The sequence below is a fragment of the Chelon labrosus genome, assembly GCF_963514085.1.
Source record: "Chelon labrosus genome assembly, chromosome: 2".
Classification (NCBI taxonomy): Eukaryota; Metazoa; Chordata; class Actinopteri; order Mugiliformes; family Mugilidae; genus Chelon; species Chelon labrosus.
In genome coordinates this window covers 4395761-4507162 of record NC_140338.1, presented here as the reverse complement: position 1 = coordinate 4507162, position 111402 = coordinate 4395761, and the positions used below count along the sequence as shown (strand labels likewise).

At 40.5% G+C, this 111402-nt stretch overlaps 5 protein-coding genes and 1 pseudogene across 7 annotated transcripts; 1 reads left to right on the top strand and 5 right to left on the bottom strand.

The window, feature by feature from the left end:
* Positions 1–9422: 9422 nt before the first annotated feature.
* Positions 9423–25034, top strand: LOC311504717 (CD48 antigen-like). 2 transcript variants are annotated; one of them, XM_084567961.1, is made up of 6 exons: positions 9423–9565; positions 15996–16295; positions 20347–20649; positions 20743–20853; positions 24127–24185; positions 24699–25034. In XM_084567961.1, exons 1-6 carry the CDS (start codon positions 9517–9519, stop codon positions 24807–24809), a joined length of 933 nt encoding a protein of 310 aa, XP_084424087.1. In that variant the 5' UTR covers positions 9423–9516; the 3' UTR covers positions 24810–25034. The 2 variants fall into 2 exon arrangements, with proteins under 2 accessions (XP_084424087.1, XP_084424088.1); XM_084567962.1 differs by having other exon boundaries at positions 20743–20857.
* A 7374-nt stretch (positions 25035–32408) lies between these two features.
* Positions 32409–94839, bottom strand: LOC311507423 (uncharacterized protein). Its single transcript, XM_084571748.1, has 26 exons — positions 94801–94839; positions 92446–92568; positions 92136–92255; positions 91839–91958; positions 76001–76114; positions 65287–65406; positions 64853–65070; positions 62872–64681; positions 61879–62052; positions 61521–61694; positions 59559–59732; positions 58408–58581; positions 57481–57654; positions 56371–56544; positions 54976–55149; positions 43048–43221; positions 42336–42509; positions 41707–41880; positions 40476–40649; positions 38921–38964; positions 38734–38848; positions 38077–38291; positions 37713–37969; positions 37013–37129; positions 36784–36925; positions 32409–33526 (listed from the first exon to the last, which is right to left on the bottom strand). Exons 2-26 carry the CDS (start codon positions 92562–92564, stop codon positions 33213–33215), a joined length of 5739 nt encoding a protein of 1912 aa, XP_084427874.1. The 5' UTR covers positions 92565–92568; positions 94801–94839; the 3' UTR covers positions 32409–33212.
* On the bottom strand, positions 44474–49921 carry LOC311504791 (NLR family CARD domain-containing protein 3-like; the record flags this gene model as incomplete). Its single annotated transcript, XM_084568081.1, has 8 exons — positions 49859–49921; positions 49217–49467; positions 48883–49077; positions 47988–48059; positions 47696–47799; positions 45765–47161; positions 45187–45290; positions 44474–44660 (listed from the first exon to the last, which is right to left on the bottom strand). The coding sequence occupies exons 3-8, from the start codon at positions 48990–48992 to the stop codon at positions 44474–44476; spliced, it is 1974 nt and encodes a 657-aa protein (XP_084424207.1). The 5' UTR covers positions 48993–49077; positions 49217–49467; positions 49859–49921.
* On the bottom strand, positions 82464–91183 carry LOC311504214 (protein NLRC3-like). Its single transcript, XM_084567224.1, has 8 exons — positions 88928–91183; positions 87727–87900; positions 86152–86325; positions 85715–85888; positions 84955–85128; positions 84451–84624; positions 83491–83672; positions 82464–82537 (listed from the first exon to the last, which is right to left on the bottom strand). The coding sequence occupies exons 1-7, from the start codon at positions 90613–90615 to the stop codon at positions 83492–83494; spliced, it is 2739 nt and encodes a 912-aa protein (XP_084423350.1). The 5' UTR covers positions 90616–91183; the 3' UTR covers positions 82464–82537; position 83491.
* Positions 94840–100372: 5533 nt separating the features above from the next.
* LOC311504785 (T-lymphocyte surface antigen Ly-9-like) lies at positions 100373–102172 on the bottom strand (the record flags this gene model as incomplete). Its single annotated transcript, XM_084568066.1, has 3 exons — positions 102079–102172; positions 101146–101448; positions 100373–100701 (listed from the first exon to the last, which is right to left on the bottom strand). The coding sequence occupies exons 1-3, from the start codon at positions 102125–102127 to the stop codon at positions 100373–100375; spliced, it is 681 nt and encodes a 226-aa protein (XP_084424192.1). The 5' UTR covers positions 102128–102172.
* A 1670-nt stretch (positions 102173–103842) lies between these two features.
* LOC311507415 (T-lymphocyte surface antigen Ly-9-like) lies at positions 103843–106292 on the bottom strand (annotated as a pseudogene). The gene is made up of 4 exons (XR_014699909.1): positions 106244–106292; positions 105666–105968; positions 104070–104372; positions 103843–103971 (listed from the first exon to the last, which is right to left on the bottom strand). The product of XR_014699909.1 is annotated as a T-lymphocyte surface antigen Ly-9-like (transcript).
* Positions 106293–111402: the final 5110 nt, after the last annotated feature.

Genomic DNA, 111402 nt, shown 5'->3' with positions numbered 1-111402 from the left:
ATCTAAAAATAAATAAATAAAAAATTAACAACTAGAGTTTTGCAGCAGCTCGCGCGATTGGCTGTGCATGCGCGAGGAGATCCCAGACTGGCTGCCTCTCAATCCGTCATTGTATTGTACATCAACACAAATGCTATGTCATAGTGATGATAGACTAACATTTAAACACTGATCTACATACTGGGCACCCCTGGTCTGTGGGAAGTATGGGCGGGTGTTGATAACGTGTGTCCAGTCTCAGACAGTACTGCTCAGACTCTGGCTCCACACTCACAAGATGGCGCCGCTCGTATCTCCACCATTCTAGCTTCAGTTTGACCTGTTGGTAGGAAGTGGAGATGCGTCATGATTGACTTGCTGTTGGAGGCTCTAGTGTACATTAGAGGAACTGCAGTTTTGGGATATTTCAGTTTTGGGAAGTCAACCAGACTGCAGTCAACAGTTTAAGCACTGACAGATATAGTTACCTTAGATGCAGATATTTTAACAACATATACTGTATGTGTCATCTACTTCAACTGATCTCCAGACTGAGCACACAAAGCAGGAAGAAAGACAGATAGACTGAATAGAACGTCCTTGTGAGAGCTGAACACAAAACCACCAAAGTTTCTATTAAGGGTTGATTTTTTTTTGTCTGGTCTAATTCTCAGCTGCTTGCTGTCAGCAATATTTTCATCTGGTGCCTCATTAGTCCACCTTCCCGTTAAAACACACAGCGGTTTATGAAAACTTAAATATTTGTTTTGTGTGGGGATTTTCTTGTTGACAGTTTAACTGCTCTGAGTATGGTTAGTACTGATAAGAGTTTCAACAGACTGAGATAAGACAGTGTCTGTGCTTCTTCCTCGTCCAATTTGGTTCCTGTTTTCTCCTCTCCTCTGTGTCCCGTTTGTCCTAATTCTTTGTTGCGTGTCTAGCCACACTGTGGGATAAATTAAAGGATTATCTTTATCTCACACCTGAAGACCATCTACCTGCACACCTATTCTAATTTCTTTCACTGTCTCCTGAGTTTGCACTGTCCCCATACGTTGCACACTTGCGCATTAGGTAGAAATATGTGCGCTGTGTGTTGTTCTGTCTTGGTTGTAGTTTCATGTAGCACCATCTACTGTATATAGCTGTTCTGTTTTGAACACTAATGTCTCTATGATGACGAGAATAAGACACTCATATCATGTGCAGCCTTTTTTTTTTGTTGATGATGTTTTGGATACACGGCCGCGTGAACATGATGCACTTATTTACACAACATGATAGTGAGCGACTTCCTCTTCAACGACAAACTGCTGTAAAGCTGTTTGATAAAGAGCTGCTGTTATGTTTAGGGCAGACAGAAAAACCCAAATGCAAGACATAAAAGCTGTTTAGAACAGGGGTGCCCACACTTTTGTTGTTACAGTGTTAAAAGCTCTATCCATCTTTGTTTTTATTTTTATCAAGAAAAATTGGTGCACTCCACCTTTAGAAAAATAGCGCTGTCTCTTTAAGAAAGACTGTAGTCTTGAGTTGTTGTTGAAGTTGAGCGTGGCTGTGGATATATGCCGCTTAACTGAGGGCATGTTGCAACTATAAAGTAAAAATAAATAAAGATGAACGTTTGTCTTGCTGTTTGTTGCAATGGATAAATGTTTTAGACTAACATCTAAAAAAAATAAATAAAATTCAATGGCACGCGATCTACCCGCACTACCTTCGCGACCCACCGGTTGATCGCGATCAACGTAATGAGCACCCCTGGTTTAGGAGAATTAAAGGTGCAATTTTAATTGAAGCCAAAACCGAGAACCGAAGAGCAGCTAAATATCCACTGGAGCCTATCCCAGCTGTCATCGGGCAAGAGATGGGGTACACCCTGGACATGTCTCCAGTCTGTCTCCAGGGCTAACACAGAGAAACAGACAACCATTCACACAGCTAAGAATCACCAATTAACCAAACGTGCAACATGCAAACTCCACACAGAAAGGCCCCAGTCGGCCGGTGGATTTGAACACAGAACCTTCTTGCTGTGAGGTATCAGTGATAACCACCACACCTCTGTGCTGCCCAGCAAATGCCCACACAGATGGAAAATAAAGGAAGGAAAACTAACAGAAAGGCACTTTCAGAAATGTGACCTGATTAGGATATGCTTAGACCTGTTGTTCAATGTTTCACTGAGAAATGAGGTTTTATTTAGTGTTTGTTTGGAAAATTACTTCAGACTGTGAAATGAGTAATGGCTGCATCCATTTCTTATAAACCAATGAGGACAGTTACACCACAACCACAGGAAATATGCAAATTTAGCCCAGTTTAGCAACCAAATCGTGATCGTGCAGGGAAAAAACAAACCACTTTCAGCTCACAGTCGTACCTTGGAGATGAGTACATCAGGTGTTTTTTTTTTTTTTTGGGTCGACCACAGTCTGATCTGCTGCAGCTCATTGAGAAACTGGAAGTCGAAATCGCACCGACACCGCAAAAAAGTCCACTTCCAACTTTAAACTTGTGTCGTCATGTGTTTTCATTTCCAGATGAGACTCAGCTCAACGCTCAGATGTAACAAAGAATACTGTCTTCCTTTTTGTTTGTCACCATCCCAAGACTTAGACAGATGACTGAACCACAGTCATCTGTCTCACAGCAGAGGAATTACAGGATAAGCACACGTTCTCACATGTCTCTTTGGTTTCTGTGGTCAAGAAGAAGGAAGTTTCTACATGACTATGACTACACTTCAAATTGGGTCAATCTAAAGCTAATTATTTTACTGACTTGGCTCAGGAGGTTGAGTGGATTGGTTCAGAACATCTCCAGAACTGCAGCTCTTGTGGGGTGTTCCTGGTCTGAAGTGGTCCAAGTAGGAAGGAGAACCGGGGACAGGGTCATGGACCAAGGATCACTGAGTCTGACCCGTGTGGTTCTGATCTAACGCACTGATGAAGAAGTTGATGATGCTGGTTCTGACAGAAAGGAGTCAGGACACTCATTGGATCCCAGCTTAGATTAGTATGGAGCTATGAGGAGAAGGAGGAGGAAGAAAAACAAGAGGTGGTGGAGAAAGAGAAGGACGAAGAAGAAGAGGAGGAGGAGGAGGAGGAGGAGGAATAGGAGATAAACAAAAACACACAAAGACATTCAAAATAAAAGCCTGAAGAAACTCAATAATAGTCTGGATATTGGCAAAAAAAAGCCACAAGTCCCAAACAGGGATTATAGAAGAAACCCGGTGCCTTCGGTTTGCAGGTTCACAGATTTTATTCTGAAAAGTTTCAAAACTTTCAAAGTAAAATCTCCTTGATGGCAAACATTCTCTGTTGAAGCCAGGATAAAGAAATTAAAAGTAAGGCCCTAACGGGGACCAAAGGGAGGGTCAATAATTATATCAGATTTTCTTTATAAAAACACCAAACTACTCCTTCAAAATAAAAGCATGTAACCTAATGAAGAGGCTGTATAGAAGCCTTTCAAACGAGGTCCAACTCCTTGTGGACACTCATCATGGAGTACCATGTCTATATTGTATTTTCAAAATAAAAGCACCAAACTACTTCGCCTGGAAGTCGCCTGGAAGAAGGCTAGACTTTAAAAATAAAACCTCCCAAATGTTAAAAGTAGCTCATGTGCATTTGTGACAGTTGCACTTGACCATACGATCACACAAATATTTTATAGATGGAGCAGATGGTTGTAAACCGAAGACAATGACGACATAGAAGGCTATTTAACACCTTTACCACATCACCAGCTGCTGCCTAAAGCCAAACAGGAGCTGAATAATGAAAGGCAGCTCACATGCAATTTAATCTATTGTGGAACATATTTGCTTTCCACAGGTGGAGGAGTGGGTGCTCAACAAGTAAAGCACAGGTACAGCACGTCTCGTGAGAAAGTGAGCTCTGTGGTCGGTTTCTATAGAAATGAAAGATAGTTTCTGGGTTTTTCTTGTGAGCTGATCTCGTCTCTTATAGATGCTGAGCTGTGGTAGACCAGACTGCTGGACAGAGACACTGCAGCTCTGCTTTTATCCACCCGCCCCTCGGGGTTTAAATGGAACAGGAAGACCTATGTGGTTTCCTCCTCTATAACAGACGTAAGTCAACCAGAAGATCGTGCTGCCGCAGAGAGACGATGTTTCCTGGTTTACGTTGCTTCAGAGACTGCAGTGAAGATGAATGCAGTATTTATGAGATCCAGATCTCTGTCTCTAGAACAAATATGTCTGTGTGGAACCTCTTGAAGGTCTTCAGCTGAACATCACATTCATTCTTTGTCTTTATCTGTCTGGAAATGACTTCTTTTCATCAATGCTCACTTGAATTTAAAGATTATTTATTGTGAGGGCTCGGATTTTTTACATTTGCAGTTGAGGACTTTGACCCAGTTTTGATCTGTTTCCTTTAAATATATTGAACCACTGAGAGTTTCGACTTCACTAGTTGAGTTTGCAGCACAGCATAAAAAGAAAAGACCTGGGGACAAATGAAGGTCTGCTACAGCCTCTTCAGCATGAACAGGAAGTGAGGAGGGCAGCCAGTCGACAGCATAATGACATTTTAATCCAATCACAAGTCAGTTAACATCAGCTGATCATTTCTCAACAGTAAATGTGAACAAACATCGTGTCAGTGAGCCGATCCTTTCGTTTTGACTCTTTGATATTCAGTTAATAGGGATATTGATTATATTTTGTTGCTTTAGATCAGCTGGGGCGAGGAGAGTGCAGCACACACTAGGGCAGTTTGCAGCTGTATGTGAAGTCATTGGGATGAGGGCCAGCACCTTCAAGGCCAAGGCCAAGGCGGATTGTTGGGTGGGGAGTGAATTCAAGTATGTCGGGGTGTTGTTCAAGAGTGACAGTACAAGCCGCAGTAGAGCCGACCACTGTATTGGACCATCGTGGTGAAGATCGAGGTGAACTGTGAGGAAAAGCTTTTGATTTACCAGTCGATGTTTGTTCCAATCCTCGCCTATGGCCATGAACTGTGGGTAGTGACCAAAAAATTGTGTCAAAAGGGGCCAGCTGAGGTGGTTTGGGCATCTGGTTCTCATTCCTCCTGTGCGCCTCCCTTTGGAGGTTTACCAAGCACGACCAGCCAGGAGGAGACCCCAGAACTCACTGGAGGGCCTGGGAACGCCTCAGGATCTCCCAGGAAGAGCTGGGATATGTTGCTGGGGACAATATGTCTTAGCCTGATGCCAATATGACCTGACCTCTGTTGGGATCTGAACCTGGTGGTGAGCTATGGAAACTCACCACGCATAATCAAGTTAACCACATGGCTGCCTTTGTCTTGGAAACAAAGGGAAGCACCAAAACTCTATTACCCACAATCCTCCAGGTGTGAAAAACTGACCAAGCAGTTCACTGGCTGACAGTGGCATGTGACCTCTGAGGTCATCAGGTCATATAAAATGCACCGTTTGGCCTTTGTTCTCTCTCTTATTCTCTTATCCTCTTACCCTCTACAACTCCACACCTCCACGTGGAGACCTCGACGCTCGGCTGCAGCTGGGTGCCAGGCCTGTTCTCTTTACAGCAGCGAAGCGAGTTCCTGCTGAGGAATCTACACCAGCTCTTTAGCCAACAAACAGAAGGTTTGCAGGCTAAACTCCCAAACAACAGGAGCCACACGGCTAGTTAGCACCGGGCTGCTAACAACCAAAGGACTTCAAGGAGCGGCCAGTTTCCCTCCGTTTGCCATCAGGAAAACACAGCAAGGACTACAACTTTTCCCAGTTTGGCCTTCCATCAGGAACTGCCAGCTAAAGGAGCAACACACCAGAAATTGACTTTTCCACCAAATCTGGTAGTATGACCTGGGCCTAGTTAAGCTAAGCAAAGCATAGAACTTAAACTTTGATTTGATGTGATATTTGTTTATTTGAGTGTTTAGTATAGTGATTTGATGTTAGTTTAGATTATGCAACACATAGACTCAGGGTCTCTTGCATGCTAAACTAACCATCCTTTCTCTAACCTGGCACATCTTATCACATTCTCTTATCACATTCCACCAAGGCATTTGGCCAGCACACGGCACATGAGTGTCCCCACTCAGCAGCTATCTTGTTTCCTTTGTGTTCAAGACCTCAAGGCCCCAGCGGCCATCTTGGCACGCCCACAACCGGCGGCCATCTTGACACGCCCACAACCGGCGGCCATCTTGACACGCCCACAACCGGCGGCCATTTTGGCTCACACACAACCAGCGGCCATTTTGGCTCACACACACACACACACACACACACACACACACACACCTGTATTGAGTACACTGTAGTTAGCTTGTATGTTTACTTTTATTCTTGTTAATAAATGTCTTTTAAACATACCTGTCTGTTTAATATTGCACAAGAGTGAATGTTGCCAACCTCTACACTGTCAAGAACTCCAAATTCCTTCAACTGTAACTAGTTGTTAACATGGTAATTTTGGTTATAGTTATTAAGTTAATTATTAATCCGGAAATCCAAATTGACAATTTAGTATATTTTATGAGACTGTTTTGATTAATTGGCTATCTTTTCCCTTCCAGGGTGGTGCCCCGAGGTGATCTAGTAATTCAGATCCAATTATTTAATAATAAATAATTATTTTTGATAATTATTAATTATTCATGATAGCAAAACCCCAATACTGAGTGCCTTAGCACAAGGCCCAACACCTCGAATGAACAGAAGGTAATGGATGCTTTAGATGAATTTGTTGACTGTGCCGTATTGATTCCACAGAGCATCCTGTGCTATTACAGGAACTACTGAGTGTAGAGTGAGCTTGTTACTTTGCTTTGAAAGCATTCCTGCATCAGCAACCACTCAGGAGAGTATTGATCCTCTGGAAGTGATATTAGCTTTGGAAGCATTTGAGACGACTGGCAGGAGGCCTTGAGGACTGGGGGTGGTGTGAATGGTTTGCAAGGAGTGTATGAAGGGAAGGTTCCTGATCTGAACCATTCTCAGTTTGCTGTATCATCCTAGTGAACCCTATCAGACTCTTGTGTGTGTGCTCTTCATTCTATTTGCTTCGTCCTCCAGCGTCACTGCTCATGGTAAGTCATGGTGATTAACATCTGCAGAGGATGAAAAATGATTCTGCTGAAATGTATAATCACATTAGTCTTAATAGAGAAGATAGAGCCTCTAATGTTACTGTTCTCCCACACGGAAAGAACCTATATAAACATATAGGTTTTAATATAGGTTTTGAATGTATGTGACATACATAAAATTGGCTGTTATCATATGAAAACGGCCAATTTTATGTATGTCACATACATTCAAAACCTATATTAAAACCTATATGTTTATATAGGTTCTTTCCATGTGGGCTAGCATGATCAAAACTTGTGCACCTCCTTCTTAGTTCTTGGGAATTAAGGGAGACGCCACCGCAGTAACGACGACATGTTCAGACAGGGTTGTTTCAGGTACTTTCTGGCTCCACGTTTACAGCTGCAAGCTGTCACTGGCTCTTTCAATATTAAAAGCAAACATTATAAAACCAAATGTGGGATCAGGACCTGCCCTGGAATCATTCTGCACACAGTACACCACTCCCTCGCTGCAAAAACTCAGCATAAAAATGCAAAATCATTAAAATCATGGATATATTTCTTAAAATAAATAAAATGATCTGCCAATAGAACAGAACGAACAAAAGAGTTTTTTAAAACAAGTATCTGTCCTCAAAGAGCCCCCAGATATCCCCAAACTAGTGTTTTTAGGCTAAAAACAAATAGATGTATATCGATTCAAGGCAGATATGAACAGAACAGTTTAGTCAATTACGATAGTTGTGACTTTACAGTAAGTATTGATAATAAAACAATGAATTGCATTTGGTCACTTTAATAGTCACGTGCTCAAAAAGACAAAAACTGCCTCATAAAAAGAATTATCTTATGAATCAATATAAGCATATTTTAAGATATTTCCTCTTAGTTAGATTTCAGTTTTTGCAGAGTTCAGTCCAGACTGCTTTCTTCTCCACTCTTCTTCAATGTGTTTACTCACCCATTCCTCATAGAACTATTGTAGCCTGGATCATGAATGAACTGCATGTTCTACTACAGCTGTTACTACAACAGCTGTTACACATGTATATGAGTCAATCTGACTGTCACGACCAACCCCCAGCAGATGCAGCACAACGCAGATTATTCTCTGTTTCTGCTATGAATTCCCCCTCTGTTATCTCATCAGCCAGACAAGAACAAGTTTATTCTTTTTTTTTGGTTGTCTATTTATTTGTATCCTGTTTCTCTCTCTGCTGCACAGTCACTATCCTCCAGAACAAGCTGCAGTCAGATGTTATTCACCTAATTCAGTTACACCCACTCCTTCCTGTCTGTGCCACTGCCTTGAGCGATGAGACCAAAGTAGTATAGTTGGGTTTAAATTAGAGGAGTCATGTTTGGAGATGAAACACTGCATTCCTGCATCAGAGCCTCATCCCTCCATCAAACATGGGGGTGCTAATGTCCTGGTTTGTGCCTGCTCTGCTGCATCTGGACCAGGACGGCTTGAACATCGTTGATGGACCAATGAATTCTGAATTATACCAGTGAACTCTAAAATAAAATGTCAGGACAAGACAACGAGCCCGAGAACACAAGTGGTTCTACAAAAGGACGGTTAAAGAAGAACAAGATGAATGTTTAGGAACGGCCAAGTCAAAGTCCTGACCTTAATCCAATAGAAATGTTGTGGAAGGACCTGAAGCAAGCAGATGATGTGAGGAAACCCACCAACATCTCAGAACTGAAGTGGTTCTGTTCTGAGGAATGGGCTAAAATTCCTCCAAGCTGCTGTAGACGACTGATGAGCAGTTACCAGAAACATTTAGTTACAAGGAGGTCACAGCAGATACTGGAAACAAGGCTTCACTTGTACAACTCCTTATTAATTTTCTTGAATATTACTGTCCCATGTGTTTGTTTGATTAGCTTCTCTTTGTCTAGTTTCAGATATTTTGCATATTTTTATGAGGACATGTAGAACATTTTGAATGACGCACATGCATCACACGAGTACAGTAGCTACATATCAGCTGGTGGGTAAGTTAAAACGTGTTTTATCAAGTCTCTGTTGTATCAGCGACATTTTGAAGAAGTGAAATAAGAAAATAACTCCACTTCCTTTTCGTTCCAGAAGAATGCTCTAATATCCATGTAATGTTATAAAATATATTGACTGTAGGAAAAGACGGGGAAGTGAAAGTCACCGAAACACGAGGAGGCGAAACAGTCGGAATTAAAAGGTTTTTACCTGTATTTAATAATATGTAATTTAAATAGCATCATAAGTCAGCTGTCCCTATTTTAGCAATAAATATTTTAATTTTTTCTCGTTTCGTTTCTCGTCAACAATCGTAAACAGCAGATATAACAGACCCCACCCCCTACCCACAGTGATCTGATGTTTCAGTCCTCTTAACAAACCGGAGAACAGAGTCGTGTCTGTTTCGCAGTTGTCTCCACGGATCAGCTTCACTTCACCATGTTTGTCTCCATTTAATGATGCTTTATGTCTCCAGTCATGGAGTTACGGAGGACCATCATCTTCCTCTTCTTAGGTAAGTCTTCACGGAGGATCTGAGACTTTTCCCTGAGCTGATGGAAGGTGTTGGACCAAAAGAAAACAGAGTAGAAACACGAGGAGCTTCTCTAGCTTTAGAATAAATATCATTACAGATCATTCTGCTGCTTCTCTTTACTGGGGATTTGTGATCAATCATCAACTTTTCACTTCTTCACATTTATTCCTCTACATGTGAATGAAACATGAAGCCACTGACTGTTAAATCTCATCAGTGCAGCTTCTCATCAGATGATCATTGAATAAAATTAGAGAATTTCTCTCTTTGCTCTTTAGTCTCATCAGTCAACTGTTTTGGATTTTTTTGTTGTTGTTGTTTTTGGTTTGTTTTTTGCTCCGTCAGTATAGAAATAAAGATGGAGTAACAACAAGCAACAAGACACTAGACTGGTTATATAAAACTGGAGCTTTGCATGTTGCTGCAGGCATGCTGCAACCCTTCATTACTCCACCCTTGTTCACATATTGCAGACAGACTGTGTGGTTGTTGTTTTGCAATAAAGAGATTCAGAAATAGGCTGAAAATATTTGGGCTCAGACCTCAGACTGGTCAGACTTAACAAGGATCATGAGATCTCCAGCTGCAGCAAACATGATTGAAAACTGAGTTTTATTCTGCATTTGTTGGTTTTGGCAGTTTAGATTCTACAGACAGGTCTGGAGAAGTTGGAAGCTGCTGTAAAACCTAATAAGTTGACTTTACTTAAAAAACATATGCAAACTAATTTCCTCACAAAACTGAGTAAAGTAAACTTATCATGGTTAATTAGAGCTACGTTGTTTAGTACAGGGGTTTTCAAAGTGGGGGCTGCGGTCCCCTGGGGGGCCGCCAGGGGGCGCTACGGGGGCCTCAAACAATATTGCAAAAATAAAAAAATATAATTAAATTATTTTTTAAATCATTATCATAAAATATAATTATTAATAATATATCATATTGAAATGTTATTTGCTCATCTTTCTGATTCCCTGCCAGTCACCATTTATCAAGCTGCTTTGCTCCTCAAGCCAGCTTGTAGCTAGCGCAAAATGGACAGGTTTTTGACAAGAAAGAGACTGAAGGAACAGGCCAACAGCCCTGCTGTGGAGGACAATGCTGCTGCAAAAAAAAAAACAACAACTAAGAACTCCTGGCCTACTAAAATCAGAAAATATGAGGCAGCACTTATGCTAAACAAATGTAACAGTTATTGAATAGTGAATAAAAGTAAGAAAAACATTCTAAAAGTTGATGTTCCTTCACATATTTTGTAGCATTGTCTGTGGGTTTGCAAAGGGGGTGTGCTGTTTGGGGGGCCTTGGCATGGAAAAGTTTGGGAATCCCTGGTTTAGTAGATGTACTATTTAATTACTGCTACTTGAACATATAGTACAACTAACATTGTAAGTATGTTTAGTGTCCACTACTTAAATCAACTATTAAGCACTATTTCAGATTTAGTTATCTATTATTCATGTTCACTTCATTAAATCGAATACATTTTTGTTTCTGCACAGTCTTCTAAAAACAATAGACTGTGGAGATGTGACGTTCACGAATGAACCGCTCCGAGCAGCCCTTTCAAACGAACGATGGGAACTGAGTCGCAGTCGGAGGAGCGCAGCACATGTACTGTGTACTTTATATTTTATATCCAAATATCGCTTGTCGTCATCTGACTTGTAGACACTGTTTTGATGTGAGCGCCTCAGTACACAGTGGTCTCAAGAAGGGGAGGACACACTGGATTTGAAATGAGTAGCTGGCGAAAAAAGATAAAATGAGCCAAAGAAAATGCAGAATCATCTGGATGCACTTTAATGATGACAAAAAACTAAAACATCCCACCAATATAATATATAATGTTGGGATGATCCAAATCTTACCCTATCATTCCTCCCAGTGATTATTTCCTGGAAAAAATAACTTACACCCAGACTGGCATCTTAAAAATAAATAAATATCAACATTAGCCAGAATTAGGCTCTTGAAGGGGCCTTCAAAGGGCTGTTACAAAAACATCTCTAATAGACTGACAATGATATTTCAGCATTCATTTTGCATAAAAATATTCTTCATCATTGAATCTTTCACAGATCAGGGCTTAAACACTTTAGTTGTCTGTGGGCAGGACGGTTGTCTAATACAGTGTTTGAGTGTTACAGTGTTTTTACCTTTCTTGAGCCAAGGTACATTTTTTTCATTGAAGAAAACACAAGGCACACCACCAACCGAAAATGTTAAAAAAAAATAACGAAACTCTGCCCATATTAACAGTATAAAGTCATTCTTGTCAAAGTGTCTTGAACAGGAATCAAATAAACACAAAGAAACAAGTCTTATATATAAACACAGACAGATATATATACACAGACACTTGACAATGGCATATTATTTGCAGGTAATAATTAATTCGTTTTCAAAAAATGTTTTTTAGACCAATTAGGTGAAACTGGATAATTTCCCACGGCACACCTGACCATCTCTCACGGGTGGCACGCTAGTGTGCCGCGGCACAGTGGTTGAAAAACACTGGTCTAATACAATATGTTGTATTGTTATTGTAGATTTCATCTGACAAAAGAAAACCGTTGAACCGGTATTTACTTCCTTGGGGCATTTAACATGTGAATGACTCCCTAGTCACTCAGTTCTCTTAATAAATTCATCATTATTTTCTCAAAGCTTAAATGAAATAAAATCAAAAGGCGGCGAGTAGAAGTGGACCGATCCTTGCATGTCAAAATGTTGAAAAAAAAGCTCTTTATCCAAAACCTTACCTTATTCAACCTTATTCAAAAATAACAAGTTGGTCTAATTTATCGATCTCTGCAAACTTAGTTTTACTAAGTGTAGACAATAAGTTGACAAAAGTTATAACCACTATTTTTATTTCAGTAAATACCATGTTAGATTTTACAGTGCAGTAAGCCAGAGCACAGGTCTGAGGCTGTAGAGAGATAAATCAAACGGTTTACAGCTTTATATTTTTTATAGGAACATCTGTTGTCCATGATGTTACTCATAACCTGAGTCGTTTGGGGATGTTGACATTGAATGAGGGCCAAGTGTTGAACCTTGAGGAACTCTATGTGAACACAAACTATTTCTCCAAAAATGATTCAGACCAGTTTAGTTCAGTATCAGATCCAACACAGTTTTCTAGTCTAGTTGGTTATTTGGACATTTGCCAGCAGCTTGCAGCTTGTTCCTGTTTGCAGTTTTTCAAGTGTGACTATTTACTCTTTTTCTCCTTTTATTATATCTGTTCAGAAATTTTCTATTTTAGATAAAACAGCAACATTTATTCATAATTTTCAGATTAAAGATTTTTTTAAAAGATTATTGACCGAGGGACGAGAGACGGCCGATGTAGTGCAGAAAGCTTCTGATCTCAGTGATTTTATTTAGTGTTTTATTTTAGGGTCAAGTAGAGATGATTAATTGACGATGAATGGTTGTTGGTTGTATGTGGCCTGGAGATATTTAGGAATATAGAGGAAAGTGTATTTCTGGTGCAGTCTCATCACAGAAGTAAATGATGCTTCACAGAAAGAGAAACTATGTCAAATTAAAACCAAAACTACCATTTAAATAGAAAGACAAAACTGTAAAAAGTCCCAAATATTCCATGTCTCGTCAGAGGCGTATCTTCATCAGTAAATAGGAAATTATCTGTGTTTCTAATCATTTTCCCTCGTTTGTTTTTCCTCCAACTAAATAACGACCGTCCTCTGTAAACTCTAACCCGCAGTGAACTGATAAACCAGCGACCAAATATTTATGGTGTTTTTACTGAAAATAAAAGTGCTTACAGTACACAGTGTGTTGTGAGGCAATGATGGCAGAGATGTCCTCTAAACTGAAGGTCATGATTTCAAATACACCTCTGTAAATTTAAGAAAAGGAACATACACATGGTTGTTGAGTAATAATCAGATGCGAGTCATAATATACAATCTTACAGTGACCTTTTTAAACTTCCTCCACATGGAAAGTAAAGCTTTCAGAAGCATTACGCCCTCTTAATTTCTGCGTGGTTTGTCTGCTCCTGTGATTCAACCATCGTGTTAACTTTTATAGGTTTTCTTTGCTAAACTAATTCTCTTCTGTCTCTTCTGTTACTGACATTAATCTCAGTGTCCAGGATGTGGATCAGACAACAGCAGATATCAGTTTATTCAGGGCTGGCCTGTTGTAGGCACCAAAGGCAAATACAGCCTAATGCAAACACAGATGCAAATCATTGCCTGACGTGCGCTCAGTCTCCAGGAGCATGGATGGGAATCAGTTTATTTTATTTTATTTACAGTAAAAACACCTGTGTTTACCTCCAAGCTTTTTTCATCATACCTCAGATACAACAGCGTTACATGAGTCAGTTAAACATATTAACCCTTACTGGAGACTTTAAACCTATGAGAAAAAGTGTGTATTTTATTCCAAAACTGTTTGTTTGTTAATTTGACAATTTTAGTTACAAAAAATAAGCCTGTAAATATGAGAGACAGTCAAAATGGGACAGTTCACACAATCCACTGAGCTCCACTCTGCCATGCTGGGTGTCATTTGAAACTAGAGAAGCTCTTTCCATTCATGCAAAGTATTACATAGCTGGAGCTAATCAGCTAGCATCGGCCAACAGAGAAAACACGCAGCCCAACTTGAATATCACAGTCAACATGTCAGAATTTCTTATGTCTCAGTATTTCATCAAATCCAAAAACAACTGATAACAAATGCAACTGATATTGTTTTTATTACCTTTTGTGGCCCTTTTGATTCTATCCACACGATTCTCCATCAACTATGCACCACATGGTGACTTTCAATGTCATACGTGGTCCTTTGTCTCCAGTCTAGTGGGCTAATGGTGGTACTACGGATAACAAAGACAATACAGGCATCTTGTAGTGAAAATTAGCTCAGCGCTGCTATCTAACATGCCTCGGTGACTGGTTTCCCTGTGAAGTTACATGTGTGAACAACCGCCATATGGTGGAAATATCAATATTTGTATGGATTTTATAATGTGCACAGTGGCAGAATATGATGAAGTACAGGCCAAATAAAATGGCCAAAGGTTGAATTGTGTGCACAGTGCCTCCTGTAGTGGGAATCGGTAGTATTTTGTAACCCAATTCCCTTTCAAGAGATAAAAACCCAATGTGGTTATCCAGATGTCCAAATGTAGATTTGGCCTGGTTCTATTTGTACTTAAACCTTTGTAGAATACGTGTGCTTTGTGGTATTTCTATAAACTCTCGGTCCAGTTCGCGTCAAGGAGTTGTTGAATGAGTTAAGTGGCATCTCCGTGCATGATATCATTGCTATCAGGGTGTTTTCTACTATCTAATCAAGAAGACATTTTAGTTTATCACTAATCAATCAGACACTGTAATAGCCACAATGTTACTGACACTGGAAATCCATTCTTTGACGTCCAGGCATATGGACCTGATAGTTTTAGAGCTATGCCTGATTTATGTTGTCTTAGGTGAGACTTGCCTCCCAGCACCGTAGAGCTGAAGAGGTTAATGTGCAGGACAGATAGTGGTATATAAAAAGCTTTTTAATCTTTATAATCTTATCACATTCACCTGCTGACAACGTCATCACTGTTCACGCTTCATGTTGGATTATTTTAGAACGGAAACCGACCTTTAAGATGAACTTAAAATTTATCTTCATAGACCAAAATGGAACCAGTGCTGATGTTATTTCCTTCCTGTGTGCACTTTAGTTAGATCTCATTTCTAATCAATAATCAGATTAAAACTGAGGAAGAATGACTTACTAAGTGATGCTCTTCTATATTTGAAAGCATGTTAATGGCTGCCGAGCACTGGGCCTTGTGTTGCTGTTGGACTGAGACTGAAATACAATGAAACAAACGCTGCAGCTCCTGTTAACCTGCAGCTAGAAGTAAAATTATTATCACCTCTCAAAGTGTATATATAAATACACTTACATAGTGCCCCTTATTTGTGCGTAAAAAAATTTTCAAAGCATCAAGGGATTTTCACAAAAGTAGACAAAGACAACCCAATCAAACAGAAATATTATACTTGTGTATTTGTTTATTCAGGAAAATGGGACAGAGTCTAATACAATATGTTGTATTGTTATTGTAGATTTCCTCTGACAAAAGAAAACAGTTTAAGACCATTATTTACTTCCTCAGTTTAACATGTATATGAAAGGTTAGAAAACCTTCTCTAAAGAGTTTGGAACCCACAAATAATCCACAGTCAGACAGATTGAAGACGACTGTTCCTCTCCTCAGGAGTGGTCCACCAACAAAGATCAGTCCATAATAGTCTGAGAGGTCCCAAAGGAACCTGACAACGCTGCAGCAGACTTCTTGTTCATGTTGATCAGAGGTTGTGACTTGATGTTTACTGTCGTGTCTCTTTATGTTTTACAGTGATTAGATTGTCTGATACTGAGGAGGTGAAGAACCTGACAGGAACTGTGGGAGGAAACATCACTCTACCTGACCCTGTGATGGAGAGAGGATTTCTGTCATATGGAGGAAAGCTTATTGCTTCAGTGATACAAAGGGAATATGAGCTAGAAGATGACATTTACATGAACAGAATTCACTGGGACAAAACCACTGGACTCTTTACACTCTCAGGTCTGAAGAAGATCGATTCAGGAGTTTATTATGTTAACTATAAAAAAGGAAGAGCTTTCACCACATCTTATAAAGTCTCAGTGTTTGGTAAGTTCCATTTCTTCTTCCAGTTTGTGTGTCTTGATGCTGTCATTGTTCTAATAACATCCATATCCAGTTCATATGTTGCTGCTTGATCTGGGAATTCTCCTCTTAAAGTGAACACTTCAGTCCTGGTTGGTTTGGTGTCACCTGTAGTTACTGTGACGGTCTTTTAGTTTGACGTTGCAGTGGTAGATTTGTATTAACGTCATTATCTGAAAACACTGAACATTTTATTTGAAGAGAATTTATTATTTCAATGGAGGTACACTCAAATGCCACAGAGTTTTTTTTTAATGTGCAGTGCAGCGTCCGGAAGCATAAATGAAAAGTGGTTTCGTGGTTTTGAAGAGCCTCTATCTATATTTTGTACTCTTTGGCCTGATGTTCAGACTTTATCCTGTGTTCAGAGAAACGGCCTGTTCAACCTGTACAACTGATCTTTGCATGATGCTTTCACTTTGAAGCTTTTCCTTATTTGATGTTAGACTTGTAAAAGCCAGCTGAGCAAATAATGTTTCATTGTGCATCTTTCTGTGTGGAACAAATGATGCTTCCGTTGGCCTGGAAGCATCAGACATGTTGTAGTGCAGGAAGAGTTATCGTATAAATGTGATTACCTCTGCTGGGACTGGTCACACAGCTTCAGTTAAAGACGTGTGTGGGCATGTTGGAGGAAAATTTACCTGCAGCGTAGCGGGAAAGACACACCTACATTAACGAACAAGTTTGAACTTGAATCCTGGAAGAACCAGAGCTTCCACTGGTTGTTGCTTGGTTCCTTTTAGAACTTGTCCTGTGATCATTCACCCTCTCACTCTCCTCCCTCATGTTGTTTTCTGTCTGAACCACTCCCACTATTCCCTCCTGACCTCTCCACCCTCCAGCTGCTCATTACCTCCACACCAGAATGTTTTTTCATTCTCTTTTGTTAAAGCATCATCTTTGTGCTTGTGGCTAATCGTAGCCTTAACTTCCTGCTCGTTGTCAGTATTGTCGTCCTTCTCTGACTGCCTGTTACAAACTTAAATTCATGAGGGCAGCAAAACAAACTATTATCATTTTAACAAAGAAGTAAAGTCTCTTTAACCTCAGCATCTCTTAGCTCTGCTGCTGAGTTTCCTCCACAACTGAAGGACCACAGACACCTTCTGGACAACATATCTCTTATTTAAACTTATTTATCATTTCACTCTCTGGAATAATTCTGATCTTTACTCAAGTGCAATACTTACTGTATGTCTCAGGTAGTTTTCTTACTCATCGTGTCATTTCTGTGAAATATTTGTTTTCCTAAGAGGAACACTCCTTCTGGAGTTGTTCATTATTCACTATATTCATGATGCCTCAACTTAACTGGTTGGTTTCTCATCAACAAACTGTAACCGTGATATATTTTCTATCCTGTAGTTTCTTTTCTTTTTCTCTAACTTATATTTTTTTGCACTCCCTTGCCCTGCTGCTGTAACATCTACATCTGTCCCATGTGACTCAGTGAGAGGAGTTGGTTTCCTGAGAAGTTGGAGGTGTTCATCTCTTCATCTAACAGCTCACTGCTGCTGCTGCTCCTTCTTCTTCTATTAGTCCCTGAAATATTCAAGTCTTTTAATGTGAAGTATTCGCATCCAGATATGTGTTAATAGAGATTACAGTAAATGAATACAGCGTTTATACAGGAATGTCTCCACAGACGGTTCACAATAATACAAATATACCAATATTACACTACGTTCATTGTTGCCTTACCTCACGTTAACAGACTTTTATTCAAATGAAAATCTTTGAGACTTTAATGTCTACTGATCACCTTCAGACCAACAACAAGCGTCAATAACGATAAAGAGATAAAAACAAGAGCAACTGGATTAGGGCTGGGTGATATAGACGGATTTCTTGGCAACGTCACAAGTGTTTGCGCGCGCAGACAGGGGGCAGAAAGACGTCTTTTCAGAGAGTGTTGATAACGGAGGAGGACTGAATCTTTGCGTGTTTCGTTTAGTAGTAGTACTAGTACAGTCAAAATACCAAGGAGTTGTTGTGTTGGCTGCGCCAAGGCTGCGTTTAGACTGCCAGCCAAAATCCGATTTTTAGCCCATTCAGATTTGAATCGGATCTCGATTTTGAAGTCTGAACAGTGACAGATCACATGAAATCCGATTTTTGCCAAACGGTTGCAAACCACATCCAGAGGTAGTTTCATATCGCATTCGTATCGGATATGGACAGATGCGTCTCGGTCTGAACAGCTCCAAACACTCAGATGGGTTTTGACTGTCCGTGACGTCACTTACGCGACGCCAGGCCAGAACCAATGCGCCAGACCGCGTGCCTATTTCTGTTGTGGAGGAGCCACGTTACGGCCACGGACAGTGATATTACAGCTATCACAATGGAGGAGGACTTTGAAAACAATTCGCCTTGGACAGAGGAAGAAACTGCATGCCTTATAAATCTTTACACTGACGTGACGTACATCCATCGTGTTGTTTGTTGTTGTTTTGCTTGTCGCTGTCGCAATTATATGACGTCTGACAAATACACGTGCTGAATGACGCTTCCGCTCGTTGCTACAGCAACCTATCAGACCGGTGAAGAATGTGGCCCAGTCTGAACAGAACCATATCCGATTTGGACACTTGCTAAAGGCAGTGTGAACAGTCAGCCCTAAAAATCGGATATGAGAAGGAATCAGATTTGAATCAGATCCGTCTGCAGTCTGAACGCAGCCTAAAAGAGCCAGTGATGAGTGCCAGATGTTTAATATTCCTAGGGTGAATCATACTTTTGGAAAAAATCGGAGGAGGTTATGGCTTCAGGCAATAAAAAGGGCAGATTGGGGTCCAGATGGTGTTTTGTTTTAGAGCTATCTTAATTCTCAATGAGTTTAAGTTAGCACTGCATACTCGTTCACGTTCATTCATGTTAAAGTTTAACAAAGTTGTAAACAAAAGACGTTGCGTTCAGTAAATCTGTTCGTAGCAGGCTAGCAGCTAGCGCTAGCTAACTGATATCACGTTTGCGAGTGCTAATGTTGTTATAGCATGCCGGTTGGATCATTACTTCGGAGATATCCCCTTTCAACTTAACTACAGGTTGTATTTTAATACTTAAAACACGAAATACGTAAACATTAGCCAACATATCTTAGCAAGTAGCCTGCACGTCAAATGACAAAGAGCTCGAAATCTACAAAAATGTAAATTCAGCTAAATGTTCAAGATATGTGAGCAAGCCAGGTAAGCTCTGTGACTAAAGAAAAACGAAGGGTTCTTAACTTTAATTTAAAAGTAAAATCGGGCTGTCCGATTGATGCCGCTGTTAAAATGGGCTACGTTTTACATTACCCGCCTAACATGATAATTATAGCCATACATATACGGTAACATTGCAAAATTAAAGATGGACAAACAGATCTAACTAAAATCACGTTTTATTGAGTCTGCAGTTGTGCATTTATATACAAACAAAACAAAAAAGCTTCAATACTTAAGATTGTTGTCGTAGGGGACCAATAAGTCAGTCTGGCTTTCTGCCCCCTGGATGCGCGCGCACCCAGTAATGTTTGTAAACAGGAAACCCGTCTATATCGATATAAAAAATATATCAATATATTTTTAAAGCGATATGGTATTAGACCATATCGCATATGTCGATATAGTTCAAATTTGCGCTGTGATCCTTGCTCCAAGCCGTGACCCAGAGCTCTCTGCACTGCTCCCCGCGAACCCGCCCCTCCTCTTTAATGCACAGAGGAGCAGCGCAACAACGTCTGTGGAGTGTGCGGAGGAGAATTTTTTTGTAAAAGAAAAAGTAGTGGCTCAGTAATTTGGAGATGGTTCGGATTCAAAGTATCAGATGAGCAACAAAATTACGTTATATGCAGAGGCTGCACTAGACTTTTTCGTTGTCTGTCATTTTGACTGACAGGGTCATAAAAATCCCATCATAATCTATTTTTACCTGTTTCCCTCTTGTCTTTCCCTGATGAACATGAGGAAGGAAATCAGTGAAGTGTAGTTTCTAAAGTCAGTGGTCTTCATATGTCTTTCCTCTGCAGACTCTGTCCCATCTCCTGCAGTGAAAACACTGAGTGTGAGCTCTGAGAGCTGCTCCCTGCTGTGTTCTGTGGACCAAGCTGAAGAGACCACACTGTTGTGGTACAAAGACGAGGAGATCCTGAACCAGAGCAGCTCTGCTGTCTCTCTGCTTCTCTCTGTACACAAGCAGGACTTCAACTCTTCATTCAGATGTGTGGCTGCCAACCCTGCAGAGAATAAGACTCTTCCAGTCAATGTGACCACGACCTGCAGAGAAAAGAAGAGAGAAGGTTTAGACAACCCAGACCCGGACCAAAGACATCGTAAGATTCATTCTGACACTGATTTAAAAAATGTAACTCTCATCTTTTAATGGTTGTTGTTGTTGTGACGTATTTTATTTCTTTGTTCAACAGGTTGGATTCTCATTATAATCTTTGTCCCTGTCGCTGGTGTTGTTCTTGTTATACTGGCTGCCTGCTTCATCAAATGGATGTATCTTAACCCAAAGAAGACAATCAGTCAAGGCAGGTATTAAATCTGTTTCTATTTAATTCCACTGATTAGATTACATTTTAAATGAATACATTTGTCTCTCAGATTTTTTGTAGCACTGATTTTAAATAGTTTGTCAGTGTTTCTCTGGATTAGATTCCTGTATGTGTAACTTTCTTTAAAGGACAGTTCAGTTGTGTTGATAAAGAGTTTGTTCAGGACAGTAAATGTTATTTCTCTGAGAAACATGAGTGATTTTACAGCAGAATGTTCTCAGGTCGATATAATGGTGCGTCAGACAGGATCTCTTTGTGTTATATGAGCTCACGGTACTTTCCTCATTTTACTGAGGCTGACAATGCAAATAGAGCCAGGGGGACAGATTGAGGTCACATGATATCGTTGCATTGACAAAGGGATGAACTTGATCTCCGTCTGTTTGCTAAGCTGCACAACAAGTCCAACCAGTTGAGATGGAAAAATAATACAATTTTTACCTAATATTGGTTACAAAATGCTAATTACCTGTAAGCTGTCTTTCGACCGCCCTCATAACGATCCGCAATCACATTAAATGTTGACTGGAAATAAACCGTAGCGCGTTTTAATAAATATTCACTGGAGGCAGTTAGAAAACCGACTAATTTAAAAATGTAAAACGAATCAGCTTTTAGGAAAGTTGTACAGACGTCATATTATGCGTGTCTTTCTACAACAGATATGGGGAACACAGGTGTACCATGACCCATGGAGAATAAAGGAAAATAAACCTAATTTTCCATTTTATCAGCCATTGGATATATACAGGCCTTAATCCCAGACTTTTGAGATTTTCAAATATAGACAAGACTAGAAATCTCTTCAGCCAACGATGCACTCACTACAAAACCACAGGTCACAGGCCAGAAAAATAGTTTATTCAGATTTTGGAAGAATGTTGTCCTGGCAGTAAAGAAAGAAAGGTGCAGAGGCTGGAGTCTGACACTTTATCCTGCAGAGGCATTTGTACAAAATCTAGTTCGGATGAGGACAACCTCAGATAGCTAACAGCGGAAGGGAGTGAGGCTGGGCTGCTTCCTGGCTCCCCATAATCATTCAGGAAGCAGGAAATTAACACAAACTGTGGAACGTTTTATTCCAACTGAACCTGCTCAACGGTCCGTGAGTTGTTCAAAGTAATGTCCATACTTTTCTCTTCCTGTCATTCTGGTGCAGGTTGAGTTTGCCCAAAGAGTAATGTTAAATGTTTTATTTGACAAAATCTCATCTGGTCTTTCTCTTCTTGAGGCTTATGAACAGTTGCACCTCACAGCGAGCTCTCGTGAAGCCTTCTCTTTATGGTAGACTTGGATAATGACGCCCCTACCCTCTGTAGTGTTGTCACCAGATCCTGAGATGATGGTCTTTTTAATCCTGCAGAGCCCACTTCTGTGTTTTCAGATCATACCAAACTGGTTTATTTTACCACTCCTCCTGTTTTTATGTTGCAGACAGAGCATGTCCTGTTTCTCCACAGCAGTGTCCACATGTCAATCCCACATTTCAAAACAACTCCCGACCTTTTACCTCATTAACTTATTAAGAAATAATGATCCCACATTACTCCATGAACCAGCTGTATGTATGAGAGTGTTTGTGTCATTGTGCATTAAGAGAGGGACGACAGGCTCTAACACACAGGAGCAAATTTCTCTTTTGACACATTTTAATTAAGAGGTTGTCTTGTTCCAGTAATCCCTGTTTTGCTGAAGCAGATTGAAATATGTCCAGCGCTTCTCAAGAATGTGGGATCGGTATAAAAATGCAACCTGAGGGGAACTCTGACTCAAAGTGGAAAACATAGACCTTCTTTTTTTACCATTTAACTGAAATGTATCAGTTGTTTTGATGTAACTCCCCAAATTCCACCGTGTACTATCTGGTCACTGTGGGAGTTTATCTGTGGGAGTTGCAGCTTTGGGTGTTTTCTCTGAAAACAGATCATGCAGCAAGCATGTGTTCTCTGGTCAAGTTAGGTCAGCTAATACAAGGTTTGTGTATCATTCCATTGTAGGCTGTTACGTCTCATCAACCATAGAGGTTATATGTACACTAGCGTTGCCCCGATGCAGTCGAGCATGTGATGCAGAGAGTTACCATAGCGATAGTTATTGTGCGTGAACATTTCATATCAACAGAAGATAGAAGTCTAGGTGTCTTTTAGAGATGTGGGGCATCGTAGTAGGTGCTAAGGCACATGTTGGAGATGCCAGATCCTAATATTGTGTTGGTCTCCCTTGCAGTGACTCATCAGAGAATGGACATGGGCCTTTTGAGGGTGTCCTGTGGTGTCTGATCAACAGAATGTTATTAGTGGGGGGCCTTTGAGGGGAGGGTCCTCTGTTTGGGATCTAGTGAATTTGGAGGCCAGGTCAACACCTTGTGCTATTCTTCATGTTTTTTTTTAGTTGTTCCTAAAGTGTTTTTGTGTGTGTGTCTGTGTCAGTCTGCATCCTGCTGGGGATGGCTGCTGCCATCAAGGAGTGTCATTGCTATGGGGTGGGGGTGCCTGGTCTGGTCTAGGTGGGTGCCACATGTCTAAGTAACATCCACACCAATGAATGCCAGGTCCAAAAGTTTCCCAGCAGTTGGATTGTCAAAAGATGGTCCATGTTGTTTACTTCTCCTGTCAGTAGTCATAATGTTGTGGCTGATCGGTGTATAATAATATGTTAGATCATGTGAGGAAGTGGGTTAAGATGTCTGAAATGATTAAATCATAAGTTCATCTTTGTTATGTCTCGTGCTTTACCTGAGGAGTCCCTCAAGGCTCAGTCCTGGGGTACATCTTATTTACTGCACATTCTCCTTTTAGGACACAGCGTTTTGGCAGTATTGCTGTCTCTTGTGAAAATAATACATTTGTAAACTAATTCTTTAAGTATTATTTTTTTTTTTTTAATCAAAATCATGGGTTCTCCCTGCCGTCTGACTCAACGGTGGTTTTTAGATACATTATGTTGAAAACAGGAAGCGCCCTTTCCTTTCCCAGCAGCTCAAACAATCTCCCATTGTTTGAACTTTTCATATCTAGCCCATCTGACTTCTTGGTATTCTAATTGCTGGACTCAATTCAGCTTCGTCACACTGGATTTCTGACAGATTTAGGATTGGATTAGAAATCTTTTTCCTACTTTCATGTCTGTGTGGCCTCTCATGTCATCTGTCAGGACCTTTTAATGATGCTTCCTTGTCTGATATATTCTTACTCTATATGAATAATGTTTTGCCTGTTGATATTTAACTTGACCTCTGTATCTTTGCAGTGGTGGACGAAGACTCGGAAGTGCAGTATACTGAAGTGAACATACACAAACGCAATCAGGTCAGTTTGTTGCTCATGTCAGACAGTTTACACAGAAATCCCCTAGGTTTTGATTACTGGTGGAGATGATCTTGTTTCCCCGAAACACTGTCATTAGCAGCAATGTTTCCTTATCTATCCTCCCACAAAGTAAACTCCTCATGTTGGCTGGAATCATTGACGCTTCGCAGAAGTTGTCATATCTGTTACCTAACATCAGTTCATTGGAAATAGCCTGTATGCAATCAGCATCTCTATATAGTTCTGCTTAAAAGTATTTGAATTTTCTGCATTTTTGCATAAAATGACTCAAAACATCTAATTTTCTTAGTGGATTTTACCCAACTTTTGGGTTTGTTTCCAGTGTTCATCATAAATAAACTTGTATCTTAAATTGGAGCAAAACTCACAATCCTCACAGTTTGAAGTTTTCTGTACATCCACCAATACTTTTAAAGACAGGAAGTGTTTACATTGTAGATCTCTCTCCTCTTAATCACCTACTTCCTGTGTTTTGTGTTTCTTCCTCTGCAGAAAGAGAATTTCCCAGTTTCTTCAGAGAACGGTCAACACTCTAATCTGTCAACAGTCTATGATAAACTGGAAGCTCACCGCATGTTGCCTGATCCTGCTGAGACCACCTGAGACAATACTGAAGAGATTTCCATCTTTAATGAGCTATTGGTCGTGTGTACATTTCATTGTTAAATATTTATTATCTTGCTTTATTTGTATTAACCTTTGCCTCATTACTGAATACATTCCTCATATCTTATATTTTGTCCATTTAAGGTCATGTGCTTGTTTCATATTTCACTCCTTTTGTTTCAAAGCGTTTCAAGCAGATTTCAATAAAAGATGTTCAATGTTTACGTGTAAACATTTTTTTCTGAGACATTTCAGCAGTAGAATCCACAGACGATCATTTGATTCGAGCTTGAAGAGTCTTTGTAATGTTGTCAACAGGACAAACTGCGGTTAGTTTTAGTTCAGGCAGTTCACCAAGTCAATCTCAGCCACATTCAATCTTCTTTATCCTGTCTACCTTTGCTGTTTTTCTCTGCAAGCTGCTTTGAAACCCACCTCAGGCCCCAGGTCCTCGTTCTATACTGTTTCCGCCTGAATCGGTTTCATGTCGGTGTCATTAATGCTGCTCTCTTCTGTACTCTGGGGGTACTATGCTGCTCCTTCTGCCTCAGCCTTTCTATTAATAAGTAACTGCAAGTTTTCTTTGACTGAAGTGCTCCAGACTAAGCTATATATGGAATGAGGGTGAAACTGACGTTATTTTCAAGCAGAGTTATGGAAAGTCCAGACATATTTAGCACTGGTGTCCAGTAACTGAAACAAATAAAGAACAGAAAGCGAATAAATAGATTTATATTTATCTTAACATGTTTGCTCCTCATAGCTTTTGCAGTGTTGCTTGGGGGGGTCACGCGTGCACATGCAGACTGAATTTGCCTGAAATAAAACCGTCAGCTGAAGAGTTGTCTGACTATATAATCACTTGAGCCATGAAACCAACCTGACTTTGTATTCGTCCTAATGAACAACTTCAGAGACACTAAGAGTGAAACAGGAAACGAGAGGTGTTTAATTGACTCAAAGAGGCCTGAGTAGGTTTTCAGTTGCTTCATTGTATATGTGAGGAGCCTGGGTAGAGACAGTTAAGTCAACTTAACCAAAGGCAACTAAACTTATATAAACAAATCTTAACTTCACATGCACTCAGCTACACTCTGACATCCATCTATATCAATGGAAAAAGACCTCTGTCCTTATAGTCCCCTCAATCTGCAGGAGAGGGCGGCATGGTGGTGTGGTGGTTAGCACTGATGCCTCACCTCAAGAAGGTTCTGGGTTCTAATCCAGGCTGACTGGTTCCTTTCTGTGTGGAGTTTGCATGTTCTCCCTGTGTCTGCGTGGGTTCTCTCCAGGTACACCAGCTTCCTCCCACCATCCAAAGACATGCTGGTTAGGTTCATTGGTGATTCTAAATTGGCCTGTAGGTGTGAGTGTGAATGGTTGTCTGTCTCTCTGTGTTAGCCCTGAGATAGACTGGAGACCTGTCCAGGATGTACCCCGCCTCTTTCCCAATAACAGCTGGAATAGGCTCCAGCCCCCCCGTGACTTCCAGAGGACAAGCGGTTACAGAAGATGAATGAATTAATGAATTAATCTGCAGGAAACCAATCTAGGCTGAACCATAAATGAGACACAGCAACCTTCCTGAAAGAGGTAAGAGACAAATGAATTAAATTCTACCTTCTACTAACAAATCTCTGTTTATTAAAGAACACTTTCCCAGCCTTTATAAAATGAACACCTTTATCCTGCACCACACTGGGAAAGACAACACATTCTCAATTCACCCACTTTGTCACGGTATACTTGTGTAAAACTGTCCTGCATGTCAATATGTGGATTTATTTGTCTGACACTCGGCTCTCACCATCTGTTGTCCAGGTGAGCTGATAGCCTGCAGGTGTTCCACTGTAATAAAAGCTCTTTCATGCACCTGAACCAGGGAGATAAGGACAGTTAAGGCAGCGAGTTGTTATCTTACAGGGTTTTATTTCTAACTGGTTCCTCCTGTCCTTACAGTAACCTTTCATTAAACAGCAATGTCTGGAGTTGGTGACATTTGACTAGTTCTCTATGGTGTTGGTATGGTGTCATCGTTTCTCTGTTCATGTTATTTTTCCGTTATCCAAAGCAGATGTACTTTAGCAGATAAAGTAGTTTATTTTTTAAAATTATTTATTTATTTGTGAAAATTAGAAATGTTGAAATTAAAGTAATCATGTTAACAGTTTGATATTGCATACACTTCATAATATTTGGGAAGAAAAATATCGATCTGTTGTGGAAGGAAAGTGGTTCTGTTCTGAGGAGTGAGCTAAAATTCCTCCAAGCTGCTGTAGACGACAGATCAGCAGTTACCGGAAACGTTTAGTGGATGTTATTGCTCCACAAGGAGGTCACAGCAGTTACTGGAAACAAGGGTTCACTTACTTTTACAATGAACAAACAGAAAAGCCTAATATTTCTGTTTCATTTGTTTAAATGGATTACATTTGTCTACTTTGCAGGACTTGGGTAAAACTCCACTGATGTTGTGAGTAATTTTTATGCAAAAATATAGAAAATTCTAATACTTGTAAGCAGAACTATATATAGATGCTGGTTGCATACAGGCCAGTCAACGTCATAGCTTTCCATCCGGCCCCCAGAATAACTGGATTCAAGAATATGCTCCTATTTATTCACATGCTCATTTTATCTATAGTCGTTTTTCACAAATCTTCTTGCTGAGGCTTTTTTTTTTCCCACACACAATAATTAAAGAGTTAAATTTTGAGAAAGCAGCTTTACAGGTGTACGTTTATCTGACCATTATGAGCACATACATGGCCAGTGTCTTCAGTGTGTCATAATCTTGATTGAGGTCAAGCTAAAAAATGCAACGCTGCATGTGATGGACCCGACTAACAGCCTCACAAATATGAAGCGTAAAATATCGCAATCACCCCCTAGTGGCAGTACAGGGAATAGGAGTCTGTTGATACAGACAAAGGCTAAAAAATAACATACATTTGGAAGGAAAATGATTATATCAAATAGTAATATATTACTTAGTGTAACCCGCTTAAAAAATCAGGTCACTAATCCTGTATATGTCATTTAGACACCATTATTATACTTCCTGTAGGGGGCAGTGTTCCCCGTGAAGGTCAGTTATCGCGGGAAGTCTGCACCTGTGTGCAACGTCACTTCCTGTAAAAAACATGACGGATACGCTAAGAGCAGAGCCCGTTCTCTGCTAAGAGGTAGACGGTGGGGAAAAATGCTAAGCAGACGGCAGCAAATAGAAAGCGGATAACTGGAAACTGACATCTGTAAGCAGACCCCGTAGTCAGGTCCAGCTTTTGTACCGATAAGCTGTGAGCCGAGGAGGATTACCCTTATACTTGATGACACTCCGGTGAGTTAGCGGATTGTTAGCTGGCTGTTAGCCGATTGTTAGCTGGCTGTTAGCGGATTGTTAGCTGGCTGTTAGCTAGCTGCTCTGAAACAAAAAAGCATATATTGTGTTATTAATTTGGTATATGCTGGTCTATAATGTTCGTAATATATTTTCCAGTGTTTACCATGACTTTTGTGCACTTTATATTGTAATTTTAAGCTTGAGAAAAGATCGCTAGTTTTGATGCTAACGCGAATCGCTAACACGAATCGCGACCACGATATGCTAATTGCTAGCAAACGCTAGCGATTAGCTAGCTAATTGTCTGTTATATTTAGCTCTTGCTAACGGCTAAGTTAAAGTTAAGTTACATATTTTGTATTGAGAAGATGCATTTCATTTATTTTTATGCCGTAAGAATTCCTCATTTTGTGCTTTTAGCCACTACAATGGTTTACAGTGCCACTAAGGTGTGGTGTATATTTCATTTGTGGTTGAAAAAAATAGATAAATTGGGTATAAAAATTGTGTTTCATTTCATTAAACAAAAAAAAAGTTAAATATTAAAAAGGTGAATTAAATAGCTAAAATTGATGATTTAAGTCAAATAGAGGTTAAAAGATATACGTAAATTATGTGTTTGTTAAAAATAGTACTGTTGTGAATGGTAATTCATAAACAATTGGTTACATTTCTGGTTAAAACTAATTGTTATAATTCATAATGATTAATTTTGCTATGCTTGGTGATACACATTTCATGCATAGAACTGAGAAAGATGTTGAGATCTCATGAGAAATGGACAGAATCAGATGAAGAATCTTACAACTTTGCACTTTCTGTGTAGGTTGTTTTTATTTTTTTGTACTGCTCGTCTGATCAACTGTCAGAGAAATAGAAAGAGACGACCTAGATGGCGAGCCCAGCCCAGCGATTCTGAGAGAGAGAGAGAGAGTTGGAGAGTTGGAGATGCGGTGTGGCCAGCCGCAGAACCTTCCTTGACGACTCCAGATCATCTGAATTACATATTCAGAGAACAGACACACACACACTCCTCACCTACCTGGATAATAGAACTGAGGACGCAATAAGTGAGTGGACATGGAAACCATAAACATTTGGATTCCTTTTCATAAGTGAACTCACCAGAACCTTGACTTCAACGGACTCTTATTTTGTTTTATTTTATTTTTCTGGCGCCTTATTATTTTGCTAAATGTACGGCTAAGCTGTCACTGTTAATTAATTGTTGTGTGTTGACATTAAAGTGTCACCTGTTCATAAACCAACACCCACTCCTCTTTGTGAGTAACTTCCTGGTGTAACTCCCACCGGACCCAGAGTGATGTGAGTATCTCTAACCTAAAAGTTAGGACCAAAGGTGCTACATTCAAATACAATATTGATTTGATTTTAATGTACAAGAGGATCTTTGCCTCACGGTTTGTTACGACTGTCGTCGTTGTGTATGTGGGTTGTTGTGTTTTTGTTCTGTTTTCATTCTGTGCAGTAGGTCTGTGCCATGCCCGGAGGTGATTGGTGGGAAGGTCCCGGTCCTGCCTCCTGATTGGCTGCAGCACAGAGCCCTGCCTATATAAGATGATGGCTGTTTGTTTCCTTTAAATAGTCGGGATGGACGGCCAGTTTTGTTACCTTCTTTTCTCCTGTTTATTTAGTTAGGAAGTGTTTTGTCATTTGTTTGTATTTCTTAGGTTGGTCCATTTATTTCTAGGTAGGATTGTTTTGTTCGTAATTTTGGCCTCAGTCCACCCTGAAGATATCATCTACTCATTGTTGCAGACTCGATGTCTGCCGAGAAATATTTGGGCCCGTGGACAAATATAGTTGACGACCCCTGCTGTAGGCGACTGATCATATGGTTGCAGGAAGTCACAGCAGATACTGAAAACAAGGGTTTAGATAGTTTATCATCCAAACAGATGAGAACAAATGATGAATTTTCTTGAATAAACAAATAAAAAGCATAGTATTGATTGGGTTCCCTTTGTCTATGTTTTGAGTCATTTTTAAAAATGTATCTATTTGCAGTAATGTCGACAATTCTGAGGGGTGCAAATACATCTGCAGCAGATCAGAATCTGCTAGACATGTGGTTGATGACCGCTGTTTGCAGAAGACTGGCTGAACAGAAATACAAATGCTGCACTGCAACAGGAAACCAACAGTAAACCATAGTTTGGCAAGAAGCCTTTAAAAGAGCTGGAGAAAGGCTGAATGAGGCATGGACATATTGTATATGGCTGCTACAGGTAATGGAGCACTTATATCCACTAATGATCCACCCTCTGAATTCTAGCGTCCATGTATCTGATGTAAAAATCAATCGATCTATATCCAGCCTGAAGAGAAAACTGAAGGGACCAAACCTCCAGGTTGTGTCACCATGAGAGGCTGCTTCTGCTGAACTTCTCAGAAAAGCTTAAAAAAATTTGCCGTGAGAACTAAAGTGACAGTTCAATGTGTAAATTAACAGCAGGCTAAGTCTGAATACCTGGTTTTTGATGTTCAGCTCAGGTAGCAGTATGTTACCACTAATGTTTTTAGACTAAAAACAAGTAAATTTGTGTTGATTCAAGGAAAATATGAACAGTTTAGTCGACAATAGCTGTGACTTTACAACCACTATGGACAAAACAATGAATTGCATTTGGTCATTATCTGTTTTTAAGAAATTTAACTTTGACAGAGTAGGTTTTCACTAATCTGTCTTCATCTATAACAGAATTGCACTAGTTTTCATTTTAAACATTAACTTAGTACAATAACAAGTTGTAAAAGCTTATTGAAAGAAATTTGGAACAAAAAGTGAGTCAAATGCTCAAAAACAAACAAACAAAAAAAACTGGCAAGAAGAATTATTTTGGTGCACAAAAACATTCTAAGATATTTTATTTAGATTTCTGTTTCTGCATTAAGGTTCTGCAGAGTGTGTATTTGTACAGGTTTGTTTTAAATGTTGCTTTAACGGCTGCTGCAGCTGAAGCTGTGAAACCACACACCTAGCAACAAGACACAGGAAGAGACACCATCTGATCTGATCAGGAAGTTGCTTTCCACTGGACAGTAGTTGTTGACTCAAACCTCCACCAGCTCTTCAGGTTTCAGGTTGTCAGTGACTTCTGCCCCCCAGTGATGCATCATGATGGCTGCACCCGTTCCCATTCAGTATTAGTGATTCATTCAAATGAGCGTGATGGGCCACAATGTATTTATATTGACTGTACAAAGTTTTAATAGGTTAAATGATTCTATTATCCCATATTTGTAGTTTGTTACCAATGCTGCATATATTTAAATCACATTACTCTTTAAATAATTTGTGTGTGTCACGGACAGTGAACCACCAGGATTCTTCTTCTTCCTCTTCTTCATCTTCTTCTTCTCATATAATTATCTTAAAAACAGGTTGAATATGATAAAAACATGTTTTTATTAGTTTGTGTGCATGTAGAGATGGATTTATAAACTACTTACTAATGTCTGTTAATGTAGGAGTAATGCTTTATAAATGATGTATGATGAATTAAGTATTTATTCATGTTTTAACAAGCTTCCTCTTACCGTCCAAAGAAGGTTAGGTTAGGTTAATTGACGATACTAAATTGGCCGTAGGTGTGATCATGTGATCACAGTTTTTAGATCACATCTTAAATGCAACATTTCCGTAGCGGAGTTGAACAAATATGGTGAGATGGGGCGTCCTTGGGAGATGCCAACATTAATCTTAGAGTGGTACCGTAAGTAATACGAAGCAACTACTGATATTTCAGTAGTATGAAGACGTAGAAGAACAACTACTGTCCTGTAAAAATAAACTTAACTCCATACCAGAGGATGAGAACATGTGTGTTTGTTCTTCATTCAGAACTGGATCTGAGATTTTATCTGTCAGTTTTAATGAGTAGCATGCTAGCTAACCTTAGCCTAGAGCGCCAAAATTTTACCGTTGCTTGGCAACACTGTCAGCTGCCCCGTGTCTTTGTAGACTGGTTTCTCTGACGTAACCACACTGATGTGAAATCCGAAATATCAAACATGTCCGATATTAATCTGGAGGATGAGTCTGGAGATCTGTGAACGTCTCACATTACAAGATAATCTTTGCTGAATCTTTGGCTTATTTTAGGATTTTCGGGAGAAGTAAAGCTTAACTGTGTCAGCACTGAAGGTTCAACACTGACCATATGTCCATTTCATTGTCATCTGATTATTGGTCACAAAACACAAATCAAGAATACAAGCGTTCTTTAAGGTCAAGTAAAAAAAACAACAACCCTTTATTCACATTTTCCAGTGACACACATTTAAAAACATTTAAACATTAATTTTACCAAGATGTATACGGTAGATGTTTGGAAGAGACATTAATATAAAAATCACAGAAAATAAAACTCAGTTTGATGATATGCTGGTTTGAGAGAATTATCACTCTTGTCCCAAACATTTGTAAACTGCATATATTAAATACTTTAACTGCACAATATACAAATAGAACATATGATCACTGCAACAACATTTTGGGGACCCAGCAGTTACTCCTGGTGTAAAGCATCTCAGCTGTCTTATAATGAGTAGAAATAATTAACAAAAGAACACCTGACACCTGATAGCTGCTGCTCCAATACAAATGATAGGACGTGATCAGCTCCAATATAAAAAACACAGACACAACAAGTTTATAACTGAAAGAACCTGAATTGATCATTTGCAGGAGCAGTGAGTCTGATTTCTGAACATATTACAAAGCAAACATGGAAACTTGGAATGAACAATGAACTTTCCTATTTCTGTACAGTACGTTCTTGAAGTGTGTCCTCCCCTTTCTTGAGGCATCTGTGTACTGACTGAGGCACTCACAACTGCCTGTCAATAGATTCGGTCATTTCACATACGTCACATTCTACTCAACTCAACTCCCAACTCTACTGTGATCATCATTACGGCCCAGATATAAGTTTTGTGTAAGTGTTCTTCTTTGTCAACATCTGAAACTTCCTCAACAACCAGCCTCATACACTATCTCTATTTTTGGTTCAACCCTCCTTTAGATTTCTGCTTCAGTTTAAGCTGAGCTGTTCGCACAGGCACTTATCAATGGCAGACAAGCTGGTGATCATTTCTGAACTTGCTTCTTCTCCTTTGTTTCGCACCATGTCGATCAGGTCTCTTGCTTTGTCTGCTCTGGGTTTGATGTCTCTAACAGCCTCATACTCAGCATCAGTTATGACTCTGCGGTGCAGCAGTTCATCCAGCAGCTTCTTTAGATTAGGGTCAGATATTCGTTGGACGAAGTTTGACCGAGCGTTCTTCAGCTTCTCCTCTGGCCCCTCTGGCGGACGAATTGTTTGTGAAGAAGACTGTAAGAACAAAGCTGGAGAAAGAAATCAGAATTTATATTAAAAAAAAAAAAAAAAAAAAAAAACTTTCTCAGGCTAATTTTGATGCTCAGCTTAAAGTCTACTGTTTCTAGTGATGCAGAAGGATAGGTAGTGGTTGGCAGGCCAGCTGACAGTCTTACCTGGGCCCGGGACGAGATAATCTTAGATGCCCCCCCCCCGAGACAGCGGGCCCCTCCCGCATCACTCTCTCTGCCACCTGACTGCAGCTGGATCTCTCTCCTCTCTGACGGAGTTACCAAACTCAACTGTTTCTGTCAAAGTTAACGTGTTGGGCTTTTATACAAGCTAATGGGCGTTAACATTAGAGCTAGCCTGTTAGGTTACGTTACAAGGCTGGTAAACGTTGGCTGCGCTGTTTCTATGTTTCTAACCTACGTTCACTTTACTAGTCCCAGCTTCGTCACCAACTTTTTTAAATATTTGTTAAGAATATCTTTAAGGTCTCTATTTTCTTCTCTTCTTCTCTTTTCTTTCCTTTTCTGAGCACCAGACTTGTGCTGACCGGACATTTTGAGCGTACTGAACTACAAATCAAACGGCAACATCAAATTTTGATCAGTGGCCAAACCATTTTTGTGTTGGGGGTGGGGGGGTTCTTGACCACTATTTAAAGAACAATTAGGAAGAAAACAAATAAAAAGCTTTTATGTAACTCAAATATTACATATTTTTCCACAAATAGGCCTATTTTAATTTTTTTTTTTTTTTAATTACGTATTACATAATTTAATGAGGGCCCAGTTCTGCCCCCCCCCCACCCTGGGCCCGGGACAGCAGACCCGTTTGTCCCCCTATCGGCGGGCGTGGTGGTTGGTTATCAAACTCTTTTCCTTGGAGCTCCTCTTACCTGTAGCTAATAAAAGCTGTAACACATGCATTATAAATCTGTCCTCTGGTTTGAGAACATGATGTTTAATTCAGTGTCTTGATCCTAAACTGTCATCAGTCTGGTTCTGTCCTCCAATAAAACCAGAGTTTAAGAAACTATTGAGATGCAGTCATACTTTATGTTTTGAGTCTAATCCATCATCTTTTACGTTTCTCACGTTACGTTTCTAAAAGCTGAGAAGTCTCAGATGTGACTCAGTAGTTATCCTACTCGTTTTTAGGGAGAAGCAAAAAATATCTTTTTGATTATCCAGCAAGTGTCTCATTATAATTTTATTTAACATGAGTTTATCTAAACTGACCAGAGTAGGCCCCTGTGATACTATGGACCTCAGGTTGGGAACCAAGAAGTTAAACCCTAGGGTGATGGGACATGAAGCTCATCTAAAACCAAATAAATCAGGAATAAATCCAAAACTACTACGTCCATGTGCATTACCCTGGGGCCTCATGTACGAAGGGTGCCAGAGCACAAAAATGTTCCCTACGTTCTTGTTCACAGAAAAGTTCAGATGTATAAAGAGTGAAATGACCGTAAACATGTACGTGCCTCACGCCAACATCATAGCTGGTGTACGCTGGCTTCTACAGATGTTGATCCTTTGGTGATGCTGGGAAACTGTCATAATAAATAAATGTGAAGACAATTAGTCCAACCGATCGGGACTGTGCCGGTCGACCCTGAGCAGAGCCATACCAGCCGTGTGGGACAGAATTATCCGCATGTCAGTCTGGTATATTAAATTCCCATACAATGCATCTGAACAGGTCAACATTAAAGCGGAATTTGCAGCGAGAGACGGTTTTCTGAATGTAATCGGAGCTCGACTGCACACACATTGATATAAAAGTGCCATTACATGATGAATTTGTAAATGTCAACAGGAAACATTTTCATTTGATCAATGTACAGATCATATGTAGGCCTAATGCGCAAATCAATTAACCAACATTGTGGCGTGTGGAGGACAGCTGTCAAAGAGGACATTTTTCCTCCACACCAGTGAATAGTGTCTCCATTTCGCTTTCTGTGAAGTTCTTTTTTCCCATCTTACTCATTCTTATGTTTTCATTTTCTGATCGTGCAGACAGTGGAATCTCAGGTGCAGGGTCAATTTAAATACAATTTCCATATTTAAATGGCTGCGTGGACAGGGAGGGGTCAGGTAAATGTGCTTCTGGATCTGAGCGTGTGCCACGTTACAGTAGGAAATCCACACAAGTCTTTGTACATGAGGCCCCTGGTCTCTGTGGAGAGTCAGCACTTTAGAGAATGGATTCCCAGTTTTAATAACATTGTGGTTGTTACTATGTCTGATTAATTTGAGACAAACTTTAGGAGAAATCTAAAATTTCTTCTGGATTAGATAGTAGAAAACACCCTGATAGTAATGATATCATGCACAGAGATGCCACTGAACTCAACCCCTTGACTAGAACTGGACCAAGTTCACTCATGTAACTCCCCAGGGAAACGAGACACCAAGTTATAAATATCAGTGCTGAGCTAACTTTCACTACAAGATGGCTGCATGGTCTGTTATATGTAGTATCATTATTAGCCCACTAGATGGAGGCAAAAGACAACTGTATTAAGCTGAGGCACATGGCTCAGATTCTGTCGGGTAAGTCATGATGCAGAGCAAAGTAATAGAGAATAATGTGAATAGACTCAAAAGGACACAGAAGATAATAAAAACAATATCAGTTGCATTTGTTGTCAGTTGTTTTTGGATTTGACGAAATATTCAGACATAACAAGAAATTCTGACATAGTACTGATTATGAAATTTGAAGTTTGTGTTTTCTTCTATTGACTGAGGCTAGTTAGCACCAGCTATGTGATGTTTCGTATCTACAGAAAGAGGAGCTTTTCTTGTTTCAAATGACACCCATATTGACATCCATTTTCGTCATATTCACAGGACTATCATTTTTTAACAAAAAACTTGGTTTGTGGGGTGGAAGGGGCTAAAGGATTACTTTGTGAACTTTAGTATTTTTTTCTTAACAATACAAATTCATTACTAAAGAGTAGTCCCTGTGTACCAGAGTCATGATGGATCACAGCTTCTGTTTTTCAGATCTTGTTGAGCTCCGACAAATGGTGACTTTGGACTCTTCTGTTAAGATGTCTGGCACACTCTGATCCATAGGAGTCAGTATGAATATACAGTTTGGCTCATTAGTTTACAGACACTAAACATGTGATTGATTATGCGTTACATACCCTTGATATTTGGCCTGATCATATATACACAAAATTTGAATGGTACCAAGGGCAAGTTCCCACAGCTGTGACAAATTTAAGTAAAAGCAGTAAAAGCTACCAGGTCCTTACCAGACAGATCAGGGCAGTACCGCCAAACTTGTGTCCTGTCTGGATCTTGCACCATCAGTGTCACTTCATCTGTTATCGTCGTCAGCCTGACCTCAAATGTTTGGTGGAAATTTGGTCCGCAGTTTTCAAAAAACACTGTACGCTGAGATAAAATAGAAACACATCATGAATGTTAATATGTTGCACTCGGCCTTGTGTTCACTGACTGTAGAAGTAGTCTGATACTCACATCAGGCTGTATTTTATAAACCTCTGGCTCACTGTGGAGGCTGTAATGTTGCCCTTTGTGGAAAAGACCGAGGGACGGAGCCGGGACATACTCACAGTCAGTGTGTTGGGCTTTGACCTTCAATGATATTAGAACATTTAACAAGTTTTTGAGATTTAAAAATATCAAGTGAGGTCCATACATGGACAATGACAGATATGAATGTGGACTTTAAGTGCAGTGTCTCAGCTTTAATTTGAGGGTATTCACATCCAGACTGGAGGAAAGGTGGAGGAATTACAAATATTTTTATACAAAGTCTCACATTTATGGCTCCACAGTGACTGAAGTTTGTTCATGGGCCTTTCTGTAGTTTTGTCTTCAAGTAAAATTTATCTCAGTTAGTTTGAGACCATCTCTTTATCAAAATCTCCAGGGTTTCTTTCACGCTATGATTTCTCCATCTCTACTGCAAAGCACATTCCAGTCATCTTTGTTATATTGGTTTGAATCTGATAAGAGAGTATGTCTCTATATACATCAGAAGTCATCCAGCTGCTTCTGTTGATCTGAGTTTATTCTCTCCAAATAATGATGTTCAGTCATCAAGTGATTGGTCAACAGTGCAATCACTTCTAAGTCTGTGAAATAAGGCATTGTATTTGAAGAGGTTTTAATTCCTCCACTTTTCCTGCAATTTGTGAAAACCCTCAAATGTTACCTCCTGCAGAAGCGCGTTGGACGGTAGCAGAATCACACGGATGATGAGACGAGGTCTTTGCAGGAACAGCAGCACTTGGCCTTGTACTGGTGTGGTCATAAAATTCTCAAACCGCTTGATCAGATCCCACACAATACCAAAGGCAGAGAGGTGAGGGACGTCCACAATCACGTGAGTTTCAGTAATCTCCAGTGGCTGAATGAGGTTCACGCCATCATCCGTGATGTGGACGACTGAGAGGCTTTCAGAGACCAGTGCTGTGAATCCACAGGCAAAAATTAGATTCTCTGCCATAACTTTCACATAGTTTCAAAGCACTGCAGCAGACTGGAGGTGAGGAAAAAACCAAATGCTATTTTCTTACCAGGCTCAGGTTCACAGTGCAGGAGGTGGAGCTGACGAATAGAGTCCTGAGGACAGGTGATGCTGAACAGCGGCCCTCCAGGCAGCTTGCCATCCGGCTGGAGGAGCGTGTCGTCCCAGATCAAAGTCTTGTAGGAGACCTGACCCTCATGAGTCACATTAAACACCAGACCAGTCAAAGAACACTGGAACGCACCTGGACCTGGGAACGTGAACCTGAACAACGCAGAATGGTTTAAAAGAAGAAGCTGCTTTGGCCCGATTTGGCTCAAATATGGCTATTTTAAAAGATTAATTCGTCTATAAGTTGATATTTTTAAGATCCGGGAATTACTTTAACTTTTAGACAGCAGGTTCACACAAGCCAATAGTTAAATCACTTTATTTGCAGGTAGTACATAAATGTACATGCACACATTTGCTTCTTCTTACAAATAAATTTGACTAGTCTCTTGTTTTGTTCATAACCTGCTGAGTGTGCTCCTTCATTGATCTACTTTGTTATTAATGTCAGCAACAAACAGCATTTCTATCAGAATCAGTGTTAAATTGTTAAAATGTTTTGGAATTGCTAAAGTGAAAGATTAGCTTGAGAAAACAGAAAATGACAATGCTTCCACTGGGCTTTTTGATAACCTTCAAACCTTAAATGTCTCACCTGTATGAAAGGCTTCCTCTTTCTGTAGTCACCTCAGGTGTGAAATGTGAACGAGCAGACTCCTGCCTCAGGTGTTTGTTCTCAGTTTTGGGGTCAACAGTAAGATCACACTCATCTGTGAAAGAAAAGACAAGAGTTCAGTTTCAGTTCTTACCTTTTCCCAGAGTGGAAATTCAGAGACACTCACCCTGGTTAAGAAGCTTGACCCCGTCCTCTTCATAAGGGTCCACACTGATGTAGAGGAACACACAGTGACAAAGTGCTTTCAGCTTGAAAATAAAACATTAATGCATTTACATGAACATACCACCCTGCGACCCTTCACAGGACAAGTGATTACATAAGATGACATGAACGTACTCACCAGACATTAGAAAGATATGCTACATGCAACTAAACTTGATTTAACGTGTTAATCTGTGAAAAAAGTTTTTTACCCTTTGAGGTGACATTTCTTGGACAGTGTTAACAAGATAATAAATGTACTTTATATGCGCACAGTGTCATCAAATCATAAATCTATCATGTCCTCATATAAACCTGGAAGTTATCACAAAGTCTGACAACAACGTCTGACATGTAAAACAGAAGAAATATTTCTGGTTCATCTGTCAAACTGATCAGATCAGTGGCTTATCAACCTTCAAACCTGCTGGAGTCCATGCAGCCTGTTTAATGATTGCTGTCATTAAACAGATACTGAGATTGAGCAGCAGTACTCTGTGTTAAAGTCAGAACAAAGACAAAATAGAAGAATGTTCACTTGTGATCTGAGACCTTTGGAGCCCACTATGTGTCTTCATGTTGAGTCAGTTGCATCAACTTAAGAAGCTGTCAGCAGCAAACAGAGAAGACTGTGAACAGAAATGGATCAATGGTTCCAATAGAAACACTTCAACTGGTTAATTTGAACTGAGAGGTGAAGTCTGAAGCTGTGGGGCACCTCTCATTGGATGGAAGACTTTGTTTACTGAGCAGAACCGGTTACTGTCGGTATTCTGGATTTGTGAATTTGTGGTGGCTGCAGATTATCAAATGTGATTTATATGATATACAAATTAGAAGGAGTGGAGTCCCTGCTTGCAGCTGCAACAACCCTAGCCCTAACCCAGCTACAAAATAATGCTGACAGGTCTATTGAAGCTCTGAATGTTAATTTGGAGAAACATCAAATCAAAGCAAAACTGCTGTACGCATTGGAAGATGACACAAAATTGTGTCAAACTCTCGTTTCCTAGTTTCATGAATGTTCCTTTCACAGTGTGATGTGTTGACATTGAGACTGATTCTTCACCAGTGTTTTGCTGTAACGTCTGATTTCAGAGTCACAGACTGCTGTTGACCTGAAACATCCCAGAGGAGATCATCCAGGAGGTACGATGAACCGAACAGCCAGCGTAAAGCTGCATGAAACTACTTTACCAGAGACAAACTGAGAAGAACTTCTGGAAACTTTCTCTCAGTATAATCAGACTCAACAACATTTATTCATGAAGATTTTAGTTCTGACTTAAATTTCAGGCTGACTTTAAAGTGAAAATAAATAGAGTGCAGAGAATTTTACTTCTTCTATGAAAGTGTATAATGTAGCCCATGGCTCTGCTACAATAGACTAAACCACAGAAGAAGACAGATCCCCCTTAAGATCAGTGAGGATCAGAACATGAGCTTTATGTCTTCAGTTTAGCGTCACCACTATATTCACATCATATTAATCTGAGGACAGAAAAATGAAAACTGACCTCAGAGTCTCCAGTCTATAGAGTGGACTGTGCCGCAAATCGTAAAGCTGCTTCACTCTTGAACCCTGCAAGTTGTTGTTACTCAGGTCCAGAAGTTTCAGATGGGAGGGGTTGGACTTCAGAGCTGAGACCAGAGAATCACAGCTAATCTCTGACAAACTGCAGTTCTCCAATCTGAATAAAGAATAAAAGATGTAGATAAATCATGAAAAGTCAGATGTGATAAGGTTTTAAATGTGCGGCTGTTGAAGAATACCAATTTAGGCTCATCATTTGGCCTTTTGTGTCAGTGGAGACTCTACAAGAACTTTGCATTTACATATAAATCCCCCCCCACCCCCCCCCACCCACACCTACACTTTGTGTCTGTAAGCTCACCATATACCAGAATACCAATAAACACTCCACTACAGCAAATTATGAAATAAGGACAAAATAGGGACAAATCTTAAAAGCTTGAAGAGTGATTTAAAAAACAGAAAAAATAAATAAATTCAAAAGTGTGTTAGACCTTTATTTCTCTACAGCTGCAGAAATCTTTTTCTAGTGTTTATTCAGCATGTTTTCAGAGTGTCTCTGTTCTCCCGGTGCAACAGTTAATTTTCCAGGTCTGAATCCTTGTAAATGCTGGGCTGAAAACTGCTGAAAACTGAATCTCCCTCTTCTAAAGAATGACATTTTATTTTGGAAATGGATGGGGAGTACGTCCACAATTTCTGTTTCAGAAATGTTTCAGTGTTTCAGTGGAGACTCTAAAAGACCTTGCCATTTACATATAAATCCATACTCCATCCTTTGCTCACAGCAGCATCTCCATAACTCCCCCTCCTTTTCCTTTGGTTGAGCTGTATAAATGTGGTACATTGCCAGTGTTCTGGGTTGGCTTACCTTCCCAGACCCACAATCTGTGTCTGTAAGATCACTATATACCACTATACCAATAAACACGCCACTACAGCAAACTTTGAAATTAGGATATTTTTCTTCAACACAGCTCAACATTAATGTGTCAGCTTCATTGACTTCAACAAGGTCAGTTATTAAAGTCACTCAGCTTTCACTGAGTTTCAAACTCTAAAAACATTTTTTCACAGTTTCAGATTATAGCATGATATTAATCCAATAGAAATTTACAGTTTATAGATGAAAGTTCTGGATGAACATGAATAAGGTTCAGTTGGTCATTAAACATATCAGATCTACAATAGTAACAGACAGTCAGTGAACTGACCTCAGAGTCTCCAGTCTACAGTCTGGACTCTCCAGAAAACCACACAGTTGCTTCACTCCTGAATCCTGCAGCTTGTTGAGATTTAGGTTCAGATGTTTCAGATGGGAGGGGTTGGACTTCAGAGCTGATCCCAGAGAATCACAGCTGATCTCTGACAAACTGCTGCACTCCAGTCTGAATAAAGAATAAAAGATGTAGACAAAATCTAATCAGACATGCTGTGTTGAAATGAGCAGACTGACTTTGTCCTTCCGTTGTTGTGGATCATCATCATGTCTTCTACAGACAGTAATGTGTTACAGTGTGAGGTGTGTGAGCTCCTTCCAGCAGCTGTGGTTCAGAGAGAATAGACTGATACATACACAGCAGGCTTCACTCCAAATCAAATGTGACTGATGATGAAGCAGCAGGGAGCTCAGGCACTAAACACACCTCAAACACTTGTATCTGAACATATGATCTCATCTGTGTGAGTTGACCAGAATGCAGCTATTGACAGTATGGAGTTATTTAAATGTGTTTGTATTTGTCTTCAGTTTGAGGAACAAAAATACATATATGACAATACAATAGGTTCAGTTATGGAATAAAGATGTAAGATCTAAAACAGTAAAAGTCAAAGAACTGGCCTCAGAGTCTCCAGTCTACAGTGTGGACTCTCCAGAAAACCACACAGCTGCTTCACTCCTGAATCCTGCAGCTTGTTGTAACTCAGGTCCAGATATTTCAGATGGGAGGGGTTGGACTTCAGAGCTGAGACCAGAGAATCACAGCTGATCTCTGACAAACTGCATGCCTTCAATCTAAAGAATAAAAGATGTAGATAAATCATGAATAGTCAGATGTGTTCAGGTTTTAAATGTGCAGCTTCATTGAACAACTAACAACTAACAGTGGACGTTTTCTCCAGTTTCTGTTACAAACACTCGTCTTGAACAGAAAGACATTTATGGGATCAACATCATGACATAATCTGACATAAAATGTTTTGAAAGCTTGAAGTCTTGAAAATGTCAAAAATGTCTTTAAATGTTATTTTGTGTTAGTTTTCTTTTTCCACAGCTGCAGAACTCTTTTTCTAGTGTCTCTGTTCTCCTAAAGCATCATTTTGTTTTCCAGGTCTGAATCCTTGTAAATGCTGGTATGAAAACTGCTGAGAAAATGATGAAGAGCATGTCCCTGTCTCCTGTATATTTTCAGGTTTCAGTCAACCTTTTAAAATAGAAGTTTCAAGGTTTCAAGGTTTCACAGTTTCAGAATATGGCATGGCACATAAATGAGGTTCAGTTGGTCATTAAACATATCAGATCTACAATAGTAACAGACAGTCAGTGAACTGACCTCAGAGTCTCCAGTTTACAGTCTGAACTCTTCAGAAAACCACACAGCTGCTTCACTCCTGAATCCTGCAGGTTGTTGTGATTCAGGTCCAGATGTTTCAGATGGGAGGGGTTGGACTTCAGAGCTGAGACCAGAGAATCACAGCTGATCTCTGACAAACTACAGTACCTCAGTCTGAATAAAGAACAAAAGATGTAGATAAATCATGAATAGTCAGATGTGTTCAGGTTTTAAATGTGCAGCTCAACATCACTGTATCAGCTTCATTGACTTTAACAATTAACAGTGGACATTTTCTACAGTTTCTGCTACAAACACTTGGGACATGTTATTGGGTCAATATCATGACATAATCCGACATAAAATGTTTTGAAAGCTTACAATCAAATCAAAAATGTCTGTAAATGCAGACCACAGCTGCATAACTCTTTTTATAGTGTTTTTTCAACATGTTTTCAGAGTGTCTCTGTTCTCCTGGTGCATCAGTTTGTTTTCCAGGTCTGAATCCTTGTAAATGCTGATCTTAAAACTGCTGAGAAAATGTGATCACTTTGGAGAGCTTGAATCTTCCTCTTCTAAAGAGTGCCATTTTATTTTGAAAACTGATGAAGAGCATGTCCTTGTTTAATGCTTTTTTTCAGGTTTCAGTTTCAAAATGGATCAGAGACGGAATGCTACCAAAAATCACATGATCCAAAAGTTAACTAAATGTGTGGTCAAATCTCTAAAAAGTGGATGCAAATATACCTCCTTCCTAAAACCTGGAAACAAACTAATACGCCAGGAGAACAATGATAAATTTGAAACTCTGAAAACATGTTCAAGAAACACTGTAAAGAGAAGAAGGAAAACTCTGGTATAAAATAATAATATTTACCGGAATCTGAATGTTTTACAGACTCTTAAAACACTATCCAAGCTTTCACTGAGTTTCAAACCCTCAAAAAACAAAATCACAGTTTTAGATTATGGTATGATCTTAATCCCGTAGAAATGCACATCTTTATGGATGAAGATAAATGAGGTTCATTTGGACATTAAACATATCAGATCTACAGTATTAACAGACAGTGAGTGAACTGACCTCAGAGTCTCCAGTTCACAGTCCGGACTCTCCAGAAAACCACACAGCTGCTTCACTCCTGAATCCTGCAGCTTGTTGAGATATAGCCTCAGATGTTTCAGATGGGAGGGGTTGGACTTCAGAGCTGAGACCAGAGAATCACAGCTGATTTCTGTCAAACTGCAGTTCTTCACTCTGAATAAAGAATAAAAGATGTAGACGAAATGTTGTGTTGAAATGAGCAGACTGACTTTGTCCTTCTGTCTCACACACTTGGAGATACTGAACATACATGAACTAACTAAGGAACATTTGACACATGATTTAAACTGGATAAATAAAGAAACTCTACAACAGCTCCAGTCAGCGAACTGACCTCAGACTCTCCAGTCTACAGTGTGGACTCTCCAGTCCAGCAGACAGCAGTTTCACTCCAGAATCCTGCAGGGAAGCATTCTCCAGGTCCAGCTCTGTCAGATATGAAGGGTTGGACTTCAGAGCCGAGGACACAACTTCACAATCAGTCTCTGACAGTCTGCCTACATTAAGCCTGCGTTAGAAAACATATAAAATATGTATTAATATCAGTCAGTTTACTGATGACTCTTCAGTCTCTCTCATAGCTGCAGACTATTAATGACAATCTCTGTTCTGCTTTCATCTTGCAGAAGAAGGAGGGAACACCTTCTCTGTTCATTTGTGATTGGTTGATCCTAAAAGCTAGATAAAAATACACTTTTGGTGATAATTGGCCTAGAATGGACCGTCAAATCAATAGACTTAATAATAGAATCTAATCTCTATGAAGACTGTGGAATTATAATATTTATGTTGGTTGGTGTTGAAATCTTCCACAAACCAAACAGACATTATGTTAATGATCACATCTAGTTTTTTAATGCAAGTGTCAAAATATAGGCCTACACTGGATTCATTTTATGGTTTAGTGTATTAATACACATGATTTCAGAAAATACAAGTAAGATAAGAAAAACCTTTATGAATCACCAGTTCAGGTGGGGCAGTTTTGTTCCATGTAATGTAATTACAATAAAAGTGATGACATCTGTACTCACAGAGCCTTTCTGCAGTTCCTCACAGCTGGGAGCAGTCTCCGCCATCCCTCCTTAGATGTGTTGTACTTCTTCAGTTCAAACTCATCCACAACCTCCTCTGACATCTGCAGCAGGTAGGCCAGAGCTGAGCAGTGGATCACAGAGAGTTTCCTCTCTGATCTGTTCTGTGTCTGTCCTGAAATCAGGAATTCTTGGATATCCTGATGAACCGAGAGGTCGTTCATCTCTGTCAGACAGTGGAAGATGTTGATGCTTCTGTCAGGAGAGATTTTATAAGTGTTCATCTCCTTCAGCTTGTTGATGGCTCTCTGGATGATTTCTGGACTGTTTTCTGTCTGACCCAGCAGGCCTCCTAAGAGTCTCTGGTTGGACTCCAGAGAGAGACCATGAAGGAAGCAAACAAACAAGTCCAGGTGACCATTTTTACTGAACAGGGATTTCTTCATGGCTCCATTCAGGAAGTCATCCAGAGATAGGCTGCCCATGTCATACTCCTTCTTCTCCTTCTCTTCCTTTCCCTTCTCCTCCTCCTCCTCCTCGTTATTTTCCTCCTCCTCCTCTTCCCGTTCCTGTTCCTTCTCCTCCTCATCATCCTCCTCCTCCTCATCATCGTCCTCCTCATCCTCTTCCTGATCTTCATCATCATCATCCTCATGGTCATTCCCTAGGAAGTCCTGCAGGACCTCTGTCTTCTTGTTGGTGTAACAGTGGAACATGTAGACTGCAGCCAGAAACTCCTGAACACTCAGATGAACAAAGCAGTAGACTGTTTTCTGGAAGATCACACTCTCTCTTCTGAAGATCTCTGTACAAACTCCTGTGTTCACTACAGCCTCTGTCACTTCCAGACCACAGCGCTCCAGGTCTTCTTGGTAGAATATGATGTTTCCTTTCTCCAGATGTTCAAACGCCAGCCTCCCCAGCTTCAAAAGAACTTCCCTGTCAGCCTCCATCAGCTCCTGTGGACTCGTCTCATGTCCCTTATTGTACTTGTTCTTCTTCCTCTTTGTCTGAACCATCACAAAGTGTGAGTACATGTCAGTCAGGGTCTTGGGCAGCTCTTCTCTCTGCTCTGTAGTCAACATGTGCTCTAGAACTGTAGCAGTGATCCAGCAGAAGACTGGGACTCCACACATGATGTTGAGACTCCTGGATGTCTTGATGTGGGAGATGATTCTGCTATTCTTCAGCTCTTCATCACTGAACCTCTTCCTGAAGTACTCCTCCTTCTGGGCGTCTGTGAAACCTCGTACTTCTGTTACCCTGTCAACACATGTAGGAGGGATCTGATTGGCTGCTGCAGGTCGGGAAGTGATCCAGACGAGAGCTGAGGGAAGCAGTTTCCCCTTGATGAGGTTTGTCAGCAGCACGTTGACTGATGCCTTCTGTGTGACATCAGACACAACCTCACTGTTGTTGAAGTCCAATGAAAGTCTGCTTTCATCCAGGCCATCAAAGATGAACAAAAGTTTACAGACAGCTAGCTCCTCTGCTGTGACCTTCAGTAAAGTTGGATGGAAAACATGGAGCAGCCTGAGAAGACTGTACTGCTCATCTTTGATCAAGTTCAGCTCCCTGAACGAAAGCATAATCACTGCACTGACATCTTGGTTTTCCAAACCCTCTGCCCAGTCCAGAGTGAACTTTTGCACTGAGAAGGTTTTCCCAACACCAGCCACACCCTTGGTCAGAACCACTCTGATGTGTCTCTGTTGGTCAGGTAAGACTTTAAAGATGTCGTGACACTTGATTGGAGTGTCAGGGAGAGCCTTCATCTTGGAAGCTGTCTCAAGCTGCTTCACCTCATGTTGCGTATTAACCTCTTCACTCTGTCCCTCTGTGATGTAGAGCTCAGTGTAGATACTTTTGAGGAGGGTTCCACTTCCTGTTACATCAGTTCCTTCAGTCACATGTTCACATCTCCTCCTCAGACTGATCTTTTGTTCATCGAAAACCTTCTGCAGACCAACATCAGCTGGACAAAAAAGAACAAACATGAGACAAAAAAAAAAACAGTCATCCCTGTTAGAGGTTACAAAGAACAGAAATCTGATTTCTATATGTTTTATGAAGACTTGTTTCTTCCCATAACACATTTTTGGGAAACTTTAGAAAGGATCTACTTTTTTCTTCGGCCTCTGAGGGGATGTGCCAGTGTTCCCAGATCTTTATCAAACAGCTCCCTGTGATTATTCCTTTCTCACTCAAATATTAAAGACTAATCCACCAATAAAATTGTGCACAATATGCTCATCTTTTCTTTTTAGCAGCACCAACCATGAAATGCTGCTAATCACATGATAACACGCTGTATTTCCTCTGGCTGTTTCACACTAAAGGCCTAGGTACTGGAGCAGAACCAAATGCAGTGAATTTTCACTTGGAGTTCATTTAGAATGATATTTATAATGATCTTAAATCCCGATGATGTAGAGCACAAAAATGCATCTGGATTAAATCAAGACTTTTCCAGAAAAGAGTCCATGAGCAGACAAATGTACAGTCTTACTTGTTCTGGATCTTTCTCCACACTGGGGATGGGAGGAGTCTCCTGATGAAGATGACTGGTCCTTTCCTTTGATTTCAACTCTCCAGCTTTCATCAACACACGTTCTGAAATGGAGGTTCTCAAGTTTTTTACTAAAGAAACACCAGCAGTCCTTCCTGTAAAAACCCAGACTATGATCTTTACCACTTGTACTAAAATGTCTGAGTCATGACTATAAATCTTTTGGTAGAACATGTCTGCTTCATCCTAAAATCTTCCATCAGTTCAGTTTACAGTAGAAACAGTCTCTTACTTTGTGTCTGAGGGTCCAGGTTCTTCACTGAAGCTGGATACAGACTCTGATCGCTGTCTTTGGTTCTGACTTCTGCAGAAACAAATGTGTTTTTATTCTCATCAATCATTCAATCAATCATCACGATCAATTCTGAGATAAAAGTCACACACAAACTACAGTTGCTGCATATAATGAGAAGGTTTCACATTTCTAACAGTCCTCTGAGATTAGATAACCACTTTTCTATGACAGCTACCAGAGATGGTTAGAGGAAGACTGGACTCATTATTTATATTATAGTCCCAAAAACCTTGCCAAAGTATTTTAGTAAAGCTAATCAACCATCAGAGACAAAAAAAAAAAACATTATACTGTGATTCTAAATTAGTTAAATATACAAGTCATTAAACATCAGAACAGTCTGATATTTCTTAGCTGACATTCTGAGGTGGCGTGCTATCAGTGAAAAGTGGAATTAGTCCCTGGAAACAGACATTTTCCTTTGTGTCTCTAGTTGAATTTATATGGAAAATGGCAAGCATTCTAAGTAATTTTAAGGGTGCTTTTATTTTGAAATTCCACATCTGAATGCTTTGATATTTCCTGCGTGAGATCCTGAATTGGCATACATTCAGTGTGAAGTGTAATAAGTTTTTGGAAGTAATTGTTCCTGATAGTGGACTGATAGATCAGATAAACATCACATTCTAACTATACTGGCTACTTGCTACACACTGACTATGGGAGGATGAGAAAACCGCATTTCAATCCATCCACTAGTAACCCAGCTGCAAGTCTTTACAGACTTCAACATTAGGACAAATATATCTGAACAGTGGTGAATAGTGAATTCTGTTCTGTTTCATCCTAAAATCTTCCATCAGGTCAGTTAGTAGTAGAAACACTCTCTTACTCAGTGTCTGAGGCTCCAGGTTCTTCTTTGTCTGGATTTATATCTTTAGACTTGTCACTCTTCTTAGACAGACAGATGTCCTCCTTTTCCTCCATCTTCCGGACTTCCATCAGTCTGAGAGGTAAACCAGTAACTCTCAGTGAGTATTAATTTCAGTTAGTCAGCTGTTTTCTTAACTGCCATTGAACCACACACCTGGTTGCCATAATGCAAGGAGAAATCAGAGAAACCTGATTTTACTTGGTGAGACTTTTAAGACCTTTTTAAAACCATACTATTGAAATATAAGAGCTTGTGTTTACAAAATGTCTGAAAGAATTAAAATTAAATTCACCTTGCTTCAGTTTTCTTCCCTCTGCTATGTGACTCAGAATGGAGTCTGAACAAATTCACTGACACTTCCACTTAAAATCACATCAATTTGACTAATAAAAAACGAGACGCTCCTGCATGTTGGACTGGATCTGGATGTTCGTGAGGGACAGTGAGGTTAAGGTGGACAAGCTTTCATCTCAGCCTGTAGACAGACATCTGGATCCTGGAGACTCTGCTCAGTCCTTCCTGTCTTCCTCTTCTGGCGTCAATCTGAAAGTTAAACCAGTAGCACTGAGTGTGACTTCAGGACACAAGAATCAGGACAAACAAGTCTTTCAAGTGACACAACCAGAAACACCAACAAAACACTACACACTCTTTCCTGTCAGTGTCTTTGTGTCATCAGAAGGTAAATCTAAACCTTCTTCATGAACCAGAGGGTTAGCAGTTTGATCCCCAAATGTGCCACAAGCTGAAGTGTCCTTGAGCAAGACACTGATCACTGTGTGAGCGAATGGGTAGATGTGTCTGTGACTGTAAAGAGCATTGAGTACCAATAGGTAGAAAGGCTCTATATAAAAACAAGTTCAGAAAGCTCAATGCCAAAACGGACTATGAGACACTGACAGTAATATGATAATAATGTTATGTTAACACTCACCCTTCTTCCTTGTTCAATCTTTTTCTGTCGAGTCAAAACGTCTGAGCTGATCTCATAGTTTCCTTCCTATACTCATGAAACTTGATCCCTTGCTCAGGTGAGCTCCTCCCCTCTCCATTTACTGGAAGTCAGGTGAGTTAATCTTGTGTTTATGAGCACCACTCATAAAACACATTAAAACCATGCCAATAAAATGTTCTTTTCCAGACCAGTAATAAAAAACAAGAAGCTCCTACATGTTTGACTCGATCTGGACGTTTGTGTGGGACAGGTGACAGTGAGGTTAAGGTGGACAGGGTTCTGACCCTCGACACAGGAGACCTCCAGGAGTCTTCTCCCTTTACACGAGCAAATTCACATTCACGTGGCTGAGTTAGCAGGAGCAGGTGAACTTGGATCAAGTGCATCAACAAAAGGACCAAAAGACACTTTTCACATCGTGGTTCTGAATCTCAGTGTGGTGTCTCCTGTCATCTCCATCTTGCAGCAAGTGACTCCACCTAACTCCCAGCCCATTCGTAAATTGCCAACATGGTGGAGACAGGTGTCAGGCAGACAGCTAGGAATGTGTGAGACCAAAATGTATTTTTGTACCAGGCGATAAACATATATATATTTATGGTGGAAAGTTTTTATCATGGAGGTCTATGGGAACTGGCTCACTGCCTTTTAGAGGACCTTCAGGTTTCTGGGGTTCTATGATTGCTTCATTATTCAGCCCTGAAGGTTGCTGCTTGGTTTCCCACTGCATAAAAGTCAAAATATCATAGAAACAAGCACTGCAGTGTTTTACTTCTGTATTCAATATTCAAGATACATTATTAATCCTTTAAAAGGAAATTGTAGTCTTACAGTAGCAGTACTTCACAACATCATCACTGTAAAAACAATAAGCAGCCCATACAGCATATAGACAAAAAGACCTCCTCTATCTCTCTGTCTTGCACTTTGGAGGGATGAGCATCTTACTGTGCGAGCTCTTCCTGAAAACCTCTAAGGCATGCAGTGGGTGACTTTCGTTACTTGTGATGGCCTTCATTTTCCTTGGTCTTGATCAATCTCTCAAAACATTTCAGGGCTATGGGCCTGAAGTTGATGGGACTGCTGGGGTGTGGTTTCTTCAGGACAGGGACTATTATGTACTTTTTAAAGCAGGTTGGGATAACACACTGTCTGAGTGAGAGGTTGAATATCCCTATTGTAAACAGAGGAGTCAGCTGATCAGCGCAGGCTTTTCTACACGTCCACTAATGTCGTCTGGTCCAGCCACTTTCCTGGTTTTTAAGACTTGTTTGTCCTCCTTGCTGTGGTAGCATCCACAACTTTTCCAATAAATCCTACAACCGCTTCAGTAAACTCCTCAATGTCTTCACCTGCTCTGCTGTGAAACATGTCCCAGTCGGCTGAGTCCAGCACTCCCTGCAGAGTGACCTCTGATTGCTCATCTGCCATGTCACTTCTCTCACTGCAGGGGTTCCTGCTTCAGCTTTTGTTTGTATTTAGGCATGAGAAAAACAGCAGCATGATCTGACTTTCCAAAGGGGTAAAAGGCTTTGCTTTGTAGCCTTCTTTGAAAGGAGGGTAGCAGTGGTCTAGAGTCCTTACTCCACTGGTGGGGCAGTCGATGTGTTGAGTATAATTCCAGTATCACCTTTTTCAACAATGAGGGCCGCTTCGCTCTAGCCTGGAGGGTGGAAATCGCCTATGCAGTTTAGATAGTGCAGCATCTGTGTCCACCTGGGGTGGAATATAAACGGCCCTGATGATGGCGATGACGATAAAGTCAACTAGTGGGGTAGTGGGGTTGGCATCTTAAGGTTAGGAGCTCTCTCCTGATAGACCAACAGAAATATAGCCAAAATATGAGTGTGATTTAATGTTTGTGTTAACCCCACTCTTTTTACATGTACTTTGACAATACTGTCGCATTGTAAGGTAAAATATGGCCTGCATAGGCTAGTGAAGTAGAGAAACGTCAAGATATCAGAACACCATGAAAAATGATTCAGTCATCAAGCATTACATCATTTAGAATAGATGCTAGAGGGTCAGTCCTTTGAATTAAATAAGTATTTACTGGAGAAAAAAACAATACCTATTTCAGTCTCCACAACCAGTTTTGGCAATATTGTGGGTTCTTTATATCTCTTCACCGAAGAACCTAGATTAGACTATAAAAAGTCATATTTAAATAAAAATGAGTAAACGTTTGAAGGCACAATTTATTGATAAGAATAAGAAAAAACTTTATTAGTCCTGCGATGGGGAAATTGCAGTTTACAACAGCTTACAGAAAAGGCAGAATAAAAAATAACAAGAGCAAAAAGAGCAGCTATGAAATAATGAAAAAGAATCCACAATATTGCCAAAACTACATGTACTTTGACTTCTCCTGATAATATTGTTGTATTGTAAGGTAAAATATGGCTTGCATAGGCTACTGAAATATGCAAACGTCAAGATATCAGAACACCATTAGAAATTATTCAGTCATAAGTCTTTACATCATTTGAAATATATAATAATAATAATAATAATAATAATAATACATTTTATTTAAAAGCGCTTTTCAAGATACTCAAAGACACTACATAAAAAGGACATCAAATTAGCAAAACAATGTGAAATATAACATGAAAAACACAATAAATAATAATAATATGCAAGAGGGAAGTCCTTAGAATTAGACTAGTATTTATTGGGGAAACAAATACCTATTTCAGTCTCCACTACCTGTTTTGTGGATATTGTGGATTCTTTGAAAATCTTTAAAGTTTGCAAAAGCATCATAAGACTGATTAAAATAATTCGATTCATTCATTCATTCATCTTCTGTAACCACTTGTTCCTGTTATGGGTCGCGGGGTCTGCTGGAGCCTATCCCAGCTGTCATTGGGCGAGAGGCGGGGTACACCCTAGACAGGTCGCCAGTCTATCGCAGGGCTTAAAATAATTACAGTTCAGGATTATTACTGGCCTTATTCAGAGCAAATTCTTCCTCTTCATTCAATTTGGCAAGCCAGCTAGAAGAAAAAGACAGAGGATCTGTCATCAGGTTAGAGGCGGGGTACACCCTGTACAGGTCTCCAGTCTATCGCAGGGCTAACACAGAGAGACAGACAACCATTCACACTCACATGCACTGCTACAGCCAGTTTAGATTGGCCAATTGATTTATGTTGCTTAAATGCATTATGGTGTGGAGAGAATGGATGAGGTTACAGGTTTGTGTCTATCACAGTTTTGTAGAAAATAATTCAATGTTTAGATGTTTTTTAAAAGTTTCCTTCAATTAAATCTGTTAAAGTGCTGCTCATCAAATTAGTTAATAAACACCATGACAACTCAACTTGCGCTGCGTGAATGGCAGTAAGAGAAAAATTAACCAGTTTCTCAAAATGGTCGATGTGATAAATTGTTTAATGTTTAATGAACAAAACAATATACAAAAAAGCCATAAATGAGGTGAGAGTCCACTTCCATCTTGATTAGATTGTTTCTTAGCAACAGGGGCTGGATGGTGTTGAATGCACTGGAAAAGTCAAACATTATCCTCACAGCAGCATTCCCTGTCCAAGTGTGAGAGAGTCCAATGGAGCAGGTAGGGGATGGCGCCCTCCACCCCCACCTTCTTCTGGTACGCAAATTGCAGTGGGTCCAGAGCGTGGTGGACCTGGGGCCTGATGTGATGGAGCAGCAGCAGCGTCTCCATGGTCTTCATGATGCTGGATGTCAGGGCAACCAGTCTGTAGTCATTCATCTCCCTCGGGTGTAGCTTCTTGGAGACAGGGAGGATTTTGAGTTTTATGCTGTTTGCTCCAAATATTAAAATTATTGAGATAACTTTTTTTATGAACAGGAGGATTTAAATTTTTTCTTTTTAATACGGGCTGAATTAAATATTCTATGATGTGTTTCCTGATATGTTTCTTCAGCTTGGAATCTGTGCTTTGGTTCTATAATCTATAATTACAAAACAGCTGCAACAAATCTGAACTATCCAATACATCTCTTTGTATTTATTATTTACAGTAATCATTGCCTGATCACCAGCTGAGGTGAAGAAAAAACTGGCAGGAACTGAAGGAGGAAACATCACTGAACCTCTTATGGCCCTTAGATTTTTGCGATTGACTCAAAATAGAAAGACATTTAGCTTCTACTTCTAAACTCTGTGTTTGGTAAATTATATTTCTTCCGCCAGTTCACAGATATGTCAGTGTGACTGACTCATGTGACAATGAATCTTGTAAACAGTGTTGAGTGACTCTTGAAGTGTGTGCAACCTGAAGCAGGTCATGTGTTCAAGAGTGTGCTGAGGGCCAAGCTGAAGAGACCACACTGTTGTGGTACAAAGACGAGGAGATCCTGAACCGGAGCAGCTCTGCTGTCTCTCTGCTTCTCTCTGTACACAAGCAGGACTTCAACTCTTTATTGAGATATGTGTGGCTGCCAACCCTGCAGAGGAAAAGAGTCTTTCAGTCAATGTGAGTACAACCTGCAGAGAAAAGCACACAGACAACACAGGTAAGACTGAACCTTGTTTTCTTGTCATCAGTGAAGCAAAATGGTTCAAGAATGGTGTATTTCCTCAGAGAATCAGAGTCTCTAGTCTACAGAGTGGGCTCTTCTGAAAATCGTGGAGTTGCTTCACACTTGAAACCCACAGCTTGTTGTGACTCAGGTCCAGATGTTTCAAATGGGAGGGGTTGGACTTCAGAGCTAAGACCAGAGAATCACAGCTGATCTCTGCCACACTGCAATCAATTAATCTGAATAGAGAATAAAAGACATAGATAAATAGTCATGAATGGTCAGATCTCCTGATGCATCATTTTGTTTTCCAAGTCTGAATCCTGGAAAAGCTGAGAGCATGTCCTTGTCTCCTGGTTGAGGTGTAAAGAGAGAATGTTGCTAAAAATCACATGACCCAAAAGCTTCTAACTGTGTGGTCAAATCTCTGAAGTTTCAGTTTAAAACCTGGAAACAAACTAATTCACCAGGGGAACAGTGAAGTATTTGAAACTAATGCCATAAAAATGTACAGGTTTATGGATGAAAGTATTAGATATATCAGATATATAATAATAATAGTAACAGACAGTCAGTGAACTAACCTCAGAGTCTCCAGTCTACAGTCTGGACTCTCCAGAAAACCACACAGCTGCTTCACTCCTGAATCCTGCAGCTTGTTGAGACTCAGGTTCAGATGTTTCAGATGGGAGGGGTTGGACTTCAAGGCTGGTCCCAGAGAATCACAGCTGATCTCTGACAAACTGCAGTACTCCAATCTGAATAAAGAATAAAAGATGGAGATATTCATCATGAATAGTCAGATGTGTTCAGGTTTTAAATGTGCAGCTCAACATCACTGTGTCAGCTTCATTGACTTTAACAACTAACAGTGGACATTTTCTCCAGTCTCTGCTACAAACACTCGTCTTGAACAAAAGGACATTTAGGGAATCACCATTAACTGACAAACTTTCTTTGAAGACACATCAAATTAAAAAAACTGAAAATAAAGTTTTGCAAGCTTGCAGAATGATTTAGGAGTCTGAAAAAATGAAATTTCTGTTATGTTGTTAATGTTATTTTGTGTTGAGTTTTCTTTCTCCACAGCTGCAGAACTCTTCTTCTAGTGTTTCTTCAACATGTTTTCAGAGTGTCTCTGTTCTCCTGGTGCATCAGTTTGTTTTCCAGGTCTGAATCCTTGTAAATGTTGGTCTGAAAACTGCTGTGAAAATGTGATTTAAACACTTTGGAGAGCTTCAATCTCCCTCTTCTAAAGAGTGACATTTTATTTTGAAAATGAAGAGCATGTCCTTTTCTCCTGCTTTTATTTAGGTTTCAGTTTCAAAATGGATCAGAGAGAGGACGCTGCTAAACATTACATGATCCAAAAGCTCCTAAATGTGTGTTCAAATCTCTGAAAAGTGGGTGTTGTAAAGTCAGCTTTGAAACACGATTGCAAATATACTTCATTCAGAGTTCAAAATTCAATTTTACCTTTTTAAAATAGAATTTTCAAGGTTACAGAACTTTTTACACTCATTCTCAGTGTTTTCAGATCACAGTTTAAAACCTGGAAACAACCTAATACACCAGGAGAACAGTGACAACTTTGAAACTCTGAAAATATGTTGAGGAAACACTGAAAATAAAAAGAAGAAAGAAAAGTCTGATACAAAATAATATTTACAGTGATCTGGATGTTTTACAGACATTTTTAAACATTATGCAATCTTTCAAAAACTCTGACAAAACTTTCACAGTTTTTTACAGTTTATGGCATGATATTGATCCCACTTTTTAAAAGGTCATGCAAGCTTTCAAAAACTCTGACAAAACACTGAGTTTCAAACTTTCACAGTTTCAGATTATGGCATGATCATGATTCCATAGAAACATACAGCTTTGTGGATAAAAAGTTCTGGATGAACATAAATGAGGTTCAGTTGGTCATTAAACATACCAGATCTACAAAAGTAACAGACAGTCAGTGAACTGACCTCAGAGACTCCAGTCTACAGAGTGGACTCTCCAGAAAACCACACAGCTGCTTCACTCCTGAATCCTGCAGACTGTTGAGACTCAGGTCCAGATGTTTCAGATGGGAGGGGTTGGACTTCAGAGCTGAGGCCAGAGAACCACAGCTGATCTCTGACATACTGCATCTCTCCAATCTAAATAAAGAACAGAAGATGTAGATAAATTATGAATATCCAGATGTATTCAGGCCTTGACCTTTCACAGGACAAGCAGTTACAGAAGATGATTGAATGAAGATGTGTTCAGGTTTTAAATGTGCAGCTCAACATTCTGTGTCAGCTTCATTGACTTTAACAACTAACAGTGGACATTTTCTACAAACACTCATCTTGAACTAAAGGACATTTATGGGATCACCATCATGATATAATCTGACATAAGAGGTTTTGAAAGCTTGAAATTAAAGCAAAAATGTTTGAAAGAGTAAAACTCAGTTTTGAAAGCCTTCAGAATGGTTTAAAAGTCTGAAAATAATCCAAATGTCTGTAAATGTTATTTTGTGTTAAGAGTTTTCTTTCTCCACAGCTGCTGAACTCCCTTTCTAATGTTTCTTCAGCATGTTTTCAGAGCGTCTCTGTTCTCCTGGTGCATCAGTTTGTTTTCTAGGTCTGAATCGTTGTAAATGTTGGTCTGAAAACTGCTGAGAAAACTTGATCAAAACAGTTTGGAGAACTTGAATCTTCCTCTTCTAAAGAGTGACATTGTCCTCGTCTCTTGCTTTTCTTCAAGTGTCAGAGTTTCAAAATAAAACTTCACCCCTTGAAACTGAAAGTTTCAAGGTTTTAGAACTTCTTACACTCATTCACAGCACTTTTCAGATCACAGTTTAAAACCTGGAAACAAAAAAATACAGCAGGAGAATAATGACGAATTTGAAACTCTGATATAAAATAATATTTACAGGGATCTGGATGTTTCACAGACGTGTTTAGTTTCAGTTTATTGCATGATCTTGATCCCATAAAAATGTACAGCTTTGTGAATGAAAGTTCTGGATGAACATGAATGAGGTTCAGTTGGTCATTAAGCACATCAGATCTACAATACTAGCAGACAGTCAGTGAACTGACCTCAGAGACTCCAGTCTACAGAGTGGACTTTCTAGAAAACCACACAGCTGCTTCACTCCTGAATCCTGCAGGTAGTTGTCACTCAGGTCCAGATGTTTCAGATGGGTGGGGCTGGACTTCAGAGCTGAGACCAGAGAATAACATCTGATTTCTGAAAAACTGCTGTCTGTCAATCTGAATAGAGATTAAAAGATGTAAATAAATCATATATATTCAGATGTGTTCATGTTTTAAATGTGCAGCCCAATGTTACTGTGTCAGCAAGGGCCTTGTATGTAACTAATAGGATTTTAAATTCTTTTCTGGCTTTGACAGGGAGCCAAGAGAAGCAAAAACTGGAGTAACATGATCTCTCTTGCCAGTTCCTGTCAATGCTCTTGCTGCAGCATTTTGAATGAACTGGAGACATTTAAAAGAGCTATTTGGAGTCAGACAGTAATGAATTACAGTTGTCCAGCCTAGAAGACAAAATGCATCAATTATTTTTTTCAGCATCACTCTGAGACAGGATGTTCCTAATTTTGACAATATTATGAAAGTTAAAGAAGGCAGTCCTGGTCAATTGCTTTATGCGCCAATTAAAATCAAAGACATAAAGGCTTGGAGTTCAACCAGCTGATTAGTTTCAAATGGTTTCATAAATGTAAAGGTTTCTTGGCTGCATAGCAATGGATGTTTGTGAAGTGTTTCCAAATAAAATTGTCAAAGGTAATATTGTATAACATGAAGAGTATTGGTCCCAGCACTGGACCCTGAGGAACTCCATAACTTTGTATAAGAAGAATGATCATTGTTGACACAGACAAACTAGAATCTGTCTGTAAGACAGTATTCAAAACAGCCTAATCATCCTTTAAAATGGAAGTTTCAAGGTTGGTCATTAAACATAACGCCTCTACAACAGTAACACACAGTCAGTGAACTGACCTCAGAGTCTCCAGTCTACAGAGTGGACTCTCCAGAAAACCACACAGCTGCTTCACTACTGAATCCTGCAGCTTGTTGAGACTCAGGTCCAGATATTTCAGACGGGAGAGGTTGGACTTCAGAGCTGAGACCAGAGAACAACAACTGATCTCTGACAAAGTGCAGCCATTCAATCTGAATAAAGAATCAAAGATGTGTGTTCCGGTTTTAAATGTGTAGCTCAACATCACTGTGTCAGCTTCATTGACTTTAACAACAGTGGAAAATTTCTACAGTTTCTGCTACAAACAATCATTTATGGGATCAACATCATGACATTAACTGACATAATGTTTTGAAAGCTTGAAATCAAATTAAAATGGTTTGCAACTGTGAAACTAAGTTTTGAAAGCTTGCAGAATGTTGTGAAAGAAAAAAATTGAAATGTCTGCAAATGTTATTTTGTGTTACAGTTTTCTTTGTCCACAGCAGCAGAACTATTTTTATATTGTTTCTTCAACATGTTTTCAGAGTGTCTCTGGTACATTAGTTTGTTTTCCATGTCTGAATCCTTGTAAATTCTGTTCTGAAAACTGCTGAAGAGAAAACTTCTAAAGAGTGAGCGTGTCCTTGTCTCCTGCTTTTATTCAGGTTTCAGTTTCAAAATCGATTAGAGAGAGAACACTGCTAAAAATCTGTGTGTTCAAATATCTGAAAAGTGGGTGTTGTAAAGTCAGCTTTGAAACACGACTGCAAATATACTTCCTTCAGAGTTTCAAAATAAAATTTCACCTTTTAAAATGGAAATTTCAAGGTTTATACTCATTCACAGCATTTTTCAGATCACAGTTTAAAACCTGGAAACAAACTAATACACCAGGAGAACAGTGATGAATTTGAAACTCTGGAAACATTTTAAGAAGTACTGAAAATAAAAATAGGAAAACTCTGATATAAAACAGGGATCTGGATGTTTTACACACATTTTTAAACATTATGCAATCTCTCAAAAACTCTGACAAAACTTTCAATCCATTTTTTCACAGTATTAGATTATGGCATGATCTTGATCCCATATACATTTACAGCTTTATGAGTGTAAGTTCTGGATGAACATAAATGAGGTTCAGTTGGTAATTAGATGGATCAGGTTTAACAATAGTAACAGACACCTCAGAGTCTCCACTCTACAGAGTGGACTCTCCAGAAAACCGCACAGTTGCTTCACTACTGAATCCTGCAGCTTGTTGAGACTCAGGTCCAGATGTTTCAGATGGGAGGGGTTGGACTTCAGAGCGGAGACCAGAGAACCACAGCTGATCTTTGACAAACTGCAGTGCTCCAATCTGAATAAAGAATAAAAGATGTACATAAATCATGAACAGTCAGATGTGTTCAGGGGTGCAGCTCAACATCACTGTGTCAGCTTCATTGACTTTCAGTTCAATAACGTCAATAACAATACAAACTGTCTTATGCTTTACAAAAGGCTGTCTGAAACATGGCCTGAAATCCCCCAGAGCAAGCACAAAGGTGATGGTGGCAACTTAAAACTCCCTTTTACAGGAAGAAACCTTGAGAAGAACCCAGCTCATATGGAGAGACCCATATGCCTAAGACTAGCCAGGTAGTGACAGGAAAGGAGAGTGAAGTGAGAGAGAAGGAGAGCAGGAGGAACAAAATAAATATCCATCTGTCATAGAGACATACACTATATTACCAAAAGTATTCGCTCACCTGCCTTTACTCATTCTATGAACTGAAGTGCCATCCCATTCCTAACTCATAGAATTCAATATGATGTCGGTCCACCTTTTGCAGCTATTACAGCTTCAACTCTTCTGGGAAGACTGTCCACAAGGTTGAGGAGAGTGTTTATAGGAATTTTTCTTCCAAAAGCGCATTGGTGAGGTCACACACTGATGTTGGTCGAGAAGGCCTGGCTCTCAGTCTCCGCTCTAATTCATCCCAAAGGTGTTCTATCGGGTTCAGGTCAGGACTCTGTGCAGGCCAGTCAAGTTCATCCACACCAGACTCTGTCATCCACGTCTTTATGGACCTTGCTTTGTGCACTGGTGCACAGTCATGTTGGAAGAGGAAGGGGCCTGCTCCAAACTGTTCCCACAAGGTTGGGAGCATGGAATTGTCCAAAATGTTTTGGTATCCTGAAGCATTCAATGTTCCTTTCACTGGAACTAAGGGGCCAAGCCCAGCTCCTGAAAAACAACCCCATACCATAATTCCTCCTCCACCAAATTTCACAGTTGGCACAATGCAATCTGAAATGTACCGTTCTCCTGGCAACCTCCAAACCCAGACTCGTCCATCAGATTGCCAGATGGAAAAGCGTGATTCATCACTCCAGAGAACGCGTCTCCACTGCTCTAGAGGCCAGTGGCGGCGTGCTTTACACCATTGCATCCGACGCCTTGCATTGCACTTGGTGATGTGTGGCTTGGCTGCAGCTGCTCGGCCATGGAAACCCATTCCATGAAGCTCTCTGCGTACTGTACTTGGGCTAATCTGAAGGTCACATGAAGTTTGTAGCTCTGTAGCAATTGACTGTGCAGAAAGTCGGCGACCTCTTTGCACTATGCGCTTCAGCATCCGCTGACCCCTCTCCGTCACTTTACGTGGCCTACCACTTCGTGGCTGAGTTGCTGTTTTTCCCAAACGCTTCCATTTTGTTATAATAGAGCTGACAGTTGACTGTGGAATATTTAGGAGCGAGGAAATTTCACGACTGGATTTGTTGCACAAGTGGCATCCTATGACAGTTCCACGCTGGAATTCACTGAGCTCCTGAGAGCGGCCCATTCTTTCACAAATGTCTTGTTTCACAGTCTGCATGCCTGAGTGCTTGAATTTATACACCTGGGGCCAGGCCAAGTGATTAGAACACCTGATTCTGATCATTTGAATGGGTGAGCGAATACTTTTGGTAATATAGTGTACATCTGACTAAGGCATACATGTAGAATCTGAACATGACACAAATACAACATATAGCGGATGCATGTTACATATATATAAAGCGGGGGGGGGGGGGGGATGGGGAAAGGGACACACAGCAGTTTCAGTTGATCATTAAACATATTAGAACTACAATAGCAATAGGCAGTCAGTGAACTGACCTCAGAGTCTCCAGTCCACAGAGTCGACTCTCCAGAAAACCACACAGATGCTTCACTCCTGAATCCTGCAGCTTGTTTCTGCTCACGTCCAGATATTTCAGATGGGAGGGGTTGGACTTCAGAGCTGAGACCAGAGAATCAAAGCTGATCTTTGATAATCTACAGCCATTCAATCTGAATAAAGGATAAAAGATGTAGATGAAATGCTTTGTTGAAATTAGCAGACTGACTTTGTCCTTCTGTCTCACACACTTTGAAATACTGAACATATATCAACTAAAAATATTCAACACATCAGTCAATGATTTAAACTAGACAGATAAAGAAAACCTACAACAGCTACAGTCAGTGAACTGACCTCAGAGTATCCAGTATACTGTGTGGACTCTCCAGTCCAGCAGACAGCAGCTTCACTCCTGAATCCTGCAGGTTATTATCACTCATGTCCAGCTCTGTCAGATAGGAAGGGTTGGACTTCAAAGCTGAGGCCACAATTTCACAGTGAGTCTCTGAGAGTCCACATCCAGAAAGTCTGTGATTACAAAATATATAAAATCTGTATTAAAATCAGACAGTTTACATTCAGCTCATTTCATTTTCCTGTGTATGACTGGACACAATGACTCTCTTCAGTATCTCTCATAGCTGCAGACTATTAACAATAATCTTTGTTTGCTTTCATCTTGCAGATGAAGGAGGAAACATAGAGCTACATTTAGGCTTCCATACTGTCCACATGAGGGTGCACCCAACCTTCCACATGTCCAAGGTCAAGGTGATCTGTGAGAGCTTGTTGGTGCCTGCTACTCCTCCACCACCTCGTCCCTGCCTCATCTATGAAGGACTCTCCTACACTGTGCACCACATCATCCGCTTCCACTGACATGGAAGAGGCCTCAAGGGCTATGGTTCCGGAGGAGAGATCCTGGGTTTGTGTTGGACACATCCTGGACCTGCATCAAATCCAAAACTTTCATCAGCAGCATCCAGAACAGCAATGCTGGCAGGACCTCTCCTCACCAGAGGACACCAGCTGCTGGTCCTTGGCGAGGACTCCATGAGAAAGAGGAGATCTTCTCAGGTAATGAGGATCTACCAACAAACCAGCCTGTCTCACAGCCTGAGGACATGGATGTGTCAAGTTCTCAAGAATTGTTTGCAGGTAGTTTTTTAATGCAAGTGTCAAAATATAGGCCTACACTGGATTCATTTTATGGTTTAGTGTATTAATACACATGATTTCAGAAAATACAAGTAAGATAAGAAAAACCTTTATGAATCACCAGTTCAGGTGGGGCAGTTTTGTTCCATGTAATGTAATTACAATAAAAGTGATGACATCTGTACTCACAGAGCCTTTCTGCAGTTCCTCACAGCTGGGAGCAGTCTCCGCCATCCCTCCTTAGATGTGTTGTACTTCTTCAGTTCAAACTCATCCACAACCTCCTCTGACATCTGCAGCAGGTAGGCCAGAGCTGAGCAGTGGATCACAGAGAGTTTCCTCTCTGATCTGTTCTGTGTCTGTCCTGAAATCAGGAACTCTTGGATCTCCTGATGAACTGAGAGGTCGTTCATCTCCATCAGACAGTGGAAGATGTTGATGCTTCTGTCAGGAGAGTTTTTGCCAGTGTTCATCTCCTTCAGCTTGTTGATGGCTCTCTCGATGATTTCTGGACTGTTCTCCGTCTGACCCAGCAGGCCTCCTAAGAGTCTCTGGTTGGACTCCAGAGAGAGGCCATGAAGGAAGCGAACAAACAAGTCCAGGTGACCATTTTTACTCTTCAGGGATTTCTTCATGGCTCTATACAGGAAGTCATCCAAAGATTGACTGGGATACTGGAGGTCATTCCCCAGGAAATAGTGCAGGACCTCTTTCTTCTCGTTGGTGTAACAGTGGAACATGTAGACTGCAGCCAGAAACTCCTGAACGCTCAGATGAACAAAGCAGTAGACTGTTTTCTGGAAGATCACACTCTCTCTTTTGAAGATCTCTGTACAAACTCCTGAGTACACTGAGGCCTCTGTAACATCAAGACCACAGTGCTCCAGGTCTTCTTGGTAGAACATGATGTTTCCTTTCTCCAGCTCTTCAAACGCCAGCCTCCCCAGCTTCAGAAGAACTTCCCTGTCAGCCTCCCTCAGCTCCTGTGGACTAATCTCATGCCCCTTATTGTACTTGTTCTTCTTCCTCTTTGTCTGAACCATCACAAAGTGTGAGTACATGTCAGTCAGGGTCTTGGGCAGCTCTCCTCTCTGCTCTGTAGTCAACATGTGCTCCAGGACTGTAGCCGTGATCCAGCAGAAGACTGGGACTCTACACAGGATGTGGAGGCTCCTGGATGTCTTGATGTGGGAGATGATTCTGCTGGAAAGCTCTTCATCACTGAACCTCCTCCTGAAGTACTCCTCCTTCTGGGTGTCAGTGAAGCCTCGTACTTCTGTTACCCTGTCAACACATGTAGGAGGGATCTGATTGGCTGCTGCAGGTCGGGAAGTGATCCAGACCAGAGCCGAGGAAAGCAGTTTCCCCTTGATGAGGTTTGTCAGCAGCACGTTGACTGATGCCTTCTGTGTGACATCAGACACAACCTCACTGTTGTTGAAGTCCAATGAAAGTCTACTTTCATCCAGGCCGTCAAAGATGAACAAAAGTTTACAGACAGCTAGCTCCTCTGCTGTGACCTTCTGTAAAGTTGGATGGAAAACATGGAGCAGCCTGAGAAGACTGTACTGCTCATCTTTGATCAAGTTCAGCTCCCTGAAAGAAAGCACAATCACCACACTGATATCTTGGTTTTCCAAACCCTCAGCCCAGTCCAGAGTGAACTTCTGCACTGAAAAGGTTTTTCCAACGCCAGCGACACCGTTGGTCAGAACCACTCTGATGTGTCTCTGTTGGACAGGTTGGTCATGTTTAAAGATGTCGTGGCACTTGATTGGAGTGTCATGGAGGACCTTCATCTTGGAAGCTGCCTCAAGCTGCTTCACCTCATGTTGGGTATTAACCTCTTCACTCTGTCCCTCTGTGATGTAAAGCTCAGTGTAGATCCTGTTGAGGAGGGTTCCACTTCCTGTTACATCAGTTCCTTCAGTCACATTTTCACATCTCTTCCTCAGACTGATCTTATGTTCATCTAAAACCTCCTGCAGATCAACATCAGCTGGAAAAAAGAACAAACATGAGACAAAAATCAGTCATCCGTCTTAGAAAACTGACTACTTTTAAATGTTTTGTAGAGTTGTTTCTTCTCATGGTGGTGTGGTGGTCCCCATGATGTAGAACATTACAGTGTGTCTTGATTAAATCAACAGGTTTCCAGAAAAGAGTCCACCAGCAGACAGATGTACAGTCTTACTTGTTCTGGATCTTTGTCCACACTGAGGACAGGAGGAGTCTCCTGATGAAGACGACTGGTCCCAGAATAAGGTGATGCACTGTCTGCAGAACCAGTGTCCACAATTAGTAGAGACTGGATCCTTCAGGACGTCCTGACACAAAGCACAGAAGGACAGCTGGTCCTCCACAGAAACTTGACTCCTCTTCTTCTCTCTGTCAACACATTTCTTTGTCACTAAAATTATTTGCAGATTGTTGGTGAGAAATATCAACAGTCCTTCATCAGCACACATTCTCAGATGTTTTGCTACAGAAATACCATCAGTCCTTCCTGGTTCTAAAACCCAGACTAGGATCTTGTGGAAATAAATCTTTTAGCAGAACATGTCGGCTTCATCCTAAAATTTTACAGTAGAAACAGTCTCTTACTTTGTGTCTGAGGGTCCGGGTTCTTTACTGAAGTCTGGAGGACGTTCTTTGGACCAGTCACTCTTCATAGACAGACAGCTGGATACTGGAGACTCTGATCTATGTCTGTGGAACTGACCTCTGCAGAAATAAATGTGTTTTTATTCTTACTGATTCAATCAATGATCAATTCTGAGATGTAAGTCATTTAAGCAGCTGTAGTGACTTAAAGAAATATACATGAACTTAAATAGAACAATTCTCCAACCTGCCTATGATTCCTCTTACATTTTCAAACTGTCATGTAACATCATCAGTTTGTATCATAAGATTCCACATGTACACTTTAGTCAGATATGTGTATCTATGACAGATGTATGTTTATCTTGCTGTTCTCTTCTCTTCTCTCTTTGCTGTTCTCTTCTCTCTTTCTTCTGTCTGTACCCGGCTGGCCTTAGGCAGATGGGTCCCTCCATATGAGCTGGGTTCTGCTCGAGGTTTCTTCCTGTTAAAAGGGAGTTTTTCCTTGCCACCGTTGCCTTCAGGCTTGCTCTGGGGGTTTCAGGCCGGGTTTTTGTAAAGCGTCTTGAGACGATTTGTATTGTTATTGACGCTATATAAATAAAATTGAATTGAATTGAATTGAAATTGAAATAAGCCACTGAGGTGGCATGCGCATTGTTGGGATCTGAACCTGAAGCTTTGTTGTTGTTGTTTTTGACACCTTACCTCCATCTCACATAACAATGGAGAACCCCTGTGTAGAGCAATTCATTTCTTCCCTTGCACAGAGCCTAAACCCAGGCTACCCTGAATTCATTAACAAGTTGAATTTCAGTGAGTGCAGGGAAGAGATAGATTCTCTACTGAAGGACAGGTGTGATGCACAGACTGCATCCAAGGGCCCATTGTTAAGATGTTTGCTTCTGAACTTCCACAGGCAATCCAGCCTTGCCTCTCAGAGCAAAGCAGCCTTAGAAAAGGAGAGTCCCTTAAAGCGCAAACGGCTTGTCTCCTCCATGAGGTACAAATGGCCAATAAGAAAGCTATGCGCTACTTATCAGACCTGCACTCAGCAGAGTCAGATCTTTGTGCACACAAAGAGGAACTGTTAAGGCTTAAATCAGGTTGTTTTTCCCCACCACAGTCGTTAAGCCAATGTGATTCTGGCTATTCCGATTCACACTCCTCCTCTAGTGAAAGGTTAACGCCCTCTCTAGTTTGAAGATGGGAACAATTTCCAGTCGACCCTAAGTTCCTGGGAACAGAGTCAGCTCCTCAACCTCCTCTGAGAGACCGAGGTAACAATTACCTGACATCCCATCTCTCTGACATAGACCGTGAAGAGATTTGTAGTTTACCCTCCAGAAGATATTCTGCCCAATCTTCTTTTCAGCCTATGATGTATGACACTCCCATCTGTGCCCATCTCTCCGAAGGGGGGACTACAACACCACAGGTTTGCTCAGCCCCCACCTGTCCACCAGAGATAACTGTTGCACGTGATGCACCTGCCCGGACACCACAGTGTCCCCGCTTTAAAGTGCTTGAGTTCCTTGCCAAGGACATTGAACATTTTGATCCAGACAGCTGTGATCATAACGTTGACAATTACGTTAAGGATTTAGACCACGCCCTAATTGATTTGCCCCATGCAACCCAAAGGGAGAAGGTCAAACTTGTATGGAAAACAAGCTCTAAAGCTGTCCATAAGTTTATCCAGTCACAACCTCCTACAGTCAGAGATGACTACACAGAGCTCCATCAAGCACTACTAGAAGAATTCTCTTCTACTGCTGATGAGATTGACTCAATGGTTGCAGCCCTCCAAATTAAACATACCCGTCATGAGCATCTTAGAGATTATTACAAACGTTTGAGACGTGTACTTTCAGGGGAAGAATGCACCAGGCTTAGAAGAGAACTCCACCTTCAAGTCTTTATTCTTGCAGAACCTGCACCCATGTGTACGCACTCACGTTGTACTCATGACACGCCAAGGTGACCCCTCGATGCAGGACATCAGGAAGATGACACAGGTGGCTTGGGAAACTGTTGTCACTTCCAAAACAAGAGGGAAGACTGTTGAGCCCTCCAGCTCAACCACCAAGGCATCATCCCGGTCTACCACCTTAAAACGTCACCCTCACAACAGACCAAAGAGGGGTGATAAAGGGCCACACAGGGACACTGAGCGTAGCCGCCATGTCCGCCAACTTCCCAGAGATAGGCATTCACACATTCGGAGCTGTAGAAAGCCTTATTCTGAAATTATGGCCCAGCAGTATGATCAGTGCCGGCGCTCCGCACACGCACATCACGCACTGCGCGTAGGGCACCAAGTGCCTGGGGGGGCACCAAAAAATCTGGGTCGTGAAAAATCATCACAATAGGCTACTAGTATAAATAACAAATAAAATATGTCTAAAGCATGTTAATATACAAAAGCAATACAAAAGTAATATAGGCCTAGACCAAATTAGTCGAGAAAAAGGTGAATCTCCTGTGCGGCCTCTCTCCAGTCTCCCTCTGGTGCCCCCCTTCCCCACCTCCCAGTGGTCTGTTCGATTATGCCTCAATAGAGCGTCACAGTCCCGCCCACAGCCAAAAAGGGTGTGGAGGTGCCGGAAGTACGGTTCCCATTCATTTCTCCCATTGACGTGTTGGAAAAATCCGTATCTAAAGAGTTTTAGAGCATGTCTTAGGATAACCAGCTACGGCTGAACTCATAAGCATATAACATATCATTTCGAGTGAAAAAACGAAGAGAAAGTCCAAAAAAAGTCAAAGGTACAAGACTGTGTACATATTTTCATTTCCGAGAGAAGGAACTAGGCTACTCATCCCATAAACCACCGCGCCTCACTGAAGGCGCCTCACTGAAGTCGACTCGAAGCCACAACCTCGAAAGAGCCTTTTCAGCGACTTCCAAATCTGATGACGGCCACGCGAACCTGTGCTGCTGTGTGGGCTACTGACGTTACTGTCTACTGTACGATCACAAATAAATAAATAAAAAAGAACCTGTGTTGCGTTTTTGCACGGTAGACTTATCAGTTAGTCAGATAGCAATGCTATGTTCGATTATGCTTAAACTGGGCTTGCTATTTCTTTTAACCATCAGAGATATAGTCAGGTAAGTAACGCTAGCCTATTAGCCTAGTTTGCTTTGCATTTCAGGACGCTTTTTTGCCGTTTGTTATCAATTATGATCAAACGATGTGTAGTGAAAAGGTAACGCTACAAGTGACACTTTCACAACGTAATGAAATGATGAGTGGGAAACGGCTCTTGGTAAGGTGAACTTTAGAAAAACCCTGCAACTGAACGTGATGTGATTTTGCCAAATTAGACCGCTTTAGATAAGTTTCGTTGTTGTTCTATGCGGTCATTTTCAAGAGGTTCATAGGCCAAGGGCTACATCTGTTGGTGAAACTGCAATTAGAAAAAAAAACTCACAATCTCAGTGTTTGTATATTTTCATATTCACAGAGTTGTCAAATTATGTACAGAATTATTATATTGTGCCTCATCAGACCTCTTTTAAAGGTAAAATAGAGTTTTGAATTTTAAATATCCAGTGACACATAGGCCTATGTAAAAGACTAATGTGTGCATTATTTTTGTATGATGGTTCAATCAAAAATGCATTTCAGTAGAATATATATATATATATATTTCTTTTCATGTTTGTTGCCATTGTTAATGTAAAATTATTTATTTGCAGCAGTTATTTTGGAAGTAAAGAGAACCTAAAATTCTGAATGGTTGTTATTCCTTTGGTGGTGGGTGGTTGGTTGGTTGGGGGGGGGGGGGGCACCACCAAGGATTTGTGCTTAGGGCACCCAAATGGCTAGCGCCGGCCCTGAGTATGATCAACCAATAGACTGCTCAGATGATGATCACAGCATCTCTGAGTGCAGTTTAGATGATCATAATTCAGCAGACAGTGATGCCTCTGAATACCTCTTTGCCTCCGGCTACACGGAGCGTTACAACCCTGAGCCACTAGTTCATAAAAACTTAAGGCAACACAAATTCAGAGTTCCTTCCTCAAGGAAATAATAACACAGTCCATCCCTGTACTGCCAGTATGTAGGAAGTACTTTACTTTCTTTGCAGTTAAGTAGGCAGACTTGTTGATTTGTTAGCAACAGCAGCAAACTCCATAGTTTTAACTCACTAATAGTCACACCTGCCACTATTAGCTGAGAAAAGCCAAAATTCTGATTGGACCCAGACCCACTGTCTAACTTTGTAAATACACCTGAACCGAGTCCTCGGTAGTATTTTGCTAGTCATACATGTCCTTATCCAACGCAAAATTTTAGGACACATTCAGACAATGATACAGCCATTGACTACCAAAATGTGATGACATCCTTCCGCAGCAACATCTGCATGAAGGACAAAATTGTAATTTCTGTTAAGATCAGACCGAGTACTGCATTGAATAATAATTATTCTAATAGGATCCAATGAGTGAACCACAAAACTCTTGGACATTTGGAAATGGTTTTATCATTGTAGGTGCCACTCTCTTTCTGTATCTTACCCTAACAATTTACATCACTGACATGCTTCTCTTTCTCACTAACACTGTTAGTAAATGTCAATGTGCTTATGTGTATTTCAGTTTTTCACCTGATGATTTTGTTTTGCTTAGCTAAGATAGTTAGCGTTTACCACAGCCCAGTTGGTTAACAGACTGCCCAGATGTCATTACTATTAATGAACTTTTCCAACTTGGATTATACACGGACACTTGTGCTCTCACGACCACACATCGAGTGAGATCGTGAGACCAAAGGGGGGAAGGTTGGGATCTGAACCTGGTGGTGAGCTATGGAAGCTCACCATGCCTAACCAAGTTGACCACATGTCTTGGAAACAAAGGGAAGCACCAGAACTCTAAGTCTCACAATCCTCCAGGTGTGAAAACTGACCAAGCAGTTCACTGGCTGACAGTGGCATGTGACCTCTGAGGTCATCAGGTCATATAAAATGCACCGTTTGGCCTTTGTTCTCTCTCTTATTCTCTACTCTTCCACCTCTTCAACTCCACACCTCCACGTGGAGACCCCGAGCTGCTCGGCTGCAGCTGGGTGCCAGGCCTGTTCTCCTTACAGCAGCGAAGCGAGATCCTGCTGAGGAATCTACACCAGGTCTTTTAGCCAACAAACAGAAGGTTTGCAGGCTAAACTCCCAAACAACAGGAGCCACACGGCTAGTTAGCACCGAGCTGCTAACAAGCCACTTCAAAGGACTTCAAGGAGCGGCCAGTTTCCCTCCAACGTCTGCCATCAGGAAAACACAGCAAGGATTACAACTTTTCCCAGTTTGGTCTTCCATCAGGAACTGCCAGCTAAAGGAGCAACACACCAGAAATGGACTTTCCACCAACTGGTAGTATGACCTGGGCCTAGTTAAGCTAAGCAAAGCATAGAACTTAAACTTTGATTGAATGTGATATTTGTGTTTATTGAGTTGTTTATAGTATAGTGGTTTGATGTTAGTTTAGATTATGCAACACATAGACTCAGGGTCTTGCATGCTTAACTAACCACTCTTCCTCTAACCTGGCACCTCATAAAACCCTTATCACATTCCACATATCTACTGGCCAGCACATGGTCTGAGTGTCCCCACTCAGCAGCCATCTTGTTTCCTTTGTGTTCAAGCGGCCATCTTGGCGGCCATCTTGGCACGCCCACAACCGGCGGCCATCTTGGTACGCCCACAACTGGCGGCCATCTTGACACACCCACAACCAGCGGCCATTTTGGCACGCACACACACACACACACACACCTATATAGAGTAGACTGTAGTTAGAATGTATGTTTACTTTTATTCTTGTTAATAAATGTCTTTTAAACATACCTGTCTGTTTAATGTTGCACAAGAGTGAATATTGCCAACCTCTACACTGCCAAGAACTCCAAATTCCTTCAACTTTAACTAGTTGTTAACGTGGTAATTTTGGTTATAGTTATTAAGTTAATCATTAATCCGAACTCCAAATTGACAATTTAGTATAATTTATGAGACTGTTTTGATTAATTGGCTATCTTTTCCCTTCCTAGAAGGGTGGTGCCCCGAGGTGATCTAGTAATTCAGATCCAATTATTTAATAATAAATAATTATTTTTGATAATTATTAATTATTCATGATAGCCAAACCAAAATACTGAGTGCCTTAGTACCCAGGCCCAACAGCATGAACTTGTCTGGACGTGTGTTCTGGGATAAACAATAAACAATGTCCAGTGCGTTCCATATATTTGGATTCTTGAAGTCCATTTATTTTTAGGCACAGAAGATACTCTCAGCACGTTGAAAATATTACGGCACTGTCCCAAATCCATATTAACACACCAGCCATTTTAATGAGCTCCAGTTGACAAAAAACTGTTTGCTTCCCCGCTTCGATTATGCCTCAATAGAGCGTCACAGTCCCGCCCACAGCCAAAAAGGGTGTGGAGGTGCCGGAAGTACGGTTCCCATTCATTTCTCCCATTGACGTGTTGGAAAAATCCGTATCTAAAGAGTTTTAGAGCATGTCTTAGGATAACCAGCTACGGCTGAACTCATAAGCATATAACATATCATTTCGAGTGAAAAAACGAAGAGAAAGTCCAAAAAAAGTCAAAGGTACAAGACTGTGTACATATTTTCATTTCCGAGAGAAGGAACTAGGCTACTCATCCCATAAACCACCGCGCCTCACTGAAGGCGCCTCACTGAAGTCGACTCGAAGCCACAACCTCGAAAGAGCCTTTTCAGCGACTTCCAAATCTGATGACGGCCACGCGAACCTGTGCTGCTGTGTGGGCTACTGACGTTACTGTCTACTGTACGATCACAAATAAATAAATAAAAAAGAACCTGTGTTGCGTTTTTGCACGGTAGACTTATCAGTTAGTCAGATAGCAATGCTATGTTCGATTATGCTTAAACTGGGCTTGCTATTTCTTTTAACCATCAGAGATATAGTCAGGTAAGTAACGCTAGCCTATTAGCCTAGTTTGCTTTGCATTTCAGGACGCTTTTTTGCCGTTTGTTATCAATTATGATCAAACGATGTGTAGTGAAAAGGTAACGCTACAAGTGACACTTTCACAACGTAATGAAATGATGAGTGGGAAACGGCTCTTGGTAAGGTGAACTTTAGAAAAACCCTGCAACTGAACGTGATGTGATTTTGCCAAATTAGACCGCTTTAGATAAGTTTCGTTGTTGTTCTATGCGGTCATTTTCAAGAGGTTCATAGGCCAAGGGCTACATCTGTTGGTGAAACTGCAATTAGAAAAAAAAACTCACAATCTCAGTGTTTGTATATTTTCATATTCACAGAGTTGTCAAATTATGTACAGAATTATTATATTGTGCCTCATCAGACCTCTTTTAAAGGTAAAATAGAGTTTTGAATTTTAAATATCCAGTGACACATAGGCCTATGTAAAAGACTAATGTGTGCATTATTTTTGTATGATGGTTCAATCAAAAATGCATTTCAGTAGAATATATATATATATATATTTCTTTTCATGTTTGTTGCCATTGTTAATGTAAAATTATTTATTTGCAGCAGTTATTTTGGAAGTAAAGAGAACCTAAAATTCTGAATGGTTGTTATTCCTTTGGTGGTGGGTGGTTGGTTGGTTGGGGGGGGGGGGGGCACCACCAAGGATTTGTGCTTAGGGCACCCAAATGGCTAGCGCCGGCCCTGAGTATGATCAACCAATAGACTGCTCAGATGATGATCACAGCATCTCTGAGTGCAGTTTAGATGATCATAATTCAGCAGACAGTGATGCCTCTGAATACCTCTTTGCCTCCGGCTACACGGAGCGTTACAACCCTGAGCCACTAGTTCATAAAAACTTAAGGCAACACAAATTCAGAGTTCCTTCCTCAAGGAAATAATAACACAGTCCATCCCTGTACTGCCAGTATGTAGGAAGTACTTTACTTTCTTTGCAGTTAAGTAGGCAGACTTGTTGATTTGTTAGCAACAGCAGCAAACTCCATAGTTTTAACTCACTAATAGTCACACCTGCCACTATTAGCTGAGAAAAGCCAAAATTCTGATTGGACCCAGACCCACTGTCTAACTTTGTAAATACACCTGAACCGAGTCCTCGGTAGTATTTTGCTAGTCATACATGTCCTTATCCAACGCAAAATTTTAGGACACATTCAGACAATGATACAGCCATTGACTACCAAAATGTGATGACATCCTTCCGCAGCAACATCTGCATGAAGGACAAAATTGTAATTTCTGTTAAGATCAGACCGAGTACTGCATTGAATAATAATTATTCTAATAGGATCCAATGAGTGAACCACAAAACTCTTGGACATTTGGAAATGGTTTTATCATTGTAGGTGCCACTCTCTTTCTGTATCTTACCCTAACAATTTACATCACTGACATGCTTCTCTTTCTCACTAACACTGTTAGTAAATGTCAATGTGCTTATGTGTATTTCAGTTTTTCACCTGATGATTTTGTTTTGCTTAGCTAAGATAGTTAGCGTTTACCACAGCCCAGTTGGTTAACAGACTGCCCAGATGTCATTACTATTAATGAACTTTTCCAACTTGGATTATACACGGACACTTGTGCTCTCACGACCACACATCGAGTGAGATCGTGAGACCAAAGGGGGGAAGGTTGGGATCTGAACCTGGTGGTGAGCTATGGAAGCTCACCATGCCTAACCAAGTTGACCACATGTCTTGGAAACAAAGGGAAGCACCAGAACTCTAAGTCTCACAATCCTCCAGGTGTGAAAACTGACCAAGCAGTTCACTGGCTGACAGTGGCATGTGACCTCTGAGGTCATCAGGTCATATAAAATGCACCGTTTGGCCTTTGTTCTCTCTCTTATTCTCTACTCTTCCACCTCTTCAACTCCACACCTCCACGTGGAGACCCCGAGCTGCTCGGCTGCAGCTGGGTGCCAGGCCTGTTCTCCTTACAGCAGCGAAGCGAGATCCTGCTGAGGAATCTACACCAGGTCTTTTAGCCAACAAACAGAAGGTTTGCAGGCTAAACTCCCAAACAACAGGAGCCACACGGCTAGTTAGCACCGAGCTGCTAACAAGCCACTTCAAAGGACTTCAAGGAGCGGCCAGTTTCCCTCCAACGTCTGCCATCAGGAAAACACAGCAAGGATTACAACTTTTCCCAGTTTGGTCTTCCATCAGGAACTGCCAGCTAAAGGAGCAACACACCAGAAATGGACTTTCCACCAACTGGTAGTATGACCTGGGCCTAGTTAAGCTAAGCAAAGCATAGAACTTAAACTTTGATTGAATGTGATATTTGTGTTTATTGAGTTGTTTATAGTATAGTGGTTTGATGTTAGTTTAGATTATGCAACACATAGACTCAGGGTCTTGCATGCTTAACTAACCACTCTTCCTCTAACCTGGCACCTCATAAAACCCTTATCACATTCCACATATCTACTGGCCAGCACATGGTCTGAGTGTCCCCACTCAGCAGCCATCTTGTTTCCTTTGTGTTCAAGCGGCCATCTTGGCGGCCATCTTGGCACGCCCACAACCGGCGGCCATCTTGGTACGCCCACAACTGGCGGCCATCTTGACACACCCACAACCAGCGGCCATTTTGGCACGCACACACACACACACACACACCTATATAGAGTAGACTGTAGTTAGAATGTATGTTTACTTTTATTCTTGTTAATAAATGTCTTTTAAACATACCTGTCTGTTTAATGTTGCACAAGAGTGAATATTGCCAACCTCTACACTGCCAAGAACTCCAAATTCCTTCAACTTTAACTAGTTGTTAACGTGGTAATTTTGGTTATAGTTATTAAGTTAATCATTAATCCGAACTCCAAATTGACAATTTAGTATAATTTATGAGACTGTTTTGATTAATTGGCTATCTTTTCCCTTCCTAGAAGGGTGGTGCCCCGAGGTGATCTAGTAATTCAGATCCAATTATTTAATAATAAATAATTATTTTTGATAATTATTAATTATTCATGATAGCCAAACCAAAATACTGAGTGCCTTAGTACCCAGGCCCAACAGCATGAACTTGTCTGGACGTGTGTTCTGGGATAAACAATAAACAATGTCCAGTGCGTTCCATATATTTGGATTCTTGAAGTCCATTTATTTTTAGGCACAGAAGATACTCTCAGCACGTTGAAAATATTACGGCACTGTCCCAAATCCATATTAACACACCAGCCATTTTAATGAGCTCCAGTTGACAAAAAACTGTTTGCTTCCCCACAAACAAACACCTGATTTCTCCCACCTGTAGCTTAGCTATATGCACTTCCACACAGTGATTTAAATTAAAGATGACTGCAAAATATATAATGACTCCAAAAGCAGCTGTAAATAAACAAACTACAGTTGCTGCAGATAATGAGTTGTTTGAGTAAAAATGAATCACCCATCAGGGACAGGAAATCTACTGTGATTCAAAATGAATGAATAATGGAGTTAGCAGCAGTTCTCTTACTTTGTGTCTGAGGGTCTAGGTTCTTCACTGAAGTCTGGAGGACGTTCTTTAGACCAGTCACTCTTCATAGACAGACAGCTGGATACTGGAGACTCTGATCTATGGACCTGCCCTCTGTAGAAAGAAATTTGTTTTTATTCTCATCAATTATTGATCAAGTCATTTAAGTAGATGTAAATACACAAACTACAGCTGCTGCAGTTCTCTTACTTTGTGTCTGAGGGTCCAGGTTCTTCACTAAAGTCTGGAGGACGTTCTTTGGACCAGTCACTCTTCATAGATAGACAGCTGGATACTGGAGACTGTGATCTGTGGACCTGCCCTCTGTAGAAAGAAATTCGTTTTAATTCTCATCAATTATTGATCAACTCTTAAATAAAAGTCATTAAAGTAGGTGTAAATACATAAACCACAGCCGCTGCAGTTCTCTTACTCTGTGTCTGAGGGTCCAGGTTCTTCAATAAAGTCTGGGGGACGTTCTTTGGACCAGTCACTCTTCATAGACAGACAGCTGACTCTGTCCTCCTCTTCCTCCATCTTCTGGACTTCCATCAGTCTGAGAGTTAAACCAGTAACTCTCAGTGAGTTTACACAAATTTCAGTTACAGTCAGCCAGTAGGGTTGCCAACCGCCCCTTGAAAAACAGAATGTCCCGTATTTAGAAACAAAAGTATGCGATGTCAATGGAATTAATGAATAACAGGGCGCTTAATATGAAAATTTACAGTAAACTTATTCCCAGGCCGTCTCCTGCTATGTGATCAATCAGCTGACAGCGGGAATCCCACTCATCTCATTGGTCGAGGTACTGTTGCTTCCGAAGAAGATAACAGAAGACAACAAATCAACAACTTTTCCTCACACTTTATGTTTGCACTTTTCTTATTGCACTATTACAAGAGGAATGTTTTATATTACAGTTTTAAGGTAAGCAGGACAGGTTTCTGTTTAAGAAAGATATGTATTTTATTCTGTTAATATATATATATATATATAATATTTGTTATTTTGTATTAAAAATAAATTGTTGAATAATATTTTGTTTTCCATGTGCAGTGTTCATACCACTCAATATGCAAATATGCATCTAATTCAATTCAGGTTTGAGTCAAATAGTTAAAAAATCGTTTCACACACACAAATAAGGGCTAAAAAAAAAAATGAATCACGCCTGGAAGGATGAAGGCAGTCTGGTCAGCCGGCCCTGCCAATGAAGAGTCCCTTATTTATTTTTCAGGGTGTTGGCAACCCTTATCAGCCAGTGTTGTGCAAGTCCACAATCAGCAAGAACTAGTTCAAAGTTCAGTTCACACTGATAAAAGTGAACTACTTCAAGTTGTTTTTTGTTTTGTTTTTTTATTTAAATGAGCAGCTTCGAGCTATTCATGTTCAATAGAATCTCTGACTGACCTGCCCATTCATCCCCAGTCCGTCATATATTTTTTCCCGCCAGGATCTGTAGTGTTTTTTCTGAATAACTATTGACTGTATAACTCAACTGTTTGTTTGGATCGTTGACGGCTGTCTTGTTTTCCTGAACGGGGGTGAACGTCGTTATTTCCCTCCAGATCGAGCGAAACTCACGTCTACGCTCACAGTTGGAAAAATGATGCGTTCATTTCACAGTTCACAAAAATATGAAGAAAAAAAACCGCACACAGTCATGCACAACACTGCAGTCAGCTGATTCCTTAACTGCCACTGAATCACACCCCAATACAAGGAGGAATCGGAGAAACATGATCTTCTGACCATCAAAGTCCAGGAACCAAAAACGGACTGTGAGACGCTGACAGTATTATGATACTAATGTTGTGTTGACACGCACCCTTCCTCTGTCCAGTCAAAACGACGTCTGAGCTGATTTCATTGTTTCCTCCACCTGACTGCGTTTGTCTAAATGCCGCTGCTCACCCAGAGCAGAGCAGGCTCATTTTGCTCCTCTCCCACCTCTTGTGTGTTTGTTATACCGTCACGTGACTCCGCGGCGCCAGGTGACCAAACACCGCTACCAGCCAGGCCCGACCAGCAGCAACGCATTACGCACAGCGCAGAGACGGAGCGAGAGAATGGCACAGAGAGTAGGGCCGAAAATGAAACGATAACAAGTTACACCTTAATTATTAAAAAGTATATTGACAATACTGGCCCTGTACTTCGTATTGGATCAATACTAAATCACACACCACTACCTGGTCTCATGAACCTTGACCACCTGGTCTGGTGAGCTCCTCCCCTCTGCATTTACAGGGAGTCAGTTGAGGTAATCTTTGTGGATCAGACTGTGTACATGTTGTGTTTATCAGCACCACTCTATAAAGATACCATCACTCTATCTTCACATTAAAACCACTAGTGCAGTGCCTGTCGGAAGTATGTATTCCTATAGTGGGAGCTGAAGAAGATTTTTCAGTTGTGACCATTGTCGTGACCCATGTCTCCTCCCCAAAAAAGACATTAATTGTAGTGTTTTTACTGGTGGTTTTAATTGTATATACACATAGTAACATACAAAATACAAATGTAGAATCAGAATCAGAAATACAGTAGCCTATGTACATTTACAAATAAATAAATAGTGTTCAACAGAGTGACGGCTTGGGGAAAGAAGCTGTCTTTGTGTTGGCTGGTTTTGGTAAACATCTTCGTGCCCGTAGCGAGACACCTGCCCAGTTTCAAATCAATCGGGCCAACGGTTCGCGAGATATGCGTGCCACAGACAGACACACAGACGCTTCTTGATTTATAGATAGATGTCAGTAAAACGTTCTTTTCCTGATTAATAATAAAAAACAAGAAGCTCCTGCATGTTTGACTGGATCTGGACGTTTGTGTGGGACAGGTGACAGGGAGGTTAAAGTGGACAGGGTTCTGACCCTCAACACAGGAGACCTCCAGGAGTCTTCTCCCACACCAACAATTTCATCTCTCTTCACATTTCAGTTACCATCCTTAAATACAATTCATGACACCATCATAAATCTTGTATTGAGTAAAAAGCAGCACAGTTAGTGGGAGCAGGTGAACTCAACAAAAAGACCAACACAGATACTTTTGTTTCTCCTTTAAACATTTATGCATTTATCATGTTCAACCACTACCTGTATAGGAAGATGGATGAACTCTCCTCCTTCATGGTGCTGACACTCAGTGTGGTGTCTCTGGTCGTCTCCATTTTGGCAGCAACTGACTCCACCTAACTCCCAGCTCATTCATAAATGTCAAAGAGGTGGAGACAGGTGTCAGGCAGACAGCAGTTGGTGCAGTTTTGTACCAGACGATAAACATGTGTATTTCTGGTGGAAAGTTTTTATCATGGAGGTCTATAGGGACTCACTGCCTTTTAGAGGACTCTGGAGGACCAGCAGGTTTCGGGAGTTCTATGATTGCTTCATTTTTCAGCCCTGGAGGCTGCTGCGTGATTTCCCACTTCCTCCTACTGCACAAAAGATCAGACTAACTAACTAAAAGGAATATAGCCAACATAAGAGTGTGATTTAATGTTTGTGTTAACCCTATGAGAAAACTGTATTGCAATGTTTGTAACAGTAAAGCAGTTTTTATTTGTTTTTCTTACATGTACTTTGACTTCTCCTGATAATATTGTATATTGTAATGTGAAATATAGCCCACACCTGCTAGTAAACACCTGCTAGTAAACTTGGGAAACTTCAAGATATCAGAACACCATTAGAAATGAATCAGTCATTAAGCATTACATCATTTAGTATAGCTGCTATAGGGAAAGTCCTTCGAATTAGACTAGAATTTACTGGAAACAATGCCCATTTCAGTCTCCACAAACTGTTTTGGGGAGTTTGTAAAAGCATCCTAAGATAAGACTGATTAAAATATTTACAGTTCAGGATTATTACTGGCCTTAGTTGGAGCAAATTCCTCCACTTTATTCAATTCGGAGAGCCAAACAGGAGAAACAGAGCGACAGATAAACCCAGTGGACAAACATATTGAAAGTAAGCAGAGCCTTTTATTTCTGCCATTGTATTTAGAGTCTGAGGGCTCCAAACAGAGATAATATTTATGTCTCTTCACTGAAGAACCAAGATTAGATACATTAACATGATTTACAGGAGGTTTTTGGCTACCAGAGTTTTGTAGAAAATAAGTAAATGCTCAGATGTTTTTTTAAAGTTTTCTATAATTAAATCTGTTAAAGTGCTGCTGACAAATCAATTAATAAACACTGTGACAAAACAAAACACTGCAAAAACTACAAACTTGTCCTGGTTCATAAATAAGAGAAAAATCCAACAGAAACACAGAAGCATTCAAAGGCCGGTTGTTGTTGTCTGATGTGGAAAGGTACACTATATTACCAAAAGTATTCGCTCACCTGCCTTTACTCATTCTATGAACTGAAGTGCCATCCCATTCCTAACTCATAGAATTCAATATGATGTCGGTCCACCTTTTGCAGCTATTACAGCTTCAACTCTTCTGGGAAGACTGTCCACAAGGTTGAGGAGAGTGTTTATAGGAATTTTTGACCATTCTTCCAAAAGCGCATTGGTGAGGTCACACACTGATGTTGGTCGAGAAGGCCTGGCTCTCAGTCTCCGCTCTAATTCATCCCAAAGGTGTTCTATCGGGTTCAGGTCAGGACTCTGTGCAGGCCAGTCAAGTTCATCCACACCAGACTCTGTCATCCACGTCTTTATGGACCTTGCTTTGTGCACTGGTGCACAGTCATGTTGGAAGAGGAAGGGGCCCGCTCCAAACTGTTCCCACAAGGTTGGGAGCATGGAATTGTCCAAAATGTTTTGGTATCCTGAAGCATTCAATGTTCCTTTCACTGGAACTAAGGGGCCAAGCCCAGCTCCTGAAAAACAACCCCATACCATAATTCCTCCTCCACCAAATTTCACAGTTGGCACAATGCAATCTGAAATGTACCGTTCTCCTGGCAACCTCCAAACCCAGACTCGTCCATCAGATTGCCAGATGGTAAAGCGTGATTCATCACTCCAGAGAACGCGTCTCCACTGCTCTAGAGGCCAGTGGCGGCGTGCTTTACACCATTGCATCCGACGCCTTGCATTGCACTTGGTGATGTGTGGCTTGGCTGCAGCTGCTCGGCCATGGAAACCCATTCCATGAAGCTCTCTGCGTACTGTACTTGGGCTAATCTGAAGGTCACATGAAGTTTGTAGCTCTGTAGCAATTGACTGTGCAGAAAGTCGGCGACCTCTTTGCACTATGCGCTTCAGCATCCGCTGACCCCTCTCCGTCACTTTACGTGGCCTACCACTTCGTGGCTGAGTTGCTGTTTTTCCCAAACGCTTCCATTTTGTTATAATAGAGCTGACAGTTGACTGTGGAATATTTAGGAGCGAGGAAATTTCACGACTGGATTTGTTGCACAAGTGGCATCCTATGACAGTTCCACGCTGGAATTCACTGAGCTCCTGAGAGCGGCCCATTCTTTCACAAATGTCTTGTTTCACAGTCTGCATGCCTGAGTGCTTGAATTTATACACCTGGGGCCAGGCCAAGTGATTAGAACACCTGATTCTGATCATTTGAATGGGTGAGCGAATACTTTTGGTAATATAGTGTATATAGGTGGAAGCCGACAAGTATTTACATTCATTCATCTTCTGTGACCGCTTGTTCCAGTGAGGGGTTTGCTGGAGCCTATCCCAGCTAAGTATTTACATATACTGTCTAATACATCATGAGTCCTTCTTGGTATGGCGTCATTAATGTATCAGACTAGTTTTAGTGGCTTCATGAGGTGCTTGACTTTTTCTCATTTGAACCGTACTGAGGTCACATGGGAAGCTGCATTAGAGTGACTTTAATCACCGATCGATTTATTTTAACATTAACTCTCCTCAGAGAAGTCTTGTACATTCAGAAGGAACCACTAAGTAACATATAAAGATCATTGCCTTTTTCCCAGGTAACTGTTTCATGAGCTGTTGGAGAAAATATTAAAGGTCAAAGTTGTTTCAGAGCCCTTCAGAGAGGATTTATATATTTAACTTTCAGTACTCATTTTAAAATGATGTGTCTGACCAGGAAAGTGTGAACTACTTAAAATCTAAATTCTGCTGAATCTATTTAATCCAAACTTCATTTTAAACTTATTTTAAGTTTTATGTTGTTTGATTTGACTCAATTTTTTTTTTAATAATTCAGATAATTTTTATTATTATGAACATAACGATTTAAAAGACAAATTGGTACTTTGTAATACAGGTTGATTTAAATATTCTGTGATGTTGTGTTTCCTGATCTGTTTTAGAGTAATCATTGCCTGATCACCATCTGATACTGAGAATGTGAAGAAGAACCTGGCAGGAACCAAAGGAGGAAACATGCTTTATCTGAAGATGCTGTTGATCAGTTTAGTTGCAGTTGTTCTTTTATATTTTCTGGGATGGCGGCAGAAATATTAAGTTTGACTCACGTGACAATGATCTTGTATATAAAGTTTAGTGACTATTGAAGTGTGTGTAACCTACAGCAGGTCATGTGTTCAAATGTGTGCCAATCAAGTGTGTGACTCCTCTGCAGACTGTGTCCCATCTCCTGCAGTAAAAACACTGAGTGTGAGCTCTGAGAGCTGCTCCCTGCTGTGTTCTGTGGACCAAGCTGACGAGACCATACTGTTGTGGTACAAAGACAAGGAGATCCTGAACCAGAGCAGCTCTGCTGTCTCTCTGCTTCTCTCTGTACATAAGCAGGACTTCAACTCTTCATTCAGATGTGTGGCTGCCAACCCTGCAGAGGAAAAGACTCTTCCAGTTAATGTGACCACGAGCTGCAGAGAAAAGCATACAGACAGCACGGTTAAGACTGAATCACGTTTTCGTTGTTGTCGGTTAAGCAGTTGATGTTGATGTGAAATGTTTGTGACAGCTGGCAGTAACACACAGGGGTTATTCCTGGTTCCCATGGTTGTGTGTGGGGGTGCTGTTGCTGTTTGAATCATTGTGACAAACAGGAATTCACAGAGAGACACTGATGTCTTCACCGTCAGCCGTTCATTCCTGTCAGTCCAAGCTTCTCCTCCATCAAATTCACATGCTGCATGTGTTGGATAGAACAAACTGTTTTCTTCTCTCCTCTCTCTCCAGGTTTCACCTTCAGACAAAGACCAGCGTGAGAGGCTGTTTGCTTCAGTCTCAGATTCTGAGTGACGCTGGATCAGATCTTCCTCTCTTTGTTTTTTCAACGTGTATTTTTCTTTTATTCAGAACCTGGAGCCCAGAGCCACCTACAGAAACTACTGATGAATTGAAACACGATTTCTTTTTTTGTTGACGAATAAAAACACATTTTATTTGCTGAGATTGTGGAGACTGAAGAGTAACATAGTCATCCTTAGAAGATTTTTCTTGATTGTGTAGCTGGTTGTGAAACAACTTTAAGTCCGCAGAGCTGCTGATCAACTATAGTGAATTTAAAGACGTTCACCACCTTCTCTCTACTTTGATGCAACATCACTTAGTTAAATTAAAAAGTGTATGAGATTGTTTTTAGTGCCTCGTTACATGCAAGCAGACTTTAAAGTATAAATAAATCAAGTATGGAAGATTTATCATCTTCTATGAAAGTTCTACTTCAACATGGCTCTGCTACAATGGACTAAACCACAGAAGACGAAAACTGAATATCAGCACTATAGTCACATTATATTAATCTCAGAACTCAAATAAAACATGGTGTCTGACCTCAGAGACTCAGAGTCTCCAGTCTACAGAGTGGACTCTCCTTAAGGTCATGCATCTGCTTCACTCCTGAATCTTGCAGCTTGTTGAGACTCAGGTTCAGATGTTTCAGATGGGAGGGGTTGGACTTCAGAGCTGAGATCAGAGAATCACAGCTGATCTCTGACAAACTGCAGAAACTCAATCTGAATAAAGAATAAACGATGTGGATAAATCATGGACATTTTCGACAGTTTCTGCTGCAAACACTCCCAAAAAGGACGTTTATGATATCATGATTTAATCTAACAAACTTTTTTGAAGACATTTTGAAAACTTGCAGAAAGATTTTAAAAGTCTGTAAATAATTCAAATGCCTGTAAATTTGAATTTGTGTTGGTGTTTTCTTTCTCCAAACCTGCAGAACTCTTCTTCTAGTGTTTCTTCAACATGTTTTCAGTGTGTCTCTGTTCTCCTGGTGTATCATTTTGTTTTCCAGGTCTGAATCCTTGTAAATGCTGGTATGAAAACTGCTGAGAAAACGTGATGAAAAGGGTTTGGAGAGTTTGAATCTCTCTCTTCTAAAGAGTAATATTTTCATTTGAAAATGAAGAGCGTGTCTATTTTTTTCTTTTAAAATAGAAGTTTCAAGGTTTCAAAACTTTTTACACTAATTCACAGCAGTTTTCAGATCATAGTTTAAAACCTGGAAACAAACTAAAACACCAGCAGTGACACGTTTGATACTCTGAAAACGTGTTGAAGAAACATTGTAAAAAGAAAAGGGAAAACTCTGATATAAAATAATATTTACAGCGACATGAATGTTTTACAAAGTTTTTAAAACATTATGCAAGCTTTTAAGCTATCTTGATCCCATAGAAATGTACAGCTTTACTGATGAAAGTGCTGGATGAACGGAAAAGAGGTTCAGTTGGTCATTAAACATATCAGATCTACAACAGTAACAGTCAGTGAACTGACCTCAGAGTCTCCAGTCTACAGAGTGGACTCTCCAGGAAACCACACAGCTCCTCCATTCCTGAATCCTGCAGCTTGTTGTGACTCAGATCCAGAAGTTTCAGATGGGAGGGGTTGGACTTCAGAGCTGGCCCCAGAGAATAACAGCTGATCTTTGACAAACTGCAGCCATTCAATCTAAACAAAAATAAAAGATGTAGACAAAAATCTAATGAGACATGTTTGACTGATTTTGTCCTTCTGTTATTGTGATTCAGAGAGAATGGACTGATACAACGATCACAGCAGGTTTCACTCCAAATCAAATGTGACTGAATGATGATGAAACAACAGGAAGCTCAGACACTAAACACGCCTCAAACATGCAGCTATCAACAGTATAGTTAATTGAATGTGTTTGTATTTGTCTTCAGTTCAAGGAACAATAAGGATATCTATGAAAATAAATGAAGTCCGGTTGGGGAATAAAGATGTAAGATCTAAAACAGTAAAAGTCAAAGAACTGACTCCAGAGTCTCCAGTCTACAGAGTGGACTCTCCAGAAAACCACACAGCTGCTTCAATCCTGCATCCTTCAGCTTGTTTCTACTCAAGTCCAGATGTTTCAGATGGGAGGGGTTGGACTTCGGAGCTGAGACCAGAGCATCACAGCTGATCTCTGACAAATTGCAGCCATTCAATCTGAATAAAGAATAAAAGATGGAGATAAATCATGAGACAGCTGGGACAGGCTCCAGCAGACCCCACGACCCTCAACAGGAATAAGCAGTTAGATCATGATTTAATCTGACAAGTTAAATAGTAGTTTCAAGTTAGAAAAATGAAACTACGTTTTGAAAGCTTGCAGAATGATTTAAAAGTCTGAAAAAAATCAAATGTCTGTAAGTGTTATTTTGTGTTAGAGTTTTCTTTCTCTACAGTTGCAGAACTCTTCTTCTAGTGTTTCTTCAACATGTTTTCAGAGCGTCTCTGTTCTCCTGCTGCATTAGTTTGTTTACCATGTCTGAATACTTGTAGTTTCAAATTGGATCAGACAGAGAACACTGCTTAGAAATCACATGATCTAAAATCTCCTAACTGTGTGGTCGAATCTCTGAAAAGTGGGTTTTTCAAACTTTCAAAAAAACCCCAAAAAATCACAGTTTGAGATTATGGTATGATCTTGATCCCGTAGATATTAACAGCTTCATGGATGAACATAAATAAGGTTCAGTTGGTCATTAAACATATCAGATCTACAATAGTAGCAGACAGTCAGGGAACTGACCTCAGAGTCTCCAGTCTACAGTGTGGACTCTCCAGAAAACCACACAGCTGCTTCACTACTGAATCCTGCAGCTTGTTGAGACTCAGGTCCAGATGTTTCAGATGGGAGGGGTTGGACTTCAGAGCTGAGACCATAGAATAGCAGATAATCTCTGACAAACTGCAGCCATTCAACCTAAATAAAGAATAAAAGATGCAGATAAATCATGAAGAGTCAGATGTGTTCAGGTTTTAAATGTGCTGCTCAACATCATTGAAATTCATTAAATTTAACAACTTCCAGTGGACATTTTCTACAGTTGCTGCTACAGACACTCATGTTGAACAAAAGGATATTTACAGCTTTATGGACAGAAGTTCTGGATAAACATAAATGAGGTTCAGTTGGTCATTAAACATATCAGATCTACAATAGTAACAGACAGTCAGTGAACTGACCTCAGAGTCTCCAGTCTACAGAGTGGACTCTCCAGAAAACCACACATCTGCTTCACTACTGAATCCTTCAGCTTGTTTCCACTCAGGTCCAGATGTTTCAGATGGGAGGGGTTGGACGCCAGAGTTGAGAACAGAGAATAACAGCTGATCTCTGACAAACTGCAGCTCTTCAATCTGAATGAAGAATAAAAGATACAAATAAAATCTAATCAGATATATTTTGTTGAAACAAGTAGACAGACTTTGTCTTTCTGTCTCACACACTTGGAAATACTGAACATATATGAATTAAAGAACATTTACTACATCAGTCAATGATATGAATTGGTAGAATACTTAGAACAGCTACTGTCAGAACTAGGGATGGCTCGATACAACTTTTTCATGTCCGATACCAATACCGATACTGCAACTTGGAGTATTTGCCAATACCGATATCAATCCGATACCTTCTTTTCTCCTCTGTTAAGTTGTTTATGATACATATAGTTTGTATAGATGTACTTTGCTTAATATGGACATCTAAAAACACCATGGTCAAACTGTGCAACAAATATTCTGCTCCCCTAAGGGAAGAAATAAAATAGCCCACGATGTGCCTCAAGCCATAAGCACTTTATTTAAACTTCAAATCAGTGCAAACTGCAAACTTGAATGTTTCTTCTTTCACATGTAACCTCTGGGGTTGAACTGTATGTAAAACACCCATATCAAAATAGATATAGAATGGACTTAGTTCCAATGTTCCATGAAGACTACAGGGGTGCCCACACTTTTTGGCTTTCAAGCTGCTTTTACAATGACCAAGTCAAAGTGATCTACCTATCCTAAGTCATATTAATTGTTGCTACAGTGTTAAAAGCTCTATCCATCTTTGTTTTTATTTTTATCAAGAAAAACTGGTGCACTGCACCTTTAGAAAAATAGCGCTGTCTCTTTAAGAAAGACAGTAGTCTTGAGTTGTTGTGGTTGAAGTTGTGCGTGGCTGTGGATGTGTGTAGCTGAACTGAGGGTATGTTGCACATATAAAGTAAAATAAATAAAGATGACCGTTGCTCTTCCTGTTTGTTTTGGAGGTGCAACAGATAATTGTTAAGCCAGACTAACATCTAAAACATTTTTTTTTTCAATGGCATGCGATCTACCCGCACCGGTCAATCGCGATCGACGTAATGGGCACCCCTGCTATAGGACATATAGCTGCTTTAAGTGACTGCTAACTTTAAATAACTGTCACAACACTTGCGTCCAGTGCTGCTGCCACCCCTTGAGACACTCGCGTTGCACAAGTTGCATTCGGCTGTTTTACTTTTCTCTTCCTTGCGTGCAAAGTAACTCCACACAGCTGACATGATAAGAGCGCTAGGCTAATTCACTGTCACGAGGTTCTGTTTACACGCTTGCAGCAGCTGCTCTCTGTTTACGGCATGTCGCACAAAGTTAAGTTGAGCATTTGGGCATCGGATCGGACGGGCTATAGTTATTTTTTTCGATATTCGATCCTGAAATTTTGACCAATATCAGGCCGATACCGATCCTAAGTATCGGATCGAGCCATCCCTAGTCAGAACTGACCTCAGAGTCTCCAGTCTACAGTGTGGACTCTCCAGTCCAGCAGACAACAGCTTAACTCCTGAATCCTGCAGGTAATTTTCACTCATGTCCAGCTCTGTCAGATAGGAAGGGTTGGACTTCAGAGCTGAGGCCGCAACTTCACAGTGAACCTCTGAGAGTCCACATTCAGTAATTCTGTAATTAGAAAACATAAAGTCTGTAATAAAATCAGACAGTTTACAGCTCATCTGGGCCACATTCCAAGCTGCCACACCAGGTTTTCCTTCAGAAAGAGGTCCGTGCAGGGGTAGAAGACGCATGCATCTGCAGGATAATGAGACAATGTGGGAGAATGTGGTGCAACGTAAGATCACCTGCTCAATCCTTTGGCGGTTTGACTACCAGCGCATTTGAATCCTGGGGCAAGGCACGCCATAAATCTCCACACATGGGACAAGGCACCTTCCTGTCCACAGTGTGGTGGGAGGTGAACCCTGAAGCACCTTCTCAGCACCTTTCTTAAAGCCCTGGCTGACGGGTGCTACTGCTGGTGCCTCAATCAGGTGCTCACGGAAATTGTGGAAGAGGTCAGTAAAGCAATCAAATCTAGCAAAATCCACCCTGGAAAGAATTCCATCCTCTTCCTCAAAGCTGGTGAGAATCCCCTACAATGACAGACAAGACTGTGGCTGCCAGTCCAAGGCTTGGATCTTGGCAGACCGCTTCAGTTCCTAGAGCACATTACCCACACTAGCTGATATGGGAACTTACAGGGGCTTGGGAAGACCCAAAACCCAGATGACACCAGAAACATCATTGATGATGCATCCCAGCACATCATATTGATGTATGTTGATTGATTTTCTTGGCTCAGTCTGCCTGAAAGATGAGTTAATGTGGGATTTGTTTAATTGTTGGGATGAGTCGTTGTTCACATGACAGCACTCTGGACTGAGTCCTAAATGAAGCTGGTGTCATTAAAGTTTTCACATGTGTAGTAGAAGTATAATCTGTGGGAACAAAGCTTTTTAAACTTCATTTAGGGGCAAAGTCTACAAACTTTTTATAATTTGACTGGTTATTCTATAAAGCAACAAGAAATGTTAAATTCATGCAGTTAAACTCAAAATAATGACAATAATGAATTATTTAATCCTCTTTATATCTGAAGAACTAAACTACTAATCTCCACTGATTGATTATTAGTCACATCGGGACTCACCGAGCCTTTCTGCAGTTCCTCACAGCTGGGATCAGTCTCCGTCGTCCCTCCACTGATGTGTTGTACGTTTCAAAGTCCATCTCATCCAGAACCTCATCTGACATCTGCAGCATGTAGGCCAGAGCTGAGCAGTGGATCTCAGAGAGTTCCTTCCCTGATCTGTTCTCTGATTTCAGGAACTCTTGGATCTCCTGATGAACTGAGAGGTCGTTCATCTCCATCAGACAGTGGAAGATGTTGATGCTTCTGTCAGGAGAGATTTTATAAGTGTTCATCTCCTTCAGCTTGTTGATGGCTCTCTGGATGATTTCTGGACAGTTTTCTGTCTGACCCAGCAGGCCTCCTAAGAGTCTCTGGTTGGACTCTCGAGACAGACCATGAAGGAAGCGAACAAACAAGTCCAGGTGACCATTTTTACTCCGCAGGGATTTCTTCATGGCTCTATACAGGTAGTCATCCAAAGATAGGCTGCCCATGTCATCATCATCATCATCATCATCATCGTCATCGTCGTAATCCTCATCATCATCATCATCATCCTCATTCTCGTCATCATCCTCTTCCTCCTGATGGTCTCTCCCCAGGAAGTTTTGCAGGATCTTTGTCTTCCTGTTAGTATAACAGTGGAACATGTAGACTGCAGCCAGAAACTCCTGAACGCTCAGATGAACAAAGCAGTAGACTGATTTCTGGAAGATCACACTCTCTCTTTTGAAGATCTCTGTACAAACTCCTGAGTACACTGAGGCATCTGTGACATCAAGACCACAGTGCTCCAGGTCTTCTTTGTAGAACATGATGTTTCCTTTCTCCAGCTCTTCAAATGCCAGCCTCCCCAGCTTCAGAAGAACTTCCCTGTCAGCCTCCTTCAGCTGCTGTGGACTAATCTCATGCCCCTTATTATACTTGTTCTTCTTCCTCTCTGACTGAACCATCACAAAGAGTGAGTACATGTTTGTCAGAGTCTTGGGCAGCTCTCCTCTATGCTCTGTAGTCAACATGTGCTCCAGAACTGTAGCAGTGATCCAGCAGAAGACTGGGACTCCACACAGGATGTTGAGACTCCTGGATGTCTTGATGTGGGAGATGATTTTGCTGGACAGCTCTTCATCACTGAACCTCCTCCTGAAGTACTCCTCCTTCTGGGCGTCAGTGAAGCCTCGTACTTCTGTTACCCTGTCAACACATGTCGGAGGGATCTGATTGGCTGCTGCAGGTCGGGAAGTGATCCAGACAAGTGCCGAGGGAAGCAGTTTCCCCTTGATGAGGTTTGTCAGCAGCACGCTGACTGATGCCTTCTGTGTGACATCAGACATAACCTCACTGTTGTTGAAGTCCAATGAAAGTCTGCTTTCATCCAGGCCGTCAAAGATGAACAAAAGTTTACAGACATCCAGCTCCTCTGCTGTGACCTTCTGTAAAGTTGGATGAAAAACATGGAGCAGCCTGAGAAGACTGTACTTCTCATCTTTGATCAAGTTCAGCTCCCTGAATGAAAGCACAATCACCACACTGATACCTTGGTTTTCCAAACCCTCTGCCCAGTCCAGAGTGAACTTCTGCACTGAAAAGGTTTTTCCAACACCAGCGACACCGTTGGTCAGAACCACTCTGATGTGTCTCTGTTGGTCAGGTAAGGCTTTAAAGACGTCGTGGCACTTGATTGGAGTGTCATGGAGGGCCTTCATCTTGGAAGCTGTCTCAAGTTGCTTCACCTCATGTTGGGTATTAACCTCTTCACTTTGTCCCTCTGTGATGTAGAGCTCAGTGTAGATCCTGTTGAGGAGCGTTCCACTTCCTGTTACATCAGTTCCTTCAGTCACATGTTCACATCTCCTCTTCAGACTGATCTTATATTCATCTAAAACCTCCTGCAGAGCAACATCAGCTGGAAAAAAGAACAAACATAAACAAAAATAAATCAGTCACCCCTGTTAGAAGTCACAAAGAACAAAAAACTGATGTGTAAGTGTTTAATTGATCGCAGAGGCAGCTCATTTGCAGCTCTTCAACCAACAGCTCGCTGTGGTTGTTTCTTCCTCCCTGGAATATTTTCAAGTGATCCACTAATAAAATGGTGCACAATATGTTCATCGTTTGTTTTTAACAGCACCAACCATGAAATGCTACTAATCACATGACAAACACATTGCATTTCCTCTGGCTGGTTTCACAATAAAAGCCTGTTCACTGGAGCAGAACCAATGCAGTGAAATCTCACTGGGAGTTCATTTAGAATGATATTTATAATGATCTTAGATCCCCATGATGTAGAACACAACAATGCGTTTGATTAAATCACAGGTTTTCAGAAAATCAGCAGACAAATGTACAGTCTTACTTGTTCTGGATCTTTGTCCACATAGGGGACAGGAGGAGTCTCCTGATGAAGACGACTGGTCCCAGTATGAGGTGATGCACTGTCTGCAGAACCAGTGTCCACAGCTGGTAGACACTGGATCCTTCAGGACGTCCTGACACAAAGCACAGCAGGACAGCTGCTCCTCCACAGAAACTTGACTCCTCTTCTTCTCTCTGTCAACACATTTTTTGATTTGTTAGTGAGGAATATTAACATTTGGAAACACTGTCCAGAAGCTCAGACAGTCACAGAGAACAGGAAAAGTGTGACTACTTTTCTGTTTGAATCCCTTCCTTTGATTTCATCTCTCCAGCTTTGCTCAACACACATTCTGAAATAGAGGTTCTCAGGTGTTTCACTCCAGAAATACCATCAGTCTTTCCTGGTTCTAAAATGCAGACTAGGTTCTAAAATGCAACTAGGAGAATCTTACCTACCTGAACTAAAATGTCTGCATCGTGACTATAAATCTTTTAGCAGAACATGTCTGCTTTATCCTAAAATCACCATCTTCCATCAGGTTAATTTACAGTAGAAACAGTCTCTTACTTTGTGTCTGATGGTCCAGGTTCTTTACTGAAATCTGGAGGACGCCCTTTAGACCAGTCACTCTTCATAGACAGACAGCTGGATACTGGAGACTCTGATATCTGTATGTTGTACTGACCTCTGTAGAAAGAAATGTGTATTTATTGTCATCAGTCACTGATCATCAAAAATCATACACTAACTACAGTTGCTGCAGATAATGATACGTTTGAGTAAAAATGAATCACCCATTAGGGACAGGAAATCTACTGCGAATCAAAAGGAGTCAAATAATGGAGTTAGTAGCAGTTCTCTTACTTTGTTTCTGAGGGCCCAGGTTCTTCACTGAAATCTGGAGGACGTCCTTTAGACCAGTCACTTTTCATGGACAGACGGCCGGATACTGGAGACTCTGATCTATGTCTGTGGTGCTGACCTCTGCAGAAACATCAATCATTAATCAACTCTTAGATAAAAGTCATTTAAGTAGATGTAAATACGCAAACTACAGCTGCTGCAGCAAAAACAATTCAAAGTATTATAGTAAAAATGAATCAACCATCAGAGACAGAAAATCTACTATGATTAAAAAATGGGTCAAATAATCAAATAATATCAGTTCTCTTACTTTGTGTCTGAGGGTCCAGGTTCTTCACTGAAATCTGGAGGACGTCCTTTGGACCAGTCACTCTTCATAGACAGACAGCTGACTCTGTCCTCCTCTTCCTCCATCTTCTGGACTTCCATCAGTCTGAGAGTTAAACCAGTAACTCTCAGTGAGTTTACATAAATTTCAGTTACAGTCAGCCAGTGTTGTGCTAATTCACACTCAACAAGAACTAGTTCAAGTTCATAGTTCACATTTTTCAATTTTGAACTAAGTTCATAGACTCCAAAATTAACAGTTCACGTTCATATTCTTGTTCAATAGAATCTCTGACTCACCTGCCCATCCATCCCCAGCCCATCATATTTTTCCACCAGGATCTGTACTACTTTTTTTAATAACCACTGACTGTATACTAGGATATAACTCAAATGTCTGTTTGGATCAGCTGTTTCTGCGGTCCCGGAAGTGACTTCTCTTTCAGCTGCACCAGACATGCTGTATGGCGTGAATTGCACGGCGACTGACAGCTGTCTTGTTTTCCTGAATGGGGGTTTCTCTCCAAATCGAGAGAAACTCACGTCTACACTCACAGTTGGAAAACACGTTCATGCACAACACTGCAGTCAGCTGATTTCTTAACTGCCACTGAACCACACACCTGGTTACCATAATACAAAGAGGAATCAGAGAAATCTCCTTCCCTCCAAAGTCCAGAAAGCAAAAACGGACCCTGAGATGCTGACAGTAATATGATAATAAGTTGGGTTAACGCTCACCCTTCCCCTGTCCAGTCAAAACGACGTCTGAGCTGATTTCATGGTTTCCTTTCTCATGAAACTTGATCACCTGATCAGGTGAGCTCCTCCCCTCTCCATTTACAGGAAGTCAGAAGTCAGGTGACTTAATCTCTGTGTATCAGACTGTGTACATGTTGTGTAGGAGCACTGCTCTATAAAGATACCATCACTTTATCTTCACATTAAAACCATGTCAATAAAATGTTCTTTTCCAGACTAATAATAAATAAACAAGAAGCTCCTGCATGTTTGACTGGATCTGGATGTTTGTGTGGGACACGTGACAGTGAGGTTAAGGTGGACAGGGTTCTGACCCTCAACACAGGATATAGCATCCCAGGCTGAATGATGGTCATGGGCCTTGACTGATGGTTCATAGTGTTTTATTGTCTGTTACACCTAAGGATTTTTCTATTGTTTTTGATGCTGTGCCCTCGGGTATTATTTCCCTTTTCAAAAATGTTAATGTAAACAACAACTTGCCCATATCTTTAAACATTACTGAAACAGTATTGGGGAAAGCTTGTTTTACGGGTAATAATAAAAGTAAAAACAAGTTTATTCGTCAACTATTTCAACAAGATATTGTAAGTTCACCCTCTGCTTTATCCTACTGGTCCACATTTGTTGGAAATATTAATTGGGAAAGAGTCTGGCAACTACCTAATAAGTTTTTTTTAACCAACAAGGTCAAAGAGATTTCATTTAAAATGCTTCATAGATTTTACCCAACTAATCATTATATACAAAGGCTTAAGAAGGACATTGATGTGAACTGTACCCACTGTGTCTCTGTCAACGAAACCTTGGTTCATTTATTTTGGTCTTGCCCACACACCAGACAACTTTGGAGCAGACTAGCACGCTTTATCAGTGATCATATTCATCCCCAGTTTAATTTATGCTGGAAAAATGTTTTGTTTGGCTACACTGAATATGATAAAAATCTAAATTCTCAGTTTTATTTGATTAATTTGTTAATTATTTTATCAAAATTTTATATACATAAGTCTAAATTTTCTGGTAAGAAGCCAAACTTCTTGGAACTGTCTGCGTATGTTGGTCAATATATCTCCTCCCTCTGTGATTGTGAGAATAAAAAAGCTGTTAAAACATATGATCTTTGTAAGCTTTACAAAATATTTATTTAAGTTTATGTTTTTTCTGTCTTGCTGTTACCCCCTGGCGTATTTATGATGGTTTGATTGTGTATTAATGTTGTATACACGTACTTTATCTAACTGTATTCAGTCCTGTGTATACTCTTGTTGTTAATAAAGCTATATAAAAAAAAAAAAAAAAAAAAAAAAAAAAGTGTTTTATTGTTTATTGTTTCTACTCATGAACTATTTTTTATTTTTTTTTATCAAATAAGCAGCTTTAACACATATATCAAAGACAACATAAGACACACAAGTACGTTTTCTTTTTTTAGATTAATAAACCCACTTGAATTAATTGAAATTAGCATTTATGCTTGCAAACACGTCGCAGTAACAACACCTTGAAAAACTATAAAAGGCACCACAACATGAACTCGGTGTTAAACCTTACATTAAATTAAATGATCACGAACCTTGTGTCATATCATCCAGGAGCTCATTAATCATAACAGTCGTTTTCTTCTCACTCAATGGACGTGCTTCTCTGCACACAGACACAAATGCCGACACAACGCGGAAGAACACCGGATGTTTTTACGAGCGAGGCGCTTTCAAAGTAAAGGTCCATATTTTCGTGTCTAGTATGAATAATTAAATAATAACCTGGCTTCGAAGAATATCGGTAAATAAAATTAAAACAGCACACCTATAAACTATTATCACATTCAAGGTCGTTTACACAGGAGCCCTCCAGGAGTCTTCTCCCTTTACACCAAGAATTTCACTTCCCTTCACAGTTCAGTCATCATCCTTAAATACAACTCATGACACCATCATAGATCTCCAGTAACAAGCGGCACTGTTAGTGGGAGCAGGTGAACTCACGCCGACACTTTTCTTTCTCCTTTAAACATTTATATGTTTATAATGTTCAACCACTGCCTGTATATGAAGATGGATGAACTCTCCTCCATCATGGTTCTGAAACTCTGCATGGCGTCTGCTGTCATCTCCATCTTGGAAGCTACTGACTCCACCTGACTCCCAGCTCATTCATAAATGGTCAAAGAGGTGGAGACAGGTGCTGCTTGGTTTCCCACTTCCTCCCACTGCACAAAAGTGAAACCAAATAATAATGACAGAAACGAGCGCTGCAGTGTTTACCTGTAATGTCATTTAAAACAGACTCCATTTTCAGTATGTCAGTGAAGGTTCTCAGTCATCCAGCTCATGGTATAGCCAGAAAAAACAACAACAACAACAGAAAAAGAAAATGTAAAAAATAAGAAGCTAGAGAAGAACTGAAAAAGCTGCTTGGATAAGTGGCAAAGCGTCTTCAAGAAGCCCTACAAGTCCAGTTTCCATTGTTTCAGCTTGTTTTTGGGGGACTTATAGTAGTTGTGGCTGGAGGGTGGAGTTGAGGTATTTAGGTCTCCTTCTTTTTTTTTCCAGACAAACACATGAATAACTGCTAAAAACCTAGCTAGCTCCCTTAACTGGTTTAACTCACTAGCTATAACTTACTAACTATTTTAAGTTGGCGGAAAACCCGTAACAGTCATTCAGAATATCAGGTTACTGTACAACAACTCATTTATTGTTTATCTGCAGGAGCAACAACGTCAAATTCACTGTTTATAGCCTTACAGTGGGGTAAGAAGAACTTCACATGTCAGAAACCAGGTTTGGTTTCATCTTCAGCCTCTTTCTCACACACCCACTGCAGTGTCTGAGTACATATCTCATTGCTCCACGACCTAAACATCCTCTGATGGAATCCAGCGTGGAAGCTGTTAAAAGCTGCACAGCTCCTAGTCCTAGAGTGGTAACTGAATGAACGTCCATGTATCCAGTGCCTAGAAAGAAAGTGATTCAAACATCCCTGTCAGCTATTATTGTAAGATGTCATGCTTTAAATCACTGAACATCTCATTAAGCTATGCTTTAGAGGCAGACTCATCACAATATGATGTGAAAAAGCTTTAATACCACCAAATTACTGAGTCTTCATGTGATTTCAAAAGAACAAAAAAGATTATAAATCCTTCAGAACTTACGCAGCTCTGAGGGACCTTCCATCAGTCCATGTCCAGCTGCTCATGGAGGTGGTTTGACTGAGGCCAATCCAGAACTTCAAACGGGCTCCGAGCGTATTCAGAAACACCTGAGGAAGAAGAAGAGTCACGCCATCGCTTCACTTTGTGTTTCTGTACACATTCAAAGCCTCACCATTTCCTCCCAGCTGTTAACGATCACCAGGACTGATCCCTGGTTCAGACACTGACTTCTGCTGTCGTCCCACATTCTCCTTGTTGTGGATAAGAGGTAACAGCTGCAGCCAAACCTCCTCCAACCATCGGGACATGTTCCTGAGGACATGCACATGTCAGATGTTCAGGTTTGTTCACTGTTTGGATACAGTTACTAAATTAATCAGATTTATGCTTCTGTTGTGGATTGTTGTGACTCACTGGCTGTCCAAACTTTGACCGTCAGTATTTTCTGCAGGATTGATCCTGAGTGTCCAATCAGCGCATCTTTTTTAATTAGCACCAGCCATTAGTGACGACCTAATTACTTCCTGTTTTATTTTGTTTACCTGTTTCTTTGGTATGTTGTCACTGCCCAGTTCTCAGGTTCCCAGCATTTCTTTCTTTTATTGTTTATGATGTTTAACTTCAGATTTTTGGCCTCTGCATGAACTTTCTCTTTTTTTGCTTTAGACTACAGAATAGCATTACAGTTTCTTGTTTCTACAAACAACAGTTTTGGTTTTAAAAGAAAACTTGAAATATCAAAATTATCCACCCCTCCCCAGGTTATGAAGCCCATGCACAAACCAAAGACTTTTAGACTGACTGGTCTGTAACTGGCCTCTCTCTTCAGTCAGGTTATGGACTCTGGTCAGGAGCTGCCGTCTCTCCTCCGTGTGATTGGCCAGGTCTCTGGACAGCTGATGAAAGTCTCTGTCGTCTGAGAACACAACACAAGTTCAGTCTCCTTCTTCTTCTTCCTCCTTCTGTTTCTCCTCTGGGACGATCTCTGTGAATACTCACACAGCACACCGACTCCTACGACTGTGGTGACCAGGAGGAGGCACAGCAGCCCCAGACAAACTGCAGCCACTTTGAAACGTGGCCAGGTTTCAGTTTCCTCTCCAGCCACAGAGTTAGTTTTCTCATCCTTTATCTCTGCAGGTGCACAGTAACACGTGACTATTAACTCAAAAACACAAGAGACATTCAGACACAGATTATAATTTCCAATAAACCTACAGCTCGTTTATATATTAGCAGACTGAACACTAATTAACCATAAATAAAATGAAATGCAATAGAAACTTTCCTCTATTAATATTTCAAACACACATGTCTTGATAAATTAAATAAAATTATGCATCCAAGCTGTAATAATGTGAACTGTAATGCAACATGATGTCATGAAGAACATTTTTCATTTATTCTGTGCAGAGCAAAGCATGAGTTCATTCATTATACCTCCAAAAAAAAATTAAAATGTTGGATGTCTAAAAAGTTTGTTCTTCTGACCAACAAACCTAAATCAGTTCAGATCTTTACATGCGTATTATTAGTTTTATTAAAACCAAGATTTCACACCAGACAAATTAATAACAATTTCTCTTCGATCACTTCCTCACAGGACACTGTTTGAAGTCAGTTAGTTGTTTTAGTCTTTCATATATCGAAGTATTTCATACAGTCCTACCAGTGTCTTGTCCTCTGTGCTGAGTGCTGCTCTCAGCATCGTCCAGCTCCTGGAGGTTAACGTAGATCTGTTCTTCTGAATCCATCAGAGCAACTCCTAGGTTACGTCTCACATAGATGTGTTTTTGTATGTGTAAATCTGAGACACGAGGACAGTCATGTGGAGGTTTCAGTTCCTTATAATCTGCTCACTGTCAGTGTCAGTCAACGTAATTTGTGAGAGACTTTACAGCTTGTCCCAAAATCTGGATCATGTCCCCAAGTCAACAAACAGCTGATCATGGTTCTGATCCAGGGGTAGGTAGAGATTCATTAGAGACAGGAGCTGGTACAATATTCTACTGACCACATGATGGCGCTGCTTGTTTACAGACAGACATCAGGGCTCGTATTCCTAAAGATTCTGAGAGAGCTCCTAACTTAGCCTGAACATTCCCAGCAAGGAGTCTTAGGAGTGATTCCAGAACATTCCCAGAGAACTCTGATCAAGGAATGGACAGAAACTCTGATCTTAGTGAGGATGTGTGGTTGACCCCGTTGGATGATGACAATCCTGTACACATGAGCAACAAACTGAACCTGTTGTTCTTTATTTTGTTCACCAAATAAAACCAAAATTCATCTGGTGAAGTGCATGCTGGGATCTTGTTTCCTTTGACCCTAAAGTCTACATGAACTGTTACAATTCCAGGAATGTTCTCACACATTTATTTCAACCATTGTCGTTGCTTGGTCTTAATGGCGACTTAGTAACCCGTAATAAGGAATGACTTTACAGCACATTAGAGAGTAAAGAAGAAGAGCGTGAATGAACATCTTTTCACATAACAACGCTCAACAGTCCAGGCATCATTATTCCCTCATTAGATTTGATTTCAGTTGATGTGTGTGCATTTGTAAACTGTGGCTGTGAAACAATGAAGGAGCTAAATAATAACGACTTTACAGTGCATCAGGAAGTGAAGCATAAATGCATCAAAAGAAGAACAATCAAGAGAGTTTGCACTATCTATCAATCAACGGTTGGTTTGATTGCCTACAACTGATTAATAAAGAAATATGTAAATAAACTTGTAAACTCTTTATAAAAGGTAACCTGAGACAAGTTTTTTTAAAAACAAAACAAAAAAAAACAAAAAAAACTCCATATCTAGTTTTTTGTTGAAGGTTTCTAAAGTTGCTGACAGTTGTTGAGGGAGGCGTTGAAGTCAGGCTGTTGACTCTGCAGGTCTGGGATCAGTTCACAGCTGATTCTAGTTGTGAATCAGTACAACTCATATTTCTGGAGTCACTCAGTTGCTCATTAAAGGTGGAAATGACACAAACATCTCTTAACATCTCATCCTCAGCAGGGTCAGTCACTATTCAATGAGCCTTGGGTTTATAATAGACTGTTGTCAGATAACAGCAACTGATCCAAGATGAATCTGAGAAATTCTCTCCCTGCAGAGGAAGAAACACAAAACACAGGAAGTAAGCGACGGCATGAAGTCAGAGAGGGATGTTCATCATTTCACTAAATCAATTCCCAACACTCCTCAAACTCCTACAGAACGACAGAATTAAATTTTAGTAGTTCCTGTTTTTAAAGCGTCCGTAGATGTCCAGTCAACTATCACCAGGTTATTGTGACACTGAACAAAACGTCAAACTGTGATGATTCTCAGGTACGTTCTGAGTTAAAAGTTAAGTTAAGTTAATTTTCTTCTAAATGACACAGAGTGTAAACACATGTGAATCATGTCAGTATGTTCAGATTGAACTGATTATCCAGAGGAAGCACTGACCTGACTGCGTCTGCATATGTTGACGTCGGTATACTCGACGTTTGTCTTTATGTCTACCCAATCTGTGAAGACACAAAGTTAAAGTCAAACAAGTAGAACTTTATTTATAAAGCAGTTTCTGTAGGTTCAAAATCAGGATTACTCAGTGTTTGACAGTTACAATAAAGGCAATAAAACATTTAAAAGAATGAGACTCTATGAGGCAAAGACTGCATAATAATACATGTATAGTGGGATCAAATTTTGTCACTTCTGGAAAGTCTTTAACAATATTTCCAAGAATCTTAGACACAAATGTATTCATTTAAAATGTAATCTAATCAGTGGCATTAAATAGAAACAGAGTTAAAACCTGCCTCGTCGACTGATTGTCTTCTTTTGGTGAAGATACTTGAATTTGATGAAGCAGGAAGCCAGTGGAACGAGAGCAACACCAGAAACGACAACAGAGATTATAATGGGCATCAAACCTGTTGAACAAAGAAAATAAAATATGTCAAAACAACAACCATTAAAGGATGAAAGATAATTTTTTAAATCAGTGTCAAATCAGAATGAATCTTACGATGTCTTTGGTCTGGGCTGTCTAAACCTTCTCTCTTCTTTTCTCTGCAGGTCGTGGTCACATTGACTGGAAGAGTCTTATGCTCTGCAGGGTTGGCAGCCACACATCTGAATGAAGAGTTGAAGTCCTGCTTGTGTACAGAGAGAAGCAGAGAGACAGCAGAGCTGCTCTGGTTCAGGATCTCCTCGTCTTTGTACCACAACAGTGTGGTCTCTTCAGCTTGGTCCACAGAACACAGCAGGGAGCAGCTCTCAGAGCTCACACTCAGTGTTTTCACTGCAGGAGATGGGACAGAGTCTGCAGAGGAAAGACATATGAAGACCACTGACTTTAGAAACTACACTTTCAGATTGATGTTCGTTGTCTGAAGGTTCTCAGTCATCCAGGTCATGGTTTATCCAAAACAAGCAGAAAACAAGAGAAACTGGACTGGTAGAGTTTGTAGTTTCTTCAGTTTTAAAAGACTGGTGGGGAGTTTGGGTTTATATATGAACATCCATGAGTCACATATGTGACTCTACTATGTTTTTCTCCTGCCCTCAGAGTTCTCTGACTGTTCTATTTAAACACATTTACTGTTCCAACCAGTAACTACAGGTGTCATCAAACCAACCAGGACTGAGGTGTTCACTTTAAGTGGAGGATTCCCAGATCAAGCAGCAACATATGAACTGGATAAGGATATTATTAGAACAATGACAGCATCAAGACACACAAACTGGAAGAAGAAATGGAACTTACCAAACACTGAGACTTTATAAGATGTGGTAAAAACTCTTCCTGTTGTAGAGTCAACAGAATAAACTCCTGAGTCATTATTCTTTAGACCTGTGAGTGTAAAGAGTCCAGTGTTTTTGTCCCAGTGAATTCTGTTCATGTAATTTCCCCCTAATATCTTGGTTTTCTGATCATTCACCATAGCAATATTCGTTCTTCCATATAAGAGAAATCCAAGCTCCATCACAGGGTCAGGTAGAGTGATGTTTCCTCCCACAGTTCCTGTCAGGTTCTTCTTCACCTCCTCAGTATCAGACAATCTAATCACTGTAAAACATGAAGAGACACGACAGTAAACATCAAGTCACAACCTCTGATCAACATGAACAGGAAGTCTGCTGCAGCGTTGTCAGGTTCTGTCTTTAGTTACGTCCTAGTTAGGTCTGACCAGTGTGGGCTATTTTCAGCCTCTTTCTGAATCTCTTTATTGGAAAACAACAACCACACAGTTACACCATGTTGAACAATGACTGCAGCAACATGTAAAGCTCCAGTTTTAAATAACCAGTCTAGTGTCTCGTTGCTTGCTGTAACTTCGTCTTTCAGATTATGTTAATGCCACAAAAAAACAACTGTTGACTGATGAGACTAAAGAGCAAAGAGAGAAATTCTCAAACTTTATCCAATGATCATCTGATGAGAAGCTGCACTGATGAGTTTTAACAGTCAGTGGCTTCATGTTTCATTCACATGTAGAGGAATAAATGTGAAGAAGTGAAAAGTTGATGATTGATCACAAATCCCCAGTAAAGAGAAGCAGCAGAATGATCTGTAATGATATTTATTCTAAAGCTAGAGAAGCTCCTCATGTTTCTACTCTGTTTTTTTTTTTTTTTTTTTGGTCCAACACCTTCCATCAGCTCAGGGAAAAGTCTCAGATTCTCCGTGAAGACTTACCTAAGAAGAGGAAGATGATGGTCCTCCATACCTCCATGATTGGAGACATAAAGCATCATTAAATGGAGACAGACATGGTGAAGTAAAGCTGATACGTGGAGACAATAGCGGACACGACTCTATTCTCAGGTTTGTTAAGAGGACTAAACCATTAGATCATTGTGGGTAGGGGAGCTTACTTCTACTGCAGGAAGTGGAATTATTTTCTTATTTCCCTTCATCAAAATGTTGCTGATACCACAGACTTGATAAACACTTAACTCTATACATTCATCAACAGATATGTACTGTACATACATGCTGCTTAAAAGTTTATATACCCTTCAGAACTTTCTACATTTCTGCATAAAAATTATTCAACACATCAGTGGACCTTTACACAAGTCCTGAAAGTAACAAAGAGACCTCAATCAAACACATCAATCAGAAATATTATACTTAAGTATTTTTTTATTCAAGACAATTAATCATTTGTTCATATCTGTGAGTTGTAAAGTAAGAAAACGTTTGTTTCCAGTATGTGCTGTGACCTCCTTGTCACTAAATGTTTCTGGTAACTGCTGATCAGTGGTCTACAGCAGCTTGGAGGAATTTTAGCCCATTCCTCAGAACAGAACCACTTCAGTTCTGAGATGTTGGTGGGTTTCCTCACATGAACTGCTTGCTGCAGGTCCTTCCACAACATTTCTATTGGATTAAGGTCAGGACTTTCACTTGGCCGTTCTTTTGTTGAAGCACTTGTGTTCACAGTTGATTGTAGTTGTGAATCAGCACAGCTCATATTTCTGGAGTTACTCAGTTGCTCATTAAAGGTGGAAATTACACAAAAATATCTTAAGCGTCTTCAGCAGGGTCTGTCACTATTCAGCCTTGGGTTTATAACAGACTGTTGTCAGATAACAGCAACTGATCCAAGATGAATCTGAGAAATTCTCTCCCTGCAGAGGAAGAAACACAAAACACAGGAAGTAAGTGACGGCATAAAGTCGGAGAGGGATGTTGATGGTAAAACAGCTCATCTGCAGGAACCTGTGGTTCCTCTGGAAGAACATTAACACCTTTCACTCCATGTAATGTACATTTGGAGGTTGCAGGTATCAGAGTTAGCAAGATTACTTTGGGCTGACTCTCGTGTGCTTTGGGATGAAGAGTTTTTCTCTAAATCAATTCCCAACACTCGTCAAACTCCTACAGAACGACAGAATAAAATTTTAGTAGTTCCTGTTTTTAAAGCGTCCGTGGATGTTCAGTCAACATCACCAGGTTATTGTGACAATGAATAAAACGTCAAACTGTGATGATTCTCAGGTACGTTCTGAGTTAAAAGGAGCATTTTCTTCTAAATGACACCGAGTATAAACACATGTGAATCATATCAGTATGTTCAGATTGGACTGATTATCCAGAGGAAGCACTGACCTGACTGCGTCTGCATACGTTGACGTCAGCATACTCTACCTTTGTCTTTATGTCCACCCAATCTGTGAAGATACAAAGTTAAAGTCAAACAAGTAGAACTTTATTTATGAAGCAGTTTCTGTAGGTTCAAAATCAGGATTACTCAGTGTTTGACAGTTACAATAAAGACAATAAAACATTTAAAAGAATGAGACTCTATGAGGCAATGACTGCATAATAAAACATATATGGTGGGCTCAAATTCTGTCACTTCTGGAGAGTCTTTTAATATATTTCAAAAACTCTTAGAGACAAACGTATTCATTTAAAATGTAATCTAATCAGTGGCATTAAATAGAAACAGAGCTAAAACCTGCCTTGTGTTTGACTGATGGTCTTCTTTTGGTTAAGATACTTGAATCTGATGAAGCAGGCAGCCAGTGGAACAAGAACAACAACCAGCGACGACGACAGAGATTATAATGGCAATCAAACCTGTTGAACAAAGAAAATAAAATACGTCACAACAACAACAACAACCATTAAAAGATGAGAGTTACATTTTTTTAAATCAGTGTCAGAATGAATCTTACGATGTCTTGGGTCTGGGTCTGGGTTGACTAAACCTTCTCTCTTCTTTTCTCTGCAGGTCGTGGTCACATTGACTGGAAGAGTCTTATTCTCTGCAGGGTTGGCAGCCACACATCTGAATGAAGAGTTGAAGTCCTGCTTGTGTACAGAGAGAAGCAGAGAGACAGCAGAGCTGCTCTGGTTCAGGATCTCCTCGTCTTTGTACCACAACAGTGTGGTCTCTTCAGCTTGGTCCACAGAACACAACAGGGACCAGCTCTCAGAGCTCACACTCAGTGTTTTCACTGCAGGAGATGGGACAGAGTCTGCAGAGGAAAGACATATGAAGACCACTGAGTTTAAAAACTACACTTCTCTGATTTCCTTCCTCATGTTCATCAGGGAAAGTCAAGAGGGAAACATATTCAGACTGATTGTTGTCTGAAGGTTCTCAGTCATCCAGGTCATGGTTTATCCAGGACAAGCAGAAAACAAGGGAAACTGGATTTGTAGAGTTTCTAGAAAATGTTTTATCCAAGTCTTCAGTTCTAAAAGACTGGTGGGGAGTTTGGGTTTACAAATGAACATCCGAAGGTGTTACTCATCAGAAACTCATAGGACTAGTGTCATATGTCCAGATACTCACCTGTAGTTGGAGGAGACTGTTTTGATCTGGTCTTCTTTCTCCAAAGGTCTTTTTAGAGCAGGACTCTTCAACATGTCTGACTCAGTTGTCCCAGAGTGACTCCTTTCTTCTCTTTACAGTGCTTCATTGGTTTAGACACGTTTTAGAGGAAAGTCTTTTTATTTGTGGTCCAAGATGTCAAACATCTTCTAGAAACTCTACAAGTCCAGTTGCTCTTGTTTTCATCTCTTTTTCAATATTTATGCTTGTTGTTGGTCTGAAGGTGATCAGTAGACATTAAAGTCTAAAAAAGTTTCATTTGAATTAAAGTCTGTGAACGTGAAGTAAAGCAAAGGTGAACACATTGTAATATTGGCCAGGAACTGCTTTCATTGTGTTCCAGGTACTGACAGACAAGTCAGTTAAAAAATAAAGGTACTCTGTTGTATGCACATATTTTCAGTCAGTCTGATTCATTCCCCAAAGTCAAACGTATTTTTCTGTCAAGTCAGTCCTGTTTTCATGATTGAATTTGCTTTTTCTCAGTCTCATCTCAGGATATCTGCAGCAGTCACATTAATGTTCATGTTGATGTTTTCTATAATTAAACACACATTAGAACTTGACCTTTATAATCATCAGACTACAGCAACCACAGGTTCTCTATACTAAAGTGTTATCAGATATTGACTTATCGCAAACCCAATGCTGCACCTTCACATTAAAAGCATTTAACTCATCTGACATTTATTATGAAAGAGTCACAGAGATTGCTATGTGTTTCTACTGCCCTCAGAGTTCTCTGACTGTTCTATTAAAACACATTTACTGTTCCAACCAGTAACTACAGGTGTCACCAAACCAACCAGGACTGAAGTGTTCACTTTAAGCGGAGGATTCCCAGATCAAGCAGCAACATATGAACTGGATATGGATGTTATTAGAACAATGACAGCATCAAGACACACAAACTGGAAGAAGAAATGGAACTTACCAAACACTGAGACTTTATAACATGTGGTGAAAACTCTTCCTTTTTTATGGTTAACATAATAAACTCCTGAGTCGTTCTTCTTCAGACCTGAGAGTGTAAAGAGTCCAGTGGTTTTGTTCCAGTGAATTCTGTGTATGTACATGTCATCTTCTATCTCATATTCTCTTTGTTTCACTGAAGCAATAAGCTTTCCTCCATATGATAGAAATCCTCTCTCCATCACAGGGTCAGGTAGAGTGATGTTTCCTCCCACAGTTCCTGTCAGGTTCTTCTTCACCTCCCCAGTATCAGACAATCTAATCACTGTAAAACATAAAGAGACACGACAGTAAACATAAAGTCACAACCTCTGATTAACATGAACAGGAAGTCTGCTGCAGCGTTGTCAGGTTCTGTCTTTAGTTACGTCCTAGTTAGGTCTGACCAGTCTGGGCTATTTTCAGCCTCTTTTTGAATCTCTTTATTGCAAAACAACAACCACACAGTTGCACTCCTGCACTCCCATCGTGTCTCTTTCTTTTGGTCCAACACCTTCCATCAGTTCAGGGAAAAGTCTCAGATCCTCCGTGAAGACTTACCTAAGAAGAGAAAGATGATGGTCTTCTGTGACTCCATGACTGGAGACATAAAGCATCATTAAATGGAGACAGACATGGTGAAGTGAAGCTGATCTGTGGAGACAATAGCGGACACAACTCTGTTCTCAGGGTTGTAAAGAGGACTGAACCATTAGGTCACAGTCAGGGGGGCGAATCTGCTTCAGGAAGTGGAGTTATTTTCTTATTTTGCTTCTTCACAATTTCAATAATACCACAGAGACTTGACAAACACTTGACTCTATACACCCATCAAACAATATGTACTCTACATACGTGCTGCCTAAAACCTATTATGAAAAAAAGACACAAGTACTGAATGTAGAGAAAGAGAACCCAAACACATGAATCAGAAATGGTATACTTTAATGTAATTTGTCCATATCTGAGTTGTAAAACTAAGTGCCTCCTTGTTTCCAGTATCTGCTGTGACCTCCTTGTAACTAAATGTTTCCGGTATCTGCTGATCAGTCGTCTACAGCAGCTTGGAGGAAATTTAGCTGTGCTATGACCCTTTAAGTGTCACGGCACTAGGAGCCCAGTGGGTCGTTGCAGCAAACTAGCAGCGGTTCATCAAGTGTGTGGAAATACTTCACTAAAGATGAAGCCTATACTGCCTCTGGCAGAGGAACGGTCCAAATCCTCTGGACAGCAGCCAATTAACAACTTCACCAAATGTCCTGTGGTAACAGAGAGAAGGAGGCTGCACATCAACTATTTGATAAAGTTAGACCTTTAGACCTTTAGCTGCAGTACACAGAGAAGGCTTTAATAGTCCACAACACGCTGTGGAGGAGAGGTTAGTCGACTTTAAAAAATCGTTCACCACCTAGTGAGCATTGATGAAAAGTAGTCATTTCCCAACGGATAAAGACAAAGAGTGAATATGGTGTTCAACTGAAGACCTTCAAGAGGTTCCACACATACATATTTGTTCTAGAGACAGAGATCTGGATCGTATAAATACTGCATTCATCTACACTGCAGTCTCTAAAGCAACATAAACCAGGAAACATCATCTCTCTGCAGCAGCACGATCTTCTGGTCGACTTACCTAAACCACATAGGTCTTCCTGTTCCATTTAAACGCAGAGTGGCGTGTCCAGCAGTCTGGTCTACCACAGCTCAGCATCTATAAGAGAGACGATCAGCTCACAACAAAAACCCAGAAACCATCTTTCATTTCTATAGAAACAAACCACAGAGCTCACTTTCTCATGAGACGTTCTGCACCTGCATTTTACCCTATGAGTGCCCACTCCTCCGTGTTAAGGAGCCTTCTATGTCGTCACTGTCTTCGGTTTACAACCGTCTGCTCTTCTGAGAAAAAGAAGCAAAACATTTCTCTCCATCTATAAAACATTTCTAGTCTGGAACAACATATTCTTGAGTGTGATCGTATGTTCAAGTGTAACAGTCACAAATACACATGAGCTCCTTTACTTTACATTTGGGAGGTTTTATTTTTAAAGTCTAGACTTCTTCCAGGCGAAGTAGTTTGGTGCTTTTATTTTGAAAACACAATACAGACATGATCCTCTGTGATGAGTGTCGTCAAGGAGTTGGACCTTGTTTGAAAGGCTTCTATACAGCCTCTTCATTAGGTTCTGGTTGCGGTTACATGCTTTTATTTTGTAGGAGTAGTCTGGTGCTTTTGAAAAGAAAACTCAGCGCTGAGATGAGGAAACCTATAGCACTGGAGGAATTCTTCACGGCCCTGCAGAGCACGGAGGGAGGAAAGCCCCCCAGCACCAGTGGGATTCCTGTAGAGTTTTATAAGGTGTTCTGGAGAGAGATGTGTGAAGATCTCCTGACTGTTTTTAATGAGAGTTTTAACGACATGCTGCTAATGTTGAGCTGCAGGAGAGCAGTGATAACTCTCCTGCCAAAGAAAGGAGATCTCCAAGAGATTAAAAACTGGCGTCCAGTCTCTCTCCTCTGCTCGGACTATAAGATCCTGTCTAAAGCCCTGGCCTACAGACTGAAGGAGGTGATGAATCTCATTCCAGTCCAGAGGTCAAACCTACTGTGCGCCTATCCTAGACCTGTAGATCTAGCCTAGATAAAATTTCTTTAATTCTGGACCTTTTAGACATCTCTGGGTCTTTGGGCATCAAGACTAGTCTTATTTCTTTGGACCAGGAAAAGACTTTTGACCGGGCCGAGAGGTTTGGCCTCAGCCCCGGTCTCATAGCTATGATCAAGGTGTTGTACCAATACATTGACAGTCTACTGAAGATTAATGGAGGATTAAGTGCCCCCTTTAGGGACCAAATTAAATAAGCCAAATTAAATAAATGAAATTGGTTGAAACCAAAATTGTCTTTTAGAGGTCGGGTGTTAATTATTAATGACCTGGTTGCGTCGGATCTCTGGTGCCGGCTAGCTTGTTTAGAACCACCTAAAGGTCTAACAGCGAAGCTAGAAGCTGTTCTCGTTGATTTTTTTCTGGGATAATTTACACTGGGTGCCTCGGAGGGTTTTGTTTTTATCAAAATGTGAGGGAAAACACGGCCTGGTACATATCCAGAGCAGATTAACAACATTCAGACTGCAGTTTTTACAGAAATTTCTCATAGGTCCAAAAGATCTGGTCTTTTAAAAAGGACAGAAGGACTGGGGCTGAGACTCCCCAGGAAGAACTGGAATATGTTGCTGGGGAGAGGGACGTTTGGAGTTCCTTACTTAGCCTGTTCCCTCAAATAAGTGGATGGAAATGAATGAATGAATGAATGCAGTATAAAGAAAGTGGGACGAGAAGGTAAAGTCAAGCTGGAGTTAGAGGAGAGGAAGTTAAAGAGGAGAGATAAACGGCAGGAAAACATCAGACTAACTAACAGCACTTCCAACTGATTACTAGAAAAAGCTTTCATGGTGTTAACACCAACCTGTCAATCACCAGCAGCCCATATTATCTGCCAAGAGTTTACCACATCGCGATTGATGCTGTGTACTTCCCTCCTAGTGCTAATGATAAAGATGCACTGAATGAACAGCCCTCAGGACAGGGAGAACCAACCTGCCCATGACATCAGTTGCCCGTACATATGGCCAACATCTACTGGAAGTAAACCATTGACTGTGGATAAGTAGTTCATATAAACCCACCTCAAAGAAACCCAACCATCTCTTTACAGCTCTGAAATGTGTCCTCTTTGATCAATGCTACAACCACCTTGTTGTTGGAGGTCATAAAAAATCCAGCAGTTAAAGTTCACCTTTCTTTCTGAGGTCTGTGACACACCAAGTTAATCCCAGCTCATCTGCTTCCTTCTTCTACAGACTACTGCCATCTGCTGGTTTGAAGACTTATTTACACTATTGCAGGAGCAGAATCAATGTGCTGGCAGCGTGTTCAAGTAAATGGTCTGCACTTATAACACTTGTCCACCTTAGTGGTACTCAAAACACTTTAGAGTTAGTTGGCGTTAGTTAACCCTAACCCTAACCCTCATTCATCCTCTCATTCTCATCTACAAACAAACAAACTTCTGTATCCATCTTTAAAAAGGTCTTTCCATCAACAGTGCATCCTCTGACCCTAACCCTAACCCTAACCCTCTCAGTGGTTAGACTGTACAGTCGTACACGGTATTCATTCATTATATAGGTAGCTCTTGTACTTACAGCTACTCTGTGTAATTGTACACGTCAACAACAGTATTCATTCATTCACTGTTTAGTTAAATGTTCCACAGTTCCACCCGTACATCCTCTGTTTATATATTCCGTTAGTATTCTGAGTGATAATATGTTATATGAAGACTAGATAGAGCAGTGAAGTAGTCACAGTTATGGTACTGATTGTATGTGTCCTGTTAGAAAATACGCCAATCAGCCAGAACATTACGACCACTGACAGATGAAGTAAATAACATTGACCATCTTGTGACAATTCAGTGTTCTGCTGGAAAATTTTTGGACCTGGCATTCATTGGTGTGGATTCTTAGACATGTAGCACCCACCTAGACCAGACCAGGCACCCCCACCCCATAGCAATGACACTCTTTGATGGCAGCAGCCATCCCCAGCAGGGTGCAGCCTGACACAGACACACACACACACACAAAAACACTTTAGGAACAACTAAAAAAAACCTGAAGAACAGCACCCGGCCTCCAAATTCACTAGATTCCAAACTGATCAGGTATCTGTGGGATGATCCACAGAGGCCCCTCCCCTCAAAGTTGAGTGTTGAGAGCCTGATGTGAATCCTGAGTGTCGGCACATTTATTAAAACCAAGACCAGGAGAGTCACAAGGTTTGATATGGCTTTGCAGGGAAGCAACAGTTTAAAGTGTTGATGTTGTTGCTTGTTGTTGAGTTTAGCTGTCAACATGTTCTTCTTTTTATTTTCTAGAATGAAGACATAAACCTTCAAGGTCAACTCACATGAGAATGAATCTTGTAAATAAAGTTCAGTGACTCTTGAAGAGCAGCAGTTTGCGTGTTCAAGTGTGAGCGTCTTAGTTTGTGATTCTGTTTTCATTCATGAGTCTGACCAGTCTGCAGCTTTGAGTCTGAAAATGAAAGAAGGCATGAAAGATGTGAGAAAAGCCTCATTATTTGTTTTGAAGCTGATGTTCTGGTGTTCATGAAGGAGTCTTCATCAGCTGGATGTCAGTGTGTCCACATGAAGTCTGCAGAGGCGTCACTAGATGGCGCACTAGTTCCAAAGTTCATCTCATCCACTGATCTCTAGTTGATGGTTGGACCCTTTGCTTTATCCATTTGTGTGTCTGTCAAACCTGATGTTTCTGTTCAATATGACCTGAGAAGAATATATGGTTTCTATATGTATTTGTCATCAGTGTATCTGTGAAGGTTCTCAGTCACGGTTTATCCAAAAGAGCTGAAACAAAGTCAACTGGACGTCTTTTCTGACGTTTGCTTGTCTGTCCAGCACCCAGTTTTTATCGCTTTTTGGATGTGCGTGCGGTAAACTTTTGCATCTATTTGTTTTAGTGCCAAAAAGATCAAGTAAATTAGGAGAATGTTTACATATAATGGCACTACCCTTCAAAAAAGTAAAATTTCGTAAGAAAAATAAGTGCAATTTGAGCACATTGTGGTCTGCTGTTTAGTCCTGGGTCTCAGTGTTGTGTTCTGTCCACTTATATTACTAAAACAGTGGACAAAT

Coding starts and splice junctions, on each gene's coding strand:
- LOC311504717 (XM_084567961.1), top strand. CDS start 9,517: ATGTCTCCAGTCATGGAGTTACGGAGGACCATCATCTTCCTCTTCTTA. Junction 20,650..20,742: donor AGACCCGGACCAAAGACATC/GTAAGATTCATT, acceptor TTTGTTCAACAG/GTTGGATTCTCATTATAATC. Junction 24,186..24,698: donor ACATACACAAACGCAATCAG/GTCAGTTTGTTG, acceptor CTTCCTCTGCAG/AAAGAGAATTTCCCAGTTTC.
- LOC311504214 (XM_084567224.1), bottom strand. CDS start 90,615: ATGAAGGCCCTCCATGACACTCCAATCAAGTGCCACGACGTCTTTAAA. Junction 85,129..85,714: donor TGTAGACTGGAGACTCTGAG/GTCAGTTCCCTG, acceptor TTCTTTATTCAG/ATTGAATGGCTGCAATTTGT. Junction 83,673..84,450: donor TGTAGACTGGAGACTCTGAG/GTCAGTTCACTG, acceptor TTCTTTATTCAG/ATTGAGTTTCTGCAGTTTGT.
- LOC311507423 (XM_084571748.1), bottom strand. CDS start 92,564: ATGGAAGTCCAGAAGATGGAGGAAGAGGAGGACAGAGTCAGCTGTCTG. Junction 38,965..40,475: donor TATAGACTGGAGACTCTGAG/GTCAGTTTTCAT, acceptor CCTCTACATCAG/TGTGGACCCTTATGAAGAGG. Junction 38,849..38,920: donor GGTCAAGCTTCTTAACCAGG/GTGAGTGTCTCT, acceptor TTTCTTTCACAG/ATGAGTGTGATCTTACTGTT.